Source organism: Pongo pygmaeus, chromosome 13, assembly GCF_028885625.2.
Source record: "Pongo pygmaeus isolate AG05252 chromosome 13, NHGRI_mPonPyg2-v2.0_pri, whole genome shotgun sequence".
Taxonomy (NCBI): Eukaryota; Metazoa; Chordata; class Mammalia; order Primates; family Hominidae; genus Pongo; species Pongo pygmaeus.
Genome location: NC_072386.2, coordinates 70,908,985 through 71,053,163, shown reverse-complemented (window position 1 = coordinate 71,053,163; position 144,179 = coordinate 70,908,985).

Genomic DNA, 144,179 nt, shown 5'->3' with positions numbered 1-144,179 from the left:
AGTTCTGTTTTCGGTTCTTTGTGTCTCCCACTGTTGTTGAAGCTTATTCATTGATGATCATCTCCTATTCTATCTCTTCTCTTCACCCCATGAAAACTACAGAAACCACAGGCTTTTCTGTTCATTCTCCACTAATACACAGTTCCACAATTCCTTTGTTTTGCAAAAAGATCCTTGATTTAGTAATTTGAATGTTCAAACCTAAGGAATAATCAAAACTTCCAACCTGATTCAGTGTTTGCAGAATGATAGAATTCTAAGAATGACCACCAGTGAACTTCAGTTTTGTATAACTGCCTTTCCTTTGACTGAGGGTGAAATCTGTGAATATGATAAACTATCCGTCTTGTGATTAGGTTACTTTAAATGGCAAAAGGGAGATTATTCAGATGGGCCAATCTAATCATGTGAGCCCTTTAAAAGCAGAGCGTTTTCTCTGGTTGGTAGCAGAAGAAGTCAGAGAGATTGTAAGCCTGGGAAGGATTTGATGTGCTATTGTTGGCTTTGAAGATGGATGGGGCCATGTGCAAGGACCCGAGAGCCATAAGGAACTGAAAGTAGTGACTGGCCAACAGCCAGCAAATGGAGAGCTCAGACCTAGAGCCACAGGGAATTGAATTCTGCTGACAACCTAATGAGCTTGGGTGTGAATTCCTTTCCAGATCCTCAAGATAAAAGCTTTGCTGGCCAACACCTTGATTTTAGCCTTGTGAGACTCTTAGCAGAGAACCCAGTAGAGCCATGCAAGACTTCTGACCTGCAGAACTGTGAGATATTAAGTGGATGTTGTCTGAAGCTGCTAAGATTGTAGTAATTTGTTATGCAGCAGTACCAAACCAATACAGGTTTCCATCTCCCCTTTTTCCAGCCAGGCCTTCAGTGGTGCATGGGAGCCTAATGGCTTTTCATGCTGTTTTCTCCACATTTACCTTCTCTTCCACTAGCTAGCTGCTGTCTGACTGGAGAAGGGGGCTGATTAGAGTAGGGGGAAGAAAATGTAAGGGACAGGCAGTTCTTACTTGGCTGGTGTCTTTTTCTCTCTTGGTTTGCAGAGGGTTCAAGCTGGCTCTTTAGTGGGCAATGTTGTAAGAGTTTTAGAGGTTCCTCGCTGTGCTTTTCTTCTACAGCTCCCTTAACCTGGGCTGATGCTACTTTATTGAGTGACCACTGAACAACCTGAAAAAGGTCTTGTGTGGGGTTGCATTCCTGCATAGTCTACTTTTGGCCCACAAGATATACTACCACCCTGCTCTTCTTCCTTGCTGCAGTTGGTGCTGGGGCTGCAGGTAGATTCCATGCTGCAATGCACTTCCGGCTTTGCCACCCAAATAGTCAACTCATCCCTCACCTTTTAATTTTGTGGGCTGGAGTCAGAAACCTGCCCATATTCTGCTTAGACTTTCTCAGGTATGAGTCAGACAGCAGGTCTTTTCATCTCCCAGTAGCAAATCATTTCAAAGCTCTCTGGGTGAACATGTGCAGATTCCCTACGGGATGTATGGAGAGAGGGCAGCATTCCCTGCCCCTTTCCCTTAAGGACAGTGGTGTGGTGGGACTGGGCTGTAGCTTTGTATGTTTCTAGGGGCAGCATTCATGTTTCATTTTATGTATCTAACAGCCTTTGGAGCTCCAGAACACAGAACGCATAGAATACAACTGGAAAGGTTCCTCTGAGTTGTATAATGGGATTCCCCTTATGATGAGCATTCACTGTAGGGTGTAACTTTCTTCCAAAAATATCCTTCACTGATCCTCTCTGCCTACTATCTCTTCCTCTTTATCTTTTCTAAGTGGGTGGCTGGCTTCAAGACTGGTGGAACAGGTTCTCCTGTATTGCCATTGTAAGTTCTGCTTATGGGAGGTTGTGTCCCCTACTAGCTTTGGTATCTTATCATATGAACCCCTTATTGACAAGTGTGATATGAAGGGCTCTGTTCTAAAATTCTGCCATACTTCTCTAATGGTCTGCGCATCTAGCTCAGAGGCCAGCTCCCTGCAGCACTCATGCCAAAGAAGGCACCGAGGGAGTGGATTTTTCTGAAAAAGCACCTGAACTGGATGTCCCAGCCGTGCTGGCCTCTCTCTCCAATTGCTGGTCAACAGACTCTTCCACAAGCGAGGAGGGGTCAGAATCTTGTCATTTGTGGCACATCTCCAGAAGGCTTCGTGTTCCTGTCTTAGGCTGCAGGGGATTTTTTTTACTGGCTATCTGTCCTCACTTAACAGTTCTTTTGATTTCTGAGGTGTTCCTATTCTCTGGGTTTGTGGTGCTGCTGCTGCTGCTGGGGTGTGTGTGTGTGTGTGTGTGTGTGTGTGTGTGTGTGTGTGTCTGGCTCTTTTTCCGTCTGTGTTTTCCCTCTGTTGAATGCTTGGATCTCAGTGATGTATCATTCAGGAAAATCAGTCTGGCTGACAAGCACAATCACCCTCTCCCACTTTTGCTCACTTCCTGCCTACACTTCCTTCCACTCAGGGTCTGCTTAAACTGTGCCAGGCCTAGGCTTCAGGACATGAGCTTTTGGCAAAATCTGCTGATAGAGAACATGGGTTCAGATGGTGAGGCGGCTCTTTGACACAGCTGCCCTCTTATATGGGTCACCTATATTGTCAGAAACACAACGGCATCTTGTTCACAAGGCTGAATTGAAGACAGCCATTCTAAGTGATTGAGTATCAGCTTCACAGATTTGGGGTGAGTGTCTGCTTTAACCAGCCAAAAGTTTCTGTCTAGAGGAATATACCTGGTCCACTTGCCTGAAGGGCATCTGAGCGCTTTTCTTTTCTTATCTGAGTCCTAAACTCTTATCTAGGTCTCCCAATTAGATTGATAGTACTGGCCATTCTCTCTCTCTAGTCTCTATGAGAACAGGTCCAGAACCATACATTCACACTATGGTATAAATGATTGAGGGCTTAAGGTGATAGCCATACCAGGGTATTCAAAATCTTCAGTAACATGGTTTTACAATTTCTGACATCAGTCCATTGTGATAGGGGAGAACTGGAGGGAGTGTGTGTCTGTAAATATGTGCGCATATGCATGTGTTTGTGAGCTCTAGCCCAGAATTAACCACCTATTATTATGCAAGTCAAGCTTTTGTCGCCTTCCTCTCTTCCCTCTAGGGCTGGTGAGTAGGTCATTGCCTTGGTGTAAATTGAAGATCCTCCCAAAGCCCGAGCAACCATGGTGTCTACTCTGGGGCCTGCCAAATGCCTGTGATTTCTTCCACGAAAATTAGTCATTTGGGTCACGAGGTAAAGAAATCCTCAAATTCCAAAGTTATGTAGTCATCCATCAGTCCTCATTGTCTAGTTATGTTTTCATTCTGTAGCTATCTATTAAGTACATGCTGGGTTCTTGCCATGCTGGAGGCTACGGGACACAGAGGGGCCAGACAGAGCGTAAAAATCCAGTCTAGTGAGTGGCTGAGGAAGTGTATAATGTTCTGATGTGGATGGGATCATTGATAGCAAAGGGCATTGTTCCAGACAGTGGGAATGGGTGGGTAAGAGGAGATTGCTGGGCACTGAATCTTGCTAAGAGTGTCAGGAAGAATGTACAGAAGAATGGAGAACCAGAGACCATCTCAGCTTCCTTTACAGTTCTGTCCAGGACTTCCCTTGTATGTCTGCCCTCTAGCCTCCCCTGCGCTTTCCATCTCTACCCCTTTTCTCTATCTCTTCTTGGCATGACTGCTTCTCTTCCTCTCTCAGCTTGTTCCTTTAAACTCTCTTCTCCATCGTGCTTCTGGTCTCTAAACTTGCTGTTTCTAGGAGGATAAAAGGGAATGGAGCTGTAATGGGACATGTCTTTCATTTTCTCCATACGTCCTGACTTTGAAAGAAGAGAAGGAAATTTGACCTTAGATGGTAGGGTTTTTTGTTTGTTTGTTTGTTTTTCCTTTCAAGTGGTTCCAAAGTTTATTGAGGAGAGTGATCATGCACTGTAGTTGAAAATAAGTAGGTGCAGAAGGTTGGTGATGGAGGTGGAGTTTATAGTCTACCTTTCCCCAGGCTGGTTCTCCAGCAAAGAATCCTTAAAGAGCATCCCAAGGCCAAAGACAGGCAATTCACACGGTGAGGTTACAGCGAATATAATGTTTAAGTTGAAGTTTCAGGAGGGAAAAGTGAAAATTGCTTCACCTGCTTAAGGCTCTTGTCCTGTTACTGTACCTTTTGCATTTCAAACTGGCCTGCAAATGAATTCCCTACACTGTCACTTGTCTTCAGCTGGAGTGTGAGAGAGGCAATGTGTAGCTTGTGGTTGCCTAAATTAATCTCCATACTCATTTTGCATGAGAAAGAACACTAGGGATTGCTTCACTTGTGGGAAACAGGCACATCTTGGCTAGCATTCTCTAGCATAGGACCCCAGAAAAACAGCTTCTAAACTAATGCCCACTGATGAAATGAGAGACTGGGCCACTTTATTTGATAAGCCACTCTTATTGTGAGCACAGTAAAATATTTCCAAGCAAAGGAAAATTAAAAATGGGGAAAACAAACACAAAATGAAACAACATTATACAAAGCAATAATAATGTCCATGTTAATTGTCCTTCACATGGAGATCTCAAACCTTTGTACCATTTTCTTAAAAAGGAGAGGAGGTCTTGATAAATTAAACAAAATTGGTGTATGCAAGTGCTTTGGTAAATACTATGCTCAGAAAAGGCACAAACTCTCGATGCATCATAAGGCTGTAGGGAATAGTCCAATAAAAGGAAGAAAAACCTGCTCAATGAAAACACTTTACAAGTGAATATATATTCACTCTGAAAGAGAGATTTTAAACAAACTTCAACAGAGACACCATTCAGGTGATAACAAGTGGTAGCAACGGTTATATGCATCTCTTCTTGTTCCCCAAAGTGAGCCAGAATTGGAGATGACAGTGCAATGCATGAAAAATTATATGCACTTTATTCTCATTACAATCAGTGTTTCTTATTCCGTAAACACATAGGCCTCTGATGTTCCCACCCAGGTGATTCATTTGAGGATTCATTCTTTCTCACTTTGAACATTTGGTCGCTCCATGAGAAGAATCACCATCGCCCTGCTCAACCCATTTAGCACCTCTAGAAGTCACTATATGGACTTAGTGATTAATGATAATTGATTTTTTCTTGCCAGCCTAATCGTCACACTTGACTGGGGCTGATGTAGACCCAGCTGTGCTTAATTAGCCCAGAGGACTTAGAAACCATATTTTAAAGACAGGCTTGTAATGGAAGAAGCCTTCTCAACGATGCAGCCTGCTGTGGTGAACCCAGACATGTGGAGGACACTGTTTTTCATTAGGTCCAAGGAGCATGTCTGGGAAATGGATGTTGCATAAAACAGATATGTGTTGTCACATTAGACTTGGGAAAACTATTGTCTTCTAGAACATAGGTTATAAAAGGCGACAGCTCTATATGAATTTCTTCCTCTGTGGTATGTTCTTGACTAATTACTTAAGACAAAATACTTGTTTCAATATAGAAGGTAGGTGTGTTATACGACATCATTCTATATAGTATGTTTGCTTTTCTATTTTTGGTGAATTTAATCTTTCTAGCATCCATCTTAAAATGTGGACTTTTTATTATCCTTGAAAATGTTCCATATCTATAAGGATGCTTTCTTTTATTCAGGATCCAAAATAAAGAACCAACCTTCCTTCCTTCCTTCCTTGCTCTCTCCCTCCTTCCCTCCTTTCTTTCCCTCCCTGCCTCCCTCCCTGCATTCCTTCCTCTCTCTGTCCTTCCCTTCTTCCATTAGACATATCTTCTTTATAGAAAATATAAGGAAATAATAAGAAAATTATTTCTGAACTCAGCTCATTCCCTATCAGCTGAGAGGCTTAATACTGACTTCTGTTGCATGAGTATGTACCTGCTAGGCATAGTCCCTAAACCGTGACTTATTTCATACTCACAACAGAAAGTCATCCAAAAGTCATCATAGCTTCAGTTTTAGGTAGCATCTGGCTTGAGTCAAATTGGAACCAATGACATAGGAAAGCCATGACTTTTATTAGTACTTCTCTTAACCCAGAAGGCCTCAAGGAACTTTATAGGATAAGATGCTCAATGAGTTTTCAAGGAGTGTTTACAGATATACTTGTGGATATCTCTGGAAATGGTGGAAATATTCATATGGGGAAGTCATAAAGAGACAAAGAAAAACTTTGTTGCAAGGTTTGGTGCCATACTATTTAGCTGTTGACTAGGGAAATGTTTGATAAAGTTGGAGCAAAGAGAAGACTAGGCAGAACATGGAGAGTGGGATTAGCAAGTGAGTTGAGTTTTAGAAGTCTAGAAGCCTTGAAATTGATCCTCAGAGAGGTGCCTATTTTTAGTGTGAAAGGCATTATCTTGGTGCCAAAAGGAGCATTGTATTTACATAGAATGCATTGTTTAGAACTCTTTGGCCTGCCAGTGACCAAAACTCAATTTAAACAGTTTAAGCTAAAAGGGGAATTTGTTGACTCACATACCTTGGAAGAAGATAAGTGCAGCTCACAGGACTGAAATTATAGTATAGTTCCCAGGGCCTCAAGAACTGAAACCAAGCACTTGACATCAGGTGCCTTTCCGTCTCTTGCCACTTACTTCATTCATTCGTTCATTCATTCATTCATTCATTCATCCATCCATCTATCTATCGATCCATCCATCCATCCATCCAGCTGGCTAACCATCTCACATTTTTATCTTTGCTTGGCTTTGTCTGCAGACCGAATTTCTCCAAATGCCAAGATTTAGCAAACGCACTCTCATCATGCATATGTCAATCCAATGGAGGGACACTGCCTAGCCCTGTTGGGTCATCCGTCAGATCCTCCCTTAACCTAGACTAGGGAAAGAGGTATTATTTGGCTAGGTGTGGGTCATGTGCCTGTATCCGTGGGTGATGTTTTGAGGTGAAGACAAACTGGTTACATTAGCACAAGAAAGGGCAGAACAATTTGCTGAGCTCACAAATATAATGTTCACCCTAGTCCCTTATAAATGTCATTGTAATATTACCACTAACAGGCCTAGTTAAACTTACTTTTTTCTGAATAACTGTTTATTATGTTCAAAGCATTTTCACTTACAATTAATTAAATTTTTGTTCTCTGTGGTCTTATGCAGGGGACAGTTAAACACTTAGTCTCACTTTATTGATGAAAACATCCAGGTCTAGACTAAATAGTAGTACACGTATAGAAGGGCATAAAAATAACTAACACACATACATTTAAGAAACAAGAACTAGAAGATCTAGATCTAGTTCACATTCTTCTTCTGTAGTAGGAACAGAACTATCTATACACAAGGGGCTTGCTGTTTATGGGCTTGCTTCCAGCCCAGTTGTGAAGTAACCTGAGGTCTTAAGCTTGGAAAGGCAGTATTCTCAATGTTTAGATCAAATAGTGTGTGTCTCAAGTTTATTTTGTGGCTTCAGGTTATCTACTTTTGCTATTCTTGAAGAGTTAAAAGTTTTCCTAGCATTAACTCATTGTAAGCAAGAAGACCTGGAGAAGGCAGTGAATGCTACAAAAGGTGGTAACAGGCTTCAATTGCTATATATATATTTTTTTGAGATAGGGTCTCGCTCTGTTGCCCAGGCTGGAGTGCAGTGGTATGATCTCAGCTCACTGTAATTCTGCCTCCCTGGTTCAAGCGATTCTCCTGACTCAGCCTTGTGAGTGGCTGGGATTACAGGTGCGCGCCACCACTCCCGGCTAATGTTTTTATTTTTAGTAGAGACGGGGTTTCACCATGTTGGTCAGGCTGGTCTCGAACTCCTGACCTCGTGCTCCACCTGCCTCAGCCTCCCAAAGTGCTGGGATTACAAGGGTGAGCCACTGCGCCTGACAGGCTTCAATTTCTATCCTCTGGGGGTAAGTCAGTTACTGGCGAGACAAGGCTTCAGGTCAAGCCTGCTAAGAACTGCAGGGAGTTGCTATGGGAACTGCTTGGTTATCTACTTTTCCTTGTTTCCTCCCTCTTTATCATTCTGAGCCTGAGCAGGCAAATTTCTGTCTGACAGTATCTCATATACATATCTTGGATCCTGGGCATAGATAAAGTAATTCTCACTTTTTTCCCTTTTCTTCCTTAATATCATCACTCATTTGAATTTAAATCTGAGTGAATTGAACTTCTTGTTGCAGTGGAAACCCACTCCTTGTGTGGTAATCTATATTTATAATGAATTATCGCTTGATTTCACTTAGAAGTCATTGTAGTATAACCCACTCCATGAGAATCTGCCAAAGTAGATGCTCTAATGTGGGCAAAGGCTCCCTGTGGTCATTTTTTCCCTTCTCTTAGCTCCTTTTCATCATCTTTGTATAGTTACCTCTTTCCCCTTTGTGGTAATTTTGTGATCTGAATTTAATATGTCCTTCATTTAACATGGATTTAAGTGTTTTATAGAGGAATGCTTTAAGGTCTAAAGAAATAAATCTCTGAGAACAGAATAGTGAGGAATATTTCTTTTGGTGTTGAAATAATAGTATGTTTGGCTGGGTGCAATGGCTCAAGCTTGTACTACCAGCACTTTGGGAGGCTGAGGCAGGTGGATCACTTGAGGCCAGGAGTTAGAAGGAACTCTTCCAACTTTGGAAAATTTTTTTTGAAAGCACTAAGTATAGTCATTTAAATTGATAAGTACCCTACTGCCCTAAAATATTCGATGTGTCTTATTAAAGATAAATATTTTCAAGGCAGGAGGATCGCTTGAGCCCAGGAGTTTGAGCCAAGCTTGGGCAATATAGGGAGACCCCATCTCTACAAAAAATTAAAAAATTATCCAGGCATGGTGGTACACACCTGTAGTCCTTGCTATCGGGAAGACTGAGGTAAGAACATCTCTTAAGGCTTAGAGGTCAAGGCTACCATGAGCTGTGATCAAACCACTGCACTCCAGCCTGGGTAAGAGTCTGTCTCAAAAAAAAAAAAAAAAAAAAGATTATTTAAAAATCCCAAAAAAAAGATATCAATGGAGATATAAGTATATAACAAATCCAGGCTAGTATAATCAGTGTAATTAAGCATTGCATTTGATTTCAAGCTTCCTGACAACAAAAGCAAAAAAGGAAAACTCAATTCACTATTGAGTTTCTCCTTTGAAAAATAGCATAGCATTTCCTCAGCCAGTCAATTTTTTCTATATTGCATATTTTAAAAATATTTTCAGGGATATGTAAATTCAAATGCTGTTGTTCAGGATGTTTACTGCAGTGTTATTTATACCAGCAAAAAAGTAACTAGAAAGTAAATATTGAACAGTAGTATAGTAATGTGGCATACTGCTATTACTTATGTGATATGTGTTCATAAAGCAAAGTATTATGATGGCATATAAAACCATGTTGAAAATGATTATTTTACATTCTGTGAATATGTTTATGATGATACATATAGAATATATCTAAATATGTATATTCCATAACAAAATATCAACAGTATCTTTATTAGGATGATGGAATCATAGGCCACTTTTATTCACTCTTATTTGCTTTTTAAATTTTGCTTATTTGTATTTTCTCATAAAAACATGTATTTCTTTTTGTGGGTTTTTTTTCCTAGTTTTAAAAGAATAATATCCTCCATGGGCCTTTAATGCAAGAGACATTTGACAATCTAATATCTATGCCTTGAACAATGGCTTTACTAAAACACAAAAATATTCTTCGTGAGACCCTTAAAATTTGATAGCATAGCTTAGTGAGAGCATTTCTTTGCATTGTGAATCAAGGCAGTAGCAATCCAATGAATACCAGGTAGATAACTTCAAGTGATTTAATATATGTGCTAACAAATTACAGCAGTGGTTCTTGAAATTCAGTGTCTACTTATATTACCTGGATATCTTGTTCAAATGCAGATTCTGATTAAGTAGTTTGGGTGGGGCCTGAGCTTTTTCCATTTTTAACAATGCGCTAGTCCATACATACAGTGCATAGTAAGGACTTAGAATGCCTAAGGAGTCATTTGTAAGTTACTAGTTCCAACCCAAGTGATATGGTTTTGCCATGTCTGTACCCAAATCTCATCTTGAATTGTATAATAGTCCTCATAATCCCCATGTGTTGTGGGAGGGACTGGTGGGAGGTAATTGAATCATGGGAGTAGTTACCTCCATGCTGTTCTCATGATAGTGAGTGAGTTCTCACAAGATCTGATGGTTTTATAAGGGGCCTTTCCCTCTTTTTCTCAACACTTCCCTTGCTCCTGCCATGTGAAGAAGGATGTGTTTGCTTCCCCTTCTACCACGATTGTAGGTTTCCTGAGGCCTCCCAAGCCATGTTGAACCGTGAGTCAATTAAATCTTTCCCTTATAAATTACCCAGTCTTGGATATGTCTTTATTAGCAACCTAAGAATGGACTAATACACCAAGTTTATCCATTAGAGTTAACCGTAGAACTTTAAAAAGTACAGATTCCAGGAGCCCACCTCAGATCTAGAGAATCAAAATTTTTACAAAATTTTCCCAGTTATCTGGATAAAGCTTGTTCCTAGACAGGGTGTGTGCAAGATTCATCTCCTGAGACAGCCTTATCTGCCACTCATTTCAATGGCATTTTTGATAGGAGCAGCACAGAAGCCTACCTGGGGTGTGGCCTGTTTTGCTCTGTGTAAGAATTAGCCCCATGCCTTAAATAGCAGGCAGTTGTGTTACAAGCCTGTCCATGCCAAAGTAACTCAGAAATCACGTTAGTGTTGCTACCAGATCTCTGTCCACTGTCACTGTGGGCCACAAATGTTTCTAGAAGCAGTATTAATTTTCCACAATTCACTGTAGATTTGCTCAAATGTATTACCAACTGCATATTATCTAACTCTGTCAATGAGTTTATTTAGTAACATAGTCAACAAACCTATCATTGAAATAGTCTTCATTTTTATAATTCTTTTCCTCCATATTTAACTTATGTAGAAAGCCACAGAGTTGTTACTGCAGCTATCTATTCAAAGTAGACAGATTAATTATATTTGTATGAGGACCAGGTTGGACTCAGATTATGAAATATACTAAGCAAATACACACATGAGCTCAATAAGTAAGGTTTTCATGGAAACTGAAAAAAGTGTGAGTTGCCAAGGATGTCAATGTCCTTCAGGATGTCTAGTGCATACAGTAAGCAATGTGTGACAGCATGGAACACGTCAGTTTGTCCTCTGCTGAGGTCTGACCCAGCAACTAATATATGCTGACCTGCCATTCAGAGCTGTGCTCATGCTACTGGTATAAATATATGTATCTACATATGCTTGTATCTGAGGGCAGTAAAACCCTGGCTTTTGAGTTTTAATAAGGCATACCTAATTTCCACATAAAAATTGAAGGTTAATCATGCTAGCATGTGGTGGGCAATTTCCATCTCTTGTGCAAATTTGCTTTCCACAGACATTGCTTTCCAACAGGTTTATGAGAAGCCTACATAACTGTGTAGGATAGTTAATGAACAATTCACTGATTAATAGATGAACAGCACCTTTATAATGGGCAAAACCAGTGCCTCTTACCAGAGTATATTCTGACTGTCAGATTTTTATTTTCCTGTTACCAAAGTTAAACTTTGTCCTGCAAAGGAAATTTGATCTGGCCCCGTGTGGTAATTTCTCTCTTTGGTGAATCAAACCTTGATTTCTCTTGGATGCTTTGTGTATTATAATTCCTATTATGATAACCTGCTGAGTTAGTGGGTTGTATAAATGCACAGGACAGCTGTCCAGGAATGATTACAAGATGAATAATTTTACCTCCTGGCAAAAGATAAGAGTTTGCTCCATTTTCCCTGTACTCCTTGCTTCTTTCTCCTTGGCTGCACTCTGGGAGGCTCCCTTTCTCCTTAGCCCCAGGCACAAGTAATTATTCACATCACTGTTAAAGAAGAACTATGAGCTAAGGTTCAAGGCTAAAATGATACTGATGAGCATCATTTAGCTTCTCTTTTGGAGTCCTTTCAAGTTTATTTTTCTGTTCACTGCAGCTGCCCAGCACATGTGGTTTCATCAGGCCACACAGCATTTCCTCCTCAGTGGAGACCACTTACAGTCAGACTGTAGGTCTTTGAGGTTTCCTCCCTCCCAAACTCTGCTGCCCCGTCTTCCTTCTCTGTTCCATGCACTTTCTACTTCCTTGATTTTTCTCCTTGTTCCTCATTCCCAAGTTTCCAGTAGAGGCTGGAGTCCGGCTCCTCCACGGTCAAGTGGAGAATATAATGGCTCACCTCCTGTTTGATTTCAGCCCTGGTCCCCGGAGGGACACAGCGTTATTGTTGTGGCCCAGCCTTGTAGCACCACAGGCTAGTGGATCAATTCAGCCTTCAAAGCATCCTATGGCCTGTCAATATGAAATTCTAGCAATTACTGAAGTGGGAAGGCTGGGAAGTGGCTGAAAAACATTCCCTATTGATTGGCTCGTTGCTCTAGAGTATGATGAACTTGTTTAAGAAAAATTGATCTGACAAATTGATTTTTTTTTAATCAGAGAATCTCACGAATGCAATTTAAGTCACAATATTTCTTGCCTTGCAGAGTGTTTTTTTTATTTTTTATTTTTTTTACTTTCACAAGGAGGATCTGTGAGGCAAACCAGCCAATGAGAGATACTGAGAAGAGTTTTGATGCTTCCCAGCCCTTGGTTTGTCATTTTAGAAAATGTTTTTCTATTAAACTAGTTTTTACATCAAAGGTCTCCTCTCCTCTGTGTTTTATGCACTTCAACCCTCTCGTTAAACTTCTTTACTCTGTTCTCCCAGTCCCTTGTTCCCCTCTTCAGCTCTAAATTTGAGGCTGTCAGTTGGGGACCAGCCCTCTGAAAGAGTACAGGCTTTCTCATTTATTGCATGGAGAATAGGTTCTGGGAAATGAGAATCTTAATTATGGCTGAAGGTAGGCCTATCCCTTGACATCTCCGGGAACTATTTGGGCAGTAATGGTGACAGACTGCAGACCCCAGGGCCATTTGCTCTCTGAGCAGTGACACATCTGCAGCATATACTTGGACAACTGCTGTTTTGGGATTGAAGAAGTGCCAAAAATCCTTACCTACTTCTGAATACCCGCTCCACCCTCCCTTACACCTTGTATGGGGTGACTCTTTCCCTTGTCCCTAATCTGATCTGGTACTCACTTATGGGCTAGATCAGTAGATTCCAAATATGGATAATCATCAGCATCACTTTAGGAGTTTCCAAAATACAGATTGTTGGGCCTCATTCCAGACCTATTGAGTCAGAATCAGGGAATGGAGCCTAGGAAATCATAATTTAAAAGCTCCCTAGTTGAGTCCAGTGACCAGCCATATCTGGGAGCCACTGGATTAGATAACAAAATTGTGTGTGTGTGTGTGTGTGTGTGTGTGTTAAAGATGGAGTTGGGTAGAAGGATGGAGGAGAAAATTTGCCCCAACATGCGAAGTGCGATTTATCCCTTTAGAATTCTTTATTAGCACTGTAGGGGAGGTGGGAAAGCTTATTCTCTATCCTCTTACGTTCTGTGGCTGGGAAATTAAACTGATGAAAGATAGATTAACAAGACAATAGCAAGTTTGTTAACAATACAGTGTACATACCCCTGGGAGAAACTCAGTGATGAGTAACTCAAAGGGGCGGTTAGAACTTGGAACTTATCTAGCATCCTAGCAAAGAACAATAAATTTGTAGAGAGGTGACAAGACAAAGGAAAAGAAATTTAGGCTTCTAGGAGTGGTAAACTGTGGGAAGGTAAATATATGTGAGAAAACTAATGGAAGATAAGAGCTATTTTAGTAAAGTTTCTCTTGGTGCCATCTCTGGTCTGAGAAGAGATTACAGTGATTTAGTCTTAAGCGTTGTCCTCTCTTCCTGGTACAGGAGACAGAAACACCTTTACAAATGGAAATTTATATCTTTTAGGCAAATGGAAGGAGTACAGAGAACCTTTCTGGCATCTGCTATATCTCAATTGTCTCAGCTCAAAATAACCCTTCTGTCAGCGAGGCATATTTTGGCTGGGTGTGGTGGCTCACACCTATAATCCCAGCACTTTAGGAGGCTGAAGCGAGTGGATCACCTGTGGTCAGGAGTTTGAGACCAGCCTGGCCAAAATGGAGAAACCCCATATCTACTAAAAAAAAAAAACAATATATACAAACATTACTAGGGCGTGGTGGTGCGCACCTGTAATCCCAGCTACTCAGGAGGCTGAGGCAGGAGAATCACTTGAACTGGGAGGTGAGAGGAGATCGTGCCACTGCGCTTCAGCCTGGGAGACAGGGCAAGACTCTGTCTCAAAAAAAAAAAAAAAAAAAAAAGAGGCATGTTTTGGGGTGTCATATTCTGATCCACCATAGTGCTTTGAACTTTGAATGTGCTTGTATGGAGAATCATGATGAGATGAAGCTGTTTGATACTTAAGTCTAATAAGAATAAAAAATAAGAAATAAAATAATAGAAATAATTTAATAGAATAAGAAATAAAGGACAGAGCGATTTCAAGAGAGGGACGTGCTGAGGGCAGAGGTAAGCACAAGTAACACGTTTGGCATACTTCAGACCTGGGTTCAGGAGAAGCATTTCAGCCAGGGCTGTAAGCCTCTACCACAAATGAAAAAAAAGTACCTGTGCCCTAAAGTTCTGATGGCTTACTCACACTAAAGCCCACACCCAGCTTCTTTGTTATATGTTAAAGAAATTGGTTTCCCTCCAGTCTAATGGATTGTGTAAAAGTGGAGAACCATATCTGGACCTTTGAACACAAGACTTCAGGAGCTGTGTCTATAACTTTGCCAAGCCTGGCAGAGAAAGTTCTAAAGTGCTTGAACCACAAGAGAAATGCAGGTTGCCTATGCCAGAATATATCCAGGAAATATGTTCCCAAATGAGTTTTCCCTCCATAATCTCAAAAACCTGCTTCCCAGGGTGAAATTTTTAAATAACTTTGCTGCTTGTTTGGTGAGCTTGAATAAGCTGACAAATGGGGAAAAAGAATCTTCTGCAAATCATCTAGATTGGAGATGATTCATGGACTTGGAAAATAGTCTAAATTTTAGTGCACTCAAGTACAACTTTTAATCACTGAATTCATCCCTGTCATTACCCTTTTCTCTGAGCTCCTGCAAAGCAGACTAGCTAGTTTGTCACAGGATTGTTCAATCTTGACTGCGCTTTGTAATTATCTGGGGTACTTTATTAAGAACTCATGCCTGGGTCCATCCCTGGACCCTGACTTCATTGGTCTGGGGCTAAGTCTGGGCATTCCTGTAAAAGCTCCCTAGGTGATTCCAAACTGTGGCCAAATTTGAGAAGCCCTGGTGTATTTAGGTTCAAAGGTAGCCCATTGAAATTTTGCTGAAGTTCGAAGTCTTCCTTTTAATTTTCTGCCTTTGCACTTCTGGACTTCTGAAGGAGACAATTCAGAGAAGAGAAGGGAGGCATCTTCTGTTTGCCAAATTTGTGATGAAAACAAAGGCCTCCTGTTTCAAGTACTTCTCAGATAGCATGTGGGCTCTCTTCAATACACAGCTCTGCTTTCAGCAAAATTGTTAATTATAGATCATAATAAGCTGTTAGGAGCAAAACACACACATAATTTGAAAGTGAAATGAGGCACAGTACATAGATAAAGCAATTGTTTGTTTAAGAGGTGATTAGCAGCAGCAAAACAAGCAAACTGATACTTGAACCTGAAAGAAATTACACCCATTTGGAATTGTTATACTCTTTGGTTATTTGCGCATTGCAGCCCAATGCAAAGGGGAAAGGCAGCTGCTGTCAGTTTTCTTTTTTGTCTGTGTGTGATGTGGGGAAGGTATAGTCTATGCCATCTTAGAACTAAGATGATATTAAAAGAGTAGCCTGTCAGAAGGAATAAAGGAAGGGAAGCGTCTCTGTTTCTTGAAGGAGCACAACTGAGATTTAAATTGTTCTGAGCTATGATAAATTATAAGGCTTTAAAACCACTGTAATCACTGAATGAACAAAACAGTTTGCCTTGGGTAATTACGCCTTTTTGGTCTCCTTCACTTTCAAGTTATTTTCCCCTTGTAAATGTTACACTCTGGCACTGTGTGCTGTGTCAAAGAGTGTTAATTTCAGTGTGAAATGCTGGGGTTGTCTTTAAGAGTAAGTGAGCCTAGAAATACTTGCAGTTCAGACCAAGTTAGTCAAAAACATCATTAACACTTGAGCATGACATTTGGTGACTAGAGTTTCTACATCACAACTCAACCTGGGGTCAGGTGGGCTTGGGGCTTAATCCACTGATTCCCATGAGCTTTTGACTTGAGTTAGCTTTTAGGCTCTGCTGCAGACCTGGAAATTCCCAGGATGGAAAGTTCATGTGGAATAGACGCCAGTTAGTTAACAAGGATACAATAAGTATGAATAATCATGTTATTAGGGTAGATTGCAGCACTCAAGATGGGAGGTTTCATAAGCATCTGAGGTTAAGAGTAAATCCTTAGCTTTTTGTTGCCTGACAATGCATTCAGGTTTTTCAGCCCACCACTCCCTCGAGTTGAGGAATGGCCTAATTCGTACTTCTCAGAGGCAGCACTGTGAAGAGACCAGGTTCCAACCCAAGCACGCTGATTCCCAGGTTGGCAGCAGAATGAAAGGCTGCTCTGAGTGGCCCATATGGTATTGTTGTCTATGGAAAGTTCCAACATGAGTCTCTCTCTGGTGTCTTGAGTGAGAAGGTAGAGGCAACAAAACAGGTAATTTTGCTGCAACCATCCAAATTATCATGTTTCCTAGACTGTCTGTGTTAATGTTCCACCCAGGTGAAAGGAAGAGCTTGTAAATTCCAGTTTCCTTGGAGATAAATTCACTGTGATTTGGTGCTTGGAGAAGGCATGTTTATGACAAAAGCTAACGTGTACTGAGCACCGACTTTGTGCCAGGCATCATTTCTAGGCAGATCACAGTATGACCTCCTGTAACCCTGACACACAGTCAAGGATGCAGGCTTTCACCTCTCCAGTTTTCAAAAGAGGAAAAGGAGATGGGGAGTGGCTGGCCAACTTGCACAAGGACACAAATTATGGAGCTGGATTGAAACCAGGCAGTCTGACCCCAGAAAATGCATAATGAACTACTAGGTTGTGCTGCTTCAAAGACACAAAGCCTTCTCTCCCTCTCTTTCTCTCTCCATCGCTCAGTGATTTCCAAACTCCCTGGGGCAGCATTCAGGCCTGGTTTATCCACCTGCCCCACTCCAGCCTCCAGGCTCCTCACACCCCCAGGACTAGGAGCAGATAACCAAATGGCACTGCAGCAATCTCTCCTCTTGCCCCTCCGGAGAAGCTCCTCAGTCATTGGTTCAGAAAGTTGGTCTTTTCTGACCTTGTGCCTTTCTCTGGTTTGGTTTTGAGGAAGTTGGGATTTATGAACTTGTTCTGGAGCGGAGGACTTAAGGGAGAACCGAAGGATGGTGTACATCGTAACTTCCTCAGATGATGTCATAATGCATCCTCTCCAAAGGACCACAGACGAGCCTCCTGCTAGTTGTAAACAATATACCAGACTGGGGGATTTTAAAATCGAAGTGAGATTGCAGCTGGGGCTGCAAACATTTAATCCAAAAGGCAGGGAGTCTAAATGAAGTCTGATAGAGTTGCATGGAAGCATTAGAGAGGCCAAGAATCCTATAAATGTAATTGGACTTTCGAATTCATTGAGGTGATAAGACTGCATGTTTTATGCAGCCTAACTGGCCAGAACCAGGACTGCATGCATAATGGACTTCTGTGAGATTGATAAGTCTGGGCTGTTTCTTTTGATAAGTCTTGGACCTTCAGAGGTTTGCTGCATGATGCAGGCTGCTAAGTGTGCGCCACTCTCCTTGCTGCCTCCAGGTAGGGAGCTGGTCTTGCTCCTATTTGTACAATGGCCTGATTCACATGCAAGACCAGCCCCTGCTTTATTCCTTCTTTTAAGCCTCCTTCTGTGGCTTGTTTTGAATCCATTCCTGCCTCCTCCCACTTCTTCCTGTTACTAATGAGCCACTCTGGGTGAGAGACTCTGACATCTAAGGGCCTCTGGGAGCACCAGAAAAAACTGTAGGCCTGTGCACAGAGGAGTCCCATGGTGCTGACCATTTATCTGGTGACCATGTGGGCCCAATAAACAAAGCAAATCTGTCCGGCTCTCTCTCCCTCTGTGGCTTTTGGGCCTGTGCATGTGCATTTCCCAGGACAGTTGGAGGAGACACCAAAACTTGTCTTCATTACAGCTCTGACTCATAACCCAATTAATGGTGTCAAGAAGTGAAACATGGTCCCCAGGCCCAGCTGCCTTTTGAAAGCAAGTCCCAGCCTTTTCAGAGCAATAATGAATGGTGCTACAGAGAGGATGGCTCAGAATCTATTCTGCTAGCCAAAGCAAAGGGAGATTTCAGAAAGGTGGTGTGCAGTGTCAGCTCTCAGTTTTGGGGTGTGGATGCACTTGGCCTCAAAACTGCTGAATGGGAAGGTGGGAGGGGAAATGTCTGGTGCCTTCCCCTGATTTCTAATTGAGGTCACCTACCTCACCCGCTCTGGGCTTCTCACGTTTAAGGCAGGCAGATTGTCACCTGCCTCCCCCTATCCAGTCCTCCTCCGGTTTCTTTTCTCCTCCCACTCCTTTGGCCTCTGAGTTTCTGTAGGGAGAATCTCACTCTTCACATTGACCAGACACGCTGCTCTTTTTATTCCCCTCCAGGGCCTGTACATGGGTTGATTAACATGTACCTTTCCTTAAATCACCTCCATGGTTTGCAGGAGAAAGGCAAACACCATGAACCCATTTTCCAAGGTCTGTTATAGAGATTATTTTGTAAATTCAGACATGCTAATTTTCCACAGGGCGTGTGCTAGCAAGGGCTCCCAGTGAGACTGGGACATACTGTTCCTTCAAACACCTGACTAAATGCACAGAATTTTAACCACAGTCTTACTGTGATTAAGTGGCAATGCTTCTTCTTTCTAAGAAGCCATTTACTTCTTTCCTGAAAAAAAAAAAATCAAACCTCTTTACTCTTCAAATGTAGAGCCCCTTTAATATTACTAATGAGAGCTACCATTTATTGAGCACAGAGTGTCAGACGTGGCACGGAGCGCTCTGTTGATATTGTCCCTAATCTCCACAGCAACCCTTCCAACAGGGAATTGTATCCTCATCTTCCAAGAGAGCACTGTTTTTAATTTTTGAAGGAAGACAGGGTAGGAGAGGATCGTGGGCATGCTTCACCTCAGAAGCGAGCCAGGAGCTCCAGGGTCCTGCAGTGAATACCCATCTCTTCTTATTCCTTTCTCACCTCCTGCAGGTTGCCTTGAGATTTTTAATCCCCTGGGTGATCTGAATCTTCATTTTATGTCTCCAGAAAAGAAGGCAGGATCTCCAGGAAGGTGGATCTCCCAGAGAGAGATTCAGGTGGAAGAGACAGATCCCTGTGGCACCACCCTAGACACCAAGTTTCGCTGAGTGGCCTGTCCCCTGGTGCGGACTGAAACCAGCATTGCCTGGTTTATGTGCTCCTGACAAGATGACAGCCTGTGGTGACAAGGGAGGCAGTTGGATACATGGCCCCTGCCTTTCCCCAGGGACCTCTTTCTTCTGTTGGAGCCAAACGCTGCTCAGTTGAGAGCTCAGGGAAAAAAATAGTCTTTGTTGCTTAAACTGAAATCTTCCCATGGCTGACTGTCCCAGGGGTCTTGTTGTTAACAATACTCTCTCCTCATTCCTCCTCTTCTTCTTCCTCCTCCTCCCCCTCCCAATCTCTCTCCCTGCTGCCTCCCCCTACCTGCTCTTCCTCCTCTTCTCCCACTCCCTTGCCCTCTGTGATTCTTAATCATTATACTTCTGAAACATGACAAACCTAACAGAATCTTGCCAGAGCGAGAGGCCCTAGGGAATTAGTTGAGAAACTACAACAAGAGCCAAACCCATTTGGGTAGGTTTGGGTTTCATGGGAACAGTTTGGTGCAGTGAGAAGGCAGGAGGAGGAGAGAGAGTTGGAGGCTGCCTAGCTGATTGTCTCCTGGGATGGGTGCCCAGCGGGTAGGGCCGTAAACCGGCCTAGTGACTGTTAACCTATTTTAGATCACAGATGTCTCTGAGAATTTGAGGAGCACATATCAGCACAAGATTTGGGCTTGTGGTCAGGTTTCTGTGAGTGCTCAGTCCAAGGGCCAATACTCTGCATACTTCCCACTTCTTCCCACTGGCTTCATCTGTCTTAGCTGTAAGCCCAGTAAACACACATCCTTAGGAGATGTGACCATGTCATCAATTATCTTCCCTGGAACACTTTTGAGAGTGACAGAGGCACTATTATTAACTACACTCGGATGACTTAACGTCAACCAAGACAGTCTCAGGCAAACTGGGAAATAGTGTTTCCTAGCTCTGGTCATGGGGTTTGGTGGTAAGACCCAAGACTAGGAAGTGGATTCTCCTATGAACTGCTTAGACTCAGGGAGACCCTCAGCTTATCCAGCTGTAAAAATCAAAGAATCAAACAAAGTCTTCATTGTTTCTTTGGGTGCTGCTGTTTTTAATCCTTCTTTTGTTTATATGCATGGGAGAAAAAGAATATTGGGTGACATATTTTGCCTCCTACTGGTTGGTTGAATCAATGTTTTCACTTGAATTTCTGAACAGAAAAAGTGCTTGAACTGGTGAGAATAATATAGTGCAGAGAACCTGGGACTTCCCTTTTCTGAAAGAATAGGGCAATGCTTTTGTAAAATGGTTTCTCCTTGCTCTAAGTAACTGACCACGGTGTTGAGTACTGATTATTCAGGAGCACCCACCGTTACTCAGGGCTTTAGCAGGAGCATCTGAGGGGTTTAGCATTCCCTGTCTCCAGGGCCTCGCCTCTCAATTATAAGGAAAAAACAAGCCTGTGTTTAAAGATACAGCAGCTGGTAAGGTACTGAAATTCAGAGCTCTTCGGGGCCCTGGGTGTAGGGTAATTTGGGAAATTCTGGCATCAGGATTTCCTAGTCACCTTAGACACCATGAACAGGCAGGAACTACAAATACGAAAGTCTGCCAAGAACTCACGGCAGGTGAAAATGACCCGGAAGCACCGGATCAGGAGGCAGGCTTGTTCACGGTCCTTCTGGGTCAGCCATTGATTTCCAGAATGTCCACAGGCAGGTAGTTTCTTTTCATTTCTTTCAAAGGTTTCATTTTCTCCTGCTGTTCACACTGCATGACAATTGGGAGCAGGACATTGTAAATACTTTAGCCACCCTGCATTTTGAAGTTAAAGGGCACGCTGTGAAGCAGGCCATGGGGTGGAGAGAAAGCAGTGGGCCAGGAGTTGGGAGCACGTTGATTCTCATCGCTGACCCCCACTCTGTATGTATGAATTTGCCCCATCTTTATGCTTTGGAAGCCTCTGTTTTCTCATCAGAGGGGATTTTTTTTTTTTTTTTAAAGCAATGGAGTCTTTCAAATAGGGGGGAAATCTTTTATACACTTCCTCAAATATTAAAAAATATGTATTTGCATTTGTATATGTATATATGTATAAAAAATGCAGCTATTTTGATTGAACTAAGGTTTAGGACCAGACTGGCACCAGCTCAGGCTATCTGTCCTGAGCGCCCTGAGGCACTTCCTCTGTTGGGCCTCCACTAGCCTGGAAGTTTGGGTGAATTTTTAAAAAAGCGTCATGCCCCAGTCTGATGCAGCTCCCGCACCGGGCCCTGTATGGGAGCAAGGTGAGCAAGGGCTCAGGGGAAGCCACTCCCCTTCCCTTGGTCTGCTACAAATTGCTCAGGTCCTGCCCTCAGACTCCTAGCACTTGAAAATTGTTGAACTTGGTTGCTCCGACGAGCTTCTTCCAGATCTTCAGTGTAATAGACACAGCCATTCTGGATTGAGGACTGGAGTCTACACTGCCATGAACCACTGGAGTTGTCAGATGAAGGTAAAGACTAGAGGAGAAGCACTTGGCAATCAAGAAGCCTGGCTCAGAGTCCATGCCATGTCCCCCAGACACCCACCCTGCCTCAGAGCCAGAATCCTGGCTCACTGGTTGTAGTACTTTCTGCTCCCTGGACAATTCTGGTGCTCAATTTTATTGTTTACCAAGCCTGTTATTTGGGACTGTGAAATACGATTCTTGAAGGCTACAGTGAAGCGACTGGCGCTTGGGGACCAGGCACCTTGGGTTGTAAATCAATCTTCTCCCTACAGAAACTCCAGCCGTTAAACATTACAAGGTGAAGAGTAGCCCCCTTGTGGGACACCCTGCAGCGATTGCCATGTTAGCTGAAAAGATTGTGTTTCTGGAAATGCTCTAATGGAAGATACAGAATCCTCTCTTGGGATTATATTTTCACGCGTGGGAGTATCTGTTAACAGGGGATGAGTAGAGCTAGGCACTGAATGATTTGTAGAGAACTTCCTCTCTCTTTCTTGTGTACGAAAAGGAGATAGATGCTTAGATAAAATGTATTTCTTGACAATTCACAAAAGCAAACAACCCTAATCCTACCCGTCAGAAAATAGTGGATTCTTTGTGACCTTTTGAATCTCCTCAGGTCCTAGCAGGTTGAATACTTATTTCTCCTAAAATTTTATTTTCTTGGATTATTTCTAAACAATTAGCTAAATCCTTTTCTATACATTAGAATTATACTTGGAAAGAGTCATTGAGTGACTTTGGTTAATGAGCTGATGTGGCCACCAACTGTCCTATGATAATATCTGAGAAAATCCAGATTCCAAATGGGCCAGTTAAACTAGTTTTTCAGTTTGAGAACATGAAGAAGTTCTGGTAGATGGCGGTGATAGTTGAACAATGAGGTGAATGTGCTTAAGGCCACTGAACTGTATACTTAAAAATGCTTCAAGTGGTAAATTTTATGTTATGTATATTTTACAATTAAAAATAAAAAATAAAAAATTTAGGTCTGAGCTTTTATTTTTAGACTTTGCTCAACCCAAATCAAAGATAGTTTTGTTTTGTTTTGTTCATGACCCGTAAGTATGTGGTGTATTTCATATCTCCCAGGATTCTTCTGCTTGCTTGTGAGTTTTAAGTTCTCAAATATTAATTCCCATTTCTCTGTCGCATCATTCCTGCCTAGCCATTTCAAATACTGAGGAACAAAATAAAAAGCAGGCAGTGTTTTCCTTGCAGAACTCCTCATATAAACTAATGATGTGGGAGTCCTGCAAAAATTTCAGAATCTGTGTTTACTTTGGACAAATATTTTAAAAATTTATTTGGACAAAATTTGGAATGGTGGGAACTCCAAAAATATTTTTTCCATAAACTGACCAATTCATGCTTTACCTGCTTTCTTACCTCTAAGTTCTTTATTCAAAAAATACGCTTATTACGTGCCTACAATTTTCAAGGTCTCACATGAAATGCTTTGAGAAATATGAGACTGATCTATCCTCAAGACAGAACTGGAGACGTGTATATAACTAAAACAAAAGAATAGGACCAATACGCTGAATAGACTCTTTCCATCATTCATTCAACAATTGCTTATTGATCCCCCAACAAGTGCCAGACACTTTTGGTATTATGGGAATTCAGAGATGCAGAAATGCCTTCCAACACAGGACAGCAGGGAGCTCTGTGGAAGAAATGACATTTCCAGAAGCTGGTTACGGAAGGATATGTAACATTTGAAGGGCATTCTACAAAGTGAGAATAGAATAAGCAAAGGTAAAGAAATGGGGAACAAAGGGAATGTCTGGAGAGGAACAGGCAAGATTACATGGGTCAGCAAACTTTTTCTTTAAAGGGTCAGGTAGCAAATATAGTGGCTTTGCAGGCCAGATGGTCTTTGTTGCATACTCAACTCTGTTGTAGTGTGAAAGCAGCCATAGATAATACCTAAATGAATGGGTGTGGCTGTGGTTCCAATAAAACTTTATTAAAGCTCTTTGAAGCTCATTTGGCCACTGGCTGTTGTTTGCTGACTTCTAGGCTAGATCCCAAGGTGGGTGAAGGGACATAGTGGGGATGTAGAAGTAGACCCCCATCGGATTAGGGTGGTGCTTGCATTTCAGGCTAAAGATATATATATTTTTTCAATGTAGCAATGAGAGGGTACATGCTTTTGAATGAAAAGAATGTTCTGATTAGAGCCTTTCCTAAATAATATCTTTCTCAAAGGAGTTCCCATAGCTTTATCTCTTTCAGAAGCACTTCTGGAGATTTTTCCTCTATAGTATTATTTATTCACTCTCACATCCACATATTCTTAGGACTTTAGATGTAGCTACACCAAACCTTATAAATCATTTGGTCTTACCCACCAAACAAGGAAAAGAGAGCTGACAATATGCTTCTTCCAATTTTTTTTTTTCCTTTTCATTCTTTTTATTTTGAGACAGGGTCTCACTCTGTCACCCAGGCTGGAGAGCAGTGGCTGATCTTGGCTCACTGCAACTTCCACCTTCCAGGCTCGAGTGATCCTTCCACCTTAGCCTCCCGAGTAGCTGGGACTACAGGTGTGCACCAGCATGCCTGGCTAATTTTTGTATTTTTAGTCAAGATGAAATTTTGCCATGTTGCCTAGGCTGGTCTTGAACTCCTGGGCTCAAGCAACCTGCCTGCCTAGGCCTTGCAAAGTGCTGAGATTACAGGCGTGAGCCACCACACCTGGCTTCCAATTTTTCTATTGTAGGAAGATTGCAATGGGTGAGACAGAATGAGAATTAGCCAAGAACCCTATATATGCATATATATTCTACTATAGTTCCTTGAGTGAGGCCCAGATTTTTGCAGGATCTCCATGGCCTTAGAGATTAGAAGAATACCTTCCTTTCCTCCCCTCCCCTCCCCTCCCCTCCCCTCCCCTCTCCTTTTCTTTCTGTCTCACTCTGTTGCCCAGGCTGGAGTGCAGTGGCACGACCGGGCTCACTGCAACCTCATCCTCCCGGGTTCAAGCAGTTCTCCTACCTCAGCCTCCCGAGTAGCTGAGATTACAGGCATGTGCCACCACACCTGACTAATTTTGTATTTTTAGTAGTGATGGGGTTTCACCATATTGGCCAGGCTGGTCTCAAACTCCTGACCTCATGATCCGCCCGCCTTGGCCTCCTGAAGTGCTGGGATTACAGGTGTGAGCCATTTTTTAACTTTTATTTTAGATTCACAGGTACATGTGCAGGTTTGTTTCATAGTTAGAACTCATGTCGTGGGGATTTGTTGTGCAGATTATTTCTTCACCCAGTTTACTAAGCTTAGTACCCAACAGTTATTTTATTTGATCTCTCTCCTTTCACCCTCTATCCTCAAGAGGGCCCCAGTGTCAGTTTTTCCCTTCTTTGTGACCATGAGTTCTCATCATTTAGCTCTCACTTATAAGTGAGAACATTCGGAATTTGGATTCTCTTCCTGCATTAGTTTGCTAAGGATAATAGCCTTCAGCTCCATCCATGTTCCCATAAAAGACATGAATTTGTTCTTTTTTATGGTTGCATAGTATTCCATGGTGTATATGTACCACATTTTCTTTATCCAATCTGTCATTGATTCCATGTCTTTGCTATTGTGAATTATGCCGCAAAGAACATTTGCCTGTATGTGTCTTTGTTTTTAATTTTAAAATTTCCATATGTTATTGGGGAACAGGTGGTATTTGGTTACATGAGTAAGTTCTTTAGTGGTGATTTGTGAGATTTTGGTGCATTCATCACCCAAGTAGTATACACTGCACCATATTTGTAGTCTTTTATCCCTCAACTCCTTCCCACCCTTTCCCCCTGAGTCCCCAAAGTCCATTGTGTCATTCTTATGCCTTTATTTTCCTGCATGTGTCTTTATGGTAGGACGATTTATATTCTTTTGGGTATATACCTAGTAACGGGATTGCTGCATCAAATGGTAGTTCTGTTTTTAGCCTTTGAGAAATCGCCACACTGCTTTCCACAATCTTTGAACTAATTTACATTCCCACCAACAGTGTATGAGCATTCCCTTTTCTCTGCAACCTCATTAGCGTCTGTTCTTTTTTTTCTTTTTTGAGATGGAATCTCACTCACTCTGTCACCCAGGCTGGAATGCAGTGGCACGATATCAGCTCACTGCAACCTCTGCCTCCTGGGTTTAGGCGATTCTCCTCTTTCAGCCTCCTGAGTAGCTGGGATCACAGGTGTGCACTACCATATCTGGCTAATTTTTTTTTTTTTTTGTAATTTTAGTAGAAATGGGGTTTCACCATGTTGACCAGGAGGTCTTGAACTCTTGACCTCAAGTGATCTGCCTACAGCGATCCCCCAAAGTGCTGGGATTACAGGCATGAGCCACTGTGCCTGGCCTTTGCCCACTTTTTAATGGGGTTGTCTTTTCTTGTAAATTTGTTCAAGTTCCTTATAGATGCTGGATATTAAACCTTTGTCAGATACAAAGTTAGCTAATATTTTCTCACATTCTGTAGGTTGTGTGTTTATCAAGTTTAATTGGATCTCATCCGTCAATTTTTGCTTCTGTTGCAATTGCTTTTGGTGTCTTCGTCATAAAATCTTTGTTCCTGTGTCCAGAATGGTATTGCCTAGGTTGTCTTCCAGGGTTTTTATAGTTTTGGGTTTTACATTTTAGTCTTTAATCTGTCTTGAATTGAGTTTTCTCTGCAACCTCGCCAGTGTAAGAAAGGGGACCAGTTTCAATTTTCTGCATATGTCTAGCCAGTTATCCCAGCACCATTTATTGAATAGAAAGACCTTCCTCTATTGCTTGTTTTTGTCTACTTTGTCAAAGATCAGATGATTCTAGGTGTGCAGCTTATTTTTAGGTTCCTTCTTCTGTTCCACTGGTTTACATGTCTGTCTTTTTTTTTTTTTTTTTTTTTTTGTCAGTACCATACTGTTTTGGTTACTATATCCCTGCATTATAGTTTGAAGTTTGGTAGTGTGATGCCTCCAGCTTTGTCCTTTTGTTTATGATTGCCTTGGGTATTCAGGCTCTTTTTTTGTTCCATATGAATTTATAAGTAGTTTTTTTCTAGTTCTGTGAAGAACGTTATTGGTAGTTTAATAGGAATAGCATTGAATCTATACATAGCTTTGGGCAGCATAGCCATTTTAAAGATATTGATTCTTCCTATCCATGAGCATAGACTATTTTTCCATTTGCTTGTGTCATCTCTGATTTCTTTCAGCATTGGTTTGTAATTCACATTGTAGAGATCTTTTACCTCCCTGGTTAGCTGTATTCCCAGGTATTTTATTCTTTTTGTGGCAATTGTGAATGGGATTGCATTTCTGATTTAGCTCAGCTATATCAGAATATATAACAATAGCTTGGCTATTGTTGATGTAGAGCAATGCTAGCGATTTTTGTACATTGACTTGGTATCCTGTAACTTTGTTGAAGTTGTTTATCACCTGAAGGAGTTTTGGGCCAAGACTATGGGGTTTTCTAGATATAGAATCATGTAATCTGCAAACAGAGATAGTTTGACTTCCTCTCTTCCTATTGGGATGCCCTTTATTTCTCTCTTTTGCCTGATTGCTCTGGCTAGGACTTCCAATACTATGTTAAATGGGAGTGGTGAGAGAAGGCATCCTTGTCTTGTGCCTGTGTACAACGGAGATGCTTCCAACTTTTTCCCATTCAGTATGATGTTGGCTATGAATTTGTTATAGATGGCTTTTATTATTTTGAGGTATATTTCTTCAATGCCCAGTTTACTGAGAGTTTTTAACATAAAGGGTTGTTGAATTTTATTGAAAGTCTTTTCTGTGTCTATTGACATAATCATGTGGTTTTTGTTTTTAGTTCTGTTTATGTGATGGATCACATTTATTGATTTGCATATGTTGAACCAGCCTTGCATTCTGGGGATGGAGCCTACTTGATTATCACACATTAGCTTTTTGATGATGCTGCTGGATTTGGTTTGCAAGTATTTTGTTGAGAATTTTTGCATTAATGCACATCAATGATGTTAGCCTGAAGTTTTCTTTTTGTGTTGTGTCTCTGCCAGGTTTTGGTATCCAGATGATGCTGGCCTCATAGAATGAGTTGGGGAGGAATCCCTCTTCCTCAGTTTTTTTGTGGTAGTTTCCATAGAAAGGGTACCAGATTTTCTTTGTACATCTGCTAGAATTTGGCTAAGAATCTCTCTGGTCCTGGGCTCCTTTTGGGTCTTGGTTTGGATTCATTGCTGGTGAGATAATATGATTTTTGGAGGATGTTAAAGAGCCTTGTTTTGTCATATTACCAGAATTGTTTTTCTGGTTCCTTCTCATTGGGGGTAGACTATGTCCAAGGGAACATCTGGGATTCAAGGGCTGTTGTTCAGATTCTTTTGTCCCATATGGTGTTTTCTTGATGTGGTTTCTTCCCATTCCTCTAGGAATGAGGCTTCCTGAGAGCCAAACTGTTCTGATTGTTTTTGCATTTCTGGGTCTAGCCACCCAGCAGAGATACTGGGCTCTGGGCCGGTACTTGTGAGTGTCTGCAAAGAGCACTGTGATGTGATCTTTAGGTCTTGCAGCTGTGAATACCAGCACCTGCGCCAGTGGAGTTAGCAGGGGAGTGAAGTGCGTTCTGTGAGGGTCCTTGGTTGTGTTTTTATTTAGTGTGCTAGTTTTGTGTTAGTTGGCCTCCAGCCAGGAGGTGGCACTTTCAAGACCACATTAGCTGTGGTCCTGTAGGGAGGATGCAAACTTGCCCTAGAGACACCTGGTTAAGTATTCAGGTTTCTTAGGTGGCGCGCAGGGCCATAGAGTGCCCAATAAATTATGACCTTTGTCTTTGGCTACTAGGGTGGGTAGAGAAAGACCATCAAGTGGTGGCAGGGTTAGGCATGTCTGAGCTCACCCTCTCTTTGGGTGGGGCTTGCTGCAGCTGCTGTGGGGGTAGGGGTATAATTCTCGGTCCAATGGAGTTATGTTCTGCTGAGTCATACAGGTCGCCAGGGAAGTGGGGGAAAGCTGGCAGTCACAGGCCTCATTCTGCTCCCACATAGCCCACAGTCCTAAAGGCTGGCCTCACTCCCACCATGCCCCTGCCAAACCCCCAGTAGCACCGAGTCTATTTCCAGGGCTGAGAATTTGCCCCAGACCATGGGCCTCCCCATTAAAAAAGCAAGCTGACTCACCGTTTTTTGGCATCTCGGGGAGCCTGCAGGGGTGATCCAGTTCCTTCAAAGGGTCTGTGGATCTTCTCGGCTTTCCTGGTATGTTCCTGTGGTAGTTCTTTGAGCAAAAGTTCATGATGTGAGTCTCCACACGCTGCTCTGTCCTTCCAAGCAGGAGCTGCAACCTAATCCTGCCTCTCATCCACCATCTTCCCAAGATCTTATTGATCTTTTGAATGGTTTTTCATGTCTCAATTTTCTTCAGTTCAGCTCTGATTTTGATTATTTCTTGTCTTCTGCTAGGTTTGGTGTTGGTTTGCTCTTGCTTTTCTAATTCTTTCAGTTAATACCTTGCTTTTCAACCTCAATCTCATGCTTTTGGCTTGCCGTGTCCTGAATTTCCAATTTTATTAAGCTTTTCCAGGCCTCATCTTTCTTGGCATATGCAATATTTAACACCACATACTCCTTCCTTTTGGATGTTTCCCTGCTCTAGTTTCTATGATAACATTTTTTCTTGGCTTTTCTTTTCTTCTTTTTTTTAGTGATGGGGGTCTTGCTATGTTGCCAAGGCTGGAGCGGTGGCTATTTACAGTGCTATAGTGCACTACAGCCTCAAATTCCTGGACTCATGTGATCCTTTTGCCATAGCCTACCAAGTAGCTGGAACTATGGGTGTGCACTAGGCATGCACCACTACACCTGGCTGGCTTTTCTAACTTATTTGTGTCTTCTTCTTCTCAGCTCCTTTGCCTGACTCATGGACCCTAGTCCACTGCCAATGGCAGGGTTGGTCAGCCCATGTATTTGTGCAATTTATTAGAAGGCCTGAACACATGTGTTACATTTTTCCAAAACAGATTTTTTTTTTCCTTGAATTCTCCATCTTTGAAATGGGTGTGACTTTGTATCTATTAAGCTAAGCTAGTAACCTGGAGTCATCCAAAACTCTTCTTTTTCTTTTACTAACAACATCTCATTAATGATCAAATCTTAAAGCTCCTATTTCTTCCATGTGAGACAGAAACTCCTAGCACCCCACTCCATGATGTACTCTTAGTTCTAGTCATTTTCTGAGATACTAAGTTTTCTTAATCTACTTTATAAATCCATATATCTGTTTCTTTGAACATGAATACTCTTTTCTTTCTTGAAAACCAGATGAGTACTTTATATGTCTTTTAAAACTCAAATAGCACCTCCACTGGGCTTTTCCTTCATACCCTTCCTAATAAAATACTATTTTTTCTTTTAATCCATTATAGGTGGCAGAATGGAGGGAAGTATAAGGCATAAGCTACAGTCATATAAACCTTGATACAGATGTGAATTGGTGACTGTAATATGGATTGTTGATCAGTGATCTCTCAAAAGATCAAAGGAATACACACTTGTCCAGCAAAGCTGTTTATTAGGCCTACCGAAGTAAGAGAGAAGGCCAACTTCACTGAGTCTTAGTAGTGTCTCAAAACGGGGAAGTAAGGGGAGGATATTTATGGTGTTTTAGAGCCTGAGGTGGGTGATTTTCAAGGTGGGTCTTTCAAGGCAGGGAATTGGTTGGGATTGGGCAGTATTTATTATAAAATAAATTCTGATTGGTGAACCTAGCAGGACAAAGTTCTGAAAGCAAGCCTTGGAGAACAAGTTTAGTCTTGAAAAGTACGCTCTTTCAGTGGGTTCACAGTCATATCTTCCAGGAGCAAGTATTTATGGAATAAAAGTACTTACTTCCTTTTGCTTGGTCTTAGTATTTTTTAGCATATAAAAATGAAAATATTTTCCCAGAACTGTTTAACGAAATGTGAGGAAAGTATGTTGGTTTATCTTCCCACTATCTCATAGGAATATTGTAAAGATTGGCCACTTTTAATGCACATTTACCATAGTACCTATATGTATAAGTATTTATCATAGTACCTATATAGCAAGTTCTCAATAAAAGGGCTTTGTAAGTATTACTCAGTATAATTTGTTTATTAGAACATCTATACTACTTTATTTCAATAATTTGTTTTAATGTCCATCTCTTCGAATACATCATAGGCTCCCAAGTACCAGAACTATGTTTTATTCATTTTGTATCTCCAGCTTCTAGCACAGAGCTTTGCCATGTAATGAGATCTCAGTAAATGTTTGTGGAATGAATGAATGCAAGCAGTGTGCTAAATAAACCGTGTATGTGGGTTGACACCAAGGAACATGTTAGTTATGTTGGTGAACATTATGAGAAGGGAAGAGAGGACAAAGCATTTCTTCCTAGAATGCAGGAGGCGGATGAAGAAATGGAGAAACCTAACTTTTGTTTTTCTTATGCATGCTAAGGAGCAACTCTTTTGGATTGAAGTTTAATACATTTAGCAGATAGCCATCCATCATTCCCTGTTTGCAGGCAAGAGTAAGTGATAGCTCCATTAACTCTGCCCACATAACCTGTGGAGCAAAACCTCCGAGGTTGGTTTGGATTGGGACCTGGTGCTAGCTGGTGTGTAACAGGGCAAAGAGGCTGAGAAAGACAAGCACAACTGGTGACTACATCTCATGTTTAATGGGGAAATCTTGAACTATTACAACCCTTTGCACTAAGAAGGTGGAGATGACTTAAGAGAAAACCAGGACCATATAGCAAGAAAAATTAACTTAATATTTCTGTCTGTTTGTACAGTGAATGACATTGTTCATGTGAAATACTAACTGTTGAGTTTTTTTGCATTCTTTCTACACTTACTTTCCTTTTGTGAGGAAACGTATACTACACAGCTTTGTCTTTTAAGCTATGTATTTGAATCAGACCTTACACTGAGGCAAAAAAGAACTTGGGTTATATAATAGCTGCCTGGTCTTATTTTGTGCTTCTATTAGAGCCCCGAGTACAAGACACCCCACTTCTTTTGTATAGGTCTGTCCTTGCCACTAGAGTACGACTTCCATTGTCATACTCTGATAAGATACCCTAGAGACAGGGTCAGCATCTTATTCAATATTGTATAATTGTCAGGCTCTGTTTCCCATGGATACTAGTACTGACAGTGCCTGGCACATAATAGAAAATGTTTGCAAAATTGACGGTGATGAAATGAGTGTACATAGATGGAGGAGCTGAGTGAAATGAAATAAAAAAATTCTTTAAAAGCAATATTAATCCTTATTTACTTTAGATTATAAAATATTTCATTAGAAAATACATAACTAAAAGAAAATTTATAAAGAAGGAAAACATTGTTGAACTCAACACTGTTAGTAAGCACCCTAGTCACCCACTTTCACATACATCCATGTTATACACACATGCACATAACAGATATATATATTTATATGTGTGTAAACATGTATATCTATATATTACTTTCTAAATATTTTAAGTGTATATATAACTGAGTGATATATCTTTAAGTACATACATATGTTTATAGGAGAAATTGAGTTAAGACTATAAAAATAATTTTGAACTTTTTTTCCCCTTTAGTATTGTATCATGAAAGAATTTCATGTCTTTAAATATTTTTGGAACATTTTTATTAGTTGTATGGTTTTTCATCTCATAGCTATCCCTTATTTATTGAAATTGTTTCCAACTTTTCTAACCATATCAGGAGCAACTTTTTGCACAGATCTTTTTTTTTTTTTTTTTTTTTTTGAGACAGAGTCTTGCTCTGTCACCCAGGCTGGAGTGCAGTGGCGCAACCACAGCTCACTGCAGCCCATACCGCCCTGGGCTCAGGTGATCCTCCCACCTCAGCCTCTCAAGTAGTTGGGACTACAGGAATGCACCACCACGCCTGTCTAATTTTTGTATTTTTTGTAGAGACAAGGTTTCACCATGCTGCCCAGGCTGGTCTTGAACTCCTAGGCTCAAGTGGTCTACTTGGCCTCCCAAAGTGCTAGGATAATAGGCATGAGCCACTGTGCACGGCCTGCACACAAATATTTATGTACCTCTGTGCTTATGTCTTCAAAAAAAATTCTAGAAAGAATTAGTTGTTATTGTAGTGGCTTAATTATACAACAAAGAAAATCTAAAAATATATTAAGGGATATTTTGGCTCAAAGGGTAAGAATATTTTGAAGATTCATTATTACTGATACCAAGTTGTTCTTCATAAAAATTATACTGTTGTTATGATTTCCTCAGTAGAGCATGTGTTTTCTATTTCACATACCAATTCCAATGCTAGGCTTTAATATTAGAGAAATTTGGTGTCAGTTTTAAAGAAAAACAGAGGCTGGGCGCGGTGGCTCATGCCTGTAATCCCAGCACTTTGGGAGACTGAGGCAGGTGGATCACGAGGTCAGGAGATGGAGACCATCCTGGCTAACACGGTGAAACCCCGTCTCTACTAAAAATACAAAAAATTAGCCGGACGTGGTGGCGGGCGCCTGTAGTCCCAGCTACTGGGGAGGCTGAGTCAGGAGAATGGCGTGAACAGGGGAGGCGGAGCTTGCAGTGAGCCGAGATTGTGCCACTGCACTCCAGCCTAGGCGACAGAGCGAGACTCCGTTTAAAAAAAAAAAAAAAGAAAAAGAAAAACATAGAATTCTATTGTTTTTTAATTTGCATGTGTTTCATCATTTTTGAGCATTTTATTCATATTCTCTTTTATTTTACTATGAATGGGCTTGCCTGGAAGAGCTTCTTATATATTGAGAATATTTTATGTAATTTTTTTCAAATTGTCATTTACCTTTTATGTTAGGATTGCTTATTAAAATTTGTGTATTTTTATAATAAAAATATCATTTTTTAGAATAGTTTTTTTCTTTGTTGTTATGCTTCAAAATTTTATTACAAAGTCAAATAAATATTCACTACTTTTCTGTGCTTCTTTGATTTTATTTCTTATATTTAATTCATCTGGTGCTTTTTGGCATAACCTATAAGGATGATAGAACCTTTCTTCAAATATTTTTGTAATAGTATTAGTCTAATTTATTATATAATTTAAACTTCCATGTTAATTTGATAGTATGCCAAAACCTAATGTAACTTTAATTTCTCATGCCTCAGGAGCCTGTGGGTATCAGTTGGGTCATTTTAATAGTAACTACTTAAATTTCATTAGGGCGTGTTCTCAGTTGGAGCAGGAACTCCAGTTACTCATCCCCACCAAACCCATTCCCTTTCAAATATTTCTGGGAATACGTAAGGGCTGCTCATTTGTACTAATAGACAAGTCTGACTGGAGATTTTGGGGATAGTTCTCTTGTTCCCTGTAAATCAAGTATCCCACCTTTTTCATTATTTCACCCAAGTGGAACCAAATAGGTGATGAGGTAAAGTCTTTCTTTATAGATGCATTACAGATTATTAATTATTTCAAAGAAGAATGAATGACAGAATTTAAATATGCCATTTGCAACCCCTAAAAATGTAATGAATCTAAGCGGTATTATTAATGGCTGCTAAGGCCATTAGGTAAAGAAATTTCTAAGGAATGGCTATGACTGATAACATCTAAACTCATTGATCAATTTTTTTTTTTTTTTTTTTTGAGACGGAGTTTTGCTCTTGTTGCCCAAGCTGGAGTGCAATGGCGCGATCTCAGCTGACCGCAAGCTTTGCCTCCTGGATTCAAGCGATTCTCCTGCCTCAGCCTCCCAAGTAGTTGGGATTATAGGTGTCTGCTACCACGCCCAGCTAATTTTTTGTATTTTTAGTAGAAACGGCTAACCATGTTAGCCAGGCTGGTCAATCAATTTTAACACAATGAAAGAAGATACAACCAAGTACTACATACCTCATGATGGGATTTACAACATAACTTTGAAATATTCTTACTGAAAACATTCAATTTGAATCTGCTCAGGACTTTAGATCTAACTACTATTCATAGTTTTCAGGGGACACAGGGGATATAAGAACGTGTTAAAAACATCATGAGGATTTAATCAGCAAAATTCAGAATGCAAGAAAATTTACAGGACAAACAACCCAATTTGCTCAATGTTAAATTGTGAAGAAAATAAAAAAGGAGGGGAATTCATAGAGTAGATAACAAAAGACACATAACAACCAAATGCAATGTGATCTTCTTTGAATTGTATTTCACACATAACCAAATCAACAAACACTGTGAGACAACGAGCAATTTGAACACTGAATATTTGGTGATATTAAGGAACTATATCTGATAATAGTTATGCTTTATGAAAGAATTATTATCTTTTAGAGAAATGAACTGAAATAATTATGGATGAAATGTTGCACTGTTTAGAATTTATTTCAAAATAATGCAGTGTGGGATGGAGGGAATAAAGCTAAAGATGTAATAAGACTGTCTGGACTAATAATTGTAGAAGATAGGTGATGGGTCCATGAGGGTTTATTTCACTACTCTATTTTTTGGTGAAATTATTTATTTTTTATTGTGGCAAAAGACTCATAACATAAAACTTGCCATTTTAACCATTTTACAGTGTATATACAATTCAGCGGCATTAAGTACATTCACAATATTGTACAACAATTACCACTAATTCCAGGACTTTTCTCATCACCCAAAAGAGATGGGGAAGTTTTTAATGATAAAAATACTAACCACTAAATACTAACCATTCATCTACTAAGTAGACGAATGGCTGCTTAGTTTTTTTTTTTTATCCCATTTGTCTTTAAATCAGGGGTTAGACAATGTAGAGATATAAAAAGTATCTATTTTTAAATTTATTTTTATCAAGGTAGGCTATGTTTTCTGAGCTCAAGCTTACTTAGAGTTCTCTCAAATTCCTTTGGCAATGATGTTTGTTAAATTTTCTTACAAACTGGCAATAATTTTTCTATCTTAATATTTTATTTTGCTTTAAATAGTCCCCTTTTTCTGCATAGATATTTTAGCATCTAACTTAGGGGAAGCTATGTCAGAATCTGCTAGGTAGGTGTCATTTTTAAATGAAAGTGCAGTCAGAATTTTTTTGATTGCTGGATAGGAACATTTTTTCATTTCCAAATAGATATAATGTTGAGAAAAATATTGAGAGTTACCACTATGTGAACAAACAACCTAATTATTAGAGGAGTTTGGTTCTTTATTCTAAACAGCACTTCTAAACATTTCATACCCGATTTTCAAATTTGGTAATTCACTATCTTACCTTTTTTAATATTAAAATTTCACTTGTCAATATTAAAATTTCATTTGTTATTGCCTGACTTTTGGATACAAGCTATTTTAACTGGGGTGAGAGGATATTGCATTGATTAGCATATGCTGAACTTGGAAGTATTCCCTCCTTCCCTATTTTTTTGGAACAGTTTGGGTAGGATTGGTATTACTTCTTATTTAAATGCTTGGTAGAATTCGGCAGTGAAGACATTGGGTCACAGGCTTTTCTTTACTGGGAGACTTTTTATTATGACTTTGATCTCATTGCATGCTATTGGTCTGTTTAGGCTTTGGATTTCTTCATAGTTCAATCTTGGTAGGTTGTGTGTATATAGGAATTTATCCATTTCTTCTAGGTTTTCCAATTTACTGGCATATAGTTGTTCATTGTAGCCACTAATGATCCTTTGAATTTCTGTAGTATCAGTTGTAATGTTTCCTTTTTCATCTCTAATTTTTTTTATTTGGGTTTTCTCTCTTTTTTCTTAGTTAGCCTGACCAAATATTTGTCAAGTTTGTTTATCTCTTCAAAAAATCAACTTTTCAGTTTGTTAATCTTTTGTATTGTTTTCATTTCAAATTCATTTATTTCTGCTCTGATCCTTATTATTTCTTTTCTTCTAATTTTGGGTTTGGTTTGCTATTGCTTTTCTAGTTCTTAAAGATCCATCATTAGGTTTTTTATTTGAATTTTTTCATTTTCTTTTATTTATTTACATATTTTTCCATATGTTATTGGGGTACTGGTAGTATTTGCTTATATGAGTAAGTTCTTTAGTGGTGATTTGTGGGATTTTGGTGCACCCATTACCTGAGCAGTATACACTGCACCATATCTGTAGTCTTTTATCCCTTGCCCTCCTACCACTCTTCCCCACAAGTCCCCAAAGTCCATTGTATCATTCTTATGCCTTCGGGTCCTCATAGCTTGGCTCCCACATAGTGAGAACATACAATGTTTGGTTTTCCATTCCTGAGTTACTTCGCTTAGAATAATAGTCTCCAGTCTCATCCAGGTCACTTAAAATGCTATTAATTCATTCCTTTTCATGGTGGAGTAGTATTCCATCATGCATATATATACCACAGTTTCTTTATCCACTCATTGATTGATGGGCATTTGGGTTGGTTCCACTATTTTGCAATAGTGATTTGTGCTGCTATAAACATGCGTGTGCAAGTATCTTTTTCAAATAATGACTTCCTTTCCTCTGGGTGGATACCTAGTAGTGGGATTGCTGGATCAAATGGTAGTTCTATTTTTAGTTCTTTAAGGAATCTCCACACTGTTTTCTGTAGTGGCTGTACTAGTTTACATTCCCACCCAGCAGTGTAGAATTGTTCTCTGTTCACAGCATCCATGCCAACATCTACTGTTTTTTGAGTTTTTGATTATGGCCATTCTTCAGGAGTAAAGTGCTATTGCATTGTCATTTTGATTTGCATTTCCCTGATCACTAGTGATGTTGAGCATTTTTTCCTGTTTGCTGACCATTTGTATATCTTCTTTTGAGAATTGTCTATTCATGTCCTTAGCCCTCTTTTTGATGAGATTTTTTTTTTCTTACTGATTTGTTTGAATTTGTTGTAGATTCTGGATATTATTCCTTTGTCAGACATATAGATTGTGAAGATTTTCTCGCGCTTTGTGGGTTGAATGTTTACTCTGTTGACTGTTCCTTTTCCAGGCAAAACCCTTTAGTTTAATTAGGTCCCAGCTATTTATCTTTGTTTTTATTGCATTTTCTTTTGGATTCTTGGTCATGAAATCCTTGCCTAAGCTGACGTCTAAAAGGGTTTTTCCAATGTTATCTTCTAGAATTTTTATAGTTTGGGGTCTTAGGTTTAAGTCCTTAATCCATCTTGAGTTGATTTTAGTAGAAGGTGAGAGATGAGGATGCAGTTTCATTCTCCTACATGTGGCTAGCCAGTTATCCCAGTACCATTTGTTGGAAAGGATGCCCTTTCCCCACTTTATGTTTTTGTTTGCTTTGTTGATGATCAGTTTGCTGTAAGTATTTGGGTTTATTTCTGCGTTGTCTATTCTGTTCCATTGGCCTATGTGCCTATTTTTATACCAGTACCATGCTGTTTTGGTGACTATGGCCTTATAGTATAGTTTGAAATCAGGTAGTGTGTTGCCTCCAGATTTGTTCTTTTTGCTTAGTCTTGCTTTAGCTATCTGGGCTCTTTTTTGGTTCCATATGAATTTTAGAATTGTTTTTTCTAATTCTGTGAAGAATGATGGTGGTATTTTGATGGAGATTGCATTGAAGTTGTAGATTGCTTTTGGCAGTATGGTCATTTTCACATTATTGATTCTACCCATCCATGAGCATGGGATGTGTTTCCATTTGTTTGTGTCATCTATGATTTCTTCTAGCAGTGTTTTGTAGTTTTCCATGAATACAGCAAAAGTGGTACTAAGAGGAAAGTTCATATCCCTAAACGCCTACATCAAAAAGACTGAAAAAGCACAAACTGGCATTCTAAGGTCACACCTCAAGGAACTAGAGAAACAAGAATAAAACAAATCCAAACCCAGCAAAAGAAGGGAAGCAACCAAGATCAGAGCAGAACTAAATGAAATTGAAATAAGAAAATTTAACAGGTAAATGAAGCAAAAAGCTGGTTATTTGAAAAGATAAGTAAAATTGACACACCATTAGCAAGATTAACCAAGGAAAGAAGAGAGAAAATCCAAGTAACCTCACTAAGAAATGAAACAGAAGATGTTACAACTGACACCACTGAAATACAAAAGATTATTCAAGGCTAGTATGAACACCTTTACATGCATAAACTAGAAAACCTAGGAAAGATGGATAAATTCCTGAAAATACAACCCTCTTAGCTTAAATCAGGAAGAATTAGATACCCTGAACCGACCAATAACAAGCAGCACGATTGAAATGGTAATTTAAAAATTACCAACAAAAAAAAAAATTCTGGGACCAGACGATTTACAGCAGAATTCCACCAGACATTCAAAGAAGAATTGGTACCAATCCTTTTGACATGGTTCCACAAGATAGAAAAAGAAGGAACCCTCCCTAATTCATTCTATGAAGACAGCATCACCTTAATACCAAAACCGGGAAAGGCCATAACAAAGAAAACCATAGACCAAGATCCTTGATGAACATAGATGACAAAATCCTTAACAAAATACTAGCTAACCAAATCCAACAACACATCAAAAAGGTAATCCACCGTAATCAAGTGGGTTTCATACCAGGGATGCAGGGATGGTTGAACATATGCAAGTCAGTCAATGTGATATACCACATAAACAGAATTAAAAGCAAAAATCACATGATCATCTCAATAGATGCAGAAAAAGCATTTGACAAAATCCAGCATCCCTTTATGATTAAAGCTCTCAGCAAAATTGGCATACAAGAGACATACCTTAATATAATAAAAGCCATCTATGATAAACCCACAGCCAACATAATACTGAGTGGGGAAAAGTTGAAAGCATTCCCTCTGAGAACTAGAACAAGACAAGGATGCCTACTCTCACCACACCTTTTCAACACAGTACTGGAAATCCTAGCCAGAGCAATCAGGCAAGAGAAAGAAATAAAGGGCATCCAAATCAGTAAAGAGGAAGTCAAACTGTCACTGTATGCTGATGATATGATTGTTCACCTTGAAAACCCTAAGGGCTCCTCCAGAAAGCTCCCAGAACTGATAAAAGAATTCAGCAAAGTTTCCAGACACAAGATTAATGTGCAAAAATCAGTAGCTCATCTATACACCAACAACAACCAAGCAGAGAATCAAGTCAAGAACTCAGCCCCTTTTACAATAGCTGCAAAAAAAAAAAAAAAAAAAAAAAAAATCAAACAAACATAAACTTAGGAATATACCTAACCAAGGAGTTGAAGGTTTTTTCTTTATTGATGTAGGCACTTACAGCTATAAATTTCCCTCTTAGTACTGCTTTCGTTGTATCTCATAGGTTTTGGTATGTTGTATTTTCATGATCGTTTGTTTCAAGAAATTTTTTCAAATTTTTTCTTAATTTCTTCACTGACTCACTGGTCATTCAGGAGCATACTGTTTACTTTTCATATATTTATATAGTTTCCAAAATTTCTCTCATTATTGATTTCTAGTTCTGTTCTATTTTGGTCAGAGAAGACATTGATATTATTTTTTTTTTAATGTTTTAGAACTTGCTTTGTGACATAACGTATGGTCTATCCTTGAGAATTATCCACATGCTGATGAGAAGAATGTGTATTCTGTAGCCATTGGATGAAATGTTCTGTAAATATATGTTAGGTTCATTTATTTTATGGTGCAGATTAAGTCCTATGTTTCTTTGTTGATGATCTGTCTGGGAGATCTTTCCAGTGCTGTAATTGGGGTGTTGGTCTCCAGCTCTTATTGTATTGGGGTTTGTCTCTCTCACAGAGAAGGAATTCTGAATTCCTTCTCTGTGTTAACTTGAATATCTTTTAGTTTCCTTAAAATAGCTATTTTGAATTCTCTGTCAGAACAGTCATATATCTGTTTCTCCTGGAGCACGCACACATGTAAAGCAAGTATTATTAGAGCTAAAGAGAGAGATATATGAGGTGCGTATATATTGACAATCATTATATTCTGATGCTGGATTGACCCCTTTATCATTATATAATTACCTTCTTTGTCTCTTCTTACAGTGTTTGTCTTTACATCTATTTTATCTGACATAAATATAGCTACTCTTGTTCTTTTTTGGTTTCCATTGGCCTGGGATTTTTTTTCCATCCATTTATGTTTTGTCTATGTGTATCTTTATAGGTGAAATGTGTTTCTGATAGGCAACAACATATCACTGGGTCTTGTTTTTTTAATCCATTCATCTACTGTATGTGTTTTGATTGGCGAGTTAAGTCTATTTACATTCAATATTATTATTGATAAGTTGGAACTCACTCCTGCTATTTTGTTCTTTGTTTTCTGGCTATTTGTGGTCTTCTCTTCCTTTTTTTATCCTTCCTGTCTTCCTTTTAGTGAAGATGATTTTCTCTGGTGGTATGCTTTAATTTCTTGATTTTTATTTTTTGTGTATTCATTGTATGTTTTTTGATTTGAAGTTATCATAAGGCTTGCAAATATTTTTTTTAGAACCCATTAGATGACAATGAACACTTATTGCCTGTAAAAACAAGCCAACATGCAAAAGGAAAACTAATGAAACCTCTAAATTTTAAGTTGGTCTCCCCGCTTTTTAACTCTTGGTTATTTCTCTGGATTTCTCATGGTGCTGTCTATGTCTTAAAAAGTTGTTTTAGTTATTATTTTTCACTGGTTTATCATTTAGTCTTTCTACTTAAGACAAGAGTGGTTTACACACCACCGTTACAGTGTTATACTATTCTGTGTTTTTCTGAGTGCTTACTATTACCAATGAGTTTTGTGCCTTCAGATGATTTCTTCTTCTTCTTTTTTTATTTTTACAGACAAGAGTCAAAGCATAAAGATGATTCCTTCTTGCTCATTAACATCCTTTTTTTTTTCCATATTGAAGAACATCCTTTAGCATTTCTTGTAAGACAGGTTTGGTGTTGATGAAATCCCTCAGCTTTTGTTTGTCTTGGAAGATCTTTGTTTCTCTTTCATGCTTGAAGAATACTTTGACTGGATATGCTATTCTAGGGTAAATGTTTTTTTCCTTTAGCACTTTAAATATGTCATGCCACTCTCTTTTGGCTTATAAGGTTTCCACTAAAAAGTCTGCTGCCAGATGTATTGGAGCTCCATTTTATGTTATTTCTTTTCTCTTGATGCTTTTAGGATCCTTTCTTTATCCTCATCCTTTGGGAGTTTGATTATTAAATGTCTAGAGGTAGTCTTCTTTGGGTTAAATCTGCTTGGTTCTCTTTAACCTTCTTGTACTTGAATATTGATATCTTTATCTAGGTATGGGAAGTTCTCTGTTATTATCCCTTTGAATAAACTTTCTACTTCTATCTCTTTCTCTGCCTCCTCTTTAAGGCCAATAACTCTTAGATTTGCCCTTTTGAGGCTATTTTCTATATCTTGTAGGCAGGCTTCATTGTTTCTTATTCTTTATTCTTTGGACTCCTCTGATTGTGGATTTTCAAATAGCTGGTTTCAAGCTCACTAATTCTTTCTTCTGCTTGATCAAGTCTGCTATTAAGAGACTCTTTCCATGCACGAGTGCTAGCTGAGCCCAACACAGCTTTATTCTCCACTGTGACAGGGCAGCGCTGAATTCAGTGTAGTCTCCCTGTCCCTGCACTCTCCCTCCCCAAAGTGCACAGATTCTCTCTCTGCACCACATAGTCACTGCCAGGGGATGGGGGAGGTATGGTGTTAGCCATTCAAGACAGTCTTTCCTGACCTCCTCAACACCTTTTGTAGTGATATGAAGTTAAAACCAGGTACTGTGATTGCTTATCTGATTTTTGTGTGTTTTTTTTTTTTTGTGATGGTACTTTTCTGTATGCAGATAGTTGGTAAAATTTGGTGTTCCAGTGGGGTGCACGAACAGTGTAGGATTCTCTTCAATCATCTTGCTCTGCTCCCATGCCAAAGGCATTTTTATTATTTTCCTTATAATACCATTTATAGTAGAAGAAAAAATTTGTGCATTATTACACTATTTAGACCTAACAATTATTAACATTTTTTGTGTAAATTTTCATGGCTTTTATAAATATGTTTGCATATATATATATATATATATATATATAAAATAAAAGTGGGATAATCCAATTTGTAACCTGAAATTTCTGTTAAACAATAGATAATGAGCAATGTTCTATATCACTATTTATGTTTACTTATAAAACATAATTTTTCATGATAGCTCTGTATCCTTTTGAATGGATATTACAGTTGACTTAATCAGCTTCCTAGTTTTGGACATTTTGGTTGTTTTCAATTTTTTTTAAATTTTAGACAATACTGTAACAAATACACTTTTAGATAAATTTGCTTGTAATGTTGGTTATGTCCATTTATGGCATTTTTTGAAATTTTTGAGTTCAGGTGTATATTTTGAGCAATGAATTTCAATGTAGTTCCTCCTAAGCTCACTCAGCATAATTTCTGAACCAAAGGGAGGTAGGTCTGTTATGTTGAGGTCAGGGACCTGGTGGGGAAAATGTGTAGCTGACATATGATGGGGACATCTAGGTAGAGGTTCACTAAGATTTTTGCTTCTCAGACTCCTTTGAACCCTCAGAGCCAGCTGAAGTAGCCCTGATCTTGGCTGAACAGATCTGCCACAGCCAAGCATTCAGTGTTCTAAACTTTCAATATTTTTTGTTATACACTAACAAATCAGAAAACCTAGAGGAGATGGATAAATTTCTGGAGAGGTACAACCTACCAAGATTGAATCAAAAAGAAATAGAAAACCTGGACTGATTAATAGTAAATAATAATACTGACATTAATAACATTAATAAAATGTTTCCCAACAAAGAAAAGCCCAAGACCTGGTGGCTTTACTGCTTAATTCTATCAAACTTTTTTTTTTTAACCTCTTCCTTGCAGAGCAGTGTTAACCCCTAGGCACTGTGCTCAGAGTCTGCTAATTCTACCAAACTTATAAAAAGAATTAACACTGATTCTTCTCATACTATCCCAAAACATTGAAAGGGAGTGAACTCTTCCTGACGCATTATATGAGGCCAGAATTACCCTAATACCAAAACCAGACAAGGACATAACAAATAACAACAAGAAAAACTGTCTGCCAGTATCCCTGATAAACATAGATGCAAAAATCCTCTACAAAATACTAGCAAACTAAATCCAACAACACCTCAACATGATTAAGTGGGATTATCCCAGGGATGCAAGGATGATGACTGAACACACACAAATCAATAAATATATCACCTCAACAGAATGAAAGACAAAAATCATATGAACATCTCAATAGACCAAAAAAAAAAAAAGCATTTGGTAAAATTCAACATCCTACCAGTACCATGCGGTTTTGGTTACTGTAGGCTTGTAGTATAGTTTGAAGTCAGGTAGCATGATGCCTCCAGCTTTGTTCTTTTTGCTTAGGATTGTCTTGGCTATACCAGCTCTTTTTTGGTTCCATATGAAATTTAAAGTAGTTTTTTCTAATTCTTTGAAGAAGTCAATAGTATCTTGATGGGGATAGCATTAAATCTATAAATTACTTTGGGCAGTGTGGCCATTTTCATGATATTGATTCTTTCTTATCCATGATCATGGAATGTTTTTCTGTTTGTTTGTGTCCTCTCTTATTTCCTTGAGCAGTGGTTTGTAGTCCTCCTTGAAGAAATAGACAAATTGAATTATATTACACCAAAAAGCTTCTGCACAGCAATGAAGCAATCAACAGAGTGAAGAGACAACCTGTAGAATGGGAACAAATATTTGCAAACTATTCATCCAACAAGTGCTAATGTCCAGAATACCCAAGGAACTCCCAACAACTCAATAACAAAAAACAAATACTCCCATTGGAAAGTGGGCAAAGGATCTGAATAGACATTGCTGAAAAGAAGATATGCAAATGGCCAACAGATATGTGACAAACACTCAACATCACTAATCATCAGGGAAATGCAAATCAAAATCACAATGTGATATCATCTTACACCAGTTAGAATGGCTATTATCAAAAAGAAAAAAATAACATATGCTGCCAAGTATGCAGAGAAATGGGACTCTTACATACTGTTGGTGGGAATGTAAATTAATATAGCCATTATGGAAAACAGTATGGAGGTTTCTCAAAAAAACTAAAAACAGAATGACCATACAATCCACCAATCCCATTACTGCCTATTTATTCAAAGGAAAGGAAATCAGTATATTAAAGGGATACTTTCACCCCCATGTTTATTGCAGTACTATTCACAATAGCCAAGATATGGCAGCAATCTATGTGTCTGTCAATCGATGAATGGATAAAGAAAATGTGGTATATATACATAATCGAATGCTATTCAGCTGTTAAAATGAATGAAATCCTGTCATTTGCAGTAGCATGGAGGGAACTGGAGGTGATTATGTTAAATAAAGTAAGCCAGGCCCAGAAAGACAAATATCACATGTTCCCATTCATATGTGGGTGCTAAAACAGTTGATCTTATGGTGGTAGAAAATAGAATGAGGCTGGAAAGGGTGGGGGTGGGTGGGGATGAAGTGAGGTTTGTTAATGGGTAGGAGTATACAGTTAGATAGAAGGAATAAGTTCTAATGTTCAGTAACAGAGTAGGGTGACTATAGTTAACAATAATTTATTATATATTTCCAAAGAACTAGTAGAGAAGAGTTGAAATGTTCCCAACAGAAATAAATAATAAATGTTTGAGGTGATAGATATACTAAATAGCCTGATTTGATCATTAATCATTGTATGTATGTATGAAAATATCACATGTATCTTATAAATATGTATAATGATGTATCAAATTTAAAAGATGCTATATAACCCTAAGTTCTAATCACCCCCTTTGAGTTACTCATTATGAGTGCTCCCACGTGTATGCACAATGCATGTGTTAATAAACTTCTGTTTGTTTTTCCTCTTGTTAATCAGTCCTTTTGTCAGTCTAATTTGCAGAGCTCTAGTCAATGAACCTAAGATGGGTGGAGAAAAAACACTTTTTTCCTCCCCTACTCTCTTATTACTTAAGCATTTTTGTCTGTCCTTTTGTAACTATGTGTGAAGGCTAAGGACATGATTTGATGTATCCCCAGTGATAACCATCTTCATCCTTCAATGCTATTCTGATTTGGGGGAACAATCATAAGTTCTATTTGGCCAGTCTGGTGAGTAAGTTGAATGATTTGGGTAAAACTATTACTGTTAGAAAAAAATGAAAGGAGGTTCTAAGGTAATGGAGTGAAGTTTTGCATGTGCCGTATTAACTGGCGTAAGACTACTTAGTCTCTTAAGATAATCACTTAAAAGACAGAATACTTATCTTGAAGATAACTGCTGCCATGATTTAAAAAACAAAATAAAACAATACATATGACCCACTGCTTTCTTTAGTATCAGTTTATTTATTTTTGATGTGTATCTACTTTCTGTATAAAAGTGATAAAAGCATCATTTTAAAAAAAGAAAATAATCGGCTGGGCACCGTGGCTCATGGCTGTAATCCTAGGACTTTGGGAGGCCAAGGCGAGCAGATCACCTGAGGTTGGGAGTTCGAGACCAGCCTGACCAACATGGAGAAACCCCGTCTCTACTAGGAAATACAAAATTAGCTGAGCGCGGTGGCGCAGGCCTGTAATCTCAGCTACTCGGGAGGCTGAGGCAGGAGAATCACTTGAACCCGGGAGGCGGAGTTTGTGGTGAGCTGAGATCATGCCATTGCTTTCCAGCCTGGGCAACAAGAGCAAAACTCCGTCTAAAAAACAAACAAACAAAAAAATCAAGAAATAAAGGTCACACCAAACATAGATATCAGCCAGGCCAAGTTTGAAGGACCCGCCTCATTTACATTGAGGGCTGGATAATTTATTTGTTTTGGGTCACAGCCTGAGTAAGGACCAGCCATTACTTTGACTAAAAGTCTTCTGACGTTTAGTTCAGGGTTCTCTTCACCACAATGTTGTAGAGATGGGTCACCAGGAAAGGCTTGTGGGCTGTTTCTTGAGAATATCCATAAAGATATACCACCTTCCTTTCTGCAGAAGATAATTCAAAAGTGATCTTAGCCATAAGGGACCTTTATATTTTCTAAGACAATGATTCTGTACTCATCATCTGAATTATCTGTAAAGCATGTTTTAACACTAGACTGCATTGAGGATATTAAGACCTGGAAAGTGGGTTTTCACAATTTCTTTGAAAAAATGTTTTTCAAAGTTATATTCTGTTACAGTTTTTATGTGCCTTTCAGGAGAAAAGAATGAAGTAATTTTGATTATTTTGATTCCACTGGCACAATTTCATTTGGTAATGGAAATACCAGAAAACTAACTGTGTGTGTGTGTGTGTGTGTGTGTGTGTACAGAGAGACTGAGAGTGTCAGGCAAGCAGAAGCTCCAAGAGGCTCATAATGCTTCCCCAGGATGTAGAAGACCTGTATGTTAGAGCTGGGATCACCACTAATTATGTGACTTGGAAACTCATCTAACGTATTTGGACTCTTTAGTATTAAAGGGAGAGTTTTTGGCTTGGTGGTCTTAAAATTTCCCTTTTAGTTGGAAAATTCCTTGAATTCAACAAAGAATGTTGGATTTAAAATATTACAATATTTTGAGTTTTCAGCAAAAGCCTGGCTTTTTGGCTTAGTGTGATACCATGCTACAAGCAGCATCTATATGAATCTGAACTCCAATTACAGTTGTCTCAAAATGGAGTAAGGTAAGTTGACAAGGGATCCACTCTGTGTTAGTTACTTTTTCAAATATGGTGGCAATGAAATCCTTGACCTTGAGAATACATTTCAGTATGCAACTAACTCTGGATATATATACCTATATACATATATATGTATACACATTCAGAATTATATACATATCTAAAATCAGATGGAGAGAGAGAGAGAAATTTAGGGGCTTTAAAGCTTAAATTTTTTACTTTCAGTCAAAGCTGGAAAGTGGTTGTTTTTTTGTTACAAACCCAGCCTTTTTCAAATGTGCCAACTGGGACATTTCCATCAACTTTTCCTTTGTTCACCATCAGACAAAAGGAACCCAACTGTTCACAGTGTAGTGAGTTTTCAGGAAGATTATTCATTTATCCCAGGGCAAGATGAAAAATGAACACCAGAGTTTCTCAAATAAGATGTCTTAGAAAGACAATTTCACTTTTCCGAAATTTTTCAAAAGCCCATAAATTTGGCCTAGTAAGTTGTTCACCTCAATCATCCATGGGACTGGTTATTTCTCAGATTGAACAAAACAAAACAAAACAAAACAAAACAAAACAAAAACTAACGACCTGTATTCAGGGCTTCAGGCCACTCCTCAAAGGACCAATTAAGACTATTGTCGGCATGTTGCCATCCCTGCTCCTTTTCAGGAAGTGAATTCGTGTTTTTAAATGACACTTCTTTTTGCCCTGTCCTGTGTGGTATGGGTTTATTCTAACCTACACTTTGGTTTGAAATTCAGGTGTGAAATGACCCTAGGATATTGAGCAACATGTACAAACTGAGTGGTGCCAGGGACCCTGAGGGACAGGTTGGAACCTTCATTAGCCCAGAATCTTTAGCCACAATGAACTGGAAATTACTGATGGTTCATACACAATAGCTGAGCCTTCATGAACAATTAAGAAGCAGTGGTGTAATTGACCTGATTTGAAGATGCAGGGCAGCTGAGTACTTCTCCCTGGGGCCAGCTCTCTCTCGTGAGCAGAGCAGATGGCCTTCTGAGGGATTACAGTAATAAGGGCAGCTGAATAGTCAAGTGACCAGTCAGGGTAACCAAGGGGACAGGGCAGTCAGATCTCTTCTGGATCGATGGGCAGCCTGTGCTAACTGGGCTGTGCCATATGTCCCTGTCTGCAGCACCCTTCTGCCCCTTCCCAGGGGTATTCCTTCTTTCCAATGCAAAATGTAAGGATAAGGATTATGTCACTTCAACAAATGTTTAATTTGTTGACACTGTGATACATGCTAGTGATACAGAGACGAATAAGGCACTAGAAATGTCCTCAAGAAATGTATGATCTTGTGGGATGGAGCAGACATGAGCATAGGTGACAAGTCCTACTCTTCTAAGTGCGGCCACAGCACATACCATATGATGGATGCAAAGAGAAAGAAAGATATCATTTCTTAGTAAAGATAAAGATGACATTGAAAAGAGATGACTTTTCACTAAAAAATGGCTCTGTGGTCCACTGCATTTCAAAACACCACATAAAGATGTACAACATACATTAGCACATATATTTTAAATTTTACTTTATGAATAAGAAATGAATGAATTTGATTCAAAGCTCATCCAACATTGCACCCACATCTCCAAGAGACTCAGTTTCCTCAATAGCAGCAACTACTGTTACTTGTTCTAGTGGACTCTTTTAGGACATGATGTGAATTGGAGTCTCACCATGTTGTCCAGGCTGGTCACACACTCCAGGCCTGAAGTGATCCTTCTGCCTTAGTCTCTCCCAAGTAGCTGGGATTACGGGTATGACCCACTGCACCTGGCTAGAGCTTACTAATTTTTTAAAATGACTGCATTCCATTCCATTGTATTGGATGATTTTCTATTATTTATTTAGTTTGTTCCCTTAGTGAACTTTTTCCTGCTACAAACACTACTTCAGTGAATATTCCTATAAATGTTTAATTTCAATTATGTATACATTTATTTATAGGAGCAATTTCTAGGAGCAGCATTGCAGGTTAAATAGGTGTGTTCATTTTTAATTTTGAGAGAGATGACCAAATAGTGGTTTTTTTTTTTTTTTGAGTTGGAGTCTTGCTCTGCCACCCAGGCTGGAGTGCAGTGGTAGGATGTTGGCTGTCTGCAACCTCTCTGCCTCCCAGGTTCAAGTGATTTTCCTGCCTCAGCCTCCCGAGTAGCTGGGACTATAGGCATGCACCACCATGCCTGGCTAATTTTTGTATTTTTTTAGTAGAGACGGGGTTTCACCATATTGGCCAGGCTGGTCTTGAACTCCTGACCTCAAGTGATCCACCTGCCTTGACCTTCCAAAGTGCGGGGATTACAGGCATGAGCCACTGCAACAGGCCCAAATTGTTTTTATTGGAGTTATTTATGGCCACCAATGATACATATGCCTACTCGCTTACTGCCTTTTCACTAATTCAGTGTGTTTCCAAGATTTTTCTTATCTTGGTCAGTATGATAAGCAAAAATGATGTTTTGCAATTTTAATTTTTGTTTTCCTTTTTGTGACTAGTGTAGGGGAGGAAAAAATGTTCTTTCTCCTTTTAGGTTCAGTGGCTATAGTCTATGAATTAAACAGACAAAAGAAAAATTAACAGAGAAAAGACACACACTTTTTATAGATGTTAACATTTTTATATGCACAGGAGCTTTACGGAAAATAAGTGAAAACAAAGACTTAGTTAAACTTGGGAACCTATATACCATTTTAACCAAGGGCAATACATTGTGGAGAAGTACCTAGACAAAGGAAAGAGGGTTTGGACTTCTAGGGCTGGTATTTGTGGAAAAATAACTAGATAATATATGAGGGAAATCAAATAGAAGATAGGGATTATTTTGGTAAGGTTTATTTGTGCAGACTCATACTGATGTTGATTCCTTGTGTCCAGTTATAAAGGTGCTTTTCTCTTCCAGGTTCATGAAGAGCATCTTTTTCAGTGTAAATTTATGCCCTGGTTTTAGTCAGATGGCAGAAGGGCAGATAGCTCTTCCTGTATCTGCTGTTTCTCAACTGCGTTCTGCTCAAAATAATATGTCAAAGCAGCATATTTGGGGGTGGCATATTCTGATCCCCTTCAGTGTGGCTGAGAAATTTTTCATGTGTTTGAGTTATTTTTATGTCTCATCTCTTTAAATTTTTTTGTATATTTTCTCATTGCATTTTTAATTATTTTCTTGTATGTACTCTACATATGCTAAAAAAATTAGAAATTAGGACTTAGTGAAATTAATATCAAATATTTCTCTCAATTTGTAGTTTCTTTTTTGATTTGGTTCATGGTGTTTTTTTTTTGCCAAGCAGACAATTAATTTCTCTTTGGTTAGTCACAGTTATCAATCTCTATTTCTTGAACTTCTGAGTTTCATGTCTTACCTAGAAGGAACTTCCAAATGTTCTCTCATAATTTTATATCATACTTTTAGAGAAAAATTCCTTCATAATTTTATTTAGTACTTCTATATATAATTGATATTCAGACCTTTGATCCGAAATTTATTTTTTGTGTTAGTGTGTCGTAGGAATCCAGGAATGTAACCAGAATGTCTTGAAACAATGTTTTGAATAATTTATATATTTTCCCCATTGAAATGAAAGACCAAATTTAACATATACTTAATTATATTTAGGTCCAGTTCAGAACTTTCAATTCTATTAGAATGATCTGTCTATTCATGTATAAGCATTCTAAGTATTATAATTTTATAATAAATTTTAGTATAAAATAGTGCAATTTGCCCTTCATATTCTTTTGAATTTTCCTGGTTTGGCTGTATCCCTACCCAAATCTCATCTTGAATTGTAGCTCCCATAATTCTCACATGTTGTGGAAGGGACCCGGTGGGAGATAACTGGATCATGGGGGCGGTTTCCCCCATACTGTTCTCATGGTAATGAATAAGTCTCACAAGATCTGATGGTTTTATAAGGGGAAACACCTTTCACGGGGCTCTCATTCTCTCCTTGCCTGCCGCCATGTTAAGACATGCCTTTCACCTTCCAGCATGATTGTGAGGCCTCCCCAGCCACGTGGAACTGTGAGTCCATTAAACCTCTTTTTCTTTATAAATTACCCAGTCTCAGGTATGTCTTTATTAGCAGCATGGAGAACAGACTAATTTAATAATGTTTTTATATGAGCATCAGAATCAGCTTGCTTTGTTAAAATAAACTGTTGGTATTCTGGGGAGGGAAAATTTCATGAAATATAGATCAATATGGGAAAAATTGACATCCTCATGATATATAATATTTGTATTCAAGAATATGATTCTATGTATTTGTTGTTTTGAAGTCCCTTACTACCATTTTCAAGATTTCTTCCTATAGATCATAGGCATTTCTTGTTAATTTCATTTTTTTTTAAGGTATTTTATCTTTTTAAGTGCTATTGATTTTTCTTCCATTATGTGGGCTGATTGCTGTTTTTATATATGAAAGCTTCTGATTTCTGTCTATATATTTTTTACCTAGTGAACTCAGTGAATTCTTACCATTTGAAAGAGCTTCCACTTGATTCTTCTGGAATTTCCCGCTAATGGTATCTTCAAATAATGATAAATTTTACCTTTTTGCAGTGAGCCGAAAAAGTGCCACTGCACTCCAGCCTGGGCAACAGGGCAAGACTCCATCTCAAAAATAAAAAAATTATCTTCATTTTTCCTATTTTTATATCTCGTTTTTGGGGGACTGTTTCCTCCAGAAAAATATTAAATATTAAAAGGAAAAAACATATCTTGTCTTGCTCTTGGAATTTAATAAACTTTCTTGTGTGTTTTTTATTAAATATGCATATGCACACATCCACACACAGGTATTTTCATGTATTTTTGTTTAAAAACGTTCTTATACAGAATAGTTGTTACATTTTATAATGCCTTTTAAATAACTATGTAGTTTTTGTACAATTTTTATATTCATAACTGTTAGTATAGTGAATTACATAAATAGATATCCAAGTATCCAACTATTCTTGCATTCATTGAATAAAACTTATTATCATGGTTTGTAATTTTAACAATTATGTTATATCCTGTTTTTTGTGATATTTGCATCAATATTTGTAAATGACTGGTTTGTGGTTTCCTCTTTTGTGGGTGCTGTCTTTGTAAGGGTTTGGTACCATTGTCATACTTCATAAAACTGATTTGGGTACTTTCCTTTTAAAATCTATTTTCTGGAACAGTTGAAATAGTACCAGAATTATCATCTTCTTAAAAGTTTGGTAGAATTTCTTGATAACAAACATCTGGGCCAGTTACTTTTCAAAGGGTAACTTGTTTATAGTTATTCTTTTTTTCTATTGTATTTTTTAGTTTCTAAATATTGTGCCTATTTCACTTTGATTTCTTCTTGGACTCAAGGATTTTATTTTATTTTGATGTTGTTTCCTGTCTCTTTCTTCGTTTTCTGTAGCTTTTGCTTTATGAAAATGTCTGTGTATTATTTGGTGCAAAGGCATTTGTAATTTTTGGATGTTCACTGTAAGTTGTACCCTTTTAATACATTTGTCCTAAATTCAACCTTGTTTGAGTTTCTCCCCCATCTGATTTACCGGATGAGTCTTTGCCAAGTTGTTTTATTTTCAACTTCTCTGAGCCACATCTTTATGTATGTGTATCAGACACAGCTTGTGTCCTGCCTCACATTCTCTTGGCCCACTTTTTAATCTAGCTCTTGCAGAAGCTGGCTCTGTGTAAGTGTAACCTAACAGCACTTCACTCGTCTGTATCACGATCTATGTAACTATATATACCTGCTCAGACATTATCATGGACAAAAATTCATGACTAATACGGGACAGAGAACAACAGATAAATATTCTCCTTTCCATCTCCTGGATGGACAATTCTAAGGCATGTTCACATGGCTGCATATAAGTCTCTAGTGGTATCACGCCCAGTTGCCCATAGTGGTAGTCAACTCCATAACATACCCTTGATTTGGCTTTCCATTTCACCCTTCCCAAGCCTCTACTCCTGATCCTTAGGATTACTTCCTGGAGCTAACTATCTGTGTGTATCAACCTGCTTTTTTGGAAAGCCTAGATTAGAACAGTTTATCTTTTGAATGTTGCAGTAAATTAAATTTTGCCTTGCCCTCTTAACATATTCATAAAACTATATGTATAAAACAATGTATTTATTGATATGAGATATTTATCCTTAGTTCTATATTTAATTGCTTCTATATTTTTTATTTCACGATACAATTTGTATATTTTTGTGTATATACATTTTCAGAAGTTATATTTTTGTTTTAGTAATTCCTTTTTTATTACTTATTTTTTGTAGAGATGGGATCTTTCTATGTTTTCCAGACTGGTCTCAAACTACTGGCCTCAAGTGATCCTCCCACCTCAACCTTCCAAAGTGCTGGGATTAGAGGCATGAACCACCATGCCAGGTCCCTTTTTTGTTTTTATGAACTGTACTTACTAATTTCTTTCTAAAAGCAATGATGAAATTAGTACAATTTTAATCTCTTCATTTTCATCTCTTTCCATTTTGCCACTCAATTTTTTTGTTTAATATGTTATTTTTTATTATTGTTACTTTTAGTTTTCTATGTATATATTCATATCACTTTGACTTGATTTATTATCCTTGACTAATACTTATCCTTGGTGATAAAACATGAAGAAGTCAGCTTACATTCATTGCCTCTCATCTCCTCTCTTTTCAGCTTTATTTATTTTGTCAGGATTATAACATTTACATTCTTGTAATCTCCACATTATTTTAGTCCTAATTTTATGAAAAAATGATGTCAATACTCAGCATGCATTCTTGTGCCATGTATTTCTGTTCATTCTCTGATAATTTCTTTTGAAACTTCTTGGAAATTATATATTAATTTTTCATTTAAAATTATTTTTCTCTGGCCTTTATATTTGGACAAGTTTGTCTGGCTACGTCTTATGTCAGTTTTTTTCTTTTTCTTCAGACTTTGTAAGCTTTGCTTTACAGTCTCCTGGTATTAAGAATGTTTCCAGGAAAAACGTCTGAGGCCAGCCTAAATTTTTACCTTTTTTGATGACTTACCATTTTTTCTTGGTTGTCCAAAGGATTACTCATTTATCTTTGAGATCCAGTAATTTTACTATATTATGTCTTTCTGTTAATTGTTAATTGTTAATATTTCCTGGGGCATAATATACCCTTTTAATGGATAGAGTAAAGTCTATTATTTCTGAAAAGTTTTCTTGCCTTAAATTTCTTTCTTGTGTCATTTTGTTTCTCTTCACTGAGGATAGCAATTATGTGATGCTGGATATTCCTTGTGTGTATCTATATAAATTTTTTTGTAATCTTTTATTTTAATTTCATCTTCCTTACTGTGCACAATCATGTCCTCTCTCTCCTTTGTTATGTTTTAAGGAGTGGCTGTTACTCTTGAGCTACTTCCCAATGGCATTTGTTGTTATTGTTTGATGATTTTCTTTTTTTTTATTCTTCCACTTCTCTGATCTTTGCAAGCTCAAATTTTCTCTTTTTGTTGTCTTGCCACAGTTTACCCAAAGCCTTATAGATCCCCTTTGTGCCCTACCTATATTTGTAGAACTAATTAAAAAATTTAAAGACCATGGCCAAATACATAGTCTCAACATTTTAATGAGTTTTTTTAAAATCTGTTTTTTCCTCCCTGCCTGTTTCCTGCTTTTATTTTTTACCTTGTAGTATTTTTAGGTGGATAATGTGATAATACCCTTGTGATTATTACTCATCCTTGATTGAGTTTACAGGAAATTTGTTTATGGGAGGTCTAGGGTATTGTAACAAATTTATTGCTATCCTATTTATTATGCAGATAATGAATATGTGTGAGTGAGGTCTTTTATTTTATTTACCTATCAATCATCTAAATCTCTCTCTCTCTCTTTCTCTCTCTGTTGATCTAAAATAAAATCATTCTACATTCATCCTGGAATCCCCGGATCTCCCTTTGTTTATGTTTCTTCTTACTGAAAGATACCATTTAGTTAGCATTTATTTGAGAGAGAATCTATGGTAGATAAAGTCTCATAGTCTTTGTATACATAAAAGAATCTTTGTCTTACATCCAACTTTAAAGGGTAGTACAGTTGGGTATAAAATTATAAATTGACAGATTTTTCCTTAAATATTTGAACAATATTATTCGATTTTCATTGGCTATCTCACGTACGTGTTTACCTACTTTTATTGGTATATTGTCTTCTCTCTCTGATAATTTTAAAATTTTTATATTCATTTGAAAATTTATATAATTTCATTCTATAAGATTTCTATTCATTTTTTTAAAGATTTTATATGTATTCTGTCTTTATCCTAGTTGTTTTGCTACAGCATGTCACAGAGTAGGTTTCTATTTATTTATCTTGCTTGGAATTGAAATACATTTTGATTGGAGGATTTGTATCTTTCTCCAATCATTAAAAATTCTCAACTCTCCTTTATAGGTAGTGATTTTCAGGCATTTCTTCTTTCTACTTTTTCAGAAATTCTTATATAATAATAAATGTTAGTGTCTAACAATTCCCTTTTATGTCCCTTAGCTGACTTCTCATATTTTTGTTCTTTTTATCTTCATTTACTGTGCTTTAATGAGTTCCACAATTTTCTAGCTCAGTTTTCTTTGTGCCCAGCCTAGTATAAAATCTATTTAATTAAATGTTTTATTTCAATTCCTTATTTTATTTTTGCTTTGTTTGTTTCATAATTCTTTTGGGTGTCATTTATACTTTGTATAAATGTTTGATAATTGTAAATACACTTGTTTTTAATCTTTATCACTTTTTTTCTTAAAATTTATTATGTCTCAAATGCATTCATATCCTAATTGTTGGTTTGTGGTCCATCTTAGCATTTCTTCATGTGATTATGGAATTTTGATTGAAGGCTCATTTTGATGTTTCTTTACATTTCTCCTCTGTTGCCACTTTTCCTTTTCTAGGAGTTTTGTGATTGCCTTTCAGGATAGCAGTCCATAAGAAGGCCTTAGTATTCACCTTGTGCCTCCTGCTTCTAGGTGAATATTGGAGATTTTACATATCCAACCATGAGCCAATGGATAGCTTGGCTTAATTTTTGGTTAGAGATTTCGCCTGTGATTTCTGAACGCACTGGGCTTGTAAGTGACTAAAAGTGTACCTGTAGACCACAGTTACTCACTGTTGAGACTTGACTCTCAATATTTCACTACTGATACGTTGGCACCATTGACAGTTTGGGCCAGATATTTCTTTGCTGCTGGGGGCTTTTTTTGTGCACTGCTGGATATTTTACAGACTCCCCACCCTCTACACACTAGATGTGAGCAGCTATTCTCCCTTCCCAGTTTTGACAATCAAAATGTCTGCAGGCATTACCAAATGTCCCCTGGGGGTTGCGTGGTAAAAATACTTCTTATTGAGAACCTCTGCTCTAAAAATAGTAGGGATATTTTTCAGTCCTTTTTCTAAAAAAGGAAATAACCCCACCAAACCCTCTGGCTGCAAACAATGAGCTTGGTCCTGTCTCTTTTAATCTGCCAGCTGTCAATATCTTTTTCAGACCTAGAAGTCTTTAACTCATGGCTCCAGTACAGGTGACTACTTTGTATTTTTCCCCTTTTTTACTTATAAAATCTTTATCTTGATTTTTGTGATGTTCATAATGTTTTATTTTTTTTTATTTTGTTTGGGATAGCGTGGCTCCATCAGAATGAGAACTAATGGAGTTCTTTTTACTGGAAATCTTCATCATCACTATTTTTATGGGGTGATTAGTATACTTGTATCCCAATTAAGTCACTCCAAAAATGGCATAAAGCAGAAGAGAGGCAAATGAAAAGCTAGTACTGTAATGCTGTATTGTGATTCCCTTTCTATCCACCATCATCAGTATCTTACTCTGTGCTAGGTGTTTCCTGTCAGTACACAAACCCTGATGTGATCTGGTTCCTACCTAGCTCTCCAACATCATGTGTATCACTTTCTTGTTGGCCTCTATTGTTGAGCGGGCTTCTTTTTGCTCTTCAACAAGTCAAGCTTATTGTACTTGAGAACATCGTAGCTTCCTCCCACATTGTTATAGTGTTTGGTTTTAAATCTCAGCTTAAATATCACCTTCAACAGAGGCCTTCCTTGACAACTCATGCAAAAATATCTACTCAGTTATTCTCTTACATTACCCTGTTTTAGTTCTCCGTATACAAACTTCCACTCTCCAATATTCTTTTATTTTTTGCATTTGTTTATTGTCCATTTACAGCCACTACAATATAAGCTCATGGTTGGCAAGGAATTTCTATTTCTTGTTTAATGCTGTGTCTTCAGTGCCAGAAATAAACCTGGCACAGAATTATAGATCAATAATAAATATTTACCGAATAATAATAAATGCAAAAACATGTGATTTATCTGCTCGCCTAGCAAAATTCATCCCAAAAGGAGACTTGAAATATCACCTTCTTGGCTGGGCGTGGTGGCTCACACCTGTAATCCCAGCACTTTGGGAGGCCGAGGTGGGCGGATCACGAGATCAGATCGAGACCATCCTGGCTAACAGAGTGAAACCCCATCTCTACTAAAAACACAAAAAATTAGCCGGGTGTGGTGGCGGGCGCCTGTAGTCCCAGCAACTCAGGACGCTGAGACAGGAGAATGGTGTGAACCCGGGAGGCAGAGCTTGCAGTGAGTGGAGATTGTGCCACTGCACTCCAGCCTGGGTGACACAGCAAGACTCTGTCTAAAAAATATCTATATCTCTCTCTCTATATATATCACCTTCTTTTTCTCATTCCCCAAATATTTTCGAATAATTTCTTAATAAATGTATTAAACATGACAAAAAGCACATTTTGTCACATCTTAGGCACATTTTCATGAGGAAATACAGAAATAATCTCTGGTGTAGGATGCCTTACAAACAAATCCAAGATACAAACTCAAACACAAATTGAAGAAGAGACTTGCAGTAGTTGGTGCTGAAGGCTTGCTCTTTTCTCTTAAACTTCCCTTGAGAGGTCAGGCATGGATGATCCTTGGGGCACTTTATGTTATAGCATATATTTACACTTAAAGTTTTATTTCATTCCTCTTTGTTATAAGAATCATTACTTATAAAACAATACAAATTATTCTAAAAAGCTAGTCTGAAAAATATGTGACTGGTTATTAAGGAATAGGTTAGACCATGTATGCTTAAGCTATTGGTTTATGTTCCATATGTTTTTGTGGTATTTATACAAAGGAAAGGTTTGAGAAAAAAAGGTATTGGACCCTCTGAAAACCAGACTACAAAGACAAGGGAGTTAGATCTGCATTTTAGTGTATTTATCTGGAAAGCGATCCTAATAATACTTAATTTCTTCTGATTTTAAATGGTGATGTGATAATAAAATTAAATAAATGTATAAGTGCTTCAAACACAGCATGGTAAAATTGGAAGTTATTACTAGTAGCCATAACCTAATGATCACAGTAATATTGAGTTAGCTTTTTTACATTAAATAAAAGCTATAATTCCATGGGTGACATTTCCGTTCTACCTCTCATCAGACGATGTCAATGTTTTGAAGAGTTAGAGGAGCCCAAACCCTGAGGATTCTTAACGTATGTTGGACACCATTCACTGTGCCAATATTAGAGAATGGCAACCACTTGAAGACTGTTAGTAATATCTTTTATCTTATTATTTTAGTGGTAAAATGTGCTTCCCCTTTATAATTTAAAGAATGCTGATTACAGTGGTGAAGATGCTTCAAATTTCTTTTTTTTTTCTTTTTCCTTGCCTCCGTTTCTTCTTTCTAGCAGTGTGTATTGAATCTAAACTTATTGCCAAGAGTTTTGAGTGAGAGTTGATACATGTTTAGGTTTGTTTTTGGAATTCAAACAATAGCAAAGATGAAAAGGAATTAATGGAATGTTAGTTAGCATGTATTAAATCTGCAGGAAACTATCCAGATGTAGAAGTGTCCTCACCATTATTCCTCAGTGACGTAGAATTGTTTGAGAGAAAGGAAATCCTGGTGCCTCATGACTAATGATTATCATTTGTTTCAAATGTCAGTGATATGTCCATACAATATCAAAATAAATTAGTTCAGCAAATACCATGAAAATGATGAAAATGTTGTTTTGGGGTTACAATGATGACACCCACAAAGCAAATTTCTTTTTTTTTTTTTTCTTTTTCATTATTATTATTATTATTATTATTATACTTTAGGCTCTATGGTACATGTGCGCAACGTGCAGGTAAGTTACATATGTATACATGTGCCATGCTGGTGCGCTGCACCCACCAACTCGTCATCTAGCATTAGGTATATCTCCCAATGCTATCCCTCCCCCCTCCCCCCACCCCACAACAGTCCCCGAAGTGTGATGTTCCCCTTCCTGTGTCCATGTGTTCTCATTGTTCAATTCCCACCTATGAGTGAGAATATGCGGTGTTTGGTTTTTTGTTCTTGCGATAGTTTACTGAGAATGATGATTTCCAATTTCATCCATGTCCCTACAAAGGACATGAACTCATCATTTTTTATGGCTGCATAGTATTCCATGGTGTATATGTGCCACATTTTCTTAATCCAGTCTATCATTGTTGGACATTTGGGTTGGCTCCAAGTCTTTGCTATTGTGAATAATGCTGCAATAAACATACGTGTGCATGTGTCTTTATAGCAGCATGATTTATAGTCCTTTGGGTATATACCCAGTAATGGGATGGCTGGGTCAAATGAAATTTCTAGTTCTAGATCCCTGAGGAATTGCCACACTGACTTCCACAAGGGTTGAACTAGTTTACAGTCCCACCAACAGTGTAAAAGTGTTCCTATTTCTCCACATCCTCACCAGCACCTGTTGTTTCCTGACTTTTTAATGATTGCCATTCTAACTGGTGTGAGATGGTATCTCATTGTGGTTTTGATTTGCATTTCTCTGATGGCCAGTGATGGTGAGCATTTTTTCATGTGTTTTTTGGCTGCATAAATGTCTTCTTTTGAGAAGTGTCTGTTCATGTCCTTCGCCCACTTTTTGATGGGGTTGTTTGTTTTTTTCTTGTAAATTTGTTGGAGTTCATTGTAGGTTCTGGATATTAGCCCTTTGTCAGATGAGTAGGTTGCGAAAATTTTCTCCCATTTTGTAGGTTGCCTGTTCACTCTGATGGTAGTTTCCTTTGCTGTGCAGAAGCTCTTGAGTTTAATTAGATCCCATTTGTCAATTTTGGCTTTTGTTGCCATTGCTTTTGGTGTTTTAGACATGAAGTCCTTGCCCATGCCTATGTCCTGAATGGTAATGCCTAGGTTTTCTTCTAGGGTTTTTATGGTTTTAGGTCTAACATTTAAGTCTTTAATCCATCTTGAATTGATTTTTGTATAAGGTGTAAGGAAGGGATCCAGTTTCAGCTTTCTACATATGGCTAGCCAGTTTTCCCAGCACCATTTATTAAATAGGGAATCCTTTCCCCATTTCTTGTTTTTCTCAGGTTTGTCAAAGATCAGATAGTTGTAGATATGTGGCATTATTTCTGACGGCTCTGTTCTGTTCCATTGATCTATATCTCTGTTTTGGTACAAGTACCATGCTGTTTTGGTTACTGTAGCCTTGTAGTATAGTTTGAAGTCAGGTAGTGTGATGCCTCCAGCTTTGTTCTTTTGGCTTAGGATTGACTTGGCGATGCGGGCTCTTTTTTGGTTCCATATGAACTTTAAAGTAGTTTTTTCCAATTCTGTGAAGAAAGTCATTGGTAACTTGATGGGGATGGCATTGAATCTGTAAATTACCTTGGGAAGGATGGCCATTTTCATGATATTGATTCTTCCTACCCATGAGCATGGAATGTTCTTCCATTTGTTTGTATCCTCTTTTATTTCCTTGAGCAGTGGTTTGTAGTTCTCCTTGAAGAGGTCCTTCACATCCCTAGTAAGTTGGATTCCTAGGTATTTTATTCTCTTTGAAGCAATTGTGAATGGGAGTTCACTCATGATTTGGCTCTCTGTTTGTCTGTTATTGATGTATAAGAATGCTTGTGATTTTTGTACATTGATTTTGTATCCTGAGACTTTGCTGAAGTTGCTTATCAGCTTAAGGAGATTTTGGGCTGAGACAATGGGGTTTTCTAGATATACTATCATGTCATCTGCAAACAGGGACAATTTGACTTCCTCTTTTCCTAATTGAATACCCTTTATTTCCTTCTCTTGCCTAATTGCCCTGGCCAGAACTTCCAACACTATGTTGAATAGAAGTGGTGAGAGAGGGCATCCCTGTCTTGTGCCAGTTTTCAAAGGGAATGCTTCCAGTTTTTGCCCATTCAGTATGATATTGGCTGTGGGTTTGTCATAAATAGTTCTTATTATTTTGAGATACATCCCATCAATACCTAATTTATTGAGAGTTTTTAGCATGAAGGGTTGTTGAATTTTGTCAAAGGCCTTTTCTGCATCTATTGAGATAATCATGCGGTTTTTGTCTTTGGTTCTGTTTATATGCTGGATTACATTTATTGATTTGCGTATATTGAACCAGCCTTGCATCCCAGGGATGAAGCCCACTTGATCATGGTGGATAAGCTTTTTGATGTGCTGCTGGATTCTGTTTGCCAGTATTTTATTGAGGATTTTTGCATCAATGTTCATCAAGGATATTGGTCTAAAATTCTCTTTTTTTGTTGTGTCTCTGCCAGGCTTTGGTATCAGGATGATGCTGGCCTCATAAAATGAGTTAGGGAGGATTCCCTCTTTTTCTATTGATTGGAATAGTTTCAGAAGGAATGGTACCAGATCCTCCTTGTACCTCTGGTAGAATTCGGCTGTGAACCCATCTGGTCCTGGACTTTTTTTGGTTGGTAAGCTATTGATTATTGCCACAATTTCAGCTCCTGTTATTGGTCTATTCAGAGATTCAACTTCTTCCTGGTTTAGTCTTGGGAGGGTGTATGTGTTGAGGAATTTATCCATTTCTTCTAGATTTTCTAGTTTATTTGCGTAGAGGTGTTTGTAATATTCTCTGATGGTAGTTTATATTTCTGTGGGATCAGTGGTGATATCCCCTTTATCATTTTTTATTGCATCTATTTGATTCTTCTCTCTTTTTTTCTTTATTAATCTTGCTAGCAGTCTATCAATTTTGTTGATCCTTTCAAAAAACCAGCTCCTGGATTCATTGATTTTTTGAAGGGTTTTTTGTGTCTCTATTTCCTTCAGTTCTGCTCTGATTTTAGTTATTTCTTGCCTTCTGCTAGCTTTTGAATGTGTTTGCTCTTGCTTTTCTAGTTCTTTTAATTGTGATGTTAGGGTGTCAATTTTGGATCTTTCCTGCTTTCTCTTGTGGGCATTTAGTGCTATAAATTTCCCTCTACACACTGCTTTGAATGCGTCCCAGAGATTCTGGTATGTTGTGTCTTGGTTCTCGTTGGTTTCAAAGAACATCTTTATTTCTGCCTTCATTTCGTTATGTACCCAGTAGTCATTCAGGAGCAGGTTGTTCAGTTTCCACGTAGTTGAGCAGTTTTGAGTGAGATTCTTAATCCTGAGTTCTAGCTTGATTGCACTGTGATCTGAGAGATAGTTTGTTATAATTTCTGTTCTTTTACATTTATTGAGGAGAGCTTTACTTCCAAGGATATGGTCAATTTTGGAATAGGTGTGGTGTGGTGCTGAAAAAAATGTATATTCTGTTGATTTGGGGTGGAAAGTTCTGTAGATGTCTATTAGGTCCGCTTGGTGCAGAGCTGAATTCAATTCCTGGGTATCCTTGTTGACTTTCTGTCTCATTGATCTGTCTAATGTTGACAGTGGGGTGTTAAAGTCTCCCATTATTAATGTGTGGGAGTCTAAGTCTCTTTGTAGGTCACTCAGGACTTGCTTTATGAATCTGGGTGCTCCTGTATTGGGTGCATATATATTTAGGATAGTTAGCTCTTCTTGTTGAATTAATCCCTTTACCATTATGTAATGGCCTTCTTTGTCTCTTTTGATCTTTGTTGGTTTAAAGTCTGTTTTATCAGAGACTAGGATTGCAACCCCTGCCTTTTTTTGTTTTCCATTTGGTTGGTAGATCTTCCTCCATCCTTTTATTCTGAGCCTATGTGTGTCTCTGCACGTGAGATGGGTTTCCTGAATACAGCACACTGATGGGTCTTGAGTCTTTTTCCAATTTGCCAGTCTGTGTCTTTTAATTGGAGCATTTAGTCCATTTACATTTAAAGTTAATATTGTTATGTGTGAATCTGATCCTGTCATTATGATATTAGCTGGTTATTTTGCTCGTTAGTTGATGCAGTCTCTTCCTAGTCTTGATGGTCTTTACATTTCGATATGATTTTGCAGTGGCTGGTACCGGTTGTTCCTTTCCATGTTTAGCGCTTCCTTCAGGAGCTCTTTTAGGGCAGGCCTGGTGGTGACAAAATCTCTCAGCATTTGCTTGTCTGTAAAGTATTTTATTTCTCCTTCACTTATGAAGCTTAGTTTGGCAGGATATGAAATTCTGGGTTGAAAATTCTTTTCTTTAAGAATGTTGAATATTGGCCCCCACTCTCTTCTGGCTTGTAGGGTTTCTGCTGAGAGATCCGCTGTTAGTCTGATGGGCTTCCCTTTGATGGTAACCCGACCTTTCTCTCTGGCTGCCCTTAACATTTTTTCCTTCATTTCAACTTTGGTGAATCTGACAATTATGTGTCTTGGAGTTGCTCTTCTCGAGGAGTATCTTTGTGGCGTTCTCTGTATTTCCTGAATCTGAATGTTGGCCTGCCTTGCTAGATTGGGGAAGTTCTCCTGGATAATATCCTGCAGAGTGTTTTCCAACTTGTTTCCATTCTCCTCGTCACTTTCAGGTACACCAATCAGACGTAGATTTGGTCTTTTCACATAGTCCCACATTTCTTGGAGGCTTTGCTCGTTTCTTTTTATTCTTTTTTCTCTAAACTTCCCTTCTCGCTTCATTTCATTCATTTCATCTTCCAGGGCTGATACCCTTTCTTCCATTTGATCGCATCGGCTCCTGAGGCTTCTGCATTCTTCACGTAATTCTCGAGCCTTGGTTTTCAGCTCCATCAGCTCCTTGAAGCACTTCTCTGTATTGGTTATTCTAGTTATATATTCTTCTAAATTTTTTTTCAAAGTTTTCAACTTCTTTGCCTTTGGTTTGAATATCCTCCCGTAGCTCGGAGTAATTTGATCGTCTGAAGCCTTCTTCTCTCAGCTCGTCAAAGTCATTCTCCGTCCAGCTTTGTTCCGTTGCTGGTGAGGAACTGCGTTCCTTTGGAGGACGAGAGGTACTCTGCTTTTTAGAGTTTCCAGTTTTTCTGCTCTGTTTTTTCCCCATCTTTGTGGTTTTATCTACTTTTGGTCTTTGATGATGGTGATGTACAGATGGGTTTTTGGTGTGGATGTCCTTTCTGTTAGTTTTCCTTCTAACAGACAGGACCCTCAGCTGCAGGTCTGTTGGAGTACCTGGCCGGCCGTGTGAGGTGTCAGTCTGCCCCTGCTGGGGGGTGCCTCCCAGTTAGGCTGCTCGGGGGTCAGGGGTCAGGGACCCACTTGAGTAGGCAGTCTGCCCATTCTCAGATCTCCAGCTGCGTGCTGGGAGAACCACTGCTCTCCTCAAAGCTGTCAGACAGGGACATTTAAGTCTGCAGAGGTTACTGCTGTCTTTTTGTTTGTCTGTGCCCTGCCCCCAGAGGTGGAGCCTACAGAGGCAGGCAGGCCTCCTTGAGCTGTGGTGGGCTCCACCCAGTTCAAGCTTCCAGGCTGCTTTGTTTACCTAAGCGAGCCTGGGCAATGGCGGGCGCCCCTCCCCCAGCCTCGCTGCCGACTTGCTGTTTGATCTCAGACTGCTGTGCTAGCAATCAGCGAGACTCCGTGGGCATAGGACCCTCTGAGCCAGGTGCGGGCTATACTCTCCTGGGGCACCGTTTCCTAAGCCCGTAGGAAAAGCACAGTATTCGGGTGGGAGTGGCCCGATTTTCCAGGTGCCGTCTATCACCCCTGGAAAGGGAACTCCCTGACCCCTTGCGCTTCCCGAGTGAGGCAATGCCTCGCCCCTGCTTCGGGTGGCGCACGGTGCACTCACCCACTGACCTGCGCCCACTGTCTGGCACTCCCTAGTGAGATGAACACGGTACCTCAGATGGAAATGCAGAAATCACCCATCTTCTGCGTCGCTCGCGCTGGGAGCTGTAGACCACCAGAGCTCTTCCTATTCGGCCATCTTGGCTCCTCAGCAAATTTCTTTCTCCTTTTTTGTTCTGTGCCAATATATACACTTACAGACAGATAAATACATGCACTTAGTGATAGACAACAAAACCAAGCAAAAGATAATTCCTTTTTCTAAAAATGTTCTCTGAGGAAGTCTAGACTAAAAAATGAAACAAATTATTATTCAATAAAGCAAAAATGCATTCGGCACCAATAGTGCTTTAGGTTAAAAAGTGATTTATTATAATTTTCATGAAGGAAGGAAATTTATGTACTTTTGAGAAACTAATTTTTATTATATAAATTATTTTATATATTGACACAACATATTGCTGTCTTTCCATAATCACTGAATAGATTTTGACAATATATCATGGTGTATGATAAGCTTTTTAAAATGTACAATTCATTAATGTGTTCACAGAGTTGTACAACCATCACCACTATGTAATCCCAGAACATTTTTACCACCCCAAAAGAAGCTGCATATTCATTAGCAGTCACTCTCTATTCTCTCCTCCCTTTAGCTCCTGGCAACTACTAATGTACTTTGTCTCTGGATTTGCCCATTCTGGACATTGACTAAAAATGGAATCATACAATGTATGGCCTTTTGTTGTTGGCTGCTTTCACTAAGCATAATGTTTTCAATGTTTATCCTTGAAATACTGATAGCATATATCAATACTTCATTCCTTTCTATGGCTGAATAACATTCCATTGTATCAATAGGCCATATTTTATTTATCCATTCATCAGTTAATGACATTTAGGGTTTTCATTTTTGTCTATTATGAATAATGCTACCGTGAACATTTTTTGTACAAGTCTGTGTGGACATATGTTTTCAGTTCTCTTGGGTATGTACCTAGGAGTAAAATTGCCAGCTTATATGGTAACACTGTGTTTAAACTTTTGAAGGACTGCCAAATTGATTTCCAAAGTGATTCCATCATTTAGAATTCCACCAACAATGTGTGAGGGTTCTAATGTCTCCACATTCTTGCCAGCACTTGTTATTATTTGTCTTTTTTATTTTAGCAATCTTAGTGGTTGTTAAGTGGCACCTCTTTGTAGTTTTGTTGAGCATCTTTTTATGTGCTTATTGGGAATTTATATATCTTCTTTGGAGATTTTTTTTTTAAGACCGAGTCTTGCTCTGTTGCCCAGGCTGGAGTGCAGTGGCCCAATCTCAGCTCACTGCAATCTCTGCCTCCCGGGTTTAAGTGATTCTTGTGCCTCAGCCTCCCGAGTAGCTGGGATTGCAGACGCATACTATCATGCCCAGCTAATGTCTGTATTTTTAGTAGAGATGGTTTTCACCATGTTGGCCAGGCTGGTCTTGAACTCCTGACCTCAGATGATCCACCCACCTCGGCCTCCCAAAGTGCTGGGATTACAGATGTGAGCCACTGTGCCCGGCCTGGAGAAATATTTATTCAAATTCTCTGTGTGGGTTATTTGTCTTTTCATTGTTGAATTGTAAGAATTTTTTATATAGTCTGCATATAAGACATTTATCACATAAGGTTAGCATACATTTTCTCATATTCTGTGGATTGTCTTTTCATTTCATGAATAATGTATTTTGATGCACAAAATCTTTAATTTTGATAAAGTCTAATTTGTCTATTTTTACAAATAGATAATACATGGAAAGATAATTTATGGTAGTAAGTGGAACTGTCACATTAGTGGAATAAGAAGCAAGAAATTAGAGAGAGTACTTTTAATTGTTATGGCTTCTATTAGTGTGAAAATTTTAACCCATACCTTCAAGAATTGGCATGATTTGGACAGCTGGTGAGAAAAGTAGGCATTGTTAACAGGGCAAACTACATAAGCAAAGATTTCAATATAGGAGCAGAAGTTGGCACTCAGGACATGATATTTGTTGAGGAAGCCCAGGCAACTGAGAAGAAAGGTGATAAAAAACCATCACTATAAGGGTGTGGTTTCTGGGGTGAGGCAGGAATCAAACTGCAAAGAGTTAGAAGCAATAGAAGTAAATTAGTCACTTGGTAGTGAATGAAAACTGAGAAGATAAATAAAGTGGGATTCAGAGGAATTTGTAGAATGAAGTCATATTTCTATGTTTTCCAAGATAGGTGACCTGTCTCTAAGTTTGAAAGAAGAAGAGAAGGAAGCTTTGAGATATCAAGAATAGAATATTAAGAAGAAGAAACTTATTTTGGAGGAAGACCATTTAGGGGTACAATATAAATGATAGCAATATTACTAATCAGTCACTTTTGGCAAAACCAAAATTATTATTATAAATAAAATTAGAAAGTAGCTTAGCAAAATTCAGTGTTATCCTCTGAGGAATGGACTTGGTTTCTGCTCAAGTTTGTCTACGTGCAAGACTACTATAAAAGCCCAAAACATGTTGTAAAATAATCATGAGAACATGATTATGCTAAGTTATAGCGAGTTCATTGCCACTGTTTTAAATCTAGTTTTGCTCATCTATCTCAGATTATTTTCAGAGAAACAAAAGCAGCCAAACATTTTAAGAATTTGTCAGCATTAAAAGATATTTTAAAATAATTTAGTAACCTCTTTGCCCTTTTTGGAATCTTATTAGCATGCTAATCCTTGATGAAAGAATATAAAATACAAATTAATATATTAGTCACATTGTTGCTGCTTTGTATTACAGAACTATAATTTTAGAGCTGGAAGTGCTTTTTTGATCACTGTTTTTAGTATTTCTCAAATTATTGTCTTTGAATATTCACATACATCAGATTCATTTAGGATGATAGTTAAATATGTGATGCCAAATTATCCTTTATCCCACCAGGATCTTCCCTTCCCACAGTACATTCCTAAGGAGACCTGAAGTTTATTTTCTGGATCAGAAGGAAACCAGCTTATTTCTGGATTAGAGAGAATCCAGAGTAAGGGACAAGTATGGTAGAGAATGTGGCTGATCCATAGTGAAGGCAAGAGATAGAAGTACTAATAGAAGTCTTCGTGCATCCTCTGTTAAATCCTACCAGTTGTCAGACTCAGCCAGTGGCTACAAAGGCTCCCATATATTTTTGAGTGCATCATTCTAAAATATAAAGGAAGACCCAAGGATTGCCAGATGTTTAAGAAACAATTCTGATCAAAAGAAAGAATAAATAAGATAAAAGGAATTTAAAAATAAAACAGATACATCATAGAAAACATAAAGAAGAAAAAATCCAACTATGATTAATATCCTTAGAAATATGAGAAAATATATTTCCTCCATGAAGAGGCTACAAGATGATTTTGAAAAAAAATTATTAGCAAAGAAGAAAAGGATCCTGGAAAATATACTAACTCAAGTTAAAAATGTCCAACAAAGAAAAAAAGTTGGAAAATTTTCCAAGAAAAAGAAGGTGTACAAATGTCAGACAAATGCGTTTTGGTCAAGGGACACAAAATTTTCGGTTAAATAGAAGAATAAGTTCAAGATCTACTGTACAACATGGTGACTGTAGTTAATAACAATGTATTGTATGCTTGAGAATTGCTAAGAGAGTAGATTTTAAGTGTCTCGCCATGAACAAATGATAAAGGAATTAGTGCATATGTTAACTTGCTTGGTTTAACCATTCCACAATGTATACATATTTCAAAACATTATGTACATCAGTGCCTTTTGGCACCAGGGACTGGTTTTGTGAAAGCTAATTTTTCCACAGGCCATGGGAAAGGGATGGTTTCAGGGTGATTCAAGAACATTACATTTATTGTGCACTTTATTTCTATTATTATTACATTGTAATATACAATGAAATAATTATACAACTCATCATTATGTAGAATCAGTGAGAGCCTTGAGCATGTTTTCCTGCAACTAGATTGTCCCATCTGGGGGTGATGGGAGACAGTGGCAGATCATCAGGCATTAGATTATCATAAGGAGTGTACAACCTAGATCCCTTGCATGTGCAGTTCACAATAGGGTTTGCACTCCTGTGAGAATCTAATGCCTCCACTGATCTGACAGGAGGTGGAGCTTAGGCAATAATGTGAGTGATAGGGAGCAGCTGTAAATACAGATGATGCTTCCTTCACTTGCCGCTCACCTCCTGCTGTGTGGCCCAGTTCCTAACAGGCCACAGACTGGTACTGGTCCATAGTCTGGGGATTGGGGACTCCTGATATACATAATAAATATATATAATTTTTATTTGTCAATTAAAAAACATACATTAAAGAAGGTCGATAAAGCTAAATGGTAAAAACTTAAAAATAGAACAATGTAAGAATAAAAGCAAGAAAATCAGGTAATGTATTTAGAGGGTTGGTCTGAGTTTATCTATTACAACTTCCAGGAAGAGTAAAAATTGAGAAAAAAATTATTAAGATAATACTGCCAGATACTTTCTTGGCACTAAAGGACATGGATCTCCAGATTGAAAGGGCTCATTGGGTGGCCAGCATAATGAATTAAAAATAACCTAAATGAGAATACTTTAACACTTCTCATGAGGTATGAATTGGTAAAAATTACACTAGAGAGGAATTTAGCAATATCTTATATAATTAAAGTTATTCCTATTTTAACATCCAACACTTTTACATCTAAGTGCATATAACAGAAAATGTTATCTACTTATGGAAGGAGATGTTACAAGAATCTTAACTGAAGCATGAGTTTGTAAGAGAGGAAAATTGGAAACCATCCAAATGCCATTAGTCAACTGTGAAGCTAGAATATCGACATTTTGAAATATGAAAGGACTCGACACTTAACATTTCCTATATATCCTTTCCCAAGAGTCTGATGGAGAATATTTACCATAGTAATGAATAAATAAAAAAAGAGTAAGCTGTGAAATAGATGACACAAGGAATCCAACACAGGAGAAAGGTTAAGGAAAGTTCCAAAGATGGCAAAAGGAAAGTGTGAGATAATAGCTATGCTGCAGGCTTAGAGATAATCAGCCTCAATTATAGTAGGAAGACAGAAAACTTGAGGAAGCACGTATCTAGGAAAAAAAGAGAGAAAGAAATGCTACATTACTCATGCATTTGACAATGCGGAACACATAATAGCATTAAGAGGAGGCTCATAGCTCTGCAAGAGTCTATAGAGAGAATCACTATAAAGTAGAGAGAAATCTAAGTAAATTTTATAAACGTTAGGTAATTAATAACTTTAGGAAAAATAAAGAAATTGTATAAGAAAGGAAATGTAATCATGGCATACTAATTGGCTTAGAAATAATATTTATGCAGCCATAATTATGTTTATTAGTAAATATTTATTTTAGCAAAAGTTAAGCTGACTATACTTGTAGAAAAGAAAGAAGGGAAGTGAGGGTGGTAGCATAATAGAATTAGTGTATCTAATAGGAAATAAATAATGCCTAAAATATTTACAAAGGAAGATATAGCAGTCAATCATTTTAATTGGCAATATACAACTCACTGTAAAAGAAACAACTCTTAAAAGAATTGAGAAGGAGCATCTCTGGGGGGAAGGACTGGGTTGGGAGGGGCAGGCAGGAGCTAGGTGCTTTTTATTGTAAGATTTGAGGAATTATTTAACTTTCTAAACTTCCTAAAGCTGTTTCGTATTATACTCCTTATAGAAAAATTTTACTTTGTAAAACAAAAATTATATTTAAAAAGTCCATCATAGAATGAGGTTATCAAGATGGCTGACTAGAAATTTCTTGCACTCTCCCTATCCCATAAAAAAATCCAAACAACAAATAAACTACATTTTGACCAAAATAATTAAAGGCGATCACCTTTAAAGGAGAACAGCAAAGAAGCAGCAGAAATCCTGTAGAGTACAGAAACCCAAGACAGTCACAAAGAGCAGGGAAGAAACAACCTACCTCAGCCACTCCATCCCCTCAGTCAGGATCAGCTCAGAACTAGGAAGGATTTCTCTCTGCAGGGAAAAAGGTAAGCCAGAGGACCCTAACAGCACCCATCACCACCGTGGACACCTGTAGTATTTGCTGCTGGAGAGTCCTACAGTCCTCATAGGTTCTGAGTCCAGCTGAGGGAGCTCCTGGGAGTCTACATGCTGAGCTACCCCCAGAGAAAGAGCCTGTGCTGTGCCTTGCCTCCCAGTGACCCAAGCTGTTATGGCTCTGTGCCATCTTAAAATTGAAGCCCCTGCTAGAGTATGTCCTGCTCTGGGGCACCACTGCAGCCCTCTGTCTCTCCATCTCTGAGGCTCAGCTGCCACTGCACCATGCCTACCTGGTAGTGTGCCATCCCTAAGCAGAGCTGCTGCTGTAACCTACTTCCTATGGCCAAATTACTACAAAGCTGCTTCCTCCTCCTCATCTCAGTTTCTGGCACAACCTCCCCACAGGGTTGAGCTGAAATGATTCTCCACCTTCAGGGACCTGAAGCCTTGAAATATCAGAGCAGTTGCACCCCTGTCATCACAGCCATCACAGCACCTCACCCACTGGGGACCTCAGGCCTTCTGCACACAAGAGCAGTTGTGACCCTTGGAGCCACAGCTGAAGTAGCACTCCTGCTTCAGGGACTTCAGGCCTTTGGGACACTGGAGCAGTTTCACCCTGGCCCTAGAGCAGATACAATGTCTTATCTCCCAGGGACCTCAGGCCTCCTGCCCTCTGGAGTAGTCTCATTCCTCATCTGGCAGGTGATGCAACATCTGACCTCCCAAGGCTCCAAGCCTTTGGCACACCAGAGCAACTGCACCTTCCAGCATCACAGTTGACACAGTGCCCCACCCCCAGGGATCCAGAGATTCTGCTTACCTGTGTAGTCGCACTTTCTGGGGTCAATCAGATGTAACTCCTCATGTCCTAGAAAATCAGAGCCTTGGCTGGACTGTCTTCCAGGCCTAACAGCCACAGTATTCCACCTACCTGGAAATGGACTAGTCCTTTGCAGTCTGAGATGCTGATACATCTTGCCTCTCCAGGTAGTAGAGTCAGCACTGTGCTGCTTCCTGCCCCTGGGGCCCAAGCCACAGTGGCAACTTGCCATTCCTGGGTCTTTGCTACCATTGCACCTGACCTCGCAGAACCTAGACTATTGTCATATCCTTTTAGGATCCCTAAAGTCATTGCTCTATAATAACACAGCCACTGTCACAACCACAAACTCCTGTAGCATAGACCACTGAGGTACTTATAGTCATTGCTAATGTTGATCATAACTGAAGAAGCTGCATGAAGACTATACCACTGTGCCTAAGTGAAACCAGAGCCACTACACCCTGCCCAACTGGCACCCCTGAGTCAGTCTGCAAGTGAAAGTCTTCCCCTATAAAACTCATTCTGTGAAGTCTGGAAGAGTTAACTGTACCACCAGATGGGCAAACATCAATGCAGAAACACAAGACACATTTTAAAAAGCAGGGAATCATGACACCATGAAAGGAACACAATAATTGTCCAGTAACTAATCCTAAAGAAATGAAAATTTACAAATTTCCTGACAAGAAATTCAAGATAATTATCTTAAGAAAACTCAGTGAGACCCAAGAGAAAAAAAACAATTCAATGAAATCAGGAAAACAATTAATGATCTGAATGAAAAATTCAACAACAATATAGATATCATAAAAATGAACTGGCTGGGGCCAGGTGTGGTGGCTCATACCTGTAATCCCAGCACTTTGGGAGGCCAAGGCAGGCGGATCACGAGGTCAGGAGATCGAGATCATCCTGGTTAACACGGTGAAACCCCGTCTCTACTAAAAATACAAAAAAATTAGCTGGGCTTGGTGGCAGGTGCCTGTAGTCCCAGCTATTCAGGAGGCTGAGGCAGGAGAATGGCATGAACCCGGGAGGCGGAGCTTGCAGTGAGCCAAGATCATGTCACTGCACTCCAGCAGCCTGGGGACAGAGCGAGACTCTATCTAAAAAAAAAAAAAACTGGCTGGGCACGGTGGCTCATGCCTGTAATCCCACCTGTTTGGGAGGCTGAGGTGAGTGGAACACTTGAGGTCAGGAGTTTGTGACCAGCCTGGCCTACATGATGAAACCCCATCTCTACTAAAAATACAAAAATTAGCCAAGGATGGTAGTAGGTGCCTGTAATCCCAGCTACTTGGGAGGCTGAGGTAGGAGAATTGCTTGAACCTAGGAGGTGCAGGCTGCAGTGAGCTGAGACCACGCCATTGCATTCTAGCCTGGGCAACAATAGTGAAACTGCATCTCAAAAATAAAAAGAACCAGACAGAAATCTTGGAACTGAAGAATTCAGTCAATGAAATCAAACAATTGAGAGCTTTAGTAACAGACTAGATCAAGCAGAAGAAGTAATCTGTGAACTTGAAGATAAATCATTTAAAATGACTCAGTAACAGAAAAAAAAGAAAGAATGAAAAACAGTAAAGACAGCCTATGGAACTTAACAGGACACCATTAAGCAAACACATTTTTATATTATGAGAATTCCATAAACAGCAACACAGTAATAGTAGGGGACTTTAATACCCCTCTTTCAAAAAACAAATAGATCAACCAGAGAGAAAATTAATAAGAAAATACTGGACTTAAATTGTACTTTTGACCAAATGGACCTAAGGGTCATATCCAGAACTCTCCAGCCAACACCAGAATATACATTTTTTCTTCAGTATGGCACATTCTCTAGGATAGACCATATGTTAGTCCACAAAACAAGTCTTAATGAATTGAAGATTGTAATTATATCTAGTATTGTTTCAGAGCACAATGGTATGAAACTAGAAATCAGTAACAAAAGGATCTTAACAAATTCACAAATATGTGGAAATTAACCACTGTGTTCCTGGACAATCAACGTGTCAAAGAGTAAATAAAAGTGATGTTAAAAACATCTTGAGACAAATGACAAGGGAAACAGAACATGTCAAAAACTATGTGATGCAGCAAAAGCAGTTCTAAGAGGGACAATCATAGCAATAAATGCCTGCATTAAAAAAGAAGAAAGCTCTGAAGCAAATAATCTAACATTACACCACAAGTAACTAGAAAAAGAAGAACATACTAAGCCCCAAATTAGCAGAAGGAAGTAAATAATAAAAATCAGAACATAAATAAATCAGGTAGAGAACATAAAAACTGTAGAAAAAATAAAACTGAGAGTTGTTGTTTTTTTTTTAAATGCAAACCCTTAGCTAGTCTGAGAATTAAAGAAAGAAGATTCAAATAAATAAAATCAATAATGAAAGCGAAGAAATTACAACAGATGCTTCAGAAATAGAAAGGATCATAAAATAATAAAAAGCCTTCCAAGGCAGAAAAGCCCAGGACCAGATGGCTTCATGACTGAATTCAACAAAAAACTCTTAGACCTGATAAACAAATTCTGTAAGTTTGCAGGGTACAAAATCAACATGCAAAAATTCGTAGCATTTCTATACATGAATAACAAACTAGCTGCAAAGGAAATCAAGATGGAAATCCCATTTACTATAGCTACATAAATACATAAAATACCTAGAAATAAATTTAACCAAAGAGTTGAAAGATATCTATAAGAAAAACTACAAAACACTGATGAAATAAGAGGATACACACAAATGGAAAGACATCCATGATCATGGATCAGAAGAATTAATATTGTTAAAATGGCCATATTACCTCAAGCAACCTACAGATTCAATGCAATCCCTATCAAAATACCAACTGCGTTTATTACAGAAATAAAAACCTAAAATTTGTATGAAACCAAAAAAAGAGCCCAGATAGCCAAAGCAATCCTGAGGAAAAATAACAAAGCTGGAGACATCACACTGCTAACTATAAAATGCATTATAAAACTATAGTAACCAAAACAGCATGGTATTGGGATTAAAATTGGCAGATAGATCAGTGGAACAAAGCAGATAATCCAAAAATAAATCCACATATTTACAACCAACTAATTAACAAAGGCACCAAGAACATACATTGGGGAAAACAGAGTTTATTCAATAAATGGTGCTGGGAAAACTGGATATCTATATGCTGAGAAATGAATCTTGACCCCTATCTCTCACCATATAAAAAAATAAGCTCAAGGTAGATTAAGGACTTAAATGTAAGACTCCAAACTATAAAACTACTAGAAGATAACTAAGAAGAAATGCTTCAGGACATTGGGCAAGGGAAAGATTTTATGGCTAAGTCCTCAAAATTATAGGCACCAAAACCAAAAACAGACAAATGAAATTATATCACACTAAAATGCTAGCTGTGGTTTCCAGACCTGGGCACAGCAAAGGAAACAATCAACAGAGTGAAGAGACAACTTGTTGAATGTGAGAAATATTTGCAAACTACTTATCTGGAAAGGGGTCTAATATTCAGAATATTCAGGAAATTAACAAAAAAAATCTCATTAAAAAGTGGGGAAAGACATGAATAGATATTTCTCAAAAGAAGGCATACAAATGACCAACTGGTTTATAAAAAAGTCTCAACATCACTAATCACCAGGGAAATGCAAATAAAACCACAATGAGATATCATTTTCCCCATTTAGAATGGTTATTATAAAAAAGACTGAAATTAACAGATGCTGAGGAGGATGTGGAGAAAAAGGAACTCACACAATGTGGGTGAGAATGTATATTAGTACAGCCATTACAGAAAATATAATGGATATTTCTCAAAAAATTAAAAATAGAACTATCCTATGATCCAACAATTCCACTACTGGGTATTTATCCAAATGAAAGGAAATTAGTTTATCAAAGGGATATTTGCATCCCCATTTTTATTACAGCCATTATTCACAATAGCCAAGATATGAAATCAACCTCAGTGTCCATCAGTGAATGAAGAGGTAAAGAAAATATGGTATATATAAACAATGGAATCCTATTTTCCCATAAATAAATACATGAAATCCTATTATTTGCAGCAATATTGATGGAACTGGAGGCCATTATATGAAGTAAAATAAGTCTGGCCCAGAAAGTCAAATATTACATGTTCTCTCTTGCATGTGGGAGCTAAAAAAGTTGATCTCATGGAGGTAGAGGAGGTAGAGGGTAGAATGAGTTACCGGCGCCTGGGAAGGGTATGTGTGTAGGAGGAGGGGACGGATAAAGATAGATTGGTTAAGGGGTACAAACATACACTTAGATAGAAGGAATAAGTTCTAATGTTCGACAGCAGAATAGGGTGACTATAGTTAACAACAATGTATTGTATATTTCAAAATAGAAGAGAGGACTTGAAATGTTCCCAACATATAGAAATGATAAATGATAGAGGTGATATTCTAAATACCCTGACTTGATTATTACACATTTTATGCATGTGATGAAATATCACATGTACTCCATAAATATGCACAAATATTATATATTAATGAAAAAGAAATATTGCATGCCTAACAATTATTTTTTAAAAACTCTATTATAAATAATGTATGTTAATTTCTACCATCTTGCAATTTGAGTATTTGATGAAATGATTGTCATCATTATCATCAATAAAATCTATATCATAGCATTCAGATATTTAAAATTTTTCTACATTTACCATCTCCATTCATCTACATTAATATGCGAGATGGGTAGAACATTTTGAAATATCTCCCAGTTTTAATAATAAAACCCAGATAATGTGACCTGCCCGAGGTTAAATAATCAGTAAATGGTGAGTCAGTAAATAGCAACATGGTAAGCTCCAAATTCAGAACTTCTATTTTCAACCCTAAGTTCTTTCTTTATGACTGTGTCCCTCCAAAATCTTTCACTGGTACCATAGAAATAAATAGTGTTTTTATTTACCTAAGAAAAGTGTAAGACAAATTACTCATTGTGTTCTTATGGTAGAACTTCAAAGTCAAAAATGGAACAGGAAAAAAGTGTTTATTTCCCTTGTGTCTTTTTTTCTTTTCTCCTTCATTCGTTCCAAACTTTCTTGCCACAAAAACACATTGGCAATTGATGTCATAGATTTTCAAAGAAAAAAAAAAAAAAGAATAAAAGAAAAAAATCACTTTCGAGAACTTCATTATTTCTATTAATACCACTACTATTAATAACAACAATAAATCATGTTTTGCCCTTCTCCAGTGCCTCTTATCCAGGGATCTCAGAATGCTTTTCAAACATTAATTAAAAATCCTCTCGTCATCCCTGTGAGTTCCTAGGGCAAGGAGAGAGGAGGAAATCATATCTGCTCTGACATTAATTAAGCTCTCTCTTGGCTTGCAAACTAGGTAAATAGCTTTTCTTCCCCCCATTAACAAACAAACCCACTCTCCTTGATGATTATCACAGATGTTCATAAGTGAGAGGGAAGATTAATTCTGCTGGGCACTCAGGAAAGAGACTGAAGTGCTTGCCAGACTTGGCTGCTGAGGCTCTGCTTTCTAGCTGTGGTTTCCAGACCTGGGCTACCGGTGGCATCACCTTGGAGGCTTTGAAATATACCTGTATCTGGGCCACTTACATATCCTTCCCAGAGTGTCTGATTTAATAGATAAGCAGTAAAGCCCAGGAATCTGTTTTTCAAAAGTTCTCTATATGGTTTGAGAAGAATCGTTTTAAAATCATATTTTCATGACTGGTTTCTTTAAGTGTTATAAAATTAGTAGAATATGCATATTTATTATCAAACATCTAAGAATACAAATAAATAGAGCAAATTATTAAAAGTGCCATTTCTGGCCGGGGGCAGTGGCTCACGCCTGCAATCCCAAAACTTTAGGAAGCCGAGGCGGGCGGATCACCAGGTCAGGAGATCGAGGTCAGGAGATCCTGGCTAACACGGTGAAACCCCGTCTCTACTAAAAATACAAAAAAATTAGCCGGGCATTGTGGCGGGCGCCTGTAGTCCCAGCTACTCTGGAAACTGAGGCAGGAGAATGTGTGAACTCAGGACGCAGAGTTTGCAGTGAGCCGAGATCGCGCCACTGCACTCCAGCCAGGGCAATAGAGTGAGACCACGTGTCAAAAAAAAAAAAAGTGCCATTTCTGGACTTTCTCCTGCTTACTATAATAGTTTCTCAAAACATGGTTCTTGGATCTTTTAAATCTAAAATGCCTGGGTGAACTTAATGATACAGATGTGTCAAAATACATAGTTCTGCATGTGTTTGTATTTCTTTCAAGGAAATAAAATTTATTCTTACCTCAAAGAAAAAAATCAAACAATGCCATGAAAATGAATAATGAATCTTTGGACCTAAGGGCCCCCGAACACTGAATATAAGGCATGAGTGAATGCTGTGTGTCTGTTTTTACGAATATTGTTTCTGAATACACAGAACTTCAATGCTAGTAAGTATCATGGGGGCGATTATTCCTACCTTCTTATTTTACAGAGGCAAGGAAACAGTCTCAGAGAATTCATCTTCCTACAGATGATCACGGGACCCGCTGGTAGTGGGGGCAGATTGGCACACATCTCGTAGCACAGAGTCCAGGGCTCTGTGAACATCATCAGAAGGACACAACTACCTCACAATAAATTTATCTCATTTGTCATTTTGTTTTTAATTCTCCTATTTTTAACCATGTAGAGAGAAGCCTGATGTTGGAAAATGTTACTTGTTGGATCTCTGAGAAGTAAGAAAAGGAAATAAGCTGAGAAAAGAAATTTGCCGTATTCAACTGTCTTCCTTTCCTTACTTGGCATCTCTTTATTCTCATCGTCTGGCTTCTACATATGCCCTTGCTGGTGGAAGGACTGGGGCCAGGCAGCTGGGCAGGTAGGCTGAAGTGGCCATTTACAGGAGTGGAGAGACATTTGGGTGCATCAAGAAAGGTTGCTCATAAAAAAAAAAAATCACAGAACTCTGTGCACATTTATATGCACAAAGGATCACATAAGGATCACATAAGTGTTTACAACCTTTCATAGATCCTTCCCTAATTGTACTTGGAATAGTCCCTGGGACAGTTTGGTTAACCCCACCATTACAGGTGATGATGTAGTGTTGGTTATTCATTTCTTACAATACAGCATGTCCTTAGCAAGGCTGGAACTGGAGGTGTCAGGGATCCCTTAACCGCATGGGCAACTAGCTACCTGCTTTAGCAGCGTACGGTCCTTCTGCATTAAGGGATGGTGAGGGGCAGGGGGCTTTGGATGTAGATGGTGTAATGTGTGGGTAGGGAAAACCCTATTTTGCTTTTCCTAGACAGGGAATATGGGAAAGAGAGTAAGGTGCCAATTAATTGAGCAACTGCAGTGGGGTAGCTGCCTTATCTTATCGTGTATCATCCTCGCAAGAATATTGTGGGCAAGTTCTATCAGTCACATGTTACAGATGAGAAAATGAAGATGCAGAGAATTAAGCATCATGCTAATATGTGGCATAGTCGGGGGTGGAACTGAGTCCTATACATCTTTATCCTTTAACTACCCAGATTTCTTAATACTCAGCAAAATGTTTGCTCACAAAACAAAGACAAGTCCACACTCTCCCTATATACCTCACTTTGTGGCCACATGTAATTTTCTTAGGTGGTTTGTTGAAATAAATATAAATTTCTCTCTTTTATCCAATTGCATTAACACTAATAGCAATGAATTTTTCAGAAAGGAGAATGCAATCATGAGTGTTTTTCATATATTTCGGAATAAAACACAAAGTAAAGCAAAGCACTGGTGTGGTCCCGTGAAGTCCTATGGCCTAGTGTCCTGAGTCCAGGTCTGGAACTCAGAAGCTCATGGATATTTAGTCTCTGCCTAACCACTGCTTTTGTAAACACAGGGTGAGTCACTTAATCATTCTGGGCCTTTCTTCCTCCTCTAGCAAAGAAGAGTAATTAGTGTTTGTCTCTCATCTGTGTTAAAGGGGTGTGGTAAGGGTAACCTTGTAATTATAAGGTTCTGGGTAAATATAACAACCCCAAATGACAGTAATATTGCCACTCATTCCAAACTGGAGATTGGCTTGTTGAGTTGGAGAATTTGCAACTTGACAAATGCTCACCACTTGGTGGTTTACAAGTCTGGAACTTAAGAGTTGGAAGGAGTTCCTAGAGATTACCTAGTATGAACCCCACAGTTTGCAGCTGGGGCAACAGAAACCCAGAGAGATACAGGGATTTGATCAAGTCACATAGTGAGTTAGACACAGGCGGGGATTAGAACCCAGATCTCCTGACTCTTGCTTGAGATCCCCTTTTCCTCCTTTGTCTCTTAATGTCCTGCCACTTCTTGGGAGGATTCTGACTCCTGTCTGGAGAGAGCGGCCACAGATGAAAAGCTGGCTTGGGATACAACTGCCGGAGGCTGCCTTTCAGGTTGGACACACACCAATCACTTTCAGCTGAGCAACCTTATTCAAATACAACCGGGTGGGCCAGGCAAACCAGATGGGTAATTGCCTGGAGTGTGTAGGGAGATGGTGGAGAGTGTGGTTCACTGAGTACCCAAGGAGGTTTGGCACATCATCATTTCCAGCAATTCAGAATGCGAATGACCAAACCCCAGTGGTCTGATCTTGTCAGATTAGTTTTATTTAACAGAGCCATGCCTCTGAGCTAAGCTGTGCTCTGTTCTTTGTTATGCACAAACTTGCAGTGATGAAATTCTTCGGGGAGGTTGGAAAGATAGTTTTTAGAAAAACTGCACAAGTAGTTGGAGTAGTTGGATCATTACCTTTATGAGAAAATCCTTAAAGCTTATTTATGCCTCCTTTCCTTTCCTTTTCTTTTCCTTTTCCTTTTCCTTCCTTCCTTCCACACATACTTATTTAGAGTCTACTAGGCTTTATGTAGTCTAGGCTCTTGATACAGTGGGGAACAAGATACACAAGGTCTTTGGCCTTGAGAAAAACATTTTTAAAAAGCAAATAAATGGCAACCAAAAATGGGCAAGAAAGTTTCAGAGACTGATCAATGCTATGAAGAAATGAAAGCTGAGTGATATGCTGGAAACTGATGGGGCCTCTATGAAGATGAATTTTGAGCTGAGAAGAACCAGTCACAGAGAGATCTGAAAGCAGAGTCTTCCCTGCAGAGGCAATGGCAAGTGCAGGGGCCCTGAGGCACAGGAAGTGTGGTGACTGTCTTAGTCTGCTTGGGCTGCCTTAACAAAATACTGTAAACTAGGGGGCTTACACAATAGACATTTTTTCCCATAGTCCTGGAGGTCCTAAGTCCAAGATCAGGATGCCAGCATGGTCAGGTTCTGTTGAGGGCTCTCTTCCTTGTTTACAGATGAGTGCCTTTATGCTGTGTCCTCACAGGGAAGAGACAGTGATCATCTCCCTGTCTCTTCTTACAAGGGCATGCATCTTCCATTCATGAGGACTCCACCTTCATGACCTAATTACCTCCCTAAGGCCTCACCTCCAAATATCATCACAAAGAAGATTTTAGGCTTCAACATATGGACGTTGAGGGGACACAACATTCAGTTCATAACAACTAGCTTGAAGCATAAAAACAAAGCTACTGGTGTTGTGGGAAGTCAGGGACCCCGAATGGAGGGACCAGCTGAAGCCATGGCAGAAGAACATAAATTGTGAAGATTTCATGGACATTTATTAGTTCCCCAAATTAATACTTTTATAATTTCTTATGCCTGTCTTTACTGCAATCTCTGAACATAAATTGTGAAGATTTCATGGACACTTATCACTTCCCCAATCAATACCCTTATGATTTGCTATGTCTGTCTTTACTTTAATCTCTTAATCCCATCATCTTCGAAAGCTGAGGAGGATGTATGTCACTTTAGGACCCTGTGATGATTGTGTCAACTGCACAAATTGTTTGTAGAGCATGTGTGTTTGAACAATATGAAATCTGGGCACCTTGAAAAAAGAACAGGATAACAGCAATGTTCAGGGAACAAGAAAGATAACCTTAAACTCTGACTGCCAGTGAGCCAGGCGGAACAGAGCCATATTTCTCGTCTTTCAAAAGCAAATGGGAGAAATATCGCTGAATTCTTTTTCTCAGCAAGGAACATCCCTGAGAAAGAGAATGTGTCCCTGAGGGTAGGCCTCTGAAATGGTCGCTTTGGGGTGGCTGTCTTTTACAGTCGCAGCAGTGGGATGAAATAAGCCCCGGTCTCCCATAGTGTTCCCAGGCTTATTAGGACAAGGAAATTCCCGCATAATAAGTTTTGGTCAGACCGGTTGTCTGCTCTCAAACCCTGTTTCCTGATAAGATGTTATCAATGACAATGCGTGCCCAAAACTTCATTAGCAATTTTAATTTCGCCTCGGTCCTGTGGTCCTGTGATCTCGCCCTGCCTCCATTTACCTTGTGATATCTTATTACCTTGTGAAGCACGTGATCTCTGTGAACCACACCCTATTCGTACACTCCCTCCCCTTTGAAAATCCCTAATAAAAACTTGCTGGTTTTACGGCTCAGGGGGCATCACAGAACCTGCCGACATGTGATGTCTCCCCCGGACACCCAGCTTTAAAATTTCTCTCTTTTGTACTCTTTCCCTTTATTTCTCAGACCAGCTGACACTTAGGGACAATAGAAAAGAACCTACATGACTATTGGGTGCAGGTTACCCCGATACTGGTGCTGGAATATAAAGAGCTGGGGAGAGAGTGATAGATCCTGAGTCTGGAAAGGTGGAACTAGGTAATGTCTCTGTTTCTTGTAGGCAGTGGTAAGGGCTTTAGATTTTATTCTAAATGCAAAGAGAAGCAAATGATGGGTTTTAAGTGTGTGTGTATTGGGTATGTGTTATGTAACACGAAAGGATTTATGTTTCAGAAGACAGTTTGAATTTTTTGTGAAAGCAAAGCAAACAGGTAGGAGATCAGAACATTCCTGCAGGTGATAATGATGATTGCAACTGGTTAGTAAGATGATTAGATGATTAGATATTTCAGGATAGAATTACAGTTAATACAGTTTAGAGTTTAGAGCTCAATGGAGAGCTCAGTGATGGAGATACAAACTTGAGTCTTCCACATGGATGGTAGTTAAAACCATGGGAATATATAAATGCTCACATGAAAAACACTGTAAATGGAGAACAGTGGTGCTTGGAGGGGCCCTAGGGTACTCCAGCTTTGCAAATTTGGACTGAACGGGGGTAGGCTACGCAGAAAAAGAGACTTGAAAGAAATGGTTCATGATAAGGATGAAAAACAGCAAAATGTAAAGTCACAAAAATTAAGGTTGTGTTTTTAGAAAGATTGAGTGGTGAACAGTGACTAGCCTTGCCAAGAATGTAAGACAAAGAAATGTAAATGCCAAATAAATTTGGGAACATGGTGGACTTCAGTGATGGTTACCCATGACCTTGGGAAGAAGAGTAGATTGTGTAGGAAAGATAATGGGCTAAGGAGAGATGGTATGACAAGAAGTGAAGACTGGGACTGTAAATAAGCCATCAAGACTTTTTTTTTCTATGAAAAGGAGCAGAGAAATACTCCAGAAACTGGAAGTGGACCATGGAGTCAATGGAGATTGAGTGAGGGTCAATGGAGATGGATGTCAGTGGGACGTAATGAAGATGTGGAGAACATATATATTCAGTAGAGAGGGAGAAATTGATCACCATGTGTATTATTAGTGAGGGTTCTCCAGAGAGACAGAAACAATAGGATATACGTATATATAAAAGAGAGTTTATTAGGGAGAACTGGCTTACACAATTACAAGGCAAAGTCCCACGATAGACTGTCTACAAGCTAGGAAAAGACAGAAGCAGCTAGAGTGGGTCAGTCCCAGTCCAAAAGCGTCACAACCAGAGAAGCTGACAGTGCAGCCCTCAGTCTGAGGTCAATGGCCCAAGGGTCCTTGAGAGGCTGCCAGTGCAAGTCCCAGAGTCCAAAGGCTGATGAACCTGGAGTCTGATGTCCAAGGGCAGAAGTGGAAGAAAGCAATGCCACTCCCCCCAACCCCCACAAGCAGGCTGTGTATCCCTTTTTTCATCCTGCTTCCTTCTAGCCATGCTGGCAGCTGCTTAGATGGTGCCCACCCACATTGAGGGTGAGTCTTCCTCTTCCAGTCCACTGACTCAAATGTCAATCTCCTCTGGCTATACCCTCACAGACACACCCGGAAACAATGCTTCACCAGCCATCTAGGCGTACCTCACCCCAGTCAAGTTGACACCTCATATTAACCATCACACCAGGAAATGAATGGATATTATAAAAAGTTAGAAGGAGGTGGGTCTTTGGCCCAGTGGAGGGCTAGATAGGGAAGGACACTTCATTGTAATGGAGGGAAAGCCAGAAGCTGTGCGAACAGATCTAGGGAGGGCAGCAGCTGTGGTGGTGGTAAATGGAGGCAGTTTCCTGTTAGTACCTTCCACTTTCTCAGTCAACTATGAGGCAACATTATTAGCTGAGAACATGAGTGTCTGTGTTTGTTGGGGGAATAGTGGCGTTGGAGATTTGAGGGGAGTGAAGAAATTAAAACTCTATTTTGATAGGTGAGTGAGCACATATATCAGAGAAGTATGTTTGGATTGTTAAGAGACCCTTTGATTTCCTGGTTATAATTTTCAAATAATTCTCATTATGATTTTCAAATTTAGACCTGACAGCATGGCTCCGTGTTTTTTCCTGGTATCATTCAGCTTTCTGGAGAAAAGCATAGAATAGAGAGATGGTATGATTTAACTGAGGTTGGAGTTTATCCAGAGGAACTAGTAGAAGGAAAGTGGGGCAAGCGAGTGGAGCAGGTAGCAAGTGAGTGACTATAATTCTAGATCATGGGGTCTTGGCAGGGCGTGCTGGGAAGCTTCAACAGGAGAACTTCTCACAGCATGAGAAGTGATGGATTGCGAAAAAGCAATGAATCAGTGGGTTAGATGTATTAGTGAGGCTAAAGAATAGTAGGATAAAAGAATATAATAAAAAAATACAATGTAATAAATATATATGTAGGTGTACCTATATGTCTATTTCTCTATCTATAAGAGCACTAGAAGGACAAGCAGTGGTGGTGGAAGAAGTTTTTGAAGGAGGTGTATTTATTTGATAACAAGGAAAAGTCTGTGGCCTTGCGAGTTGGTGGCTGAAATGGGGTGCAAGAGAAGATCACGTGCAAGTGAGGGAGCCAAGGGTCTGAGGGGTTCTGCTCTTGGATGGTTAACATGACAAGGCTATTCATGTCTCCAAGAATGGCAACTGAAGTAAGATATAAAGAAAAAAGTCAGGTTTTGAAATTTTGAAGAAATAATGTAGAAAGACCAGAATACTGGTAGGAACAGCAAACAAACAAACAACAGCAAAACAACAACATAAAAGAGTGTTAGTAGGTAGTGAAGGCTGAGGGTACAAGTATCAAAGGCGCTTTGACACGGAGATAAAGTAAAAGTGGTGTATGTCATATTAATGTATGATTTTGTTAGAGCATGATCAACTCATTTTTAGTACATTCAAAAGTTTTCAAATATGGGAATTCTGTACTTATCAAAGATCCTCCCCCCATTAAGAGTTTTAACGAATGCCATTTCTAAGAGATACCATTGAATCATCATAATTTGCCATAAAATGATACAGAAAGAAATTTTAATTTTCTAAACTGTGTCTTTAATGCAATAAACTCTAAGATTAATGAATTTGTTAAAATATTTGGTGTAATTATTTCATGTAGTATTCTTACATGAAATTCTTACTTTTCATCAGTATGAAGCAGTATTTTTTCCAATTAAAAAATAATGCCTATTATCCATCTATATATACAACGTATTATATCTTAACAACAGGGTTGATCTACCTCTGATTAAAGTTGATAACTTAGAAATAGGTCAGTGATTGCATGTAATAAATATTATTTCCTGTACTATACAGTCAATATATCTGCTCACTAAAGTAAGAAAGTGAATTCTGTTTAATGCAGTATTTTACTTGACTAGAAAGCTGCTTAGCATGTCAGTCTCATAAAAATCCAATCACTTTACAATAAGGATCAGCTCTCCAATATTGTAACAGCTACAGGGGGACAATAAAGGATGATACAATTATATTTTCTTAGTGGGGGTGACCTCTAGTGTGAAATGATGGCATTATAACATTCCCTGGGGTCTGAATTAACAGCACTTTACCAATTATGGTAATTTTACTCTTTTTTTTGATGTGTCCTCAAGATCACAGGTAATTTGTCTTGGTGTTTTCTTGAGCTGTTATTTGATTTTTGAAGTCAAGACATCTATTCACATCTTCTGTCTTTTACTTGCCTCAGGTCTCCACATAGAGGCCTTTATTTTTAATAGGCAAGAGAACTGCCCCATATTGCTTATCTTGGCCTATTTGACATCATTCCCAAGCTCACAGATGTCACATTTCAATAGATTTCTCTCCGTATTTATCCTTCCCGTGCCATTAAGTTATTGCTTCTCACTTCCAAACCCACCCATCTGTGCTCTGTATCTTTGTGATGCTGGGGCTGGGATTCTGCAAGCCGTATTCCTGTGTTGTCAACTGCTTCTCTATAACTCTTAATCAATAGGAGTCACTAGAGGGGCTGGATGAGGAAGAAGGGATTTGTTCCTGTCTGCCTTGTGTTCCTATGAGTATCTCCCCAACAATGCTGCTCCCTAGTAGCAGAAGTTTCTTCCTGTAGGAATAGCTGAATTTTTTTTTTTTTTTTTCAGCACTACCTGACCAGGGCGCGTCTTTTCAGTTGGGACAGGAGTTGAGTTACAGCTCCATGAGGCATCTAAGTTTTAGTATCTCCAACCTCTTCCTTTTGTTACTCAATGCCTCCCCCCGCCCAACCCTACTAGTGGTAGCTGCTTCTTTCAGTCATCACCTTCTCAATAACTTGGGGTCCTTGTTCTGCTTTTTACATTATCTAGTTATGACTTTATACCTAGTTAAACTTGTATGTTAAATTATCTCTGTTAGAGCAACTGGTATGATTCCTAGTTCCTGATCTAACCCTGACTACTACTCTGCCTCAGTTATCTGTTTCTTAATACACATGCAGTGGAAACCACACACATACTATAGCCGGGAGTCCTTCCTTTGAGATCAATAGTTATTTTTCCTGTGAGAGGCAGCATATAAGTACAGGATTTGATTAGATGGATCTGGGGTGAAGTCTGACTTTGCTCTTTATAAACCTCCTGTACCTTTCTGAGCCTCAGTTTCCTCATCTGTAATGAAGGAAGACAATCTACCTGTGAGGGTTGTGGGACACATTTCAGAAGAGAAGGCATGCAGACCACTGGCACAGTACCTGGCACAGGGCAAACGAGAAATGATAGCTTTAAAAATTATTTACTCTTTCCATATGATCTTAGAAGAACTGTAATCATCAGAACCCAAATTACCCAAGACAAATACATAGATAACTAAAAACATAAAAACCAACAATTATGGGCTTCAGCAGGATATAAGATTGTATTTTTTATAAATAATGTTTGGGTTGCTGATTTGGATTTAAAGTAGTGTATACCTCATGTTCCTTCACCCCTCCCCTTCAATGACAAAGGAACGTGGCAACAAGTAAGGAAGAGTTAAAATAAACTAGTGATCTAGAGTCTCTCTCGTGCTCTCTCTCTCTCTCTCTCCACACACATACACACACACACACACACACACACACACATACATACACACTCACACAGCCTTTTTTGGTATACAGAATATGAATAGTCTGTTTCTTATTTATTTATCAAGTATGTATTAAACACCAAATATGAAAAGTTTGTAAGGGTTTTTGTTGATTGCTTCGAGGATAAGTAAGAAGAATTCATAGAATCTGTTTCCAGGTTGTTAGCAATGTGTAAGGAGAGACAGGGCAGGAACTAAGTGTGGCACAAGGTATAAAATTATAATAGTTTTAAGAGAGGCACACTCTTAACTGCAGGAGGAGTTCTGAATATGAATGCATTTCTTCCAGCAGGAAGGTTGGGTTGGCTTTGTGGAAGAGACACCATTCAAGCTGAGCCCTCCAATGTGGATAGGAATTAGGTGACTGTGGGTTGGGTAGGGCAAGGAAAAACCAAAGCATGAGAAACTTAAGGGGATAAGAAAGTGCTTGGGTGGCTGGGGAAATGCACAAAGTTCCCTTTGACTGCTGTTAATGGTGTGAAAATTGAGCTGTTGGATCATTAGGGTGGAGGTGGCTCACAGTGTTTAATGTCAGGCTAAGGAACCTGGACTTCAACACAAAAGCATTAGGAGGCCTTCAGAAGGTTTTGAGAAACAAAGAGAAAAATCAGAGCCATTCTAAGGAAAGGCCAATCTGATTGCATTGGTGAAATTTGGCTAGAAGGTACAGATGCTGTTTCTAGTAGTCCACTTGGATGTTATTGCAATGGGCCAAATGACAGGTACAGAGAACTTCCCCTTGGTGGAAGGAAATGAGAGGAGACACAAGTATGGCAAAATGTGTTGAATTTACAGAGTTTGTCAACTGAATGAATATAAGCACCTTGGGAAAGGGAAGCACCAAACTCCTGTAGAAGTTTTGAGCTGGGTTAACCAGAAGGATAGTACTTCCATTAGCAGAAATAGAAAGCATGGAGGAGGAACAGGGGATGGTTTGGGAGGGAAGCTACACTTAGCGAATTTGAAGTGTCTGTAGGACATTCAGGAAGAGTTTATTGTCTTACACATTTTGGAATATAAGCCTGAGGCTGGGAGGACAGTCAGAGTTTGAGATGCAGATTTGAACATCACTGAAATACAAGGGGTAGGTGGTCTGTCATGTAATTGAATGAGAATGATAAGAGGGCGAACACAGAAGAGAGGCAAGAACAGATCCAGGCACACCTGCATTTAGAGCAGGGTTTGGCAAATTCTGGCTGTGGAAAATTTGACCTACCACCTCTTTGCATAAATAAAGTTTTATTAGAACACAGCCATGCTCTTTCACTTATATATTGTCAATGGCTGCTAATGGAGTGCAGTAGTTGTGATAGCCACTTGTGTGGCCCTCAAAGCCTGAAGTATTTACCATCTGACCTTTTGCAGAAAATGTGGACTAACCCCTGATTTAGAGAGTGAGAGAAGAATTAGAATCCAGGGAAATATTGGTCAGATATAAGAAGTAAAATAAAAATGGTATGTCAAGAAAAGCAAAGAAAAGTTTCAAAAGGACTGAAGGAATTGACAATATCAAATCCAGCAACAGCATTTCCCCAAAGATGCACAGAGAAAATGAGTTACAGGTATTTAAAGAAATATTGATTTCCTTACCTTCAGTGTTGGCTGGGGTGTGCCTGGGATGGCCAGAGCCATTAGGATTTCAAGGAAGGTAGCCAGGTTTAGCAAATAATAATACACAATACCCAGTTAAATTTGAATTTCAGATTAAAAACAAACATATTTTTAATACAAGTATGTTCAATGCAATATTTGGGAAATATTTCTTTTGTCTGAAATTCAAATTTAACTGGGTTTCCTGTATTTTACCTGGAAATCATAGCCAGGAGCTTTTGCATTCAGAGTTTGCAGATGACTGCTTGAGCAAGGAGGTCCGATAATAAGTCCAGTGGTCCACAAGGCAACAAAGGTGAAGGGCAAAACTGGGCATTTGCTATTCTACTGGGATGCTCTGACACCACCAAGAAGAGGCATCATCACTGAGCTGTGATCTCGAAAGCCAGGACCAGAATTGTTGAAGTGGTTTGTGTTCTGTGAACCTACAGAGAGTACAGCAGGTCAGAATTGTGATCTTCTGACTCACATAGCTCTTGGGGACAGCCCTAAACCTCTGATTTTATATTAAATACATTCGTCCTTTATGCAGCTGCTATTTACTTTACTTTTATTTTATTTTATTTATTTTTTCAGATGGAGTCTCCCTCTGTCGCCCAGGAATTCGAGACTACCCTGGGCAACATAGCAAGACCCTATCTTCACAAAAAATACAAAAATTAGCCAAGCATGGTGGTGCACACCTGTGGTACCAGCTACTCAGGAGGCTGAGGTGGGAGAATTTCTTGAGCCCAGGTGGTCGAGGCTGCAGTGAGCTGTGATCATACTACTAAACTACATCCTGGGCGACAGGCATGAGACTCTGTCTCAAAAAAATTGTTTTATAGTCCTGTATTTGAATACTGTGATGGTTAATATTGAGTGTCAACTTGGTTGGATTGAAGGATGCAAAGTATTGTTTCAGGGTGTGTCAGTGAGGGTGTTGCCAAAGGAGATTAACATTTGAGTCAGTGGACTGGGAGAGGCAGACCTACCTTCAGTCTGGGTGGGTACCATCTAATCAGCTGCCAGTGCAGCTAGGATAAAGGCAGGCAGAGGAATGTGGAAGGACTAGACTGGCTAACTCTTCTAGCTTCTATTTTTCTCCCATGCTGGATACTTCCTGCCCTGAAACATCAGACTCCAAGTTCTTCAGCTTTTGGACTCTTGGATCTGCACAAGTGGTTCACCAGGGTCTCTCAGGCCTTTGGCCACAGACTGAAGGCTGCCCTGTTGGCTTCCCTACTTATGAGGTTTTGGGACTCGGACTGGCCTCCTTGCTCCTCTGCTTGCAGATGGCCTATTGTGAGACTTTACTTTGTGACCGTGTGAATCAGTACTCCTTAATAAACTCCCTTTCATATGTGCATCTATCCTATTAGTCCTGTCCCTCTAGAGAACCCTGACTAATAAAAATAATGTTAACAAATTGTTGCATACTGCTTTAATTATTCTTTTATTTATTTTTATTTTTTATTTTTTATTTTTGAGACAAAGTTTTGCTCTCGTTGCCCAGGCTGGAGTGCAATGGCGCAATGTCGGCTCACTGCAACCTCCCCTTCCCAGGTCCAAGCAATTCTCTTGCCTCAGCTTCCTGAGTAGCTGGGATTACAGACGTGCGCCACCACATCCAGCTAATTGTATTTTTAGTAGAGATGGGGTTTCACCATGTTGGCCAGGCTGGTCTCGAACTCCTGACCTTAGGTGATCCACCCACCTTGGCCTCCCAAAGTGCTTTTATTCTATTTGTAGCCCATTTAGTGACTTTGCTAGCTTTTAAGTTTCCTGCCTCAAATATCTTTTTATATATTTTCTTAAAATTGTATTTAATTATCTAATTCTTGTCTCTAATTGTTTATGCTGTTTATTCTTATTTGCTTCTTTGTTTTTCTGTTTTACTCGTTATCTCTTGCATTAATTACTCATTTTATTATTTATAATTTAAAACGTTTTTTATTCCTAATTCCTTACTTTGAAATCTAGATTTATTTTCATTTGTTATATTGTCCTTACTTTTATCTTATTGTATTTTTGTATGTTATATTAAACACATTTAATGTCTTTTATGGTTTTTTTTATCTTCATGCTTTACATTTAAGATATTTATTGTTTTTAAAGACTTCATTGCTCACTTCGGATTTATATTTACATTTAACATCTTAAAATGTATTTTTTAAAATTGTATTTTATTTCAGTAGCTTTTGGGAACAGGTAGTTTTTTGTTACATGGATAAATTTTTAGTGGTGATTTCTGAGATTTTGGTGCACTTGTCAACCAAACAGTGTACACTGTACCCAATGTGTAGTCTTTTATCCCTCATCCCCCTCCCATTCTTCCCCCACGAGTCCCCAAAGTCCATTATAGAATTTTTTTTTTTTTTGAGATGGAGTCTCACTCTGTCACCCAGGCTGGAGTGCAGTGGTGGGATCTCAGTTCAATGCAGCCTCCACCTGCTGGGTACAAGCGATTCTCCTCCCTCAGCCTCCCCAGTAGCTGGGATTACCACTACACCCAGCTAATTTTTATATTTCAGTGGAGATGGGGGTTTCACCTTGTTGACCAGTCTGGTCTTGAACTCTTGACCTCAAGTGATCTTCTCGCCTCGGCCTCTCAAAGTGCTGGGATTACAGGCATGAGCCACCACACCCGACCTCTTTTAAATTTAAGCAACAAACACAAAATTGATGAAAGTTGTAGTGGATTAGCTGCCTGGTTCTCCTAGTGGTGTGAAGAGCACCTGTTTCTCTGCATTCTGCCTCAGTTGGCTCTACATTTGGTGTGATTTGATTCAGTACGTTTATTCTTCTTATTGAGGCACATGCTTTTTGCTTAGATATTAGTTTTCATTTTGGAAATCTTCTTTAACTTTGATTTACTCAAAGCAGAGTTAATTATTTATAGGGACTTGTAGCTAAGATCAAAAGTAAAATTACTAGGGAACTGTGTGGAATGATTGAGAAATGGCATGATTGCTTTCCTGTGGACCAGGGGCCAACAAACTCTGTAAAGGGTCGGATAGTGAGCATTTTCACTTTTGCAGGCTATGTAGTCTCTGTTGCAACTATTCAACTTTACCCTTGAAGTAAGAGAGTAGCCACAGACTATCTGTAAATAAATGGGTATTTCTGTGTTCTGACACAACTTTATTTACAAAACAGATATCAGGGTGGATTTGGCCTGCTGGTTATATTTTGCTTGGGCACTGTTTGTTGATTTCTGCTGTTAGATCATCTCTTTCTTCTTTTCTTTTTTTTTTTTTGGCAGGGTCTGACTCGGTCACACAGGCTGGGGTACAGTGGCGCAATCGTGGCTTACTGCATCCTCAACATCCCACGGCTCGGGTGATTCTCCCTTCTTAGCCTCCTGAGTAGCTGAGACTACAGGTGCATGCCATCATGCTAATTTTTGTATTTTTTTGTAGAGACAGGGTTTCACTATGTTACCTAGTCCTGTCTCAAACTTCTGGGCTCAAGTGATGCACCCGCCTTGGCCTCCCAAAGTGCTTGGATTTCAGGTGTGAGCCACTGTGCCTGGCCCTGGATAATTTCTTTAAAAAAAGATGTGTCAACCTAATTAGAAGCTTCTGCACAACTCTGGAGTATGAAGGATCACTACAAATTCTTCCTACTTCTGCTATTGCAAAGTGGAGAGTAATTCTTTTCTCCTTTAATCTAGGCTGGTCTTAATGTCTTGCTGGTCCACTAGAATGAAATGGAAGTGAAAATTTTTGTTTTCTTTAGCTAGTTCTTAAGAAATCTTGCAGCTTTTACCTGTGCTTCCAGAAACATTTCTGTGAGCCTCAAACCACGATAGAAGAAGCCCAATTGCCTTGACTCCATGACATATTCAAATTTCATTTCCTTATTTTATTCAGGTCTCTGCTCAAAAGTTGCCCAGTCAGTAAGGCATTCTTTGATCAATTTATCTGAAACATCATGTCCCTCTCTACCCTAGTCACTCTCTTTCTCTTTTTCTCTGCTTTACATTTCTTCATAGCATTACAGATTTTTTTATGTATTTATTTTTGTGTCTATTGTGAGTCTCTCACACTAGATTGTAAAATTCACAGGGGCAGAGATTTTTTTCTTCTTCTAGCATGGCACATGTGAGGTGCTTACTAACCTTTTTTTTGAATGAATGAATCTTATTCTTGTTTCATTAATTTCATACATATTCTTTTAAACTGCCTCAAATATTTTCAGGAGCAAGTTGTCATACAAATAATAAATAAATGAAATTACAAGTTTCTTCTAATAACTAACTCTTTCTTCTCTGTTACAGACCTTTTTGTTACTAGAAGCATTTTCACTTCTCTTCTTTCCATTTCTGTTTTTGGCTATCTAAATGCTTGTTACCAGAGTAAATGCCACCTTCTCCTTGAAGTCCATTCTCATCCTTCATTCCAAGAATACCTTCTTTCTTTCCTTTCTGCCTCCAGGACAAAATAGTTTTTGTTTTTGAAAATTACACTGTAAGAAAATATCATTTATATTCCACCTTTTTAGATAGGTCTTCTGCAAATATTTTCTCCCAGTCTATAGCTTGTCTTTCCATTCCCTTGACAGTCTTTCACAGAGCAGAAACTTTTAATATTAATGATATTTAGCATATCTATTCTTTTTTTCATGGAGCATGCCTTTGGTGTTATATTTTAAAAGTCATCACCAAATCCAAGGTAATCTAGATGTTCTCCTGTTATCTTCTAGGAGTTTTACAATTTTGCATTTTTAAAATTTATTTATTTTTTTGAGACAGAGTCTCTCTCTGTCGCCCAGTCTAGAGTGCAGTGGCACGATCTTGGCTCACTGCAAACTCCGTCTAATTTTTGGTATTTTTAGTAGAGATGGGGTTTCACTGTGTTAGCCAGGATGGTCTCGATCTTCTGACCTCGTGATCTACCCGCCTCTGCCTCCCAAAGTGCTGGGATGACAGGTGTGAGCCACCGCACCCAGCCCTCGACAATTTTGCATTTTACATTTAGGTCTGTGATCCATTGTGAGTTAATTTGTCTGAAGAGTTTAAAATCAGTCTTCATTTGTCTTTTAGGTTTTGCACGTGGATACCCAGTTGTTCCGGCACCATTTGTTAAAAAGACAAGTTTTTCTTCATTGTATTGCCTGTGGCCTTTTGTGAAATACCAGTTGGCTATGCAGGCATACCTCAGAGATATTGTTGGTTTGGTTCTAGAGCACTCCGACAAAGTGAATACTGCAATAAAGTGAGTCACACACATATTTTGGCTTCCAAGTACATATAAAAGTTATGTTGATACTTCTACTCCTTGGTTAGGTATATTCCTAAGTATTTTTTTTGCAGCTTTTGTAAAAGGAGTTGAGTTCTTCATTTGATTCTCTGCTTGGTCGCTGTTGGTGTATAGAAGAGCTACTGATTTGTGTACATTAATTTTGTATCTGGAAACTGGATAATTCTTTTATCAGTTCTAGGAGCTTTCTGGAGGAGGTTTTACGGTTTTCAAGGTAAACGATCCTATCAGCAAACAGTGACAGTTTGACTTCCTCTTTACCGATTTGGATGCCCTTTCTTTCTTTCTCTTGTCTGATTGCTCTGGCCAGGACTTCCAGTACTGTGTTGAAAGGAGTGGTAAGAGTGAACATCCTAGTCTTGTTCTAGTTCTCAGAGGGAATGCTTTCAACTTTTTCCCATTCAGTATTATGTTGGCTGTGGGTTTGTGATAGATGGCTTGTATTACATTAAGGTATGTCCCTTGTTTTCCTATTTTGCTGAGAGTTTTAATCATAAAGAGATGCTGGATTTTGTCTAATCCTTTTTCTGCAACTATTGAGATGATCATGTGATTTTTGTTTTTAATTTTTAATTAAAATTAAAATTAAAAATTTTAATTTAGAAGTTAATCCAAAATTAAAATTAAAATTAGAAATAAAAAAAATTTTAATTTTTAACTTGTTTTACAAGTCACATGTATTGACTTGCATATATTAAACCATCCCTGCATCCCTGGTATAAAACCCACTTGATCATGATGTATTATCTTTTTGATATATGCTGTTGGATTCAGTTTGCTGGTATTTTGTTGAGGATTTTTGCATCTATGTTCATCAGGGATATTGGTCTGTAATTCCCTTTTTTTCTTATGTCCTTCCCTTGTTTTGGTATTAGGGTGATACTGGCTTCATATAATAATTTAGGAAGGATCCTTTCTTTCTCTATCTTTGCAATAGTGTGAATAGGATTGGTACCTATTATTCTTTGAATGTCTGATAAAATTAGCTGTGAATTCATCTGGTCCCGAGTTTTTTTTTGGCAATTTTTAAATTACAATTTCAATCTCGCTGCTTGCTATCGGTCTGTTCAGAGACTCTATATCTTCCTGGTTTAATCTAGGAGGGTCTTGCATTCTTCCTCTACTAAAGTCTTGAATCCCTCAAAGCCATCTATGAGGGTTGGAATCAACTTCTTCTAAACTCCGGTGTGTTTTTTTTATTATTATTATTTTAGAGATAGGGTATTTCTCTGTTACCCAGGCTGGAACGCAGTGGTGCAATCATAGCTCACTGCAGCCTCAGACTTCTGGGCTTAAGTGATACTCCTGTCTCAACGTCCCAAGTCTCTAGGACTACAGGAGTACACCATCATGCCTGGCTAATTTTTACATCTTTTTTGAAGAGACAGGGCCTTGCCTTGTTGCTTAGGCTGATCTCAAACTCCTGGGCTCAAGTGATCCTCCCACCTTGGTCTCCCAAAGTGCTGGGATTACAGGTGTGAGCCACTGCACCCAACCCTAAACTCCTGTTAATGTTGCTATTTTGATCTCCTCCCATACATCACAGATATTCTTTTTCAAAAAATTGAGATGGGGCCTTGCTATCTTGCCCAGGCTGGTCTTGAACTCCTGAGCTCAAGTAATCTGCCTGCCTTAGTAAATCACAGACATTCTTAATGACATCTAGAATGGTGAATGCTTTCCAGAAAGTTTTCAATTTACTTCATCCAGATCCATCAGAGGAATCATTATCTATGTCAACCATAGCCTTACAAAATATATTTCTTACATAATAAGACTGGAAAGTTGAAATTACTCCTTGATCCATGAGTTGCAGAATAGATACTGTGGTTAGGAGGCATGAAAACATTAATGTCTTTGTATATCTCCATCAAAGCTCTTGGGTGACTAGGTGCATTGTCAATAAACAGTAATATTTTAAAATGAATCTTTTATTCTGAGCAGTAGGCCTCAACAATGGGCTTAAAATATTCAGGAAACCATGCTGTAAATAGATGTGCTGTCATCTAGGCTTTGTTATTCCATTTATAGAGCACAGGCAAAGTAGATTTAGCATAATTCTTAAGGGCCCTAAAATATTTGGGATAGCAAATGAGCATGGCTTCAGCATCAACTCACTAGCTGCATTAACCCCAACAAGAGAGTCGGCCTGTCTTTCAAAGCTTTGAAGCTAGGCATTGACTTATCACTAGCTATGAAAGTCCTAGATGGCATTTTCTTCCAATATAAGGCTGTTTTGTCTACATTGAAATCAGTTATTTAGTGTAACTACCTCATCAATTATATCAGCTAGATTTTCTGGATAATTTGCTGCAGCTTCTATGTCAGCACTTGCTGACACTTTTATGTCATGGAGACAGGTTTTTTCCTTAAACCTTGCGAACCAACCTCTGCTAGCTTCCAACTTTTCTTTTGTAGCTTTCTAAACTCTCTCAGCCTTCACAGAATTAAAGAGAGTTAGGGCCTTGCTGTGGATTAGGCTTTGGCTGAAGGGACCGTTAGGCTGGTTTGATCTTCTTTTTAGACCGATAAAACTTTCTCTATATCAGTAATAAGGCTACTTCACTTTCTTATCATTTGTGTGTTCACTGGAGTAGCACTTTTAATCTCCTTCAAGAATATTTTCTTTGCATTCACAACCTGGTTAACTGTTTGGTGAAAGAGGCCTAGCTTTCAGTCTATCTTAGCTGGTGATATGCCTTTCTCACTAAGCTTAATCATTTATAGTTTGGGGTTTAAAGTGAGACATGTGGCTCTTCCCTTTACTTGAAAACTTAGAGATCATTGTAAGGTTTGTAATTGGCCTAATTTCAATATTGTTGTATCTCAATACAACAATATTGGAGGCCCAAAGAAAGGGAGAGAGAGGGCAATGGTCCATTGGCAGAGCAGTCAGAACATACATATTTATCAATTTATTCTCTGTCTTATATGGGCAGGGTTCATGGCACTCTGAAACAATTATAATAGTAACATCAAAAATCACTGATCACAGATCACCATAGCATATCTCATAATAATGAAAATGGTTGAAATATTTTAAGGATTACCAAAATGTATACAGGAACATGAATACATGTTCCAAAATGTATACAGGAAGATGAAGTGAATACATGTTGCAAAAATGGTGCCAATAGACTTGCTTGATGCAGAATTGCCACCAACCTTCAATTTTGTTTAAAAAAAAAAAAAAGGCCCTGGGCACAGCGGTTCACACCTGTAATCCCAGCACTTTGGGAGGCCAAGGGGGGCAGATCATTTGAGGAGAGGAGTTCAAGATCAGCATGGCCAACATGGTGAAACCCCATCTCTACTAAAAATACAAAAAATTCGCTGGGCATGATGGTGCATGCCTGTAATCTCAGCCCTCAGAGGCTGAGGCAGGAGAAATCATTTGAACCTGGCAGACAGAGGTTGCAGTGAGCTGAGATTGCACCACTGCACTCCAGCCTGGGCAATAGAGTGAGACTCCATCTCAAAAAACAAACAAACAAAACAAAACCAAAAAAAAAGAAAACCAGTATCTGTGAAGCGCAATAAATAAAGCAAAGCACAATAAAATGAGGTTTGCCTGTATTTATCTGGGCCTCTTTCTGGGTTTTCTATTTTGTTCAATTGATCTGTTTATTCTTTTCCCAATACCACACTGTCTTAATTACTATAGCTTTATAGTAAAAAAACAAGGTAGTGGGTAGTGTCAGTCCTCTAACTTTGTTCTTCAATTTTGTATTGGTTATTCTGCATCTTTTGCCTCACCATATAAACTTTAGAATCAGTTTGTCAATATCTACATTATAATTTGCTGGAATTTTGATTGTATTGTACTGAATCTATATATCAAGTTTGGAAAAACTGACATCCTGACAATGTTGAGATTTCCTTCCATGAACATAAAACATTTCTCCATTTACTTAGTTCTTTGATTTCCTTAGTTTTGTAGTTTTCCTCATATAGATTTTGTATGTATTTTGTTAGATTTATACCTAAGTATTTTATTTTTGTGTGTGCTCATGTAAATGGTATTGTATTTTTAAGTTCAAATTCCACTTGTTTATTTCTAGTATTTAGGGCAAGTGATGACTTTTGTATATTAACCTTGCATCCTTCAGACTTGCTATAATTGCTATTCTAAGAGCATTTTTGTTTATTCTCTTGGATTTTCTACATAGACAATCATGTTGTATGTGAACAAAGACATCTTTATTTCTTCTTCCCCAATCAGTGTACCTTTCATTGTATTTTCTTATCTTATTGCATTAGCCAGAACTTCCAGTACTATGGTGAAAAGGAGTGTTGACAGGGGACATCCTTGCCTTATTCCTGATCTTAGTGGGAGAGTAAGTATCTCTCCTTTAAGTTGATGTTTTTTTGTAGATACTGTTTATGAAGATAAAAAAATTCTCTTTCATTTCTAGTTTACTGAAGATTTTTATCAGGAAAGTTGGAGATGTTGGAATTTGTCAAATGCATTTTTTGCCTCTATTGTCATTATCACCTATTTTTTTAGCCTGTTGATGTGATGGATTAAATTAATTGATTTTCTAATATTGAATCAGCCTTGCATACCTGAGACAAATCCCATTTGGTTGTGGTGTGTAATTCTTTTTATATATTGTTGGATTTGAATTGCTAATATTTTGTTGAGAATTTTTGCACCAATTCTCATGAGACATGTTAGTGTGCAGTTTACTTGTAATGTCTTTGTATGGTTTTTGTATTGAGGTGATGCTGGGCCCATAGAATAAGTTAAGAAGTATTCCCTCTGCTGCTATCTTTTGAAAATGATTGTTAAAAATTGGTATAATTTCTTCCTTAAGTATTAGATAGAATTCAGTGAACCCATCTGACCTATTCAGATTGTCTGTTTCTTCTTTTTCGAGTTTGAACAGATTGTGTCTTTACAGGAATTGGTTCATTTCCACTAGGTTATAAAATTTGTAGTTATAGAGTTATTAATAATATTCTCTTATTATCCTTTTACTGTCAATGGAATCTGTAGTGACACCCTTTGTCTAATTTCTGATATTAGTAATTCGTGTCTTTTCTCTTTTTGTCCTTAGTCTGACTAGAAGTTTATCAGTTTTGATCTTTTTCATATTGTTTCTTTTCTTGCACTTACTTTGGACTTTTGTGTTTACTTTGGGCTTTTCTCTTATTTTTCTGTTTTTCTAAGGTATAAGATTAGATTATTAATTTTAGATCTTCTTTTCTAATATATGTATTCAATGCTATAAATTTCCCTCTAAGCTCTGCTTTTGCTGAATTTCACAAATGTTGATAAGTTGTGTTTTTTGTTTCTTCAGTTCAAAATATTTAAAAATCTCCCTTGAGATTTCTTTTTTGACTAATGTGTTATTTATAAGTGTGCTGTTTATTCTCCAAGTATTCTGGAATATTCCAACTGTCTTTGTTATTGATTTCTAGTTTAATTCTATTTTGATTTGCAAAAAAAATGTATGATGATTTCTATTGTTTTAAATTTGTTAATGTGTGTTTCATGGCCCAGAATGTAGTCTGTTTTGGGGAGTGTCCCATGTGAGCTTGAGAAGAATGTGTATTCTGCTGTTGTGGGATGAAGGAGTCTATAGAGATCAATAATATCTTGCTGATTGATACTGTTGTTGAGTTCAAGTATGTCTTCACTGATTTTCTCCTGGCTGAATTTGTCCATTTATTATAGAGATGTGTTGACATTTCCAGCCATACGAGCAGATGTGTCTATTTCTTCTTGCAGTTCTATCAGTTTCTAGCTCATGTATTTTGATGCTCTGTTGTCAGGTGCATACACGCTAAGAATTGTTACGTTGTTCTGGAGAATTTACCTTTTACTATGTCATGTTTCTATTTATCTCCGACAAATTTCCTTGGTTTGAAATTGGCTCTGTCTGAAATTACTATTGCTATTTCCGCTTCCTTTTGATTGGTGTTAGCATGCTACATCTTTCTCCATCCATTTACTTTTATTCTCTCTGTATTTCTAGATATAAAATGGGTTTCTTGTAGACGATATGCAGTTGGGGAGTCTTTTTTTTTTTTTTTTTTTTTTTTTTTTTTTTAAAAACATACTCTGACAATCTGTCTTGTAATTGGTGCATTTGGACCATTGATTTCCAAAGTAATTACTGATATATTAGGTTAGTATCTATCATATTTGTTACTGTTTTCTATTTGCTGCTCTTGTTTGTGTTTTCCTTTTTGTCTTCCACTTTTTATCATTCTTTTGTGGTTTAAGTTAAGCATTTTATATGATTCAATTTTCTCTCATTTATTAGCATTTCTTAGCATACTTACTTTTTTACTTTTTTTGTGGTTGCCCTAAAGTTTGCAATATACACTTACAACTAATCCAAATCCACTTTTAAGTAACACCGCATCACTTCTAGATAGTGTGAATACTTCATAATAACAAAATAATCCTACTTCCTCCCTCCCATCCCTGGATCATTGCTCTTTTTTATTTTATATATATGTATTAAAAATACATATATATGTATTTTATATTATAAAATACATTATTTTATATATATGTAAAATACATTTTATATATATGTAAAATACATATTATAAAATTTATATTATATATGTATATATATACATATATGTGTATATATGTATATATATGTGTATATATATAAATGCATATATATATATGCATACGTAAGAATGTGTGTGTGTGTGTATTACATACATACCTAATCAGATACATTGTTATTACTAATTTGAACGAACTATTATCTGTTAGATCATTTAAGAAGAAAAATAAGTTTTTACTATACCTTTACTTGTCCCTTCTCCAGTGCTCACTCTTTATGTATATCTGGCTTTCTGTCCTGTATTGTTTCCCTTCTCTCTAAAAAACTTCTAATATACTTCCAAAAAAGGTTTAGTAGCAACAGATTTTCTCAGCGTGTGTTTGTTGGAGAAAATCTTAATTTATCCTTCTCTTGAAGAATAATTTCACAGGCTACAGAATTCTAGGTTGGTGTAGGTTTTCTTTTGTTTTCTCTCAATACTCTAAATATTTTACTCTACTCTCTTTTTGTTTGCATGGTTTCTGAGTAGAAATCAGATGTAATTATCATATTTATTCCTTTGTAGGTAAGGTATTTTTCCCCTCTGGGTTCTTTCAGGATTTTTTTCTTTATAGTTTATTTTCCATAGTTTGAAAATAATATGCCTAGATATGCCCTCCCACCCTCCTTTTCTCCCTCCCTGCCTCCTTTCTCCCTTCCTTCCTTTTTTCTTGTACTTTTTTCTTTTTTTTGCATTTTTAAATTTTCTATAGTTTGAAAATAATATGCCTAGGTATGCCCTCCCTCCCTCCCTTTCTCCCTTCCTTCCTTTTTTTCTTTTACTTTTTTTACTTTTTTTTTTTTTTTTTTTTTTTTGCATTTATTCTGCTTGGTTTTCTCTGAACTTCCTGGATCTGTGGTTCGGTCTCCGGTATTAATTTGGGAAAAATTCTCAGTCATTATTGGTTCAAATATTTCTTCTGTTCCTTTCTCTCTTTATTTTTTTTCTTCTTGTATTTTCATTACGTATATGTTATACTTTTGTAGTTTTTCCAGTTCTTGGAGAAACTACAAAGCAAAAATATTGCTATTCTGTTGTTTTTTTTAGTCTTTGTTCTTCTTGCTTTTCAGTTTTAGAGGTTTTTATTTAGATTTCCTTAACTTCAGAGACTCTTTCCTCAGCTGTGTCCAGTCTACTGATGAGCCCAACAAAGGCATTCTTTATTTCTGTTACTCTGTTTTTGATCTCTAGCATTTCTTTGTCCTTAGGATTTTCCATTTGTCTGCTTATACTGCCTACCTGTTCTTTCATGTCCTTTACTTTATCTATTAAAGCCCTAGCATATTGATCATAGTTGTTTTAAATTCCGGTCTCATAATGCCAACATCCCTACACTGTCTGGTTCTGATGCTTTCTTTGTTTCTTTAAACTATGTTTTATTGCATTTTGGTATGCTTTGTAATTTTTTCTTGATAGCCAAATATGCTGTACAGTCAGCCCTACATATCTGTGGATTCAATCAACCATAGATGGAAAATATTAAAAAATAAAATTGTGTCTGTACCAAATTTGCACAGACCCTTTTTCCTTGTCATAATTTCCCAGACAATGTAATATTACAACTATTTACATAGCATTTACATTGAATTAGGTATTATAAGTTATCTAGAGATGATTTAAAGTATATGGGAGTGTATGCATAGGTTATATGCAAATATTACACAATTTTATATCAGGGACTTAAGCATATGAAGATTTTGGTATCTGCAGGAGACCCTGAAGCCAATCCCCCATGAATGCAAAGGGATGACTATACAAAAGGACTGCTTTAAATAGGCCTTTGTTAATGTGGTGGTCAGGTGCTAGGAGTGAGGGAGTCCTATGATTAGGCCTCAGTGTTTTCGTGAGCCTGTGCCCCTGGACTATGAACTTTACATTTATTTCTCAGTTCGTTTCTGCCCTCCTTAGGTGAGATAGAATGGCTAGAGTGGGCTGGAGTTGAATATTTCCCTCCTTCCACATCAGTTAGTCTATAATAAAACTCCAGCTAATTAGGCTGGTTAGCTAGTTTCTCCAGAGGATAGGCTTCCTTAAGAAGAACAGAGTGCTCTGGAGTTTCGAAATGGCTCCTTTCTCCCTCCCCGACAGAAGCATGGGGGCAGTTTTTCTTCCATATTTACTATGAATATTTGATTGAGCTCCCAAGGCGAAACTCTCAAAAGCATGGGCTTCCAGGACTGGGTCTCCCTGGAATTTTTAACTCCCAGATTTATCCACACCTAACCTCTTGCAATGAATCAGTTACAGTTTAGCTGTTCCCACTCCAAAACTGGTTCCTAAAGCGGTTTCTGCTCTGGCAAATTGTGAGTCTCTATTTCCACCTGTTTCTCTCTCCAGTTTGGGGGCAGCGGTTTGCCCTGTGTACTCACTTCTTTAATGAATCTAAGAGGAGTTATTTTTCAGTTCCTTCAGCATTTTACTTTTTATAGAACGGTCTTTCCCACTTTCTCTAACTACGTTAATTATTCCCTCTCTATTTGTGCTAATTATTTTTATTTTTATTTTTTTTGAGACGGAGTCTAGCTTTGTCAACCAGGCTGGAGTGCAGTGGCGCGTTCTCGCCTCACTGCAAGCTCCGCCTCCGGGGTTCACGCCATTCTCCTGCCTCAGCCTCCCAAGTAGCTGGGACTACAGGCGCCCGCCACCAGGCCTGACTAATTTTTTTCTATTTTCAGTAGAGACGGGGTTTCACTGTGTTAGCCAGGATGGTCTCGATCTCCTGACCTCATGATCCGCCCGCCTTGGCCTCCCGAAGTGCTGGGATTACAGATGTGAGCCACCGTGCCCGGCCTAATTATTTTTATATACAGATAGATAAAGAAAAAGACAGAATGTGAAAAAGCTGAAATTAATGAAGGCATGTATTAATACATGCATAATAAAATCTTGAAAATAAGCCACAAATGTGAAAGTCTTTTAGTACCACATAGTTTCCTGTTGACTCTACATTTCTTCCTCCCTAGGACTACAACTCTAAATAAGATATAAAAATCAACCTGCAAGAGATGGAGTAAAACTTATTTCCGTGAAAATAACTATGCAAATTAGGCCAAAAAAGAAAAGGTTTAAAAAAAGTTCTGGCATCCTCATTTATTTTCTTATCTACTCTCTGATTTTTTGTAGACTTTCTGGATCACATCTGATAGAGTCATCCTGATGTTTTTGTTGTTTTTTTTTGTTTTTGGTCCAACTCAAATAGTTTTTCTTTTATGAACATTTGGAGTGACTCTTACACTGTAAATATTCATCCCACAACCTTATCACACACAGATATTTTCTGCTATAAGATTATGTTCTACAGAGAACCTAGTCGTTAAGAATTATTCATAGATTTTAACAAAGCAAAGGAAATAACTATCTGTCATTTGTAACCAATTTGTTTTAAATAGTTTTGAAAAAGGCTCATAGGGACATCCATAATAGGGTAATTGTTTTTTGGAAAAACTAAGAAATTAATGAAAATTAAAATGTGGGTAAAATAATAAATGAATTCAATTTGAGGTTGGAACAGAAAATGCTGCCAAATACAGGACAACCTCTGTTCATAGGGAGATCAGCCAGTTATGCAGAAATAAGCCAAAAAAAGAGGTCTTTGAGTGGTTTTAGTAGTCAAAAAAGCTCTGCACAAAAATCTCTCCATTTTGCTTCTTATGAAAACTTTCTAGACATGTGCTGTATAATATGATAGCCACACTAGCCATATGTGGCCACTGAGCATTTGAAATGTGACTGGTTTGGATAGAGATGTGCTAAAATGTAAAATCCACACTGTTTTGAATGCAGTAATGAAAAATGAGTGTAAAATATCTCATTAAAAGTTTCCATTAATTATATGTTGAATGTAATTGTATTTTGGATATATTGGGTTAAAAACACAGCATTAGAATTAATTTCAACTGTTTACTTTTAAAAATTGGCTAATAGAAAATTAAAAATTCCATATTTGGCCCACATTATGTTTCCATTGGACAGCACTATTTCAGATTCTCTTTGTAAAATCTGACCGGTTTCATCCTTATTCTTCACAGAATTCTAACATGTTTGTCTGTTTTAAAATCTCCCAGCAATTAGTATCATCAAAAAAGAAGGTGGGGGCAGGGCGGGGATCATGGTGGACAGGAGGCAGGACTAGATTGCAATTCCTGACAGAGCAGCATGTGGAGGCTTCCGTTGTGAATTTTAGCTCCAGGTCAACTGCCAGAACAAACCAGCAATCCCGAGAGGACACACAGACCCTCTGAAAGAAGCAGACTGCTCCTGCAGGACCTAGGAGACACCCCAAATACTATGAGTGTCCTAACTGCGGAAGTGGGAAAGGGAGACCCTCCTCTCCTGAACACACCCCAACCCACACCCCCCTCCGCCCGCCCCACTGGAGAAGCTGAAGATCTGTTTGCAGGAGAAGTTTCTGACTTTACCTGGAGCTGAGTCAAGTCAGAGAGCCTACTGAAATACAGGGGTGAAGGAAGCAGCAGAAAGGCCCTGGGAGCTCGCTGGGTCCCTGGAGCAGCCCATTCCTGCTGGCACCACAGGATCCATTGGGAGGGTGGCCAGAGGAGCAGGGGGTAAAACTCCACAGGGAGAAGGAATTCTCTAGCTGAACTTTGTAACAATTTGAATGGGGTGAGAAGCCTCCTGGCCAGAACTCAGGTGTGGGTATGAATTGGGCATGCGGACTTCACAGGTGGGGGAAGAGCTAAAGCCCTTTTCTCTTGCAGCAGAAGCAGATAGCCTCAGGCAAGTTTTCAAGCCCATTGCCCTCTGCCTGGAAACAGACTTGGGGCTGTCGGGGGTGGGCACAGTGGGAGTGAGACTGGCCCTTCAAATTGCATGGGAGCTGGGTGAGGCCTGTGACTGCCAGCTTTCTCTCACTTCCCTGACAACCTGCATGACTCAGCAGAGGCAGCCATAATCCTCCTAGGTACACAGCTCCAGTGACCTGAGAATCTCACCCCCATTCCCTATAGCAGCCTCAGCAAGACCCACCCGAAGTGTGAGCTCAGACATGCCTAGCCCCACCCCCACCTGGTGGTCCTTCCTTATCCACCCTGGTAGTACAAGACAAAGGGCATATAATCTGGGGAGCTCTAGGGCCCTGCCCACCGCTGGTCCCTCTCCACACTATACAGCTGATGCTTTCTGAAAACTGCCACCTCCTGGCAGGAGGCCAACCAGCACAAAAATAAAGCATTAAACCACAAAGCTAAGGACCCCCATGGAGTCCATTGCATCCTCCGCTGTTTCCACTGGAACAGGTGCTGTTATCTACAGTGGAGAGACCCATAGATGGTTTACATCACAGGACTCCGTGCAGACAATCTCCAGTACCACCCTGGAGCTGGGTAGACTCGCTGGGTAGCTAGACCCAGAAGAGAGACAACAATCACTGCAGTTCGGCTTGCAGGAAGCCACATACATAGGAAAAGGGGGAGAGTACTACGTCAAGGAAACACCCCGTGGGACAAAAGAATCCAAACAACAGCCTTCAGCCCTGGACAGCCCCTCTGACAGAGCCTACCTAAATGAGAAGGAACCAGAAAACCAATGCTGGTAATAAGACAAAATAAGGCTCTTCAACACACTCCCAAAAATCACACTAGTTCACCAGCAATGGATCCAAACCAAGAAGAAATCCCCGATTTGCCTGAAAAAGAATTCAGGAGGTTAGTTATTAAGCTGATCAGGGAGGGACCAGAGAAAGTTGAAGCCCAGTGCAAGGAAATCCAAAAAATGATACAAGAAGTGAAGGGAGAAATATTCATGGAAATAGATAGCTTAAAGAAAAAACAACCAAAAATTCAGGAAACTTTGGACACACTTTTAGAAATGGAAAATGCTCTGGAAAGTCTCAGCAATAGAAATGAACAAGTAGAAGAAGGAAATTCAGAGCTTGAAGACAAGGTCTTCAAATTAACCCAATCCAACAAAGACAAGGAAAACAGAATCAGAAAATATGAACAAAGCCTCCAAGAAGTCTGGGATTATGTTAAATGACCAAACCTAAGAATAATTGGTGTACCTGAGGAAGAAGGGAATTCTAAAAGAAAACATATTTGGGGGAATAATTGAGGAAACCTTTCCCGGCCTTGTGAGAGACACAGATATCGAAATACAAGAAGCACAAAGAACACCTGGGAAATTCGTTGCAAAAAAGATCTTCACCTAGGCACATTGTCATCAGGTTATCCAAAGTCAAGATGAAGGAAAGAATCTTAAGAGCTGTGAGACAGAAGCACCAGATAACTTATAAAGGAAAAACCTATCAGATTAACAGCAGATTTCTCAGCAGAAACCCTACAAGCTAGAAGAGACTGGGGACCTATCTTCAGCCTCCTCAAACAAAACAATTATCAGCCAATAATTTTGTATACAGTGCAATTAAGCATCATATATGAAGGAAAGATATAGTCATTTTCTGACAAACAAATGCTGAGAGAATTTGCCATTACTAAACCACCACTAACAGAATTGCTAAAAGGAGCTCTAAATCTGGAAACAAATCTTGGAAACACAATAAAACAGAACTTCTTTAAAGCATAAATCACACAGGACCTATAAAACAAAAATACAAGTTAAAAAGCAAAAACAAAAAAATAAAAAACAAAGTACACACGCAACAAAGAGCATGATGAAAGCAAGGGTACCTCATATTTCAATAGTAACATTGAATGTAAATGGCTTAAATGCCCCACTTAAAAGATACATAATTGTAGAATGGATAAGAACTCACCAACCATCTCCTGCCTTCAGGAGACTCACCTAACACATAAGGACTCACATAAACTTAAAGAAAAGGGGTGGAAAAAGGCATTTCATGTAAATGGACACCAAAAGCTAGCAGGGGTAGCTATTATTATATCAGACAAAACAAATGTTAAAACAACGGTGGATAAAAAAGACAAAGAGGGATTGTATATAATGGTAAAAGGCCTTGTCCAACAGGAAAATACCACAATCCTAAACATATATGCACCTAATAATGGAGCTCTCAAATTTATTAAACAAATACCAACAGACCTAAGAAATGAGATAGACAGCAACACAGTAATAGTGGGGGACTTCAATACTCCACTGACAGCACTAGACAGGTCATCAAGTCAGAAAGTCAGGAAAGAAACAATGGATTTAAACTATACCTTGGAACAAATGGATTTAACAGATATATATATAGAGCATTTCATCGAACAGTTGCAGAATACACATTATATTCAACAGCGCATGGAACTTTCACCAAGATAGATCATATGATAGGCCATAAAACAGGCCTCAATACATTTAAGTAAAATGAAATCATATCAAGCACTCTCTCAGACCACAGTGGATAAAACTGGAAACCAACTCCAAAAGGAGCCTTCAAAACCATACAAATACATGGAAATTAAATAACCTGCTCCTGAATGAGCATTGGGTCAAAAACAAAATCAAGATGGAAATTAAAAAAATTTTTGAATGGAATAACAATAATGACACAACTTATCAAAACTTCTGGGATACAGCAAAGGCAGTGCTAACAGGAAAGTTCATAACCCTAAATGTCTAGATCAAAAAGTCTGAAAGAGTACAGAAAGACAATCTAAGATCACACCTCAAGGAACTAAGGAAACAAGAACAAACCAAATCCAAAACCAGCAGAAAAAAGGAAATGACCAAGATCAGAGTAGAACTAACTGAAAATGAAACAACAACAACAAAAAAACAAAAAAGATAAACGAAACAAAAAGCTGGTTCTTTGAAAAGATACACAAAATTGGCCATTAGCAAGATTAGCCAAGAAAAGAAAAGAGAAAATCCAAATAACCTCACTAAGATACAAAACAGGAGATATTACAACTGACACTACTGAAATACGAAAGATCATTCAAGGCTACTATGAACACCATTACACTCATAAACTAGAAAACCTAGAAGAGATGGATAAATTCCTGGAAAGATACAACCCTCCTAGCTTAAATTAGGAAGCATTAGATACCCTGAACAGACTAATGTCAAGCAGTGAGATTGAAATGGTAATTTAAAAATTAGCAACAAAAAAAGTCCAGGAGCAGACGGATTCACAGCAGAATTCTACCAGACATTCAAAGAATTGAAACAATCTTTTTGACACTATTTCACAAGATAGAGGAAGAAGGAACCCTCCCTAATTCATTCTATAAAGCCAGCATCACCCTAATACCAAAACCAGGAAAGGACATAGCCAAAAAAGAAAACTACAGACTGATATCCATGATGAACATAGAAGCTAAAATCCTTAACAAAATACTAGCTAACTGAATCCAACAACATATCAAAAAGATAATCCACCATGATCAAGTGAGTTTCACACCAGGGATTCAGGGATGGTTTAACATACACAAGTCAATAAATGTGATACACCACATAAACAGAATTAAAAAAATCACATGATCATCTCAATAGATGAAGAAAAAGCATTAGGCAAAATCCAGCATCCCTTTATGATGAAAACTCTCAGCAAAATCAGCATACAAGGGACATACCTTAATGTAATAAAAGCCATCTATCACAAACCCACAGCCAATATAATAATGAATGGGGAAAAGTTGAAAGCATTCCCTCTGAGAACTGGAACAAGACAAGGATGCCCACTCTCACCACTCTGCTCTAACATAGTACTGAAAGTCCTAGCTAGAGCAATCAGACAAGAGAAAAAAATAAAGGGTATCCAAATTGGTAAAGTGGAAGTCAAACTGTCACTCTTTGCTGACAATATGATCGTTTACCTTGAAAAACCCTAAGGACTCCTCTAGAAGGTGCCTAGAACTGATAAAAGAATTCAGCAAAGTTTTCAGATACAAGATTAATGTGTACAAATCAGTAGCTTTTCTATACACCAACAGCAGCCAAGCAGAGAATCAAATGAGAACTCAACCCCTTTTACAATAGCTGCAAAAAGATAAAATACTTAGGAATATATCTCACAAAGGAGTTGAAAGATCTCTACAAGGAAAACTACAAACACTGCTGAAAGAAATCATAGACAAAAGAAACAAATGGAAACACATCCCATGCTTATGGATGGGTAGAATCAATATCATGAAAATGACCATACTGGCAAAAGCAATCTACAACTTCAATGCAATCCCATCAGAATACCACCATCATTCTTCACAGAATTAGAAAATACAATTCTAAAATTCCTATGGAAGCAAAACAGAGCCTGAATAGCCAAAGCAAGACTAAGCAAAAGAACAAATCTGGAGACATCATACTACCTGATTTCAAACTATACTATAAGGCCATAAAACAGTGTGGTACTGTTATAAAAATAGGCACATAGACCAATGGAACAGAATAGAGAACCCAGAAATAAACCCAAATACTTAGAGCAAACTGATCTTCAACAAAGCAATCAAAAACATGAAGTGGGGAAAGGACACCCTTTTCAACAAATGGTGCTGGATAATTGGCTGGCAACATGTAGGAGAATGAAACTGCATCCTCATCTCTCACCTTATACAAAAATCATCTCAAGATGGAATGAGGACTTAAACCTAAGACCTGCCTGAAACTATAAAAATTCTAGAAGATAACATTGGAAAAACCCTTCTAGACATTGGCTTAGGCAAAAATATCATGATCAAGAACCCAAAAGCAAATGCAATAAAAACAAAGATAAATAACTGGGACCTAATTAAACTAAAGAAGTTTTGCACGGCAAAAGGAACAGTCAGTGGAGAAAACAGACAACCCACAGTGTGGGAGAAAATCTTCACAATCTATACATCTGAAAAAGGACTAATATCCAGAATCTACAATGAACTCAAACAGATCTGTAAGAATAAAAAACAAACAATCCCATCAAAAAGCGGGCTAAGGACATGAATACACAATTCTCAAAAGAAGATATACAAATGTCCAACAAACATGAAAAAATGCTCAACATCACTAATGATCAGGGAAATGCAAATCAAAATGACAATGCGATACCACCTTACTCCTGCAATGGCCATAATAAAAAAAAAAAAAAGTCAAAAAACAGTAGATGATGGTGTGGATGTGGTGGACAGGGAACAGTTCTACAATGCTGGTAGCAATGTAAACTAGTACAGCTGCTATGGAAAACAGTGTGGAGCTTCCTTAAAGAACCAGAAATAGGTAGTTCTACTTCTGGTAGAACTACCATTTAATCCAGCAATCCCACTACTGGGTATCTACCCAGGGGAAAATAAGTCATTATTCAAAAAAGATACTTGCACACACATTTATAGCAGCACAGTTCACAATTGCAAAATCAAAGAACCAACCCAAATACCCATCAATCAATGAGGAGATCAAGAAACTGTGGTATATATATGTACGATAGAATACTACTCAGTTAAAAAAGCTGAATGAATCAATAGCTTTTGCAGTGACTTGGATCAGATTGGAGACTATTATTCTAAGCTAAGTAACTCAGGAATGGAAAACCAAACATTGTATGTTCTCACTATATGGGAGCTACGCTATGAGGACCCAAAGGCATAAGAATGATACAGTGGACTTTGGGGATTTGCAGGGAAGAGTGGTAGGAGGGCAAGGGACAAAAGACTACAGATAGATAGTGCAGTGTATACTGCTCAGGTTATGGGTGCACCAACATCCCACAAATCACCACTAAAGTTCACCACTAAAGAACTTACTCATGTAAGCAAATATCACCAGTACCCCAATAACTTATGGAATAATAATAAATAAATAAATAAATAAAAAATAAATAAAAGAAAATATTCAAATAAAAAACCTAATGATGGATTTTTAAGAATTAGAAAAGCAATAGCAAACCAAACCCAAAATTAAGAGAAGGAAAGAAATAATAAGGATCAGAGCAGAAAATGAATTTGAAATGAAGAAAACAATACAAAAGATCTACAAAATGAAAAGTTGATTGTTCTGAAGAGATAAACAAACTTGACAAACATTTAGCCAGGCTAAGAAAAAAGAGAGAAAACCCAAATAAATAAAATCAGAGATGAAAAAGGAAACATTACAATGGATACTACAGAAATTAAAAGGATCATTAGTGGCTACAGTGAGCAACTATGTGCCAGTAAACTGGAAAATCTAGAAGAAATGGATAAATTCCTATATACACACAACCTACCAAGATTGAACTATGAAGAAATCCAAAGCCTAAAGAGACCAATAACATGTAACGAGATCAAATTATAATAAAAAGCCTGCCAGTAAAGAAAAGCCTGTGACCCAATGTCTTCACTGCTGAATTCTACCAAGCATTTAAATAAAAATTAATGCCAATCCTATCCAAACTGTTCCAAAAAATAGAGGAGGAGGGAATGCTTCCAAACTCATTTCATGAGACCTGATATGAAAACCAGACAAAGACACTTCAAACAAACAAAAAAAACTACAGTCCAACATCTCTGATGAATATTTATGCAGAAATCCTCAACAAAATATGAGTAAACTGAATTCAACAATACATTAAAAAGGCTATTCATCATGATGAAGTGGGATTTATGCCAGGGATGCAGGAATGGTTCAACATATGCAAATCAGTGAGATATCCTCTCACCCCAGCTAAAATGGCTTGTATCCAAAAGTCAGGCAATAACAAATAAAATTTTAATATTAACAGTGAAATTTTAGTATTAAAAAAGTAAGATAGTGAATTACCAAATTTGAAACTCAGGTATTGAATGTTGACAAGTGCTGTTTAGAACAAAGGACCAAACTCCTCTACCTAATAATTAGATTATTTGTTCACATAGGGGTAACTCTCAATATTTTTCTTATTATATCTATATGGAAAGGAAAAAATGTTCCTATCAGACAATCAAAAAAATTCTGGCTGTGCTTTCATTTAAAAATAACCTTACCTAGCAGATTCTGACATAGCTTCCCCTAAGTTAGATGCTAAAATGTCTTTGTAGAAAAAGGGGGCTATTCCAGCACTTTGGGAGGCCGAAGTGGGCAGATCACCTGAGGTCAGGAGTTTGAGACTATCCTGGCCAACATGGTGAAACCCCATATCTACTAAAAATACAAAAATTAGCCAGACATCAGGGCACATGCCTGTGATCCCAGCTACTCAGGAGGCTGAGGCAGGAGAATCGGTAGAACCCAGGATGCAGGGGTTGCAGTGAGCCAAGATCACACCACTGCACTCCAGCCTGGGCGACAGAGCAAGACTCCATCTCAAAAAAAAAAAAAAAAAAGGAAAAGAAGTCATTATTTGAAAAAGGTAGTTGCCCAGCTGCAGGTTGGGTAGTTTATAGCAGCACAATTCACAATTGCCAAATCCTGGAACCAACCCAAATGCCTACTAATCAACGAGTGGATAAAGAAACTATGAGATATATCTATATCTATATCTATATCTATATCTATATCTCTATATCTATATATCTATCTATATCTAAATCTATATCTAAAGAAATACTACATGGCCATAAAAAGGAATGAATTAACAGCATTTGCAGTGACTGGGATGAGACTGGAGACTATTACTCTAAGTGATGTAACTCAGGAATGGAAAACCAAACATTATATATTCTCACTGATATGTGGGAGCTAAGCTATAAGGACACAAAGTCATAAGAACGATACAATGGACTTTGAGTACTTGGGGGGAAGAGTGGGAGCAGGGAGAGGGATAAAAGACTACAAATATGGTACAGCGTATACTGCTTAGGTGATGGGTACACCAAAATCTCCCAAATTACCACTAAATAACTTACTTACTCATGTAACAAAATAACATCTGTACCCCAATACCTAAATAACTTATGGAGAAATAAAAAATATAATAATAAAAACAAAAAGCCAAAGGGAAAAAAGAAGGTGGTTTGGAATAAGCATAGTGTGGGAAGTCTGGTAGAGGCTGCCATATTGTTGGTAATGAAATGTATTGTCCTAGGGAAATTTATATTCATCCAATGAGATAAAACCTAAAGATCTGATGGCACTGAATTTGTTAGCTACTGCCACAATAAAAATGTGTGGCAACTCCAAATCCAATGGCTTCTCAATATAAGCATTTATTTCTTGCTAATATATCTGCATGTTGGTTGAAGTTTAGCTGATCTAAGCTGGGCATGTCTCCAAGCTGCAGGTTGGGTAAAGATTTGCTCCTTATGTTATTTCCTTTGAACAAGTTGCTGTCTGAGTCTTTTCCTTTTGATGGAAAAGGCTGGTGTGCAAGTGAGCAAGTTGAATCACACAAGTAAATTTCAAACCTCTACTTATAAAACATCTGCTAATATCCTTTGACGAAAGCAAAGCATGTGGTCACAGGTGGGAAAATGCTTTCTCTACCATGAGGCCTCCAATGAAGACCTGAGGTTAATATAGTGTAGCACAAGTACCTACAAAGCAACATGCAAAATACAAAAAACAAAAAACAGCTTATAAAGTAGAAATAGAAAATCATTAAAAAAAATCACCAAAGCTCACTGAGAAGAAAATCTGAGGCCATTTGGTACAAACACCTCTAACCACCTCTGAAACATCTGCAACCTTACAATAATACATTCTGTTCTTATTGATACCCTATTTAATTTTTTTTTAACAGGCCCAGCACAAGAATGGATCATGTGACCAACTTAATCAATCAATGTATTATATCCTCCTGTCATTTTTTAATGACATCCACATTACCTATGTAGTCTTCCTTAGCATTTCCTGAAAGGAAAACGTATGGCTCTAATTCTCAGATTAAGGCACTAACTTCAGAGGAGTTAAGAAATATGGTCAAGGTCGTATAACTACTTGCAGTTCCAGAATTCTACTCAAGTCTGTAATACTCCAAAGCCTATATTCTTCCTATTTTCCAATATGGTTTCTAGGAAAATAAAGAAGTGTGCAATCAGAGTTTATCTATATTATTGTATAATGTATTAATTGGCATTCTTAGGGTTGCATTTGTTTTTAGGAAAAAATTAAATTTTTTTTCACATGGGTATAATATTTTTTAGAAAGATTTTTGAGGGAATCAAGATATGTCACCCCGAGATATGTCACTTTGGCATAAGGATTATGTTGAGCTGAAGGAAATTGAAAATCAATACATGAAGGAAGAGTTCTCTGCTCTCCCCCTTTCTGCCTAAAAGCAGGACATTAATTTCCCTTTGTGAAGGTGTTTCTTCTTTTCCTGTACCAGAAAGAGAGTAACTCTTATCATCAGAGATGAAGAGTTGGCAATGAGATGAGCCTGCATAAACAAACCCTACTAAAATAATCCTTATGTTAGTTTCCCTCCAGTTTACTTTCCCTCTAGTCACTTCCCCACAATTTATCACATGTTGAAGCCCAAATCCCCTTTGTTAAAATGGTGTACCATCCCTGAGACTAGCTACTTATTTGGGTTTCACTTATTTTCTCTGAATTTGTGTGCACATAAGATATCAATAAAAATTGTATGACTTTTTTTCTGTAAATATTTCTTTTGTTAGTCTTATTTGCAGGCCTCCAGGTGCTAAACCTAAGAGGTTAAAGGAAAGATTTTTTGTCCCTGTCATTTTCTTGTCAGAAAGTTAAAATATAGCACAGCATGTTGAATATAGCTAATCTTTAAGTATTGTATATTTTCATCACAAAAATGTTAAATATTTGAGGTGATAGATGTGTTTATTAGCGTAATTTAATGATTACATATTGTAGTCAAAAATCATACTACTACTTTGTACTTCATAAATACATACAACTATAATTTGTCAATATACAATGAAAAAGGTAAAATAATACTCAATTTATTTCTGCTTAAAAGAATAAGATTTGCTATAGTTCATGTATTGTTTTGTGTTTCTTTGTTCTCATGGTACAGCATAGAAGAGATTTTACTAATTGTTAAAAGAAAGAATTAATTTAAAATTTTCAGTTATATGATCTATAGTCTCTCAAGTAACCATAAAAACGAGTTAACATTGTTTATAAAATTGAGTAAATGTTGAATAAAGTACTTCTGGTAGGTAACAATTAGCACAGGAGTCTTGGGAGGAGATGAGTATTTCATTACTTAGTTTTCTTCTGAAAGGGAAAGAACAGGGACTTATAGGTTAGGGAGGAAGAAGAAGTAACATCTTATTTATAGAAATAGTGGCTGTGAGTTCTGTTTGGAGATTTCAAGATCACCATTTAGAACAGGGAGCCCTCTTTGGATTTTTGAGCCAAGAATTAATGAAGTGGTAGAGTATAACCATTATTCTCATTTTCCTTAAGATGGCTTCAGTTTGGATCACCTTTATAGCACCTTGGAATTCTCTAAGGATCTGATGAACTTTTGATTCTTTATCATGTGGTATTGGAGAAAAGACAGACAGTGCTTTGTTTCTTTGCCTTGTGGCATGAGTAATATGGAAATATTTCTGGGAAATAGAAACTGAGGACTCATGAATAAACATTGGGCCCCTTTCTATTTCTACTAAAGTGTCATAGAAATGCTCAGCTCCATTTCTGAGATCCTGGAAAAATGGCGCTTTATCCCCTTGTTTTTCTTCTCTTCCTCTGTTTTTGTCGAGTTGTGTCCCTGCTCTGTGAAAGAAATGAGGCCTTGTACTCTCAGAGAATAATATGAGATGAAGATGCATCATGAAGAAGGAAGGGTCTGCCCTCTCCATGCTGTGGTCACCCACTAACACTCTATGTGTCCACCTGTTTTCCTAGAAATATACCACTCCCTGCCCCTATACCTTACTGTATCCATTTTTGTCAGCCTTCTCTTCTTTTCTTTCTCTTCCTCTTTTTAAAGACAGAGCCAGTGTTTTTCTCTGATGATGCATGTAGGGTCAAAGTTGCAAAATCCTAAAAATGAAAAAATACTATTTTTGTGGCTTTAAGCTCAATGTAACCGTGGAAATGCCTGCCTTTTAAAAAATTAATTATGGAATAATAGGGACAAAAACCCAGGCAACAACTTAAGGTCAAAGTTTGGTTAAGCATTGTGTTTTTAAAGGAATAGTGAGGTGTTGTTGGCTGAGCTTCTAGAGACAGGTTCTTCTGGGACTTATTCCTTGATCTTGTGGATTTTTTAGGTTAGTACATTTTTTATATCATTGTTGAATTATTTCAGAAATGGTAGTTCAAGGGAAAAGAGGAAGTTGGATGCAAAAGCTTGACTACATGTGATTGAGACTAAAATAGGAAAAACAACTCCTGTAGAAAGATGTTTTCATGACAGCACCTCAAACTTGATACAGAGATTTATTTATTTTTTTAAATTTCCAGCCAATTTATTTATTTTTAACTTACAATAAAATTCACTCTTTTTGGTGTACAGTTTAATAAATTTTGACCAATGCACAGAATTGTGAAGCTACCACCATGGTCTATAATCAGACCAATTTATTCACTCCCAATATTTCTGTATTAATTGGATTTTTTTCTCTATATATCAGAGAAAAATTAACACAAATTGGCTTAAGAAAAAGGAAAATTATTGGCTTATGTAAATATAAGGTCTAAGGCTCGTTTTGCTTTGGACACTTTCAAATTCAGAACTCAAACATGGCCATCATAATTTAATTTTTCTCTTTCTCTACCAGATTTGCATCATTTACAGGCATCATGTGATGGCAAGATGGAAGATGCCGGCAGCTCCAGATCTTATATTCTCACAAATTCAACTCCCTGAGAATAAATTCTCCATTATTTCTCAGTATTTTCATCAAAGGTCTCACTGCACCTTCTTGTTGTTGAACCACATGCCATCACTGAACGAATCACTGTGGATAGACAATATGATATGAAGATTGGTCTTGGTCCCATGATCTGGTCCTGAGATGGGCGAGAAGCTTAATCTTAGAACCGTGTGTGGAAAATGAGGTAGGGATGAGTCCCAAACAGAAAACAGAGGCTATTTCTAGAAGAGGATATGGATGTTGGAGATACATTCTGCAAACATCCACTCTGGTTTCCTAAACTTTAAATAGAGCTTTACAGTCAATTCTCCTCTACGAAAGTTACACTTTTGAGTATGTTTACCTACTTGTACAAAATGGGGAAACTGAGACACCATGTTATATTCAATTATACTACCAGGGATTCCTTAGAGAGAAGACAGGCAAGCAGGGATATGCTGAAAGCAGCTTGTGCTGGCTCACACACATGCCAGTCATGGGATCTCTTTCTAACTCTGAATTCAATGACTTCATGGTGATAGCTTGAAATAGGCTGTGGTGGAGCATTTACAGCAAATAAATTGGTAAATGTTATGTATCAGGGCTGTTTCCCCTAGAGAGCTGGTTAGTAAACATTTACTCATACAACACTGCTGGCAGACAATAAGGAAGTCTACATAATAAATATGATAGCACTGTGTGCTATCATAAATATGTGCTAATTTTAAATTAACTCACACAATAATTGCAACAGGAATCAAGAGGAAGAAAATATCACTGTGCGTGTGTGTGTTTGTCTGTGGTGTTTGTCCAAATGAAAATAAAAAGAAGACTTCATAGAGGAGAAGACAGCTTGTATTGGACATTGTCTTGGAGATAACACACATCACTTTGTGCCTGTGGCTTGTGATTTCTATAATTTGTATTTTCGTCTTATCCAAGAAAGTTTTTCATTTTGCAAAAAATGTTTCCTATGTTTTCTTCTAAAGGCATCATAATTTCTCAAATTAACTTTTATATATGTCATAAGATAGAAGCCAAGGTTCATTTCTTTTTCCAATGCCCTAGTTGAGAATATAAAATACTCTCCTCTGAACACTAAGATATTATCATCAAATGCTGCTAATTCCCCATTTCTTTTTTCTCTTGGTCTCAATTCCCCACGCTAGTTCTGTTAACTTCATGAGTCTTCAGACAGCATAGGAACAGAGGTCTTATGTTCAAAAGCACCTGTGAGTCTGGCCTGACAGTGAGTCTTGCTCTGTAGTCTGATCTACCACTAGTGGCTCTGATGCTACATCAGTGATCTGGGCACCCTTTTCCCCACGAGGAGCATGTAGGAGCTCCTGAAATACTAGCTGAACAAGAGCCATTCATGTTAATTTCAGCAGAATCTATACAGATGTTCCATTTTCAAAAAATACACCTTGTTCTCACTCCCACTACACTGAAACTCTGCCTCAGTTGCTCAGACTGTCATCTCCTGGGTTTTACTCCACCCCTTCTTTTCTTGGGGTCAGCTGAAAATGAAAGACGATTTTCTTCCCAAGAAGAGCTTCAGTATCTTGAGCCTCATAACTTCTTGTGTAATTTTGTGTCAGTTCTCTCTTAGGGCGCTGGCTCCGAGAGCTGATAGATGTGGATGAGTTTTCTGCAGTCGAGGTGTTCACTGTCAATTCTCTGCCTGCACTTCCAAATTCTTTTTCACCTTAGTTTTCAGGGAACAAGATTTTTTCCTTTAGGTCATATACATTCTAATGATTTTTTTCTTGCAACAAATTATTGAAGAAATAAGTTTATGGCTAAAGTAAAGATGCACAATATTTTAAAAGGCAAGTCTTCATTTCCTGGTTTATGATCACACTTTTATATGCTACAGTTCTCAATAGGTCTGGTGGGACATTTAGAACACAAGAGATTCCAAAGTCATGGTCATTTGGCACCTTGAAGGGTAAAATAAGAGTAAAGTCTTTCAGAAGATTTAGCATTCATTTTATGTATGTTCAAGTCATGTACCATTTGTTACGCAAGTGCAGTGGAAACATGAAAACCTGGTAGTAAGAGTTTTAAGAGGTTTTTCCAGGAAGGGTCAAAACACCATTGCTTAGCGTGATTTAATAATAATAGGATAGCAGTTTGTGTGAAGCTGTGTGAAGCTTTTTTTTTTTTTTGAGACGGAGTCTCTCTCTGTCGCCCAGGCTGGAGTGCAGTGGCGCGATCTCGGCTCACTGCAAGCTCCGCCTCCCGGGTTCACGCCATTCTCCTGCCTCAGGCTCCCGAGTAGCTGGGACTACAGGTGCCCACCACCACACCCGGCTAATTTTCTGCATTTTTTTTTTTTTTTTTAGTAGAGACAGGGTTTCACCGTGTTAGCCAGGATGGTCTTGATCTCCTGACCTCGTGATCCGCCCGCCTTGGCCTCCCAAAGTGTTGGGATTACAGGCGTGAGCCACCACGCTGGGCCTGTGTGAAGCTTTTAAAAGCATTTGGTCTAAAGTTGAGCAAAGCGCTTCAGAAGAGAGAAATTGTGGAATAGGGAAATAGGTCAAATTTTTCAGGTCTTCTAAATCTAGGTCTGAAATCTAGCTTTAGTAGTTATTTGTGGTGTGACTTTGTGAATTTGATGTAACCTCTCTGGGTCTCAGGTTTTTAATTTATTAAATGGACATGTTGACACGACTTCAAAGTGTTGTTATAAATGAAATTAAGGTGTCTGAATCTCTTGGCATATTGCTTGGGACTCAACAAATATTAGTCATTGTTCTTAAGAGGGAGACAGACTGTTAAGGGGAACGTTTGAGAAAATTTCCAAACGAGGCTTATAATGTCCTAGTAGAGCTATGTAATAATTGTGCGTGTGTGTTTTGGGGGGACCTGATGGAACTAATAAGTTATGATGCCTCTGTCATTTGCCCAATCATGGAGAAAATAGCGCATGCTATGGGGCTCGGGGTGCTCAGACCACAGAAGAGTTCCACAGAGCACTAAAGTATAACAGGCTAAATGTAGATATATTTGGCATTAGATTTAAGAGGAAAAATACTATGCAGAATTCTTTAAGCAGTTTCTGTCCCCTTGTGTCTAAAAACTTCTTTGTCATTGCAGTCAAACACAGAGAAAGAAAGAAACCCAATTATTTGGAAGACCAAAAAAGTGAGTCCTCCGCTTTATATGGGTATCCCATTGATAACAGGACCAATGGCTGTGCTTAAACAAATGCAGTGACGAGGCATAGACCACACTATAAGGCATCTTGTTTCGTTTTTGAGCAGCTGTAACTGTTAGAAATGTCTCTATATTTAGTCAGACTCAACACTTTTGTGCTGTAATGTTTATCAATACTTGTTGAAGTCAGTCTCAGCTGTCTTGTATTTCTTTAGAGGAATGCCAAGTGAAAGTTTGTAGGTTTGATTCTTATGATGACCCTTTGCATGCACCAGAAAGAGCCATTTCATGACCTTAGTCTGCTGCTCTGAGTTACCATGTTGTGCAGAAGTGTTCTGTAGTTGATGGAGGTACGAGGATAGGCTTGGGGTATGAAGAGGTAGTATGGAAAGCCCACTCAATACAAAGCCCTACCACTATAGGAACAGCAGCACACATCCCAGGCTTCCCTGTTGGTAACTTGAACACCTAGGTCTTTCAGAGCACATAAGGCTCAGTGATGCCTACCCAGAAAATCTCAGTAGAGGTAACTTTTTCAATTGTTACTTATCTATAGGCAAAAACCATAATTGCATTTCCAAAGTGCTCCTGCATTTTAACATTTAGATCTTTGACACTGATTTCTCTTTGAAACTTCAGATACTGAGGAAACAATGTGCTTGGATGAAACACTATTTGAATTCAGGACTATTCAAATTCAGGCTGTGATAGGAGTAACTCTTCAGATAATACTGATTTATTAATGCCCTGTATCTGTTACCTGTCGCTTGTCAGAAGCCACAGAGAAAGCAGAAATCTTAAAAAAATTTTAATAGCTTACATAAGAGAATAATAACCAAAATAACTAAAGTCATCTTCTGAGGAATGACTTGTTGGAAGGGATGCCAGTGAGAAGCAAATTTGTTAAATGTCAGGCTGGAATGGGGTGCTGAATTTTGACCCACCCTTGTTGGGGAAGGCAGTTCCCATGGTTTTCTTTCATAAAAGAATTAGCTTCAAATGTAATAGATTTTTACAATTGACAGAAGTTATAGGATAGTTTTGTTCCATTCCCCTCATTTTATAGGTAAGAAAACCAAAATAAATTTTTAACAGATAATTATTGCATAACTATTATATTCTAGGCACTGTTGTAGGAATTGGGGATATTGTAGACAATAAGGTGTTGTTGACTGCTTAGATCAATTAGACAGAGTTCTAGAACCAGTTGGGTCGTACCATAGCTAGACTAGCACCCAACCCACTGTTGCTTTGACCAGCAGTCTTGTCTCCACTGCTCACCTTTAAGCACCTTGAATTGCTTATTTTCCTGCTCTTCTACAAGCTCACTTCTGTTGTCATGATGCCAGAAGAACGGTGATTCTCAACAATTTTGGCCATCTCTTCTTCCCTTGAAAGACAAATGGGATTTACACAAATAATCTTTTTGTACCATCTCAGGGCATGTGTAGCACTCCTGATGTCCACAAGCATCAGGGCAAACAATTCTGTATCTGAGTGATAATACAAGAACACTAGCCACATAAAGAAAATATGATGGGGCCAGGTACAGTGGCTCAGACCTGTAATCCTAGCACTTTGGGAGACTGAGGTGGGTAGATCATTTGAGGTCAGGAGTTTGAGACCCTCCTGCCCAACACAGTGAAACCTCATCTCTACTAAAAATACAAAAATTAGCCAGGCATGGTGACATGCACCTGTAATCGCAGCTACCTGGGAGGCTGAGGTAGGAGAATCACTGGAGCCTGGGAGGCGGAGGTTGCAGTGAGCCGAGATCATGTCACTGCCCTTCAGCCTGGGCAACAGAGCAAGACTCTGTCTCAAAAAAGAAAAAAAAAAAAAAAGAAAATACTATGGGTTATCAGCTTTATAGCTTTATATCTGGAGAATTTTGTGAGGTCTGCAAAATTTCTACTATCAGTAAGAATTTTATCAATCACTCAATGAATCAATCAAACCAAAGAAAAATTGACAAAACATTTTCCAGGCTCTGTGAGAAAACATGGAATTTTAAGACATGATTCTTGTTTTACTTACGAGGAAATTGAGTTACAGAAATGTTAAGTAACAAATGGCCATAGCCTGTGTAACTAATGAGACCAGAGTTTGAACCCAGGGTTTAACATTTGAATTCTAGTGTTTTTTCCTCTGTAGGGGAGCTACTTTGAGATGTCAGAAATAACTACTGAGTAAAAAAACGTTTTTAAAAAATTATTTTTAATTGACACATTGTTATAGTTTGGATTTATATCCCCACCCAAATCTCCTGTCAATTATAATCCCCAGTGTTGGAGGGGAGCCTGGTGAGAGGTGATTGGATCACGGGGGCGCATTTCCCCCTTGCTGTTCTCATGATAGTGAGTGAGCTCTCATGAGATCTGGTTATTTAAAAGTGTGTAACACCTCCCTTTTCGCTCTCTTCCTTCTCTGGCCATGTAAGACGTGCCTGCTTCCTCTTCGCCTTCTGCCATGATTGTAAGTTTCCTGAGGCTTCCCTAGTCATGCTTCCTGTACAGCCCTCAGAAATGTGAGTAAATTAAACCTCTTTTCTTTATAAATTATCCAGTCTCAGGTGGTTCTTTATAGCAATGTGAGACCAGACTATTGCACATATAATTGCACATATTGATGGGGTACAGAGTGATATTTTGAAACATTTATACAATGTGTAAGGATCAAATCAGGGTAATAAACATATCCATCACTTCAAACATTTATCACTTTTTTGTGTTGGGAATATTCAAAATCCTCTTCTGACTAATTGAAAATATACAATGCATTGCTGTTAGCCATAGTCACCCCACAGTGCTATAGAATGCTGGAGTTTATTTCTCCTATTTAGCTATGATTTTGTATCCCTTAATTTACCTGTCCCTATTCCTCCTCTCCACTATCCTCTCCAACCTCTGGTAACCACTATTCTACCCTCTACTTCTATGAGATCAACTTTTTTAGCTTCTACTTATATAGAAGAGCATGTGTGGTATTTATCTTTTTGTGCCTGGCTTATTTCACTTAACATGATGTTCTTCAGGTTCATCTATGTTGCTACAAACAACAAAATTTCATTCTTTTTTACAGCTGAGCAGTATTCCATTGTATGCATGTACCACATTTTCTTTATCAATTTACCTCAGAATAGCTATTGTCAAAAAGGTAAAAAATAAATGCTGGTGAGGATACAGGGAAAGGGGAACTCTTATATGCTATTGGTGGGAATGTAAATTAGTATAGCTACTGTGGAGAATGGTGCAGAGGTTCCTCAAAACACTGAAAATATAATTACAAAATGATGCAGCAGTCCCACCACTGGGTATATATTTAAAGAAAAGGAGATCAGTATGTTGAAAAGTTATCTGCACCAATATGATTATTGTATGCACAATAGCCAAGATATGGAATAAACCTAAGTGTGCATCAATAGATGAATGGAAAAACTTAACTGTGTAGCAGAACACAGGTGTTTTCTAAATCTGCATGTGAGGCAGATCAGTAAGGGCTGGAGAACATATGGAAAAATTCCTGAATGAGCAATGCGTCAAAGGATGGGAAGGTATGGATAGGTGAAGTAGAATCAAAATGATCAGGCCAGGCATGGTGGCTCATGCCTGTAATTCCAGTACTTTGGGAGGCTGAGGTGGGCCGATTGTTTGAGGTCAGGAGTTCGAGGCCAGACTGGACAACATGATGAAACCCCTTCTCTACTAAACATCCGAAAAATTAGCTGGGTGTAGTGGCACACGCCTGTAGTCCTAGCTACTCAGGAGGCTGAGACAGGAGAATTGCTTGAACCCAGGAGGCGGAGGTTCCAGTGAGCCAAGATCGTACCACTGCACTCCAGCCTGGGAGACAGAGGGAGAATCCATCTCAAAAGAAAAAAAAAAACAAAAGAAAAAAGAAAAAAGAAAAGAAAAAGAAAGTGATCAATGCATCAGGAAGAATGGAAAATAGTTTGATGTGCCAAAGAGCAAATTTCTGGAAGAGCAACTTCTGTTACTACAAATCCAGTTTTAAATATAGATGTGTCTATTTAGGTAATTAATGTGTTTCTTTTTCTACTTACATATGATATTTTAAGATGGAGAACACACTTTGGGAAGCGAAGGCAGGAGGATAGCTTGAGCTCAGGATTTTGAGACCAGCCTGGGCAACATAGTGAGATCTCATCTTAAAAAAAAAAAAAAAAAAAGATGGAGAAAAGAAGAAGGTATCTGGGATCTGGTCATTTTACCACACATTTACTTATATTAGAAATGGTAAGTATAGACAATAATAAACAATAAATAGTCCTTACTCTCAAGAAACTTAGACTCCTATTGGGGAATTGTAACTTTACCTGTAATTGTACCTGAAGAATTCAGAATTTCAGAATTCTTGATAATTTGTGGTCCCTTTTTTTTGTTTTTGTTTTTACTTTTTCAGACTTGAGTTGGTAAGTAGAATAACCAATATCAACCCAATATGTTTACAGTGGCTTCTGTGCTAGTCTCCTCAGGCTGCTATAACAAAATACCGTAGGCTAGGTGGCTTCAACAACTGACATTTATTTTCTCAGAGTTCTGGTGGCTGGAAGTTTGAGATCAGGGTTCTTGGTGAAGACTTTCTTCCTAGCTTACAGAAGGCCACCTTCTGCCTGTGTCTTCACATAGTGGAAAGAGCGAGAGAGCTCTGGTGTCTCTACCTCTTCTTGTAAAACACTCATCCCATCCTGGGGACCCCACCTTCACATACTACCACATTGGGGTTAGGGTTTCAACATTGTATTTTGGAGGGATACAAACATTACATGACAACTCCCAAAAATGTTCTCACTATAAATAGGCAAATTTTACTCTACAATTTTAATTAAGAGACTAACAACATGGTACACCGTCTTTGAAGGCACCAAATTTTATCTGTGGTTTTTATTTTATTCAAAGCAATTCAATTGGTCTGTAATTGTGATAATTCTGCTGAGAGCTTTTAAACTCTGAACCTGCTGTGATACAAAACACATGAATGCCTCTGTGTGTATAAAATTAGCTATAGTTCGGATTTGTAGAGTGTCATGCTCGGTGCTTGTTCAATTCTTGTAATGGTGGCATGTTGCCCCTCTGTTGTCCCCATTCTACAGATGAGAAAGTCAGCAAAGAAAACACAATCTAGTTAGAGAAAAAGGCTTTAGGAATCTCTACTCAAGTACAAGGAGTTTAGTGGTAGTGATAAGTAACTTTCATCTTACAATTGTGTCTACTAATGTTTCATTTGTTCATCATTAAAATAGAGAAGTATTGAAATTGATGGAGTACCTTTGGGTCACCTTTAAGTTGGAACCTACAAACTGCAGTGCACAGGGGACTGTTTCTTATGTAAACTTGTTTATTATGCTAGAAGGTCTAGAATGTCCATGTTCATGCGGATTTCAGACTACTGTAGTCTCTGTGAATGAGAACCCATTGTACCCATATAGTAATGCTAATTCTTATAATATATTAAAATTCATTATAATTATTTTATATCTTAATTACCTTATATTATTACATGTTATTATATGGGAAACAATGCATCGTATTATGTTATCACACCTTACTAGTTAATCATGAACCTATTTCTCCTATATGAACACAGCTTGAATTCTTGGCAGTTCAGGGAGATTAAGAAAGTTGCCAGAGTTGACATAGCCAATAAACAAAGAAGCCAGGATTCAAACTCAGGCCTGAAACACATGCCCTTTCCTGTGCCTTGCTGTGGCCTCAATTTATGATTCACCTTTCATTACTGTGATGGTTAATACTGAGTGTCAACTGGATTGGATTGAAGGATGCAAAGTATTGATCCTGGGTGTGTCTGTGAGGGTGTTGCCAAAGGAGGCATTTCAGTGAGTGGACTGAGAAAGGTAGACCCACCCTTAATCTGGGTAGGCACCATCTAATCAGCTTCCAGTGCGGCCAGAATATAAAACAGGCAGAAAAATGTGAAAAGGCTGGACTGGCCTAGCCTCCCAGCCTACATGTTTCTCCCATGCTGATGCTTCCTCCCCTTGAACATCAGACTTCAAGTTTTTCAGCTTTGGGACTTGGACTTGCTTCCTTGCTCTTCAGCTTGCAGATGGCCAATTGTGGGATCTTGTGATCGTTTGAGTTAATACTACTTAATAAACTCCCAGATATCTATCTATCTGTTCTATTAGTTCTGTCCCTCTAGAGAACCCTGAATAATACAGATTTTGGTACCAAGAGTGGGGTCCAGAACAGGAGAAGGATCTGCAACAGATCCAGGCTGTTGTCCAAGCTGCCCTGCCACTTTGGCCATATGACCCAGCAGATTCAATGGTGCTTGAGGTGTCAGTGGTAAATGGGGATACTGTTCGAAGCCTTTGGCAGGCCCCCATAGATGAATCACAATGGAGACCTCTAGGATTTTGGAGCAAGGCCCTGCCATCTTCTGCAGTTAACTACTCTCCTTTTGAGAGACAGCTCTTGGCCTGTTACTGGGCTTTGGTGGAAACTGAACGTTTGACTATGGGTCATCAAGTCACCATGTGACCTGAACTGCCTCCATGAACTGGGTGCTTTCTGACCCATCTAGCCACAAAGTGGGTTGTGCACAGCAGCATTTCATCATCAAGTGGAAGTGGCATATACGTGATCAAGCTCTAGCAGGTCCTGAAGGCACAAGTAAGTTACATGAGGAAGTGGCTCAAATGCCCATGGACTCCACTCCTGCCACCCTGCCTTCTCTCCCCTAGCTTGTACAGATGTCCTCATGGGGAGTTCCCTGTGATCAACTGACAGAGGAAGAGAAGACTAGGGCCTGGTTCACAGATGGTTTTGCATGATATGCAGGCACTATCCGAAAGTGGACAGCTGCAGCACCACAGCCCCTTTCTAGGACATTCCTGAAGGACAGCGGTGAAAAGAAATCTTTCCAGTGGGCAGAACTTCAAGAAGTGTACCTGGTTGTACACTTTGCATGGAAAGAGAAATGGCCAGATGTGCGATTATATACTGACTCATGGGCTGTAGCCAATAACCATCAATAACCATTGGCTGGATGGTCAGGGACTTGGAAGAAGCATGATTGGAAAATTGGTGACAAAGAAATGTGAGGAGGAGGTATGTGGATGGACCTCTCTGAGTGGTCAAAAACTGTGAAGATATTTGTATCCCATGTGAGTGCTCACCAAAGGGTGACCTCCGCAGAGGAGGATTTTAATAACCAAGTGGATAGGATGACCCGTTCTATGGACACCACTCAGCTTCTTTCCCCAGCCACCCCTGTTATCACTCAATCGGCCCATGAACAAAGTGACCATGGTGACAGGGATGGAGGTTATGCATGGGCTTAGCAACATGGACTTCCACTCACCAAGGCTGACATGGCTACAGCCACTGCTGAGTGCCCATTTGCCAGCAGCAGAAACCAACACTGAGCCCTCAATATGGCACCATTCCTTGGGGTGATCAGCCAGCTACCTGGTGGCAGGTTGATAATATTTGACCTCATCAGTCATGGAAAGGGCAGCAGCTTGTCTTCACTGAAATAGACACTTACCCTGGATATGGGTTTGCCTATCCTGCTCGCAATGCTTCTGCCAAGACTACCATCCATGGACTCACAGAATGCCTTATCCACCATCATGGTATTCCACACAGCATTGCCTCTGACCAAGACACTCACCTTACAGCTAAAGAAGTGTGGCAGTGGGCTCATGCTCATGGGATTCACTGGTCTTACCATGTTTCCCATCATCCTGAAGCAGCTGGATCAATAGAATGGTAAAATGGCCTTTTGAAGTCAAAATTACAACACCAACTAGGTGACAATACTTTTCAGGGCTGGGGCAAAGTTCTCCAGAAGGCTGTGTATGCTCTGCATCAGCATCCAATACATGGTACTGCTTCTCCCATAGCCAAAATTCACAGGTTCAGGAATAAAGGAGTGGAAGTGGGAGTGACATCACTCACCATCACCCCCAGTGATCCACTAGCAAAATATTTGCTACCTTTTCCCACGACATTATGTTCTGCTGGCCTAGACGTCTTAGTTTCAGAGGGAGGAACACTGCCACCAGGAGACACAACAACAATTTCACTGAACTGGGAGTTAAGATTGCCACCTGCATACTTTGGGCTCCTCCTATTTCTAAGTCAATAGGCTAAGAAGGGAGTTACAGTGTTGGCTGGGATGATTGACCTGGACTGTCAAGATGAAATCAGTCTACTAAGGAAGACTATGCATGGGATACAGGAGATCCATTAGGGTCTCTCTTAGTATTACCATGCCCTGTGATTGAGGTCAATGGGAAACTACAACAGCTCAATCCAGGCAGGACTTCAAATTACCCAGACCCTTCAGGAATGAAGGGTTGGGTTATTCCATCAGGGAAAAATCCACGACCTGCTGAGGTGCTTGCTGAAGGCAAAGGGAATAAAAAAATGGGTAGTAGAAGAAGGTAGTCATCAATACTAGCTACGACCACGTGACCAGTTGCAAAAACGAGGACTGTAATTGTCGTATTTCGTCTGTTAAAAACATGTTTGTGCATGTATACACTTGAACTAAGAAAATATCTTTATTTTCTCTTCCATTTATCATGTGACATAAGGTTTATTGACTTTATATCAGGATTTTAGTATTGTTAACTTTCTGTAATAGCATTTGGGTTGGGGATTGGTGTGTTTCTTGTTGTACAAAGGATACTTGTATTATGTTAGGTGTAATTATGACCTTATTATTGTCTTTATTTGAAGATTATGTATGATCTCAGGAGATGTGTATGGGTTCAAGTTGACAAGGGGCAGACTTGTGATGGTTAATATTGAGTGTCAACTGGATTGGATTGAAGGATGCAAAGTATTGATCCTGGGTGTGTCTGTGAGGGTGTTGCCAAAGGAGATTAACATTTGAGTCAGTGGGCTGGGAAAGGCAGACACACCCTTAGTCTGGGTGGCCATAATCTAATCAGCTGCCAGCAAATATAAAGCAGGCAGAAAAATGTGAAAAGGCTAGACTGGCTTAGCCTCCCAGCCTACATCTTTCTCTTGTGCTGGATGCTTCCTGTCCTCGAACATCGGACTCTAAGTTCTTCAGCTTTGGGGCTCAGACTGGCTTCCTTGCTCCTCAGCTTCTAGACAGCCTATTTTGGCACCTTGTGATCGTTTGAGTTAATACTACTTAATAAATGCATATATATATATTTTTTTTTCTATTAGTTCTGTCCCTCTAGAGAACCCTGACTAATATAATTACATTCATTATAATTAAGCTTGAAGAAATTACAAATTTTACAAATGCATTCTTTTGAAAGGATTTTAAGATCATTATTCTATTGGAGTTGCTCTGTATGTAACAGTGTAAAAAACACATCTTGGGAAGTTATGGGCCAGAATAAACCATAAATACCTGACTCATAATCACTATCTGTCATCACTTGCTGTGGCTGTATAAAACTGTTTATGGAAATTCAGCCAAACAAAACACTGTGGGGGAGTTATCCATTTTATGTTGTAACTTTTAAAATGACATCTGTCTTTGTTTGGTTGAACACCCAAGAAAATAGGTGGCTCTTTTCTCACCTTCCAAAATGTGGTGGGAATCCACTTGGCCTGTATTACTAAAGAAGATGGTCAAAAACCACTTGAAGTCATCTGCTTTCTGTAAGGATGGAATAACACGGATAAATTTTACCCTCCATGCAAAACAATAGAAAAATGAAAATAATACACAAAACATAGTTTTCAAGGTATGGGACATCAATCAGAAAAGCAGAGGTCATTAAGAGACAAGAACAAGGAGGTGGGTCCTGAGATTGCCCTGGCTTGCTCCTGTGTGAGTTTCCTGGTTGCAGTACAGGGAAGGCAATGGAGGTGGAACCCAGGGATGCCTTGATAGGAGGCAGAGCTGCAGGACTTGGGATATAAAAGTAGCTAGAGGTGATGGGACAGAATACTAGAGAGTAAAGGCTATAGATCTGCAGAGGTGAATCATCTACCCTTCCAGGTAGAGTCAAGACTAATTCCTCTGAGAGGCTTCTTGGAGGCAGAGATTGAAAATCCTGCGCCTAGGATGCTGTTCTGAAGAGTGTAGGCAACTGGCCTCTTCCATCTTGTTCACTCCTTCAGGAGAAGCAGGATTTTAATATATTCATAAATTTGGTTAATCCTTTGGTTGTTTGCTTATAAGGAACAGAAACCCTTCATCCAGTTTAGGTGAAAAAACAAACAAAGCAAGTCATGATCAGGGATGAGGAACGTTTTACAGAATCCAAGGGTAGAAATCACAGCTGAGGCTGGTGAGAGACTGGACCTCAGAAATGTCAATCTTCAGGCACCATGACCTTCTCATTTCCCTTAGTCTGGGGTCATATGACCTCTTATCCACCCTTCTCTGATAGTTTGCTTCACATTTTCCTTTCTTAACAGAATATACCTTCCATGTTACTTTCTCCTGCCTAATCAGGGATACCCATGCTCTGTGCTTGCAGTCTCTGGGTTTATGTTACTTTTAGACCAGGGCACTTGGCTAGCCAACTATGGTTTCTACCCGAATTATCAGTTCCAAGTATGGGAAGTTGATTGACACAATTTGAATCAATTATCCCCTCTTGCTCCAACCAGCAGCAGGTACAGAGAACCCTAGAGCCTGTTTCAGTTTGTAAGAACATTGTACATGGGCAGCGAATTTGAATGCTGTCTTTGCTCTGGTTTTGCCACCTAACCTATTAACCATCAAACTGTTTCGTTCACAACAAATTTGATGAGTGTACATCTTATGTGTTAATCACAAGCAATTGATAAGTGTGAGTCAGAACTTTGTCAGAGAGTGAGCCTGTTGCTAGCAGTCATTCTTTTGGTCAACCTCAGCTGATTACTCAATCAGTAATCTTTGGATTGGGCTGTAGAATCAGCTGTAAATTGTACTATGTGTATCCTTAGTATCTATCCACATATTTCTCCTTTGTCTATAAGGCTATAATAAGTGTCAATGACATTCTCCTAGACTTAGTTTAATAGTCCTGAAGAAAAAAGTGATATTAGATCAATAGGTTTTCACATCAGAAAGAGTATGTGGAGCACAAAATGAACCCTGTTCTTAAAATCAGAAGTGTCTCTCTCAGCTAGTAAACCTCTACATCCTCTTCTAGTCTACTCTTCAAATCTGTAAAGCAGGAATTGCAGTTTTCATTTCATACTCTCCTTATAAAAATTAGATAAGATTATTTGTGTCTTTTAGTATGCAGTATTCAAGTAGGAAACAGTATGGTCCTGCTGAAAATTCTTCCATATTATCACTGCCCTTTTGTGGATCACAATATTGAAATATGAGAAGAGGTGCTGAGGAAATTTCACCCCCTCCCACCACCACATTGTCTCTGAGGATATGGATGGGGTCTCTCAGGAATGCAAAAGGCCACATTCTATTTTGGTTTTATGATCTTTCACATACTTAGCTTATCAAATTGTGTGGGATTTGTTTTAGAGGCAAGAGCAAAATGGTAAAGGGAGGCATCAGAAGGGTTTGAGAAAGAGTGCAGTTGGGTTGGATGGTGGTTGGTTTTATGTGCTCAGGATCCCCCAAGCCCTTGGCATAACTGCTGAAAAAACGCATTCAAAGCAGTGGCTCCTATATTTCCCCACATTTTGGAGGCTTTTTCCTCTTGAAAGATTGATAAAATAGCTTCGAGTTAAGATATCTTTGTTGTTTGCCCTGAATATAACCACTGTCACACCTTCAATCTTACACATGTTATAGACAATGAAGATCATTAGTTTAAATACTATAAAAACTACATACTGTTTAAAGCAAGCATTTGGGCTTGTAATGAGCACCATTGCACTTTAAGATCTTTCCTGGAGATATTTTATTGACCAGACGGCCCAATTAGGTTTGTAAAATATGTCAAGATCTGCCTTACAGGTTCTCTCTGTTAACAGCACTTGCAACTCCATTCCATTTGGTCTTAGGCAGGAGTTACTGCTTAAATGGGGAAAATAAGAAATTTGCATATTACACATATAGAACTATCCTTTTCATGCCTGGTGTTTTCCAGAATACTCACAGGCACAGCGGCTGTCAATATAGCTCTTTGGTAAGACCATTTTCTTTGGTTAGCCCCGTCTTTGCTAGAACTCTAATAATTGAGCAGGGTGTTATTGGGCCATCTTGGAAATCTGCTGGAATCATTTGGAATGGAAACACGTTTCAGTACTGACTTCAATAGAAACACAAAGTTTCCACATGAAAGGCTTTTGCTTTTAGCTTGCACAGCCATATGGAGACTCTGAGAGGGAGGCTGATGTACTCTGAGACCTGGTAAAGCATTCAAAGAATATCTCCCAGAACAAAGGCAGTGTATTTGGGTGTGTGAGGTCACCTGAGGTGGCCTTGTTTGACATTCTGGAGATTGAATCCTTTACCTCTGCCCTTTTCTGCAGGCCCCAGAACACAGGCATGCGAAGTGTTTGGCCCAAGATCTTCCACCTTTTCAACAGGCAGCAACCGAAATGAGGAGAGCTGTCTGTTGGAGGTGTGATGTTTTAAGACTTTTCAATGGCAGGTTTCAAAAGAAAAGCCCACTCAAACTGCCTTGTATCAGTTTAGATAAAGCTTGGTGTTGTGTCACAGAAAACTTGAAATCTCTGTAAAATCTCAACACAGAAATGGATTTCTTGAGCTTATAAAATCAGCTTGGTGAGGGTGGGATGGCTGCTCCAAACATTCTTTCAGGTACTTAGACTACTGAGGCTCAGACGTCTTCAATGTGTGGCTTTTGCCATTGCTCTGGGTGCTGACACCTCACTGGCACAGGAGGAAAGATTGCTGTGAAGAGTCACGGGGAGAGTTCTTATTGCCAAGACTGAATGTAGAGAATATCCCTTCCTCTCATCTCATGGGTCAGGGCCTGGCCACATGGCCACAACTAATTGTATTAAGAGGCTGGGAGTGTAGTTTGGCTGTGTGCCCAAGGAAATGGCTTAGTGAACAGATGGTCAGTCTACCAGATAGCTTAAGCCAAATGGAATTTATGACAAGGATAGAGGGGTTCACACAGAATCCTAGGTTTCCAGGAAGGGACTGGACCTGGAATAGGCAAGCGCTGACTTCCTCTCTCCCCGCTTCCCCTTTTCCACTTTTTTGTTTTGGTGCCACAGCTTTATTTTCCCTTCTCTCTCTCTGTGTAACCCCCTCCTTATTTCATTTTTTTTTTTTAATTTTTATTATTTTTTGAGATGGAGTCTCGCTGTGTCACCCAGGCTGGAGTGCAGTGGTGTGATCTCGGCTCACTGCAACCTCTGCCTCCCAGGTTCAAGCAATTCTCTGCCTCAGCCTCCTGAGTAGCTGAGATTACAGGCACCTGCCACCACCCCCGACTTATTTTTGTGTATTTACTAGAGATGGGGGTTTCACCATCTTGGCCAGGCTGGTCTTGAACTCCTGACTTGGTGATCCACCCACCTCGTTATTTTTAAAAAATCTTTTTAATTTTTATGGGTACATAATAGATGTATATAATTACAGGGTACATGAGATACTTTGATACAGGCATAAAATGTGTAATAATCACATCATAGAAAATAGGGTATCTAACCCTTCAAGGTTAGATATCCTATTTATCTTTTATGTTACAAACAATCCAATTATACTCTTATTTTGAAATGTACAGTTAAATTATACTTGACTATAGTCACCTTGTTGTACAGTCAAATACTAGATCTTGTTCCCTTCTATTTTTTTTGTACCCATTTACTATTCCCACTTCCCCCACACAATGCCCCCACCCTTCCCAGCCTCTGATAAACATCGTTCTATTCTCTATCTCCATGAGTTCAGTTGCTTTTGATTTTTCACCCCCACAAATAAGTGAGAACATGTGAAGTTTATCTTTCTGTGCCTGACTTATCTCAGTTAACATAATGACCTCCAGTTCCATTCCTTCTGCTCATCTTTTAAGTTACTCATTCATCTATAAAGCACTATGTGGCTACTCCATAGCTCTGTTTTCACATTATGGTATTAACTACATGCAGAGATAAACTACTTTCTGAATTTGAATTTGAATTCCAAGTTTCTAGGCAAAAGAATCTGAGTGGCCCAGCCTGCTTCAGTTTCAGTCAACTGAGACCAATGGTCAGGCTCCCAAAGTACAAACCTGGCTTCTAGATCTCCCCACCCACCACTCTTATCCTGTGGAAGAAGGAGCCAGTTTCCAGAAATGGATAGCTTTGAGCTGGATCAAAAACTATCCAATAGTTAAAACACCAGCTTTTCAAAGTTTCTCAGGACTTTTAGCCACAGAATGTGTGTTGCAGCAAGGCAGGAGGTGAAATTCTTTTGCCTATATCTTCCATATCTCCACTTCTGCTCTCCCTCGCCCATTTCTTTTTTTTCCCATTAATTCTATATATAATTCTGTGTATTTTATATATTTGGTGCTTTCCTCTTTTATTATTATTATTATTTTTTATTGTACTTTACATTCTAGGGTACATGTGCACAATGTGCAAGTTTGTTACATAGGTATACGTGTGCCATTTTGGCTTGCTGCACCCATCAACTCGTCATTTACGTTAGGTATTTCTCCTAATGCTATCCCTCCCCAAGCCCCACCCCCCCCCGATGGCCCCAGTGTGTGATGTTCCCCTCCCTGTGTCCATGTGTTCTTGTTGTTCAGCCCCCACCTATGAGTGAGAACATGTGGTGGTTGGTTTTCTGTTCCTGTGTTAGTTTGCTGAGAATGATGGTTTCCAGCTTCATCCATGCCACTGCAAAGGACATGAACTTATCCTTTTTTATGGCTGCATAGTATTCCATGGTGTATATGTGCCACATTTTCTTAATCCAGTCTATCATTGATGGACGTTTGGGTTGGTTCCAAGTCTTTGCTACTGTGAATGGTGCCACAATAAACATATGTGTACATGGGTCTTTATAGTAGCATGATTTATATTCCTTTGGCTATATACCCAGTAATGGGATGGCTGGGTCAAATGGTATTTCTAGTTCTAGATCCTTGATAAATCGCTACACTGTCTTCCACAATGGTTGAAATAATTTACATTTCCACCAACAGTGTAGAAGTGTTCCTATTTCTCCACATCTTCTCCAGCATCTGTTGTTTCCTGATTTTTTGATGATTGCCATTCTAACTGGTGTGAGATGGTATCTCATTGTGGTTTTGTTTTGCATTTCTCTAATGACCAGTGATGATGAGCATTTTTTCATATGTCTGTTGGCTGCATAAATGTCTTCTTTTGAGAAGTGTCTGTTCATATCTTTTGCCCACTTTTTGACAGGGCTGTTTTTATCTTGTAGATTTGTTTAAGTTCTTTGTACATTATGAATATTAGCCCTTTGTTAGATGGGTAGATTGCAAAGATTTTCTCCCATTCTGTAGGTTGCCTGTTCAATTTGATGATAGTTTTTTTTCTGTGCAGAAGCTTTTTAGTTTAATTAGACCCCATTTGTCTATTTTGGCTTTTGTTGCCATTGCTTTTGGTGTTTTAGTCATGCAGTCTTTGCCCATGCCTATGTCCTGAATGGTATTGCCTAGGTTTCGTTTTTTTCTTTCTTTTTTTTTTTTTTTTTGAGACGGAGTCTCGCACTGTTGCCTAGGCTGGAGTGCAGTGGCGTGATCTCAGCTCACTGCAAGCTCCACCCCCTGGGTTCACACCATTCTCCTGCCTCAGCCTCTGGAGTAGCTGGGACTACAGGCGCCTGCCACCACGCTGGGCTAATTTTTTGTATTTTTAGTAGAGACGGGGTTTCACCATGTTAGCCAGGATGGTCTTGATCTCCTGACCTCATAATCCGCCTGCCTTGGCCTCCCAAAGTGCTGGGATTACAGGTGTGAGCCACCGCACCTGGCTGCCTAGGTTTTCTTGTAGGGTTTTTATGGTGTTAGGTCTTACATCTAAGTCTTTAATCCATCTTGAGTTATTTTTTGTATACAGTATAAGGAAAGGATCCAGTTTCAGCTTTCTACTTATGGCTAGCCAGTTTTCCCAGCACCGTTTATTAAATAGGGAATCCTTTCCCCATTGCTTGTTTTTGTCTGGTCTGTCAAAGATCAGGCAGTTATAGATGTGTGGTGTTATTTCTGAGGCCTCTGTTCTGTTCCATTGGTCTATATATCTGTTTTGGTACCAGTACCATGCTGTTTTGGTTACTGTAGCCTTGTAGTATAGTTTAAAGTCAGGAAGCATGATGCCTCCAGCTTTGTTCTTTTTGCTTAGGATTGTCTTGGCTATGCAGGCTCTTTTTTGGTTCCATATGAACTTTAACATAGTTTTTTCCAATTCTGTGAAGAAAGTCAGTGGTAGCTTGATGGGGATGGCATTGAATCTATAAATTACCTTGAGCAGTATGGCCATTTTCACGATATTGATTCTTCCTATCCATGAGCATGGAATGTTCTTCCATTTGTTTGTATCCTCTTTTATTTCGTTGAGCAGTGGTTTGTAGTTCTCCTTGAGGAGGTCCTTCACATCCCTTGTAAGTTGGATTCCTAGGTATTTTATTCTCTTTGTAGTAATTATGAATGGGAGTTCACTCATGATTTGCCTCTCCGTTTGTCTATTATTGGTGTATAGGAATGCTGGTGATTTTTGCACGTTAATTTTGTATCCTGAGACTTTGCTGAAGTTGCTAAAGGAGATTTTGGGCTGAGATGTCCATCACCCACATCTTTGCATTTATTACTTCCTTGCACACCACTACCTCTGATGTCTTGGGACAATGAGTCATTTCCATGTATGAAAATATGAAACAGGTCTAGTTTTTGTTTTATTTTTCATTCTTACAGTGCTAATTCCCTCAAGATAATGAAACCAATGACCTAAATATTGAATTAATGAAGCATACACAAGAATGGAGAAGCTAGGAAGGGTCCACAGGGTTTCCTTTATCCTAGAGTCTGCAGTATTCTCCTCTATCACTATTATGGAATGTTCTATTTTAAGATTTATTTTATTTTTAAGATGGTGGGGGAGGGGTGGAGAAATATATCCAGAAATAAATGTCTCAGTTGGGTTTTCACTGTGGTCTTGTAAAATCTTCACTGTAGAATGGTGAATCAAGGTTTAGCTTGGCAATATTCTGAATGTTGAGCCCTATCTGTAAAAAGGGGATAATAATGCATAGCTCAGGGATGTTGAGAAGATTAAATATAATAAGTATGTTAAAAAGCTTTGTAGGGTTGCTCAAGTTAACATAGAATTATCTTATGACCCAGCAATTCCACTTCTAGGTATATATCCAAAATTATTGGAAATGGGTGTTCGAGTGAAAACTTGTATATGAAAGTGTACAGCAACAGTACTCATAGTAGCTACAAAAATGGAAAGACTCCAATGTTCGCCAACTGATAAATAAATAAAACATAGTATATTTATACAGTGAAATATTATCTACTCTTGAAAAGAACGAAGTACTGATACATGGTACATCATGGATGGACCTTGAAAACATGCTAAAGAAGTCAGAAACAAAACGACACATATTGTATGGTCCAATTTATATGAAATATCCAGACTAGGCAAATTCACAGAGATAGAAAGCAGATTAGTGGTTTCCAGGGACTAGGGGGAGGGGAAATGGACAGAGATTGCTTAATGGGTAGAGCGTTTCCATTTGGGGGGATAAAAAAAATTCTGGAACTAGACAGCAGTGATGATTGCACAACACTGTGAATGTATTTAATGTTATAGAGTATACATGTTAAAATGGTCAAAATGGTAACTTTTATATTTTACTACAATAAAAAAAAAATACCTACTCTTCCCTTAAAAAAAAAAGCTTCTTGGATGCTAACCTGCTATGTGAGACTAGCCCAGGTATAATTTTTGTGCCTTTTATTAAAGTGACTGTCCTAGCCAGATGGCTTCAGGCATTTCATTTTTCCACAACACTTGCTGTTTTCTCACAGTCACCCAATGTGCCAATCAGAGATCAGTTTCAACCTTTGCCTCTTCAACTCAAGGTCCTTCTTATTCCTATGAAGAAATGCTCATGATAGTGGTTTATTCAAGAAAAAAGAGAAGTGGATACTGCTTTCAAGTTTTCCTTTAAATAATCAACGAGTCTTTCTTCAGTCAGTGGCTACCTACCTTTCTGAAAAATAATCTAAAGATTTGGTTGCATAATCAAAGGTACAAAGCAAAAAAGTTCTGCATCATGGTGTTTGTTAGTGCTTACCCATTTCCAGTTCTTCTGTCCTCTTGGGCACATGGGAAAACTGGACTCCTCAGTTACATTTGTGCCTAGACCGGGTTATCTGATGAATGCTAACAAACGAAACAAAGATATTTAAGAGACAGTGTGCTATCTCCCGTTCTTGCTTTCTCTGCTGCAATGACCATTCTCTGTAAGAATATAGGGATACTGGTAGAATGCTGTAGACTGATCTGTAAGGTTGAGCAGAAAAGGAGGGTCCTGCCTACCTAGGACCAAACAGGATCCCTAGGGGAGAATCTTTCCAAGGGATCCCAGTATCCCTACAACCTCTTTCTCCATCTCCCTGCAGCCTTTACCCTTGCTCAGACCAGTCAATTACAGCTGGTACATTACTAAGCACTGGTCCCTGGGAATCAAAGGAAGAACATACAGTTCCTGCCAGCAGGAAGCACACAGTCCAATGAAGAGACAGAAAGGGCAGAGATCTTACAATACAGTGAAATGAGTGTAGCAACAGAGGTAAATCCAGAAAGCTGTGGAGCATGAAGCTGTAACCTCTAACCTGGTCTGATGGGCAAGGAGATAGGGAAAGCTTCTAGAAAGGGGTAGTTACTGAACTGAGACTAGGATGGGTTGGGCTGTGAAGAATTTGGAAAAGAGGTTTTATTCTCACTTTAGGGATGGCCTTAGAGAAAAAAAAAATGTAGCTTGGGCATTTTTTGATTTGGAAACCTAATTCATTTCTTATTAAACATTACTACATGTGGAGGACACCCTACTCCTTTTGGTAGAAGAGTTTTCTCCATAGTAATTCTAAGAGAAAGTAGAACACAGTGGTTATGAATGTGTTTTGCTATAGGGTCAGGCAAACCTTCATTTCGATGCTAGCTTAGCCTGTTTATTATTATTATTTTTTTAACTGTGTGACTTTGGGCAAATTACTGTATGACTTTATGCCTCAGTTGTATTTTTTTAATCTGAAAATGTGGGTAATAATTCATTATTGAGATTAAAGCTCATGCCTCAATCACATGATAACATTTGAAATGATATGGTTAAATTGATGATGACAAGTTGTGAAGACCTTAACTCCCATACTGATATGGTTTCACTAGAAAAGTACTTTTTAAGTTCCAATGAACTGGCCTAAAAGAAATGCCAGGGGCCCAAACTACTTAGGAAGGAGACTGAAACTTTTATTTTAGCAGAGTCAGATTATTGCTGTCATTTTCTAGCTTCTATTGAAGAGGAAATTTGTCAGTGGGATACAGGGTATGTCTTTTAAATAAGAATATAATGCTTCTTTTAGAGGTTTCTGCCATCATTTACCCTATTCAGAAATTCATAACCAGTTGAGTTACTTTTATTCTCTGTCTTTGATCTTTAGCTTTCACTAATAGTTACATCCTTGGAGAGTGATTCCAGGTAAAGATTTTGAGTGCACAATCCCTTCATGTGCCTATCTTTGGAGTTCTCTTCTTTTACCTGAATCCTCAGAAACCCTATTAGAGGAGCAACACTGGGAAGACACCTGGGTGCCACTGAAGAGAAAACCTAAGGACAGAAACTGCTGCTTCTAGAACTTGTGTGCCGGGGGGCTAAGCACTGACTGTCTTAGATCTGAGGCCTCTTTGCCTTTTTGCCTCTGGGTATTAGACGTGGTATTGTGCTACAATGTGAAGGGAGGGAGAGTCTACTCTCAGGGCTCAAGAAACTTCCAAAGCTGTATAATCAAACACTTGAATAAGCTCTTAACGAGACTGTCAATGTACAGACCACATACCTTGGCAGAAATTGGGACATGCTAAGTGGAAGGAATTAATCAAGATTTGCGGATTGGATGGTGGGTCACTTTCCTCCGAATGTTGGAAAGGGATCGCGGAGCTGAAAGTGAGCATCTTCCAAATTACTTTGGTGTCAAGATAAGTGGATATTAAAATATGTGACCCTCCCTGACAGCTTCAGGCTGCTTTTCAGAGAGCTAAACTTATGGGATGGCACAGTAATTAATGTCAAGAAGCTGTTACAAGTTGACACCGCTCTGAAAGCCACGGCGTCTGAAAAGAGTGAATATAATTCCAGGAAAGATATTTTTCAGGAGGTTTTAGTGGGCTGAGGTATCATTCCAGGTGGTGCTTTACGATGTCACATTAATCAAGGAGGGTTCAATGAGCATCCACACATGTGATGACACTAAATCGTAGGTCTGTTCTCTTCTCTCTGGTAGAGTTCTGAGGATAAGAAACGTGGGTGTGTCTAGTTAATCCTAACTACCGACATGTTTCCTTCCATTGCTTTTCAAGGTGATGCTTGCAAATAGATGATGGTTGCAAATAGATGTATAATACTTCATTCTTTAGTATTCTCAGGTTTTAATTTCTAATAGGAAAATAATTAATCTAGTCAATGACAGAATGAAGTTCTATGTTTATATTTTAAAATTAATTTTAAATGGGCAACAATTTTGTTTTAGAATTCCTCAAAACCTTTATAAATTCTTTTCACTTCCTGGCCCTTTTTTTTTGCCTTATCCCTCAGGGACTTCTTAATGAAGAGAACAAAGTCTAATCCAATCTCTGGCTTTTCCACATTCTTCAATGCCTGAATTCACAATTACCTCTTTTTTGTTCTTCTCTGTTCTTCCTCAAAGTTCTGGCAGGAGATGTTCTGGGCCATGGCCTAGTCCCACTCACTTTTTCAGCCAGCATATACATCCCCTCAGCTGCTTGAAGGGCTGAGACTAATTGCTAACACTCACCAACCTTTTCTGGGGACTTGTCTAATCCTTAGCCCAGAGAATCCTAGAATTTATGCCCTCCCCATTTGATGCCAATGCTTCCTGATAAAGAACACAAACTCTTACATCTTAAGGTAGGTCAGTGCTGGATCTGGCCCTGGTTTACTTGAAACCACATCCTTTCTTGCTTAATCTGCTTCCCTCCCTCCTTTGTAGGGTTTTCTGGAGAAGCACACCCTCAGTCAATCATAAGGGTTTGAATCTGTCACCTGTTGCTAAGGCATTTGACCTAAACAACTATTTGGCCACCTGAGTCTTTGGAGAATATTTATGTGAGTAAAGTGATTTACATAAATATCTGAGAATTCACAGGTCTCCAAAGTCATTTTCATTCTATAAGAAGTCCCTTAGCAGCTATTTATTCCTAATTGGTAAAATTTCATTTAGTATGATAGTGGACTGAACATCTCTAGATAGTGTGGGAGACAATTCTCAGGAGCATCATTATGGATCCTACTTACCTTCATGGAGCAACATACTGGTATGCTTTGTTAAGCCACAAAATGGTTGATGCCTTAAATAGAAGTGTCATAAAAATGTTAAGAGTTGAAAAGACTTATTAAAAGACAAGAAAATCAAGTTAGGAGGAGTTATCCTTTAAAACTCTAGGGTGGATTAATGCCAACTCTGTAGTAAAGGTAATCTTGCTGCTAGGGGAGGGCTCAGTGGGATTCCATCTGTCTCTTGCAGCTTGCCCTTTATAAGTCACTGCAGAGTTTCTGTTGTTTGTTCAGTGGGAAACTACAATGATCACAATGGGAATGAGAAACAGGGAATATGAAGAAAGACAGAGTGGTAATTAAGTATCAGTTCTCACATGGACAGGTATAGTTTTCTATGCTGTGATCAGCGATAGAACATGTACATTTTACAACACAAGGTGTTTAAATGAACCATAAGGAGATGTTTCTAATTGGGAAGGTAGTTTATCATTCAAGTGAACAATTGAGGGAAAGGACTTTTTTCTGTTAGACAAAATAAAATAAGTGTTGGAAAAGATGCAAACAATTTAGAAGAATGAAAAGTAACATTAGGAAGCTCCCTGGCTTTTACTTCCTGTTCTCACTCTAAGTTTTCTTTTTTTTTTTTTCTTAGAAATTTATTGATTTTTTTTTTCTTTTATTATTATTATTATTATTATACTTTAGGTTTTATGGTACATGTGCGCAATGTGCAGGTAAGTTACATATGTATACACGTGCCATGCTGGTGCGCTGCACCCACCAACTCGTCATCTAGCATTAGGTATATCTCCCAATGCTATCCCTCCCCCCTACCCCCACCCCACAACAGTCCCCAGAGTGTGATGTTCCCCTTCCTGTGTCCATGTGTTCTCATTGTTCAATTCCCACCTATGAGTGAGAATATGCGGTGTTTGGTTTTTTGTTCTTGCGATAGTTTGCTGAGAATGATGATTTCCAATTTCATCCATGTCCCTACAAAGGACGTGAACTCATCATTTTTTATGGCTGCATAGTATTCCATGGTGTATATGTGCCATATTTTCTTAATCCAGTCTATCATTGTTGGACATTTGGGTTGGTTCCAAGTCTTTGCTATTGTGAATAATGCCGCAATAAACATACGTGCGCATGTGTCTTTATAGCAGCATGATTTATAGTCCTTTGGGTATATACCCAGTAATGGGATGGCTGGGTCGAATGGAATTTCTAGTTCTAGGTCCCTGAGGAATCGCCACACTGACTTCCACAAGGGTTGAACTAGTTGACAGTCCCACCAACAGTGTAAAAGTGTTCCTATTTCTCCACATCCTCTCCAGCACCTGTTGTTTCCTGACTTTTTAATGATTGCCATTCTAACTGGTGTGAGATGGTATCTCATTGTGGTTTTGATTTGCATTTCTCTGATGGCCAGTGATGGTGAGCATTTTTTCATGTGTTTTTTGGCTGCATAAATGTCTTCTTTTGAGAAGTGTCTGTTCATGTCCTTCGCCCACTTTTTGATGGGGTTGTTTGTTTTTTTCTTGTAAATTTGTTGGAGTTCATTGTAGATTCTG